The following is a 144,179-nucleotide window of genomic DNA, read 5'->3' as shown; positions in this document are numbered from 1 at the left end:
TCTCGTCCTCTGTCGCCCCCTTCTCCTTGGGCCCTCCATCTTTCCCAACATCAGGGTCTTTTCCAGGGAGTCTTCTCTTCTCATGAGGTGGCCAAAGTACTGGAACCTCAGCTTCACGATCTGTCCTTCCAGTGAGCACTCAGGGCTGATTTCCTTCAGAATGGAGAGGTTTGATCTTCTTGCAGTCCATGGGACTCTCAAGAGTCTCCTCCAGCACCATGATTCAAAATCATCAATTCTTCGGCGATCAGCCTTCTTTATGGTCCAGCTCTCACTTCCATACATCACTACTGGGAAAACCATAGATAGCTGTTTCCGCCATGAATGTGTTCAGTCCTCTTTTAGAGCCTTCTAAGCTGATGGCCATCACTGCCTCCAGTGGAAAGGAGTTCCATAGTTTAACTAATTAATTTACTTTTTATTGTTTCATATATTGTATTTTGTGGAGGTTGTAAACTACCTTGCCATGTTTTCTGACGAAAAACGGTCAGCGGGGTAGGGTGTTCACGAAAACTCACTATTAGCTGTTTGTGGATATCCTCTCTGCGCTGATCTCGACAAGAAACGAGATAGGCAGAAAATGGATATCCACAAACTGTTAATAATGAGTTCCTGTGAATACACTACACTGCTGGGTTGTTGTGAGGAGAGGCAAAGCAGAACCATTTTTTTTGCCGCACTGAGCTCCTTGGAAGGAAAGGTGAGGTATAAACATAAAAATAAATGAAGGAAAAATAAATAAAACTTGGCAGCATGAAGTGTGCGATTCTGCGTTACACAATTCGGAGCTTCCATCTGAGAATGCACACAATTCTTCCAGGCTCACAGACATTGAACAGGCATTGCTCAAAAGTGAAAAAGAAGTCCATTTATTGTGCTGAAACTCTGCCGGAGGGGAAGTCTGAAAGGAAGGGGAAAGAGGCTGACACCCTGTGGCTGGCTCAAAATAAAGACAACCAAATCCAAGGCTGGTAGTGGGATTCAGGCACTTGGGAGTTGCCACCTCCACAGGGGCAATTGGGGGCTTTGTCCAAAGGGGGCTCTAATCTAGAAAGCAAAGCAAACAAGCAAAAATCCTTCAGAGCAGGCTCACAACATCCAGCCATTGTGCCGCCTTAAGACCAGGGGCAGGGAACCCGTTGCCCTGAGATGTCGTTTCCTGGCCCTCATGGCAGGGTGAAGAATGTGAACTCTCAGCACCGTTTCTGCCATAAAGTGTTATAAGGCACAGGTCCAGGAGTTAGGTGGGGATGCTCTGAATACAGGTTGTCACTCAGAAGGGTCCAGAAAGGCTGTGGCTCAGGGGCAGAGCACTTCCTTTGCCTGCAGAAAGTCCTAGGTTCGAGCCATAGCATCACCAAGTAGGGCTGGGAATGTCCCTTGCCTGAAACTCTGGAGGGCCCCTGCCAGTCAGTGCAGACAATACTGAGTCAGATGGACCAGTTATCAAGCAGCTTCCTAGGCTCCACTGTTGATCAGAAGTCCTAAATTTCAACCATGCCTCTTCCTTCCGATCTGGTGAGCAGTACTATCCGCAATGGCTACATACTGCCTCCATTAGTAGAGGCAGCATGCCTCTGAATGTCACTTGCTGGGAATCTCAGGTCCTGCTTGTGGGGTTTTATTTTACAGTGGCACCTTGGATTAAGTACTTAATTCGTTCTGGAGGTCCGTTCTTAACCTGAAACTGTTCTTAACCTGAAGCACCACTTTAGCTAATGGGGCCTCCTGCTGCCGCGCCGCCGCTGCTGCACAATTTCTGTTCTTATCCTGAAGCAAAGTTCTTAACATGAGGTACTACTTCTGGGTTAGCGGAGTCTGTAACCTGAAGCGTATGTAACCCAAGGTACCACTGTATTTATTTTAAAGTTATGTTTTCTTATGGCTTTTTGCATTAGATCAGATTATTATATGGGGTGTGTTCCCTGTTGTATATTTTGTTGCTGTAAACCCCCTTGCGTATAGTAATATAGAAAGGCGGAATACAAATTAAAAGTGAAATGCAATGAAGATGCTGGACTAGAGAAGCTTCTGGCCCGGACCAGCAGCAGGGCTCACGGTTTGCTCAGATTTCTCCTGAAACGGGGGGGAACTCTTTACAGCAAAGCTGAAAAGGAACTCTCTGTGTGCCGTGGGATTTGCTGCTCAGCAGAGCATCGCTTGCAAAGCTTCTGCAAAGCTGATGCTTAACAGTTGTCACCAAAAGCAAACTGGAAAGCGGATAAAGGGACATAGCACAGTGGATACGGCACTGCTTTGCTTGCAGAAGGTCCCAAGTTTTGATCCTTGGCATCTCTGGGTTGGGTATTTAAAAACCTGGAGCACTGCTGCAAGTCAGTGTCAACAGCACTGAGGGGGATGATCAGTATAAGTCAGCTTCCTATTTTATTTCCCTGCAACACCCATTTTGAACACGCACATTTCCTAGGGCAAAAAAGAGCTTTGCTAGGAAAACACCACGTTTAAACTCACCCAGGCAAATAGGGCCACAAACGTCATTATTAGCCCACATTTTTCATAGTTCACACGCACCCTTGTTAACACATTGACAGCCTGGAAGGCAAATAAAAAAATACCCCCCCCTTCCTCCTGTTTACAAAGGTTTCACTGCTTGTTCGCCTACAGGCAATCCTTCCTCTCCATGGGTGACCAGGAAAGCAGCTGTTATAATAATATTAATTTTAACCAGGCTTGGAACCCAACAAAGATAATTTAAGTGGTTTTCCTGTTGCCAGTCAGAACCGACGCAGCCGGGATCTTATCATTCAATCCTATAAATAAGACACACTGTATGCTTTCACCTAAATCAAACCCTTTTGTTATAGTATGTCCCTGGCTTCGGGGCTTTTGAAAAGAAACTAATTTGGCAGTGGGGTAAGAAATGTCCCCGTAAGTTTTCAAAAGTGTGGCTGGTAAGAATCAGGTGCATTTTATCAGGACTGCAGTTATTAAAGAAAGCACCCGTTCCATCCACTAGTTTTTTTAAAAAGCACCTTATACAAGCATTAGACTTCCAAATGAAGGTTCGTTTACCTCCAAGGCACGAATAAACTGACTTGAAGAAGTGTGCGTGTGTGTGCGCTGCATTTGACATTTCTGACTTAGCAGTGAGTCACCTCCCAAGCACAAATAGTTACAGCAAGGGAAAAGTGCTAAATTTCTCCTGAGAGGAAGAGCAGGAAGGTGGCCAGATGCGTAGAGATAGGATCTGAGCTACTAGCCAGGGGTCTAGTATGCAGATTAGCATATTAGCAAATATATTTGTGCATGGGTTTCTACACCTGCCTCACACATGAAAGGAGCTTGCCTTCTTGCAGTTTGTCCCCATGCCCCCAACTGTCGTGCAAATTACCAGCTGATCAACAGAGACTGCATATGGGTTTCTGCTGTAAATCCAGGGGAATGCAGAGAATGGCATGAGGCACAGATTTCACCTTCCTGAGAAACTCTGAGCTCGTGGTTGTGGTGGTTGCGTTTTAAGCAAAGAAACAGCAAGCTTTATTCCTTTCTGGCCCTGAAGGTATATGCGTTGAAATTTCAGAAAGGTGGGCAACTAAGATTCCTAGGAATCACCTCTGCTGCAACAACACTCACTTATGCAAAGCAAAGGGAATAGTTCCATAATTTATACAAGTCACGGAATGCAGGATTCCATTTTTCTCTCCCCATCACAGAAAGTAGCCGATCGTTTGCTGCGAACACCTGTGCACCGTCTCCAGGGGAGAATTTTGTCATCTAGAAAGGGCTGATCTCTCCCCAGGCATTTCAGAAAGGAAGGTTCTTGCGATAACCTGAAGGAGAGGAAGTCGCTGGCAGTAATTAAGATAGCTAATTAGTGTCGGAAGCTACAAATTAGACTTTTGTTATTCTTGGCGGAGAAGGCTCTGCATTGTCGTTTTGTCCCCCCCCCCCCCCAATTCCATTCCTGTTTTCAAACTCACAGGGGAAGAGTTTGTTTTTCCAATTCTGCTCCAGCGCTTATCAGGACTACTAAACAATCTTAATACCACTGTAATGAACACTCTGGCAAGCAGTTCTAAGAAGGGCCACAGCTCAGTGGCGAAGCACCTGCTTGGCATGCAGAGCGTCACGGGCTCAATTCTCCAGCATCTCCAGGCAGGTCTGGGAATGACTCCTCATCTGAAACCCTGGAAAGATGCTGCCAATCAGTGTCAACAATACTAAGCTAGGTGGGCCATGAGTCCTGAGTCAGTGGCTTCACCTGCTGAGCAGCAGCCTGAAGGAGCAGAAGGTACAGTGACTTCACCCACTGCTGATCAGCCTTCTTGCTCCTGATGTGAACCAGCTGGCTCCAGCTTTCGTAAGCAGGGTTTCCAGCCTCATTAGGGCCAGGGCCTTTTCAGTACTGGCCCCGACTTGGTGGAACGCTCTGTCACAAGAGACTAGGGCCCTGCGGGACTTGACATCTTTCTGCAGGACGCGCAAGACAGAGCTGCTCTGCCTGGCCTTTGGTTTGGACTCAGTCTAAACCTTATGTTTCCCTCCCCGTATGGTTTTGATTTATGGGCTACTTCTAAAATGAGGCTGCATTTTAAATTGCATTTTAACCTGTATTTTAAATTGATTCCCCTCCCCCTATTATGTTTTTACTGTAATTTTACTGGTGTTAGTCACCCTGAGCCTGGGTCTGGGGAGGGCGGGGTATAAAAAAAATTATTATTATTATTATTATTATTATTATTATTATTATTATTATTATTAATTATTCAGTTGCTGGAAACAACATTTGTCATTCCTGGCCAGACCTTGCTGCTTCTCGTGACCTTAGACTCTCGGCTTTCTTGACCCCCGGACCGTCTGACTACATGAGCTGAGATACTCCTGACCTTAGGACTGGACTGAACCGTGCATACAGACTCCGTCTCAAGGCAAGTACCCCCCCCCCCCGAGACTTGGCTGGCCTTCCTGCCACTGAGTTTTGCCATGGCTAAGCAGCACAGGACTACGACAGCTTCCTATTTAAACCAGTCCTTTATTCAGAACCAAGGGGACTAGAACCTTACTTTAAACTGAAAGTTTAAACTGAAATAGAGAAAAGACTATAGACTGCACACTTCATATGTAAAAAGTCCAGGGTCAACCTTGGGCATCTCCAGGCAGAGCTGAGAAAGATCCCTTGCCTGAAATCCTGCTGCCAGTCAATGGAGACAATACTGAGCCAGATAGGTCAATGTTCTGACACTGTATAGTGAAGGACTGTGGCTCAGTGAGTAGAATATCTTCTTTGCAGTCAATAAAGGCTTGATGTCATGGACTCGTTGGATGCAGAGGAATGGTGGGAGACATCAGCTGGGGAACCCCCAAGGGAAGAAGACACAGAGCCTGGGGACTGGTGGTGGGATGATGATGAGTGGCAGAGAGAGAAGAATGGGAGGAAGAGGTGTCAGAAGCTGAAGAGGAAAGGGGGCTTAGTGCAGGCATAGGCAAACTCAGCCCTCCACAGGTTTTGAGACTACAATTCCCATTATCCGTGACCACTGGTCCTGTTAGCTAGGGATGATGGGAGTTGTAGTCCCAAAACATATGGAGGGCTGGGTTTGCCTACACCTGGCTTAGTGAGCTGGGAGAGTCTGTGGTAGAGAGAAGCCCAGAATCAGAGGCAGCAGCTGAAGCAGGAGAGGAAGGAGGCCAAGAGGCAGAGATGAATCATGCTGGTGAAGAAGCACAGGTGTCTCCCCCTTCTGCTGCAAAAAGCTCCCCTCCACCCTCATAGGGGCAAGAGCTACGGAGAAGAGGAGTTGTGCTCTTTAGCCTGGCACTCCTGAGTGGATCCTGTTGCTTCTAATAGAGTTAACTTTCACTTACTCCATGTGGTTTATTGCTGGCTCGCTTCTGACACCCAGGTTTAACCTCTGGCATCTCCAGGTAGGACTAGGAATTACCCCTTGCCTGAGACCCTGGAGTCAGTGTAGACAATACTGAGCTGGATCATTGGTCTGACTCAGTACAGCTTCCTATATTCCTAGCAGATGATAAACAAACTAGGCACTTAAGTCCTAAACTGAGGCTTGTTACTGTGCTGCGGGAAGACTGCTAGCAGGTCATGAGAAATTAAATTTAATCAAATGCTCCAGTGAGCCCCAAAGCTCCCCACTTGCAGTGCTTCTGCATGATTCACTGGCCTGCCTCACTTTGCCTCTGGGACACAAGAGCCTAGAGAAATTAGGATAGGGAGTCAGCTGGAGGAGACAGGCAGGGTGGAGAACTGACAGGCAGAGGTTGTATCTTTGCCACTCTGTCAAAAATTAGAAAGCACGAACACTCAGATACACATCCTTCAGAACCATGGACAGGTCTCAGGCAAGGGAAGACTCACTTTAACAAGCTCACCTTTGTCAACCTGGTGTCCTCAAGATGTTTTGGACTACAACTCCCATCAGTCCCAGCCAGCATGGCCAATGGTCTGGGGTGATGGAAGTTTCAGTTCAGCAACACCTGGGAGGGCACCAGGTTAGCCATTTCTGCTTTGCAGTCATGATGGCTAGAAGCATGCTCAGTATGTTAGAGGGAAAGTTAAGCCCCCAGTAACCAGATGTCGCCCTTTGCTTGCTATGCAAGTGCAACGGGAACGCGGGTGGCGCTGTGGGTTAAACCACAGAGCCTAGGGCTTGCTGATCAGAAGGTCGGCGGTTCGAATCCCCGCGATGGGGTGAGCTCCCGTTGTTCGGTCCCTGCTCCTGCCCACCAAGTGGTTCGAAAGCACATCAAAGTGCAAGTAGATAAATAGGTACCGATCTGGCAGGAAGGTAAAAGCATTTCCGTGCACTGCTCTGGTTCACCAGAAGTGGATTAGTCATGCTGGCCACATGACCCGGAAGCTGTACGCCGGCTGCCTTGGCCAATAAAGTGAGATGAGTGCCGCAACCCCAGAGTCGGTCACGACTGGACCTAATGGTCAGGGCTCCCTTTACCTTTAACCAGATGTCACCCTTTGCTTGCTATGCAAGTGCACTTGCACAGATTCTAAATCCTGCAAATTCTGAACCCATTACTTCAAACACATCTCTTCTCCTCGTTCCAGCAGTGAGACAAGAAAGAGTTAGCTACAGGCTTCAAATCTAATAATTCATTCTAGGGATGTTTCTTCGTTATCCAGACACTTGTCTGTGTCTTTGCAAATTAGTCATTCCAAGTGTGCATTTTGGTGTTTCGGTATCTCTCCTATTAAATCAGGCAAGAACACAATTTGATTCCTCCATGGCACTCTCCGCGCTGAATAATTCAGATTCGTGCGGGGAGGGTTACAGAATGCCTGGATGGCAATCTTATGCAATCCCACTTGCTGAATATTTGCTAATTTCATCCTTCTGATTCTCTCCCCTGACCCCACCCTCACCTTACCCCTTCATCATCAGACTGTTTGTAATGGCTGGACAGTTTTTGCATTGAGAAAACTTTCCACCAGAGAAATGTCTTATAGTTCCTGAGGCATTGGCAGAAGAAGAGGATGCCTTGCACCTCAGCCCAAGCAGGCCTAGATCTGGCCAAATGCCTGGAAAGGAAACTGCCTGGGATCCCACCCCACAAAAAGCAAAGCATTCTCCAGTCCATATTAGAAAGACAGGGTGAAAATAAAATAAATATATTCCCATCCCCATCCCTCATCATACTAGGCAAGAGATTGAAAAACACAAGAGAGCTCAGTCAAGCACCCCCCATATTTTGTCACAAATACTGACTTTGGAAAGGTGGAGGGGAAAATACTTCCTTTTTAAAAAATGTGATAACTTCTCTAGTTGAGATTTGTTAACGGACTCTACATCCTCCATGCATAACAATGCAAGAGCATAAAAAGCAACTGCTGGATCAGGCCTGTGGCCCATCTAGTTCAGCATCCTGTTCTCACAGTGTCCAGCCAGAAGCCCCAGTTGAAAGCCTGTGAGCAGGTCCGAGACCAGGGAGAAGAGTCGGTGGAAGAAGACTGGAAAAGGTTTAAAGACTATCTACAGAAATACTGTAAAATTAATGAACGTTAGAAAAATGTTGGAATGAAGTTACATGGCTTTAGTAGAAATGTTATAAGGAACTAAGTACAAATAGATACTAATGTATTAAAGGGAAAAAATAAGGTTAGAACATGTTAAGAAAAATTACAGGACAGAAAACAGAGGAAGATGGAAAGGAATTGCTGAAACAGTTAATTAAAGTGGAATACAAAAAGGGAGGTGTGAGGAGGTCGTTGAAACAAGTGAATGAAAGATAAGATATTGAAACTATTGGATGTATTTTAAATTGTTGTTGTTTTGTTATGTTAATTCAATGTTTTAGTGTTATTGTTATGTAGTGTCTTTGTTTTCGTATTGTATTGTATTGTTTTGTTTAATTCTTTTGCTTTTTTCTGTAATCTTTAAACTGTTAATAAATATTATTATTTTTAAAAAAACAAAAATAAAGCCTGTGAGCAGGACCCGGGCACCAGAGCAACTCTCCCCTCCTGTGGTTTCTAGCAAATGATATTCAGAAGCATTGCTGCCTCCAATTGCTGAGAAAGAGCATAGCCATTATGGCTAATAGTCATCGGTAAGCACAGCACAATATTGCCAACAATGTCCACCTCAGCCTTCACCAATCAGATGTTATGGACTACAATTCCCATCGCATCCCACACAGCATGGACCATGGTCAGGGATGATGGGAGCTTTGCACAACCCTGAAAGGTAAAAAAATGGTAAAGGACCCTGGAGAGTTAAGTCTAGTCAAAGGTGATTATGCGGTTGTGACGTTCGTCTCGCTTTCAGGCTGAGGGAGCCGGTGTTTGTCCACAGACAGCTTTCTGGGTCATGTGGCCAATAAGGACTAAACCACTTCTGGTGCAATGGGACACCATGACGGAAACCAGAGTGCACAGAAACGCCGTTTACCTTCCCACCACAGCGGTACCTATTTATCTACTTGCACTGGTGTGCTTTTGAACTGCTAGACTGGACAGAGCAATGGGAGCTCCCCCCATTGTGCGGATTTGAACCACCAACCTTTTGACTGGCAAGCCCAAAATAACATGGTGAGTGGTATAGAAAAGTTTTAGGTAACAGAAATCAACACAAGTCTAGGAAAATTAGCCCAAATAAGTTCCTACTAGCTCACTTACATCAGTGTAAGTCATTTGGAGCTCATCCCCAGATTAAAAGGGCACCCCCTCCAAAAAAAACCCCACCACCTTCCCCACTCCCCAAATGGTACTTTGTTAATCTGGAAGCTTGATTCTTATGGCAGTGGGAGCATCAATTCACAATCTCAGCTTGGTGCCTCTTCAAAGCCTTCAAAAAGTCAAAGATGAGGGTGGTGCTGATACTTTTGTCACTCTGCTATCTCCCATTTATGGAGAAAGTGTTAATTTATTTCACTTTCCATTATGCAAGGAATCAAACACAGTTCAAACCTTGTCAGTCAGCCTATTGATGCGTTAATTAAGGCCTAGGCAGAGCCAGAGAAGCTCAATCTTCCCTGATAGAGGCACCACTTTTGCGGTGGTGGGAAAACAAATTGAAGGCACAAAACACAGGCAAACGGAAGGTCCCGCTTGTGCCACTGGAGCAAGCCTCACCTGTTCTGCAACTCATATCGGGACGGGAACAATGGGCAATTGCAGCTGTCTGACATAAACAAGCGAAACTCTCTGGTTCATAAGCGAATGTGCAAATCTCAGAAATGAGCATCAGGCACTGGGCTTCTGCAGAAAGAACAAGCAGAATGGTGCCCTACAGAGGCATAGACTACCACTCCCATCAGCCCCAGCAAAGCCATGGCCTGAGACCAAGTCAGACAGCTGGCCCATATAGGTCAGTACTGTCAACACTGACTGGCAGCAGCTCTCCAGGGTTTTCGGTCTCGGGAAGAGCTTCTGGATACTGTTTAGTGCCTGCACCCAAATCACCACTCCACACATTGCAGGGTGCAAACACAGGGGCCCTTCCCCATCTCTCGCTGCCACCAGCCCCACACCCTCTGCTTCAGACAATCCTGGAAATGCTGGGGAAAGAATTGCAAGCTATCCTCTTGCCTGCCACCAGCAGAAGTAGGCCGCCAAACGGTATCCCAATCAATAATTCATAGAATATGAAGACAAATTTTTGTTTGGGATTGGCTTGCCGCAACAGCGAAAAAATCTGTCCCAGATAATTGCATGGTACACAACACTGGCAACTGCCTTTAATGAAACGAGGGCTTAAAAGCAACAATCCCAACGAGCTAAATATCTGCTACACAGGGGTGGGGAACATTTTGCAGGCTCCCTTCTGGGCAAGCTTGCAGGACCAGTGAAGGGTCTGGGCCTGGAGAGAGGGGTTCAGCTTGGGGAGAGTTATTGAGGGCCACATAGAAAGGTCCAGAGGGCCTGATGGTTTCCATCCCTGTCCCATCCCATTCTGTAACAAGGAAGTAAGATGACTCAAAGACAGAGATTGAGATCACAGAATCGTAGAGTTGGAAGAGACCCTAGGGATCATCTAGTCCTAGGGATCTGTCCCAATCACCTATAAATCCAGCCCGCGGACTGTCCGGGAACTAGTGTGTTTTTACATAAGTAGAATCTGTCCTTCTATTTAAAATGCATCTCTGGATTATTTGTGGGGCCTGCCTGTTGTTTTTACATGAGTAGAATGTGTGATTTTATTTCAAATGCATCTCTGGGTTATTTGTGGGGCAAAGGAATTCATTCCCCCCCCAAATATAGTCTGGCCCCCCACAAAGTCTGAGGGACAGTGGACCGGCCCCCTGCTGATACTAGTCCAACATCCTACAATGCAGGTATATGCAGCTGTACCAAACAGGGATTGAACCTGCAACCTTGGCATTATCAGCACCATGCTCTAACCAACTGAGCTATCCAGGTGTTGCTATACCATTGGCAATCGCCATGGGACTTTTGGGTTTTGGGTTGGGTTTTGGGAAGACACCTGTGCGTGAATTTGTTTTATGTGTGTAGATCAGTGCACGCTGACCAATGAACAGTCTTCGCAGTAGGGCTCTGTTCCGATGGCATGAAGTAGTCACAACAAACCAGTAGATTCCTATCTGCTGCTGCCTTCATCTGCCTTCACAGCCGTTGTAACATATCGCTTGTTATCATCTGCCTGTTCTGCCGTTGAGGACTTCTTGGATCATTCTTTGTCTGGCTCCTTCCCTTTGACCTTACCTCCTTGGGTGACCCTGCTGGGAGTACAAGATTCCCAATGGCTTCACTCACAAGGGTCATAGGAACATGCAAGCCCACTCATCACAACAAGGTGATGATCCAGCGAGTGGGACTTCATTGGACTGGTCATGTTGTGTGGATGACTGATGATCGTCTTCCAAAGCAACTACTCTATTCTGAACGTAAAAATGGAAAGCATAATGCTGGTGGTCAACAAAAGAGGTTTATAGACTGCTTCAAGGCAAATCTTAAAAAATGTACAGTAGTATAAACACTGACAACTGGGAAACACTGGCCTGCAAGCGCTCCAGTTGGAGAACAGCCTTTACCAAAGGGATCATGGACTTTGAAGACACTCGAACTCAGGACACAAGGGAGAAATGTGCTAAGAGGAAGGCATGCTTGGCAAATCCACACTGTGATCAGCTCCTGTCCGGAAACCAATGTCCCCACTGTGGAAGGACGTGTGAATCCAGAATTGGCCTCCACAGTCACTTACGGACTCATTGTTAAAACAGTGTTTATGGAAGACAATCTTGGCTATGAGTGATTGAAGAAGAAGAAGAAGAAGAAGAAGAAGAAGAAGAAGAAGAAGAAGAAGAAGAAGCAGCAGCAGCAGCAGCAGCTATACCATTGTTTGTTTTTTCCTTATTTCTAATTTACCATCATAGTCAGTTTACTTTTTCCAGCTTTTAGGAAACATGGTTGAAAGACATCCAGAGGGGAAACTGTGTTAAGTTTGTTGCAGGAAAAACAAGAAAGCCTCTTCTTTCCCCTTAAAGACTTACAAACCTGTTCTGTGAATGGCCACAGTTACTTACATAATTGCAAGCGTCTGCACTTTTCTGCATTTAATGTCCTTCTGATCTTAATGCTTTAAATCCCCACCTACTCCCCAAAAAACAGATTCCTGTAACTCAGAATGATACTTCACACATCTGATAAAATGGATTGTACTTCACAAAAGTTTGTTCTACAATGGATTTAAGGTGCCACAAGACTTGTTTATGGTTTGAGAACTTTGGCAAGTCATCCATCCAATTTTATTCGCCTGCCACAAGCCCGCAGAAAATAAAACACCAAAATCATACAACTACTGACATAAAATGAGTCGAAGGATGTGGCACAAATACACAGGGGAGAGAAAATCCACCTAAACTGCACTTGAAGTTGACAAAGTCTTTGACAAATCTCTATATGTGCACAACTAAATAAATAACTGGGGACAATGCTTGTGTTAACATACCCATAGAGTCTAGAAATACGAAAGGCATTTATCACAAGGATCACATACACTTCAGGTACTGGAAATTTATCACTGGAGGACCCCTAGGAACATAACTGTCCCACCCTCCACAAATCAGCCAAAATCTCCTGTGAGGAACAAGGAAACTGGCTGCAAGACCTCTCCAAATGAAAGGAAAACAGGGCTTTGGGGAGCTCAGCAAAATCAACTGAGTCCCACTCTGTCAAGGGATCAGCTACTATAAAAAACTGTCATTTCACTGGGAATTCTTTTTTAGAATAGCACAGCAGGAAGCCAGCACATATATCCTTGCTGGTACATATAATTGACATGTAAAAATATATATACATTGTTTTCCAGTTGTTTTAATATATTTAATAGTTCTGTATTTATTTATTTATTTATTTTATCTCATAAAATATATGCATCCTTTGATTGTAAAAACTCAAAGCAGTTTACGAAGAGAACAAAACAATAAAATTATCCCTGAAAAAAAACTATTTAAGGGCATTCAAAAGATAAAATCAGCAATAAACCAAAATCAGATTAAAACAAACACCAATATTCTGCGCTGCCTAAGTAGGCTTGAGAACAGTGAAGGTGCCTGTCTGATGTCAAGTGGCAGGGAGTCCCAGAGGGTGGATGCTGCCGTGCTAAAAGATTCCTTACAAATGCGAAGTGAGTGCTATATGGCAATTGAAACAGTGCCAGTTCTGCAGATCGAAGCAGTTGAGCAGGCATATATGCGGGAAGGTGGTCTCACACAGGTAAGCTGTTTTATGCTTTTATTAGATTGTAAATCACTTTGGGCTGCCCCACGGAGGGTGATTCATAAATGAAACCAATACGCTCCACACATATTTCCAGATCTAGCTGCATTTGCAGGTCCTAATCACCGCAGGGGAGATTTCATAGCAAAGCCTTCCACGGGCAACCAGCAGACAGGGTTGCAACCATTGCTGGGGGGCAGGGAGAGAGAGAAAATCTGGTCTGGCTGGCCAGCTTCCTTGCAACTTGAAAGAGACTCTCATCACACCAAAATCCTCTTAAAGAGGAATGAGAGATCTGAAGAGATACTGCAGGGGGAAACGGGAAAGAGAGCAAGAATAAAAAGCAGAAGCTACTAAAAGGGAAAAAGCTCGTGTTCTGTAGCTCCGCGACTCCAGAACGCTCCGTGATGCAGTTCGTAAGAAACTGACAAGGTCACACCATTGATGGTAGGTGGGGCCATGCACACTGTGTGTGTTCCAGCCACTTAGCTATTTATAAAATGTGCATGTTGCTTCTCTAGCTAAAACACAAACCATTTAAAAACACAAAAGGCAATAGGAAAGAGCGCAGTTTAAAAATTTAAAAAGTAAAGTCTAAAACGTGGTAAAAGCACTTGCTTTTCATGCAGAAGGAGCCAGGTTCAATTCCTGGCATCTTTAGGTCAGGTTGCAAATATCCAACCCCCACCCCCCAACTGAAAACCTGGAGAGCTGCTGCAAGTTAAGAGTCAAAAAAATCATTCGCATCTGTCTGTCCTGAGAGACAAATGAGTGCTGAAAACCACAGGAGGAGAGAGGGCTCTTGTGCTCTGGTCTGGCTTGTAGGCTTCCCTTTGGGGCATCTGTTTGGCCACTGTGAGGACAGGATGCTGGACTAGATGGGCCTGATCCAGCCAGCTCTTCTTATATTCCTATGTGGACGACTTAAAGGGAGGCCAGGCAAAGAATCACAACAGGCAGACTTAATCAGCCAGTTCCATTCCATTCCATACAGTATTTATATACAGGGATGTGGGGGGGGGGGGGACACACCATCACCAAGGCCTCATGGGTCTGAGATGGTTGAGAACAGTATGTAAAGCGGTACTGGTACACAAACTGTATTTGTATATTTTTTTGTTATTTATTTTATGATACTACACTACACCACCTCAGAACGCCCACATAATAGATAGTCTCATCACTATAGATAGAATAAGAGGGTTTTTTTTGTTTTTGTTTTAAAAAGTCAAATGTTCAGTTCAGAGTCATCCACCCAGATGGACCTGCTTGAAGCAAACCTATGTTTGAACAAACGGTTTTCTTCCAAGAGAGAAGGGTTTCAGCATCTTCCTGACCACATCACAACTTCAGTTATGACATTTGCAACTGAGAACATGCATTAACTAGCATTGCCGGCAGGTACTTTCAGTCCCAGGGCTTTTAAGGTATTACAAGCCACAAGTATTATTACTTCAGCTGTAAAGCCCACGATTCACTTTCCTCTTATCTTCACAACCGACACCACCATTCCGTGCTTTACAACAGCTTCCACACCCCTGACACTGCAGTAAAAAAGCCAATTCCGATAAGAAGGAAATACTCTGAACACGAGCAGTTTCAAAAATCCACTTAAGCCATAGCACCTTCAGGACTACAGGAATAAAACAGGTCTCGCTTCCCTGGCAATAAGTGATGGAGGAAAGAACGGTAAGGAGAACAACAAATAGCACTAAATAAAGACTTATTTATTGCTAGCTGCCCAGAGAATGCATTTACTAATAATGCATTTTTAAAGTAAAAATCAATAAATGAGCATTCATAACCATGTTTATGGCAGGCTTGCCCCAAACTAGAAAAGTAAGAAAGATTAAACAGAAGATTTTGCAGCAACCAGCATCAGTCCCAGCGGGCCTTGGCAGGCCATCAATGGCTCAAGGTGCTGATGCTGGATCTTGTTTGCTGCACCACGAGTGATCCTTTGAGTTCCCTCTTGGTTATGTGGCCCTGGACTTCTGCTCCAAGAGTCAGCCCTACCTGCAGTACCGACATTCACAAACTCATTGCAAAATGTATAATGAGAACGTTTGCTTCCCCTAATTGTAAAATCCAGGAAAATGGGAGGTCATTTACAGAGCAAAAGAACAACACATTCTCTGATCTGGCAACAACTGAGTGCCCTCAGAGGTACTCCAAACACACAACCCTTCAGGGCACCAGCTTTGAAAGGAAAGAGTTTCTTTTGCAAACTAGGCAGGTGTTGTTTGCCATCCTTACAGCATCATGGTGACTATCAACATGGCCAAACCACCAACAAAGTGGCAGGAGAGCTCCCTGACAGTGGTCCGTGACCATCTCATGCAATCACCGAGGGCTGGCGGCTCTTGGTAAAAGGCAAGGGATAGACAGATTGGGTTTACAGGGTGCCAGCCACCAAGACAGCCTCCTGCCCCCCAGTGGCGCTGAAATAAAATGAAATCCATTGCATGAGACACAGTTCCTATAAGGCTGGAGCAGAAAAATGAAGATCCAGGTGGCTTAGGCTCCCTGTTCATGACTCTCCGACCCCCAAAATGACAGGCCTGTGCAGCTGAAGCAAAGGAACAAAGTCACCCAAAGATCACCTTACCCTGAAATCAATGCCCACTGTAGAGATGAAGCTGCCAGCCAGGAAAGCACCATCCTTGAACCGCACCAGCAGGCAGGTCTTGCCAACCCCGGAGTCGCCAACCAGCATCACCTAAAGAGAAAAGAACAGGCATTGGGGGGTGGGGATTAGAGCTAGATAAGACCCTTTTACTACTAGTGACCTGGAGCCACAGAGCTCTGTCTTCTGGGCTCTCTGCTTCTAGCCAGGGCCATAGCTAGGGGGGTGGTGAGGTGGGCCCCCACCAGGGGCACAGGTGACTGGGGACGCAAAACCGGCTAAAAAAATGTCCATAAATATAAATATTGATTATTGCCTCATGAGAAATGGTTTTAAATAGAGGGTGAATTGAAGGGGAGTTAGAGGAGAGGCAGAAAGAAGAGCTAATTTGTCTGTGGCTAGGGGGTGCAATCTGGATGGTTCTACCAAGGGCGCAAGATCACCTAGCTACGGCTCTGCTTCTAGCACACCAGACTCAGACTGTGAATGGATAACACTGGGGCAAGGTTGGGGAACCTCAAATCCAGGGGTCCAATACAATCCTCAAACCACATTCTATACTACGACTATTACTGCATTGATATCTGCCCCCCCGACCCTCAGCCTCTGGCTTGCCTAGTTAGTGCTGGCCCTCTTAACACAATTCCAGCTCCTTATAGAGAGAACTCATCTATCAGTGCCTCATAATCAACTCTCTCTCCTGGCAGTTTAAACCTATCTACGTGCCAGACAGGCTGCGAGTTTTCTGCCGGGCACACAGCAGCTCTGGGCTGGAATCAGAATCGTGACCTGACGGACTTTGATAGAATTCATTGCTCTGGCCCCAGTTATTTCAGTGGCCGGTCAGACAACATTTATAGCAACCACCCCCAACTTGGCACCTCAGTTGTTTGGTGCTCTACCTCCCATCAGTCTCAGCCAGAAGGGACAGAGAGTTGTAGTACCACTGTTGGAGGGTGCCAGTTCTGGGAAGGCTAGTTTAGAGCAGCATTGCACAGCAGCCCACATCCTGAACTCAATATATTATTTCAAGTAGGGGCTTCTACATACATACATAATTTTATTGGTATGCCACCTTTACATATGTTAAAATCATGCCCAAGGCAGCTTACGACATGAAAAAAAATAGATAATTAGGAAAAAAATACATAATTAGAAACATAATTAGTTTACATAATAAAGTAAAGAATATAACATCAAAAAGCACACAAGCAAATAGAAGCAACGGCCACATAAATCATAATTAAGATTTAAAATTAAAGATACAAAAATTAATATCAATAATAACACAACACCAACACCAATAAGAGTCTGTTCAGCAGCTTTTGTAGCTGGAGTCAGTCCCTCACTCCCAGACCTGGTGAAGGAAATCCAGCAAGGTAGGAAGCAGATCTTCCAGGGTTCACAGCCAGGACCATCTCTGGCTACCTAGAACTTTGTAAGGATATAGGATGCTTATACTGAGTCAGGGAACTGGTCCATCTAGCTCGGTACTGTCTACTGACTGGCAGAGGCTCCCCAGGGTTTCAGGAATGGACATTCCCAGTCCTACTTGGAGATGCCAGGGATTGAACCCGGGACCTTCTGCATGCGAAGCAGATGCTCTACCACTGAGCCAAGGTGCTTTCCCCAAAAACAATGAGAACTCAATGAGCCCTACTCCCAGGTAAATCTGTATAGGATTAGCTTGTGGGTCACTCTCATGTTATTCAAGAAATGTAAAAACTGAGTCCTGCTGGGTCAGGCCAAAGGAGCCTATCTAGTCCAGCATCCTGTTCTCACAGTGGCCAGCCAGTGGGAAACCTGCAAGCAGTACCCAAGCACATCAGCATTCTCCTCAATCGTGTTTCCAGCAACTGGCTTTCAGAGGCATGTGGTCTCCAACACTGGAGGGAGAGCCTAGCCATTGTGGCTAGTAGCCATTGATACCCTTATCCTCCATTAATCTGTCTGATCCTAATTTTCTGAACTCTGTAGTTTCTGTTACATAAGAAGCAGTTTTATACCAAGTCCAACCTTTGGTCAATCTGGCTCAGTATTTTCTGCACAGACTGGCAACATCTCTCCAGGGCTTCAGAAAGCAGTGATTCCTCACACTACCTGGACATGCCGGGACTGAACCTGGGACCTACTCCATGTGGAGATGCTCTACCACTGAGCTACAGTGGTTGGACTAGATGACCCCCAGGGTCCCTTCCAACTCAACTCTGGTTCCAAGACCCTTCTCTAAGGCACAGAAAGTAAGTTATGAAATCCTTCTCACAGGCACAAGAAGATTCTCTAAACTGCAGTCCTAGGAAACCGATCACCAGCCTCACTTGCTCCATGATTTAACTTGGCAATGACTTTTGCTAGCAGGTGGGCTATTACACATTGCAGAAAAAGTATGGTGGTATTCATTTCAAAGGCTAATTCCATATTTTGTGCAACCTTACACAGACATTTACATATGTGCAAACGTGTAGTAAATGTGCAAACAGGCAAACCATGCAGATGCCGGCACATTTACTACATCTGCATGCCTGTTTTGCACATTTGCTACATGTTTGCACATTTACTACATTTGTGAAATGTATAGTAAACATGCAAATAGCTGTCAAGCATTTAGTAAATGTGCCAAAGAGGCATGTTTTTAAATATTAGTTTGCTTTCTAATATTTTAAATTGTTTTAACTCTACATTTAATTGTAAATGTATTTTATTGTGTTTTATGTGCTCTGTATTCTGGCATGCAAACGTGCAGTAAATGGGATACCTGAGTGCCCCACCAGTGCCCTTCAAATATTTCAGAAAACAGGGAGTCAAAGGTGTGCTGCAACCCAGAACTTTTCTGTCAATCATGCCTGACTGAGTATCTCAACTGCATCTCAGCAGTATAGGCAGGCCTGCTGTGAAAAGCGCTAAGAAGGAACGCTCAGCACACACCCCTTCACTTTCACTATTTTTTAACAACTTTCTAAACTGAAAAAGGAAAGGAAAGAGAAGGACTGATTGGCAGAGAACACCCCTCACAGCTGAGTACTGCCATGCCAACATTTCCCCCAATTCTCTCCAGGGAGCGGAAGCCCAGAAACTTCTGTAGGGCACAGCTCCCCTCCCCTGATCTAGGGCTCAGCCCCTGAAACTCTGACTCCAGGACTCACACCTGAGACATATTGAGTGACAACAGTCATTCTGAGCATGTGCAGAGCAATTTCCATTCCTGCACACCTGCAATAGGGGAAGAGTCTTTCTTTCTGGCACCTTTCCTAAATAACCTCTCTGTGCTCTGGAGATGAGCCCTCTCCTGTTAAGCAGCTAGACCTCAGGATCACAGGAAGACAGAGAAGCAAAAAAGGGTGATGGAGAGGCAGTGTGGTGTAGTGGTTAAGAGCGAAGGACTCGTAATCTGGTGAACCAGGTTCGTGTCTCCGCTCCTCCACATGCAGCTGCTGGGTGACCTTGGGCCAGTCACACTTCTCTTTAGTCTCTCAGCCCCACTCACCTCACAGAGTGTTTGTTGTGGGGGAGGAAGGGAAAGGAGATTGTTAGCCGCTTTGAGACTCCTTCGGGTAGTGATAAAGCGGGATATCAAATCCAAACTCTTCTTCTCTTCTTTGTCACAAGACATTATGACGACCATGCACAATCCAAACCATGTCTATCCTACTGAATTCATTGGGGTTTACTCGAGGCAAGTGGGACTAGGGTTGCAGCCTTAAGCAGCTTTGTGGGGGGGGGGGAGAAAAAGACAGGCAGACAGAGAATCAGATGAAATCCTGGGTAATGTCTAACAGCTGCCATCTTCCCTACCAGGAACCTCCAAATAGAGAGGCAGTCTACCAGCAAACACCCACATCCTGGAGGCAAAGCAACAGGTGTTCTCCATAGGAGTCCCATAAATATGCAGCTGATGGGTGACTAAACACCTCCCCCTCCAAGCAGCCGGACTTTTCTCCTGGGGCTTATCTCAGACTCCAAACAAGCTTGGTTTGAACCCCTCTTCTGCAGGAGGAGGCCAGCTTTGCAGCGCGACAAGGCACCCCACACCCCAAGGCAAAAGGTGCATAGGGAAAGGGGCTTAATTGCCAAACGAGTCATTGGCAACAGGTGTGTGTAAGTTTTTACTTTCTCAGAATCCCCCCCCCCCACCGCGCCAAAATAAATCTAATTTGAATGAGCTGGCGAGATACAGCCTGGCTTTCTGATGTCCTGACCCCCCCCCCCAAAAAAAAGACGCCGCCACCCTCCACGGCTCTGGGAGCCCTCTTGGCTCAAGTCTCCACGCGCCTTTACGCACCCGCGGGACGGCCTGGGGCGCCTCGCTCGCTCTCTCCAGCCGCCGCCCCGGGTCTGGTTCCCCCTCCCCGACGGCGCCGAGCTCCGGAGCTCACCTTGAAGGCGACGTCGTAGAACTCGCCGCTGGAGCTCAGCGAGGGTCGGCTGGGCAGCGCCGCCCCATTGGCAATGGAGGAGCCGGCGGTGGCGGCGGCTGGGGCGCTCCGGGCTCCGGCTCCAGCGACGCCCTTGGGGGCTGCCGTCGGCGCCGCGCCCCGGGAGCCCTGGCCGGGCAGGGCGGAGGAGGGCGCCGAGGCGGTGCCGGCGCCGCCGCCCTTGGTCTTGGGGCTCTTCTTTCGGGACATGCTGCTGGCTCAGGCAGGGCGCCCGCCTCACCGCCGGCTCCCGCCGGGCAGCTCCCGCGCGCTCAGCAACCTCTCCAGCGGCAGCAGCGGCAGCAACATCCCCGCCTGCCTCGCTCGCTCCCTCGCAGCCGCTGCCGCTCGGTCCGTCGATCCGCGCGTCCGGCCCCGCCTGCCGCTCCCGGCGCGTCTCCGCCGCTAGGGGCGCCCGAGTTCACTCACGCCGTGAAGTCGTGCGGGGGGGGGGGGGGAGCCAAGCCACTGCCAGGCTTTTCTGCTGCCCTAGGAGATATACCTGGGTGAAGGTGAGCTGAGACCCGAGGGGGTGGGGGAGTTCTTTATTTAATATATTTGTGTCTTGGTTTTAAGAACATAGGAAGAGCCTGCTGGATCAGGCCAATGGCCCCGCTAGTCCAGCATCCTGCTCTCACAGTGGCCAGCCAGAGGTCTGTGGTAGGGGTGCCACCTCGCCCTCAGGATTGTGGGTGCTCGCCACCACCATGCAGACATGCGACGTCACTCGCACACACCTGCACATGGACACCTGCGCACACATGCATGGGACGCGGGTGGTGCTGTGGTCTAAACCACTGAGCCTCTTTGGCTTGCCGATCAGAAGGTTGGTGATTCGAATCCCCGTGACGGGGTGAGCTCCTGTTGCTCCATCCCAGCTCTTGCCAACCTTAGCAGTTTGAAAGCACAGCAGTGCAAGTAGATAAATAAGTACCACTCCAGCGGGAAGATAAATGATGTTCCCGTGCGCTCTGGTTTCTGTCATGGTGTCCCGTTGCATCAGAAGTGGTTTAGTCATGCTGGCCACATGACTTGGAAAGCTGTCTGTGGACAAACGCTGGCTCCCTTGGCCTAAAGCGAGATGAGCGCTGCAACCCTATAGTTGCCTTTGACTGGACTTCACCGTTCAAGGGTCCTTTATCTTTTTACCTTTTTACTACATGCAGGTATGTGTGTGTGATATCACACACCCGCACTGTGGTGGCCGGCGGCAGCCGCTCCACAGCCAGCAAGGCACTCTTTTCTGTGGGGAAGGGAGAGACTGTCTCTATGTCCAAGCCTGCCCACCCCTCCTCAGTGGCAGAGCCACTGCCGCCTTCTCTCATTGACTTTGTGGGTGCCCAGCTACCACAATTATATTATTGTGGGTGCCCAGCACCAATGGCCCCCTGAAGTTGGCTCCTATGGCCTGTGGAAAGCCTGCGAGCAGGACAGGAACACAAGGCCAATTCTCCATCTGCTGTGGCTTCCAGCAACTTCTTGTGAGGATAAAATGGGGGAGGAGGAGAAATATGTACAACATCACCTTCAGCTCCTTGCAGGAAAGGTAGGGTGTAAATGTTAGAAGTAAGTAAGAATGAATAAATTTACAAGGTTGGTCAATCCTTTTGACAGCCAGTGTGATGTAGTGAATCCGGGAGATGAAGGTTCAAAGCCTCCTTCAGCCATTGAGCTCACTGGATGACCCTGGGCCAGTCACTGCCTCTCTCAGACTAATCTATCTACCGCACAGGTCTGTTGGGATGAAATGAGAGGAGGACCATGGACACCACCCTGAGCTCCTTGGAGAAGAAGGTAGGATATAAATGCAGCAAATAATTAAATACATTGAGGGAAGGAATCCAGGAACCTAGTACTACGCAGCAATCCAATTTTGCAATACTTACTCACGAGAATTATCAAGGCAAAATAAGAGAGAGGCAGTGGAGAAGGTGGAATAAACAAACGCTTTTGAGCTACACTTGAGCTGTACAGTCTAAGGTACCATTTTATTAATCACCTCGAGGAATGCAAAGATATGAAATTGGGACATGCCATTTTTAATCTTGTGGTTTCCAGGAAAGCTGTTGTGTCGTCCCCCCCCCAGTACAAAAGAACTATTTATATTCATGCCCCTCCACACTGTAGGCAGGAGATTGTGATTTTCACACCTTTCTAACTCCAGATATATTACTCAAGATGGTAATCAGGTGATGTCTGAGGGGAAAGGTTCTCAGCTGGGAATTCCCGGGAAGGTGAAAATTAGGAAAGAGGCAGCTCATCTTTCTTGTCAGACTGCTCCCATAGATGGAAAGCTGTATTCTCTTCTCCAGACTAAACATCCCCAACTCCCTCATAAGGCTTGGTTTCCAGACACTCTTATCATTTTGGTTACGCTCCTCTGCGCACATTTTAGCTTGTCAATATCCTCCTTTAGCTATGGTGCCCAGAACTGGACACACGACTCCAGGTGGTGTCTGAGCAAGGCAGAATAGAGCAGTACTATCACTTCCCTTTTTCTGGACACTGGACTTCTCTTGATGCAACCTAGAATAGCATCAGCTTTTTTTGCTGCTGCACTGGATCAGGACTGGAGCAAAAGAGTCTTCTCTCTTACCCACTGCGTTTTCCAGCTTCTGTTATTCAGAAGCATTTCCACCTCCAACCTTGGAGGCAGAGGCAAGTCACTACATCTGCTCTCATTCCTGGCACTTTGTTTACTAGCCTAGGTGAACTATTTTCCATACTAAGTCTGAAACTGCAACCTTATTTACATTTATACGTTTGCTTTTTATCATTTTGTCCCATCGAGGTAACTGTTTGGCTACTGTGACAGCAGAGTACCGAATTAGATGAGCCCCCTTAGGACGGATCCAGCAGGACCCTTATTAAAATTAATCCCATTTACATCACGTTTGCATCTTCCAACTAGACATATTTTTACTCCTCCCGATTCCCCCAGGCAGCAGGCCTTATGAATAGAATCATTAAAAAAACATGACTTGGCTCTGCCTCCACCGTCAGAGACATTGTGCCTCTGCCTGCCAGTTCCTGGGCATCACAGGTGGGCAGAAAGCTGTTGCACTCAGTTCCTGGTCCTGCTTGTGGGCTTCCCATTGGGGCATCTGGCTGGCCACTGAATACAGAACAGGATGCAGGGCAGGATGCTGGATTCAACAGCCAGGCTCCTATGTTTGTACACCATGCGGTAATAAAGAATGAAGCCAGGTAGCGAACAAATCATGTTGGACGCCACTAGGAAGGATAGGTCTCTCCTTATGCAAGCTGACACTCCCTGTGAGTATACTGGCATGCCCACATAAGTTTGTTTGTTTTTGTGTGTGTGTGTGTGTGTGTATAGTAAGATATGTTTTGTCCTTTGCACAGAAATTGCTTATGTGAAAACGTCTTTCTTAAAATGAGTGAGGAAACCATGGTCAAATGAACCCTGGCCTCTCTAACTGGCCTTTGGGAGTGTTCCCAGGCAGCCTCCCTCACTGGCCCTTCTCTGTGTAACAAGAAACTATGGTTAGTTTAAACCAGGAGGTGGGTGCCCCCAAGCTCATTCAGGTAACACTAAGCTGGCCGCAGTAGGGAGGCAGTGGAAGCTGCCTCCCTTGGCCACAACAGATGCCAATTAATCCCCAAGGTGCCCGCTTCATGATTTAGTATCTAATTTACAATGTCTGTAAAAAACCACAATCATCTGAGATGATCATGACTTCTATGCTAGGTTAAGAGCCTCTCTGTAAACATGTTCGGGCTCATTCATTAATGACTGCTGGCACATATGCAGATATAAAAAGGGCTGAGGTCAATTAGTAACAAACTTATTATTAGTCTAGTGTCACAGGGGACAATTAGAACTGGTTTTGGAAAACATTCAGAAAGGCTTAATGGTGGCATAGGGACTTGTTGGGTTGCAAAGCAGACACCTGCTGGGTTGCTTAAGCAAGTCTCCCATCGCTGATCGCTTTCCAATAACGTGGGCTGCCTCAGGTAGAGAGCGAGACAGGGGAATGTTATGTAGAGAGGAGTAGTTTTCAGTGGCAGCATAATTAGTAAAAATAGAGCACTTGCAAAGCCAACTTGCAATTGCTGGTGGTCACTCCAGAAGATTCCTTCCCCTCGCCCCACTGGCAAGGTGGACAGGGAAGTCATCAACAGAAGCAGTTCAATTAAGAGGGGGTTATTATTCTTGTCCTGAACAAAATAATGAACTTTGGGTCATCAAGCTTGCCCTCTACACGCATTTTAATTTTAATCATGTTTTAATGTCGTCGTAACTTTCCCTGAGACCTTATGTAGAAGGGTGGGTGGTAAATCTAATATTATAACAGTAATTGTTAAGGAAAACACAAGAAGAAACAGCTGGGCCAGGCCAAGCATCCTGTTCTCATAGTGGCCATGGCCAGCTAAATGCCCCAAAGGGAAACCCTGTAGGCAGGACAAGAGCCATCTCCCATCCTGTGTCCTCCAGAAACTGGTATTCAGAAGCATTCGTGGAGGCAGAGCATAGCTGTTGTAGCTAGTAGCCATTGATAGCCTTCTCCTGTTTATTTTTTCCAATCCTCTCTTAAAGCAATCCAAGTGAGTGGCCATCACTGCCTCCTGTGGAAGCGAGTTCCGTAGTTTAACTCTGTGCTGTGAGAAGAAGAAGTTGTTTCTTCTCTGTCATGATACTTCCAAAAGTATTGCTGGTGGCGGTGATGACAATGGGGCAGTAATAATGTAAAACATCTTTGAACCCAACTTCACCATTCCACTTGCTTGTAAATAAATGATTTCATAGAGGACTGGTTGACAAATATGAAATGGTTGTATGTAGACAATAAAAATAAAATGGGGGCAGTGATAGAGATGTATGAGATTGTGTGTGGTGTCGAGAAAGTGACCAGGCCTCTCTCACAATACTAGAGCCCAGTGGGGTCATTCCATGAAGCTAAATGATGGAAGATTCAGGACAGACGAAAGGAAGGACTCTTCCACAAGTTGTTTTTATATATATATATATATATATATATATATATATATATATATATATATATAATGGAATTTGTTCTCTCATAATAGAGGGCTTATTCACACTTACCTTTTGCCCCACTACCTCCATCCAGGCACAGATCTGAGCGTCGTTTTGTGTGTCTTTTTGGCCTGGAGCTTTCCCTGAGAAAACCCACTCAGTTAGAGGAAACATACATTCACATTTCCCACAGATTGGCGTTTGTTTAGATGAAGCAAGTTTTTGAGGGGAAAGCTCTCGAAACAAAAAAAGGGGTGAGGGAACTCAGATGCAGAGCTTTAAAGTGCAGGCCCTGCCTGGAAAGTGTGGAGAAAAGGGAAGTGTGGAGAAGCCCATTGTGATGGCCTTGAACTGCTTAAAACGGTGTTAGACAATTTAAAGGAGGACAAGGCTATCAATGGCTACTAGCTATGATGGTGATGCCCTACCTTCAGTATTGGCCCTGAATTTTAAAAGAATAATTTTATAAGTTGTGCGTCTTTGTTTCTTGGTTTGATCCTTTTACATGGCTTTGTTTGTATTGTGGTATCACACACATAGTGACTTGCAGTTGTTTTTATTGATCATAGTTAAGTATTTATTTATTGTAGTTCTTAAGAGTGAATTTATGTTTAATTATTATTTGCTGATGTTCTGACTGAATTTTATTGTGTGCTGTTATATTCTAATAGATTTTTAATATTACTTTATTTGATATAACTTGCTCGATTTTAAAGTTATGTTTCATTATGACTTTCTGTATTGGATCAGATTTTTATAAGGTGTGTGTTCTTTGTTGTATAGTTTGTTGCTGTAAACTGCCTTGTACATAGTAATAAAGAAAGGCGGTATACAAATTAGAAGTGAAATGAAAAAATGAAATGAAATTATTGCATTTCTAGGTGACTGGAGTCCCTAAAGTCAACTGGTTGGCTAATGTAAGAACAGGATGCTGCTTTAGAGAGGCCTATGATCTGATCCAGCAGGTAGGCTCTTCTTATTTTCTTGTTCTTTAAACAAGAAGTCTGTACATCAACATTATTACAGTATATGAAATCGTCTCGCCTCACTTTAAACCAGACGAGCAGCCATACCACTAGAGAAAAATGTTGTTGAATAATGTAAGTACCTGCTTCTGGAAATCATCCTGAATACTAAAAATAACCATGCAAATTTCTTGCCGTTGTGTGCAAACATAATGTATTATGCAAGATAATTATGAGTGTGCAGCTAATGTATAGATAATAAACTGAAAATCTAGCTGCCTGTCCTGTTTGTGCCACGTGTTCTCTTTGTAATGCATGAATGAGGAACTTGTGTCAGGCCAAGGGCCCAGATGGGCGGGGTATAAATAGTAAATTTATTATGATTATTATTCTCTTCTGAGCAAGCTACTTGGGGCCACTTGCCAATGGATGGAGCAATGAACACGAATTACAGTGGTACCTCGGGTTACGTACGCTTCAGGATACATACGCTTCCAGTTGCAGACTCCGCTAACCCAGATATAGTGCTTCAGGTTAAGAACTTTGCTTCAGGATGAGAACAGAAATCGGGCTCCGGCGGCGCGGTGGCAGAAGGAGGCCCCATTAGCTAAAGTGGTGCTTCAGGTTAAGAAAAGTTTCAGGTTAAGTAAGGACCTCCGGAACGAATTAAGTACTTAATCTGAGGTACCACTGTATGCCTTTGCACAGTGGGCTAATTTCTGCACTCACACCTTCTCTAGCTTCTATCAGACAAGCAAGAGGCATTGAGTTCAATGGCACATTTGCTGCCCTAACCATTATCTTTCGGTCCCTACCGAGTCTTGTCAATTTCTTCATATAGGTGGGGTGTGTGTCAATGAGCCTTTTGATATCTCTGCCATATGAGCAAAATGCACAGACCTCCACAGAGTGCCCCAATACCAAAGGTAAAGGACCCCTGGACAGTTAAGTCCAGTCAAAGGTGACTATGGGATTGTGGCGTTCACCTCGCTTTCAGGCCAAGGGAGCCGGCATTTATCCACAGACAGCTTTCCGGGTCATGTGGCCAACAGGACTAAACTGCTTCTGGCACAACAGAATATCGTGACAGAAACCAGAGCACACGGAAACACCGTTTACCTTCCTGCCACAGCTGTACCTATTTATCTACTTGCACTGGCATGCTTTCGAACTACTAGGTTGGCAGGAGCTGGGACAGAGCAACGGGAGCTCACGCCGTTGCCCAATACCAGCCTTTTGTGTGCACCCTCTTGTTTTGAAAACAACATATGAGATTTTCCAATAAACCTCAATAGGTTGCATCTAGTATAATCATTGCCCCTGCAGAATGAATTCTACAAGTGCCAATGGATCTCCCTTCTCATCCCCCAAATGTGCTCTGTGTTTCTCCCCAGTAATCTGAGCCTATTTGGGGGTGGTGTGGAAGGCACATGGTGAGGGGGGGTAGTTTGCTTGCACTTGTGGAAGTTGTTCCGTGCATGGAACAATTTAAGTTGGAGACAACTCGACTTCTGTGTGTTAACCATAAAAGCAATCACAATAGCAGCCGCCACCAATGGAGTACAGATCTGTTTTACACAACAGCTGGAGCAAAGACAGGGTTTGACAAAGCCATTGGGTGTAAACAATATTACAGAGTGGCTTCCATCCAGTGACCTTCATGAGCTGGAGACATCATTATGGGACCTCTCAAGCCAACTTTGGGACTCTTTCCCCCTCTTGGCCATTCGCAGAAAGAGAGACCCCTTGGAAGAAAATACTCTGAATAATCTCCCCCAATTTTTGTGTATAGTGGCTGTCTCCCTGCTTGCCCCTGCATAGCAATTCCCTGGAACAAACCTGGAACTGGGGTGCAAAATGGCAGCCAGCCAGGCTAGAAATTACCAATACCGTATGAACGAAAGAGTCAGCAGGGGATAGTTTTGCTGCTGCAATTCTTTCATGTTTTACTATTTGGAGACATCTGCCCCCATGTGGCAAAAGCAGACATATATTTTGTTTTTTTAAAAAACGTTAATTATAAGAAATGGATGTTCCAAAATAACATATACAGCATAAACACACCTGAACAGCATAGCCATATGTAGTAAGTCAAGGCAGCATCGAATCTCAGGTAAAGGTGAGGAGAAGGATTTCTATATGATATTTTTGTGTTCTCTTGTTTAAGACATCTTGGGGACTTACTGTAAATGGAGCATCCTTCACCTCTGGATGCTGCTATTACAATTTTGATGAACCTTTAATGAGTCCCATGAACGTGTATATCTGGCAAACACTTGTGTCCCACCACCTTCCTGATTAACAAAAGAAATAAAGGTGCCCATGTTGCTGAGAATGAGTCTGTTGTCTTGGGGGTTTTCCCAAGATGTCCCAAGGCGGCGTGGTACTTTCTCCATGAATCCACTGTTGGCTGACTCATGGCAGCCTTCGTCAACCTGGTGCCCTCCATATGTTTTGGACTTCCATCAGCTCTGGCCAACCACAGTGATGCTACCATCAACCCTTGGCTCCACGTGCCCCTGCTCCCTGGGGTTGATGGGAGTTGTAGTCCAAACTATCTGGATTGACAGTGGCCGATTTCCATCCCCTGCTATGCCCGAGGCAGCTTTCTCTCTAGGCAGACAGTTAATTTTACTTCATTCAGTGTTGATAGTCATCTGCCACCACGTGGTGAAACAAAAAAATTCATGTCCTTGGGTTTTACTAGTCTGGTCTCAGGTATATAAGGAAATACAGTTGCTGCCCATCAGTGTAGACAATATTGAGCTAAGTGGACCAATTATCTGAGTCAGTGTAAAAACGGTTTCCCATGTTCCAGCCTATGGTTCTGTTGCCTCAGTGATAGGGCATCGTTCAGCCCGGACACTGAGGTCCAGCTCCGAGGGCCTTCTGGTGGTGCCCTCACTGCAAGTAGTGAGGTTACAGGGAACCAGACAGAGGGCCATTTCAGTAGCGGTGCTTGCCCTGTGGAATGCCCTCCCACCAGATGTCAAGGAAATAAACAACTATCTGACTTTTAGAAGACATCTGAAGGCAGCCCTGTTTTGGGAAGTTTTTAATGTTTGATCATGTTATTAATATTCTGTTGGAAGCCACCCAGAGTGGCTGGGGAAACCCCGTCAGATGGGCGGGGTATAAATAATAAATTATTTATATTCATATTTATTTATATTATTATATTATTATCAGGGCCCTCAATCCAGAACATGCTCCCAGTCTGGTTTTGGGGACCCCCCCATGTGTTTCCTTCCAAAAGTCTCTCTCTCTCTGCCCCTGCCCCCACCCTGGCTATTATTGGCCTGCAAAGGTACCATTTAGACCAGCCAGGGAAGGTACAATTTTCCAGCAGGAAATTGGTGTGTGGCCCTGGTGTTGCATTCTCTCCAAAATAAATGCAAAGAGTTTAAGCTTGCTTTTTAAAAGAAAGGTGCATCTTGGATGTGAATTATGTTCTCTCTTATGTTTTTCCTGTATGGTCTGGAACTGCCTTCCTTTTGCTAATTTGTTTTTTGTGGCAAATCTGGACAAGAGTGGTTCCAGGGCAAGGCATGAGGGCACATTCAGAGCTTTTCAGTTTAGAGAAAAGGCAAGTAGGAGAAAGCATGATAGAAGCATATAAAATTAAGCTTGGCATGGAGAAAGTAGAGAAGCATTTTTCTCCTTCTCACATAACACTAGAACTTGGAGACATCCAGCAAAGCTGAATTTGGGAAGATTCAGGATGGAGAATCTGGTTCTGGTGGAATCAGAAAACTGTGGAATAGGAATGAAGTGGAGCGGCTGAAACCCAGAAGATAAAGCTGCCCACACTGCAACATTTTGCTGCAGGGTTTCACTTGCACATGCTAATATCCAATCTCCATGTGCCAGCCTTTATTTATTTTATTTATCTGCCCTTTACCGTAAGGACCCAGGACGGGTAACAACAATAACGATTTTAAAACCAATAAAACAGCTACATCCATTAAGACTAGGAAAGTGTAAAAACCATTTAGAACAGTTCCAGATATAAAACACTTTTTAAAAATATATTTTTTAAAAAATGCAAGCATTTAAAAACAATTCCATATAGGAAAAGTTAAAACTTGGTTCCAATGCAGACTGGGATAAATATATCCAGTTAAAAGGTTTGTTGGAAGATGAAGGTCTTCAGCTGGCAAAAGAGATGGCGCCTGTCTAATATTTAACGGCAGGGAATGCCAAAGGGTCAGCGCCAGGACACTAGAGGCCTAGTTACCATATTGTGCAGATCCGACCTCCTGGTGAGATGGCACCTGCAGGAGGCCCTCACCTGCCCAGCACAGTGATTGGTTGGGGATACAAGGGATGAGAGGATGCTTTAGGTATGCGGCCAGTAACAGCACCTTGAACTTAGCTGGGTAGCTAATTGCACAACCCAAATTCACCCATATGTGCATTTTGTAATTTAATAAGCTATGTGCCGTTGCTGCTCAGTTTGATCTTTTTACATTCTTTTATGTACTGTGGTATTTTATGATTTGTTGTTATTTTGCTGTGTTTTTTTTTAATTGATTATAGTCTAGTAATGATTTATTGTGACTGCCGAGAGTGAATTTTTGTTTAATTATTATTTCTTGATATTTTGAGGGTGAATTTTATGGTGCAAAGTTATATTCTGAATGGATTATTGAATATTACTTTATTTGGTATACTGTAGCTTTATTTTACTGGGACACAGGTGGCGCTGTGGGTTAAAGCCTCAGCGCCTAGGACTTGCTGATCAAAAGGTCGGCGGTTCGAATCCCTGCTGCGGGGTGCGCTCCCGCTGCTCGGTCCTAGCGCCTGCCAACCTAGCAGTTCGAAAGCACCTCCGGGTGCAAGTAGATAAATAGGGACCGCTTACCAGCGGGAAGGTAAACGGCGTTTCCGTGTGCAGCTCTGGCTCGCCAGAGCAGCGATGTCACACTGGCCATGTGACCCGGAAGTGTCTCCGGACAGTGCTGGCCCCTGGCCTCTTAAGTGAGATGGGCACACAACCCCAGAGTCTGGCAAGACTGGCCCGTACGGGCAGGGGTACCTTTACCTTTAGCTTTATTTTACAGTCATTTATTTTTATTATGACTTACTTGCATTGGATGGGATTGTTATAGGATACGTGATCTTTGTGGTATACGAACCGCCTACTATACAAAATATATGAAATGAAAAATACAATCCCACTCGAAAAAACCAACAGCTTGAAATCCCCCTGGGTGTGCTTGCTGGTCACAGGACGCTGAACCTCCACATTCTGCAGCAGTCTATTTCTGAGCACCTGATACTGAGTGCAGGAACAGGAGGGGAAGGCTGTTGTCTTTCTCTGAACATAAAGAACATAGGAAGCTTACACTGAGTCAGATCAATGGGCCACTCGCTATAGCTCATTATTGTCTGCACTGACTGGCAGCTGCTCTCCAGCGTTTACAGGCAGGGAGCATTCCTAGCCCTACCTGCAAATGAACCTGGGACATTTCTGCATGCAAAGCAGATGCTCTACCACTGAGGCAACAGAAACAGAGGCTGGAAAATGGGAAACCTTTTTACATTGACACAGATAATTGGTCTACTTAGCTCCATATTGTCTACACTGATGGGCAGCAACTGTCCAGGCAGGGAATGTTACCTGGAAATGTCATGCGAGATTGAACCTGGGATTTTCTGCACAGAAAGTAGATGCTCTCCCACAAATCACAGCGTTACACTGAGCCAGACATTTAGTCCATTTAGCTCAATATTTCCTACACTGGTTGGCAGTGCCTCTGCAGATAGAGGCTTTCCTGCCCTACCAGGAAGTGCTGAGGATTGAAAGAGGGGCTCTAATTGTGCTGCGCTCTTTGGGATGCCCAATCTTTTTTCAAAGAGGGCCAGATTTGATGAAGTGAACATGCGTGAGGGCCGACCAAAGTTGTTGACCTTTTTTTAGGATTTAAGCTGTTGGGCATGTCCCCCCCCCCCCATTTCCCCATTTTACCCCAGGAAATAAACTGCCACAGGGGCCGGATTAGACCCCGGAACGGACTTTGGAAATGCCTGCTTTAGAATCAGAGGAAGCTGATTTATCTGGAGACAGTTCTTTGGTCCATCTAGCTCAGTATTGCCTACACGGACTGGCAGTGGTTCTCCAAGGTTTCGGGCAGGGAGTCTTTTAAGCCCCTGGACATGCCATTGAACCCGAGACCTTCCGCGCGCACGGCAGATGGTCTCCCAGTAAGCTGCACCCATCTCTCCATCTAGCTCAGTATTGCCTACACTGACAGGCAGCGAGATTCCGGGGACTGATCCTGCAGGGCAGACGATGCTCTTCCACTGAGCCCGGGGCCCTTTTCTCGCGGGCGCCCCGGGAGAGGCGCCGCCGCATGGGCTTCTTCTGGCCGCTGCCGTCGGACTGGCCGGGGAGTCCGGAGCGCGGCGCAGCTTCTGCTGCCCCGAGAAGGGGCCTGGCAGGGTTGCCTCCCTCCTCCGCCGCCTGGCCCTGGAGCCGCCTTGGCCGGGGCAGGCCTGGATTTCCTTCCTGGAGCGGGGCTTGTGGAATGCTGGCGAGGCGCCCCGACGGGGCTGGGAAGGAGGCGGAGGCGGAGGGGAACCAGGAGGCGGAGGCTGCCGTTGCACGGCCACGGCGGGAGTGCTGGACGACGACGAGGCGAGGCCCGCTCTGCTGGCTGGCTGCGGCGCCGCGGGCGAGGAGGAGGCGGCGGCGGTTGGAGGAGAGCGGCGGAGGGGCGCGGAGCGGCGGAGCGCACCGGCGGCGGAAGAGGTAGCGGGGAGGCCCGGCCATGGGCCGCCGCCGCTGCTGCTGCTAGGCGAGGGGGCGGCCCGGCCGGAGCGGCCATGCCATGCCCGCGCTGAAGCGATGCCTCCTCGGCGCTGCCTCCGGCCACGGAGAGCGGGGAGCCGGCCGCGACGCAGCCATCGGAGCAGCCTCGACGCCGCCGCCGACGGAGCCGCGGCGGGCTGGCCCCGCTGGTGCCTCTTCTGCTGCCTGCTGGGCGGCGGGCTGGCGCCGGCCAGCGCCCGCGGCTGCCAGCCCTGCGGCCCCGACTGCGCCTGCAGGAGCTTCTCGGCCGCCGCCTGCGCCGTGGATTGCGCCGCCCGAGGGCTCCAGCGCCTGCCCGGCCCGGCCTTCCCGGCTGCCACCGTCGCGCTGTGAGTACTGGCGGGGCGGGAGGGGGCTGCTCTTGTCTGTTTCCCTGTCGGGGGAGAGGGTTCCCCCCCCTCCAAAAAAGCGAGACGGAACTCATTGTTCTGAGAGAGGCAGCCGTCGAGGTTGACGTCTCTCAGGACAGGCCGAAGGAAGAAAGGTTGGGCAGGAGCGTCTTTGGAACTCGCGGCCACCAGATGTTTCTCGGGGAGGAGTGGGTTGCTAAGCTTCCAGCCCCTGAGCCTGGGTGTGTCGTGCCTGGCAAGGCGTTGGACTAGACGACCCTTTGGACCCCTTCCAGCTCTATAGTTGTATGATTTTATGACTCAGAAGCGAACCCTATGGTGTTTGATGGGGCTCTTGTAAGCGCCTTGTGGGCCCAGACGACGTGTAGAAAAGGTTAGGAAGATGGTGGAAGAGAGGGGGGGGTGACCCCTTTTCAGCGGCTTTTGGCATAATGGAACCTCCATGTTCAGAGGGTGCCTATCTTGGATGCCAAAAACAATTAGAGACCCACGGTTAGAAGAACATGAACTCTTAGAGCAACCTATGTGTTGGTTCTGTCATTAATCTGATACACGAACAGGATGCGCAAGAATGTGTGGGGTTTGAATGGGGACTACCAAGAAGGGGGGATGTTGGGGAGATGCAGTGCCCCTGCCAAAGATGCAGCACACAATTCAAGAGACATCCATGATTCTCTTAGCCATGTTCTGTCGGGAGGACAATCTCCCTTGCACCCTTCCTTAAAGTGCCTCCTGAGCCCAGTCCCAACAGGATAGTTTCTGAAGTTGCAAAGCCATCTGGCAAACCTAGTGCCTCCTTCCGTAAAGAACATGAGCCCTAAGGATGGCATCCTGCATCCCAAGGTGATGGCAGTCTCACCCTACACCCACCCTGATCTCGGTCTCCAAGAGTTTCCATCTCATAAGAACAAGGAAGGGGAACCTGTAGCCCTCCAGATCTTGTTGGACTCCAACTCCCAGCCGTCCAACAACATCTGGAGGGCCGCAGGTTCCCGACCCCTGCTGAAGAACCTAAGAGGAGTCCCGTTGAATCTGTCTGAGGGTCTACCTGCCGGGTCCAGCAGCTGCCCTCCCACAACGGCTGACCAGACTTGCCCTGAGAGGAAGTCCTGAGTCCAGCCTGAAAGGAAAAGGGACTCTTCACTGCCTCATCCCAGCAGCACTCAGAGGTATACTTTCTCTGAGTGTTGGGTTTCCAACGTAATTGTTGTTACATTATTTACATTCATTTAAAGGTATTGCATGCTGCTTTCCATCACAGGTGGCCTCAAAGCAGCTTTCATAAGGCATTTACAACAAGACCTACTTTTTTTTTTAAGACAAAGAAAACCAACAATACATAAATCAAGCAAAATCAATATTGAAAGTGCAAAGAAAGATGTTTATTTAGTGTTCATTGATGGATCTCTACTCTGCCTTTAAGCTGACTTCCATCACATATTTTAGGTCTGTGACAATATTGGTGGGACAGAGATGTCCTTCCTTTCACCTGCTCTGATTCAGGTTTCATTGAATCAGCCTTTTCCAAACTGGTGCCCTCCAGAACTAAGACATCTGGAGGGCACGGGGTTGGGAAAGGCAACATTGGAGGGTCTAACATTCTAGTACTTGGAATACAAAAATTCTCTGTTCTTCTCTGTCCACAACGTGCATCATTTTATAAACTCTCTCTTGTGTCCTTGCTTTGTTTTGCTAAGCTAACCATCTCTTATCTCTGGTTGCTTTGTTGCTTGAGGAGGATAGGGTACCACTGATCTCTCCTGATTCAATGGAAGGAGGATGTCCAGAACAGATAACGGTGGCATCCTTGACACCAAGGAGTAAGAAATAACAAACAGCCAAAACATTGTCCTTTGTAGTGTTGGCGTCTGGGACTCAAAGGAGGTAGCCAGGCAGATTCCACCGGAAGGTAGACCTCTCCCTGGAACTGAAATGAAAACAGTATTATCGTCTTACGTGTTAGGTCTCTCAAACATTCTGAAAACCATTGTGCTAAATCTCAGGTGTGCATTGAAGTTGCAGCTTGCATCTCTAATAAGAGCTAACATTGCCTGTCTGCTTGCCTGATGAGAACTTCTCTGTAACGGAAAAGGTTCACTTATTATTTCAAGAAAAGAAAAGTTGCAATTTGCTAGGAGGAGGCCGATTTTTCTTTCACTTGGAAAACCCCAAGGGGGTCTGGCCTTTTCTCTGTTGGGAAAGCCGCAGTCCAGCAAAACTTATTAATTATTTGAGTTTGCTTTGTGCTTAAACCCCCTTCTTTGCATAACGATTTCGTTGCTCAGATATGATGTTGTTCTGTGCTGTCTTCTTGGTGAATGTGAAGAATCTCATTAGTTCGAAACAAACTCACCATTTTAAACAAAGTACTGATAACTTTGCATTCTGGATGTTTCGTTTTTAGATTAAATTCATTTAATTAACAAGTGGCTTCTACAGAATTAAATATGCATGGGAAGGGCTGAAGCTCAGTGGTTGAATACATGTCTGGCATGCAGAAGGTCCCCAGTTCCTGTGTACACACTGTCATTTCTCGGAACTGTGGTTTGTTAAAGGTTGCTGGGAATTGTGTCTTTGTGAGGGATAAACTACAGTTCCCAGAATTCTTCAAGGGAATTAATACACTTCAAATTTGCCTTCAAAAGGGCCTTCTTGGTAGTGGCGGCCGCCCTGTGGAACGCCACTATCAGATGTCAAGGAAATAAACAACTATCTGACTTTTAGAAGACATCTGAAGGCAACCCTGTTTAGGGAAGTTTTTAATGTTTGATGTTTTATCGTGTTTTTAATATTCTGTTGGAAGCCGCCCAGTGCGGCCAGGGAAACCCAGCCAGACGTGTGGGGCATAAATAAATAAATAAATAAACAAACAAACAAACAATACTTTAAAGATAAGGGAGCAGGACTTGCAAGGGCTGGTCCTGTTCTGCTGATCTTTATCTTGGTTGCTAATTTCACTGTTCAGCACCGAAAGGAATAATGAGACCCAAATCAAGTGCTGAAATCGAGCCCTTAAATTGTCAGTCCATTTACTGACAGAAAAACCCCAAAGTTAGATTTGCAGTAGATACCTTGGGTGGTGGAAGAGCATCAAAAGAAATAAAAACACCAAAAAATATTCCAATGTAATTTTTAAGTTGGTATTTATTGAAATTTCTGCTCATCTCACCCATAAATGTTTTTACAGGGTGCAGATGCTGAACTGAGTAGACGTTTTAGCTTAATTCCCAGTTGGCTTAATTGAGCCTAACAGTGTCAATCTCGAGTGAGAGTATGTGGCTGTGCTATATGGGAATCTAAATATACTCCATGGTGCTTCTGAATACCAGTTGCTGGAAACCACAGGAGGGGAAATTTGCTCTTGTGCTCAAATCCTGTTGGTTTCCTGCAGTGAGAACAGGATGCTGCTCTAGATGGGCCATTGGCCTGATCCAGCGGGGATCTTCTTATGTCTATATGTACTCAAGTAGAAAAGACAGAGGCAAGAGTGACCACCTTTTCATGGGATATCAAGCATTAATCGCAAGTTTCTGCTGTGCATAGATTCAGGAGCTGGACCACTGTTTGTGATGGAGGAAGTGCTGGGCTGCATAGATCTCTCAATCATGCATGCAGAAAGATTGCCAAAAAGTATGGGAATCTTAAGATATTCTAGATGGTCAAAGCTGGATTTAAAATATCTGTTTTGGCAGAAAGGGGAAATGTTGCTTTAATAACTTGAGTTAATTTCAACTCTTTTCTTGGAATTTCAACTCCTTTCTTGGAGTCGAAATGTTTTTTAGTTAGCAAATTCTCACCCGCCTCCCATTTTCTTCCACTTCCTTCAGTTTTCCTTAATTTTGAGACTTGTATTTATTTTGACTATTTAGGTAGGTAAAAGAACAATATTTCATTTCTAGGGAAAACTCTTTTTGATAGTTGGTCTTCATATTATCATCCATTTGAAAAGAAAACTGCTTTAAAATAACTTCTCAATGATTCCTTACTCCGTATAAATAAGAAATATCTATTTAGCAATAGTAAATCATGTTAGCAAAGTAAAATCAGCTTTGGCAGCTTTTTAGATTTCATTCAACTAATATTTTCTCCGAGTAGATCTCTTTAAAATAATAATCCTAAATTGTTCCTGTTCTATTCTGAGAAGGATACAACTGTATATATAGCTTTGGGTGCGCATTCATGTACATATAGCCCTTTTGGAAAAAAGTTTGAAATGTAATTCAAGAAATAGGATATAATATCCCTCTTCATCCAAAAGATATTATTTTGGGATATTTTAAATTGGTTAATAGTTCTAGAACTGATGAAAAAATACTTAGCTGTAGAAATTTGTATTGCCGGGTCCTGGAAAACTTCAAAAGTTCCAATAATTTCAGAAAAGTTAAAGAGATATTGTTCTGTTGGTAAAAACAAAACAAAACTTATTACACAAAACATTAATTTAGAAACCAAGACAATAGACGATTGAAAGATGATTTGTGAATTACCAGGACAACAACTTTACAGATAGTAAGATTGAACCTTTTATTTTTATTAATTGTAAAGCTGTTGGCTTTGTTGTTATTGTATAATTTTTTTCCTGATTGTGTGTAGGTAGTATATTAGCTATTGTTACTGATTCTGCTATTTATATGTTGCACATTTATGAATTTAATACACACATATATCACTATACATTTATAAAATAAAACAAATGTGAAGTTGATATAGGAGAAGTTAGGCACCTAGTGAAGAGAGGTGCGCGTTGAAGAGATCTATTGAAATATGTAGCTTGCAAATTGCCTTGCATGGCAACGTTGGAAGCCGCTTAATACTGAGTCAGGACAACAGTCCATCTGGCTCAGTATTGCCTACACTGACCGGCAGTGGCTCTGCACAGTTTCAGAGAAGGGGACATTCCCAGCCCTACCTGCAGATGCCGGGCATTGGAACTGGGACGTTCTGTATGCAAAGTAGATGCTTTGTCACTGAGCTACAGCCTTTCCCCAGGGTCAGTCCGATAAAATACCACCAAGCCCTGTGCTGTGACTGACAGCGATACACTTTGGAGGAATTTGGGTACCGAAGCTGAGCGACTCACCTTGCAACCAGTGGATGAAAGTACCCTTAGTTGTCGGAAGCTTCTGATGTCTTTTTCCCCATTCTGACTTGGGTGGCATCTGTAGTTGGGGACACATTCAGTGGGTTGTCTGAAAGGGCTCACATTGCTATGGCTGCAAAGCTTAGAGCAAGACAAATGAGGTCTGGTAGGGAAAAAGTGGTTTGGGACATGGGTTAATTGAGTCCTGGTGCAAATGACTATACATACAACTGCCTTTGTGGTGAGTTCAGTTGTCAGGCTTGCTCTGTCCATAAGAAAATCCCTGGTGGATCAGACCTCAAAGGCCCCATCGAGTCCACCATCCTGTTTCTCAGCATGGACAACCAGATGTCCATTGGGAGTCCTCAAGCAACAACAGCAACTCTCCATGTTTGTGTTCTTCAGAAACTGGCTTTCAGAGGAATGGTGCTTCTTGATCTGTCAGGGAGCATATACTGTAGAAGCCTTTGGAAATGACCCAAGGGTCATCTACTCCAGCTTTTTGCCATGCAGGAATTATAGCTAAAGAATATTGGACAGGTGGCCATAGTCTTCATTGAAGGAGACCTGCAACCTAGCAATCAGAACCAATAGATCGGTTGATATGCTACCACCACCATGAATCGCTGTGGAAATGATGTGGCCAAGTGTCCATGTGATTTGGTTTAGAAAACGGAGAGAGGATAACCTGAGATTGATCATTTGTGGCTCATGGAAGGGGAAGTTGAGATCCATCAAGGGGAAATGGATAATGAGGTCAAGCATAGAAGCAAAAGCTCAGGTGTTCTGATGAAGCTGTTTTGTGATCCTGAGAGGTGCAGTCCAACCAGAGCTCCTTGCAACCCCCATGACAGCTAAATATAAGCATGATAACTTAAGTGGTCCCTCCGTATTCATAAGGAGGGCAAACCTTGGAATACCAGTGGCTGGAATAAATTGCAGCTGAAGGCCACATCTGTGTTCATTTTTTGCTTGTGGGCTTCCCACGAGCATCAGTTTGGCGACCACATTGGATGCTAAACTAGATGTACCTTTGGTCTTGTCAGAAGGGAGCTCCTTGTGTTGACTCTTGGCTTGGTTTTTTTAAATTTAACCGTGGTCACTGTTGTGGGTCCTTTGCACTTTGATTTGGATGTCCAGATGTGGATGTGGAGTGTCCCCTCCCTAGTGTAACATGGGCTTTTTTTGAAATCCTCCCAAATCAAGACGTCTAGTTCATGAAAGTATTGGGGAACAATCTCTATCCATTTTATCAGTGTTTGTTTTGTAAATTTAGCGTTTGCTTTGCACAGATGCTCCAAGAAAATATAATGGGGCAAAAAAATTCAGAGTGAGAATAATAGAGGGATTGTTTCTCTCTCTCTTTTTTTAAGGGGTGTGTTGCTTGCTTTTCCGTTCATGTTGTATTTGGGTTTTGCGGGTGGGTGTGGGTGGGTGTGTTTGTCTGTTAATTTCCAGCATCACCAGTTCTTCTGTGATATGCATATTCTGTGGGTCTCATGACAGTTTCCTCAGATGTCCAAATGTGCCCCCCGGCCAAAATTGTTTGGGGACCCCTCTGCTCTGGGTACGAGTAAGATTGGATATCACCCACAGATATGCTTCTCTTTGTTCATGTACTTTATCTTTGAATTTGAGGAAGATACGATGTCATTGTACAGATGGAATGTTAACACCAGACAGATTCAATAGCATGTATGGAACTAATAAAATGATTTTTTTTTTGGAAGTGCTGGACCCGTAGAGTGGATGCTTATGTTACACATATGTGTTGGGGAATGTCCTTTTGCTAAAGTTTTTTTGGAAGGGCGGGGTTGTGATATTTATAAGATAACAGAGATGCATTGAGACTGCATGCCTTTGTGATCTTAACAAATTATTTGAAAAACTCTGGTATATGAAAGGATAAGAGCTTGGCCTCAACTTCACTACACATTTAAAGCTGTATCATAGCACTTTAAACAGTCATCACTTTCCCCCAAAGAATCCTGGGAACTGTAGTTTCTTAAGGGTGCTGAGGGGTTTACCTATCAATCCCAGGAAGCTCTGGGAATTGTAGCTCCTAACAATGGTGGTCTCCTAACAACTCTCAGCGCCCTGAATGAGCTCTCAGAAAACTATGACTGCTTAAAGTGGCATGATACTGCTTTAAATGTATAGACAGGGCTTTTGATAGGAAAATGTGTCAATAGCTGCAAATACTCTAATCCCAAAACTCTGGAAAGCTTGAGGGGTCTTTGCATTTTTCAGAATGTCTAGAGATATTTCTTGTAAACTGCTTAGAGGTATATAATTAATTACCTGCCCTTCACCCTGAGGTCCCAGGACATGTTACAGCATTAAAACACTCTATTAAAAAGTTTAAAACAATTTGCATTCACAAAACAAGGTGGGTACTAAAAACTTCCACCTCAAGTATCAAAGGGCCAGGGTAAAGCTGTATAATGAAGGTGCCAGACACAACTCAGGGGCCACCACGATGAAGACCCTTTCCCGGGCTACCACCACTCCAGGACATATCTGCTGGTGCAACTGATCAATAGTGCCTCAAACTGAATTATGAAGATTTTTTTTTTAAAAAAAGGGACAGGAAGCATCAGTATTGAAGGAAGACATTGTTAGGGTCAGTGTACCATGCCTTTCGTATGATAACATGTGTATAAATTGCATACAGGTATAATTTGTAGCATCTCAGGGAGATGAGCAGTTCATTTGATTGAAAATGAGCAGATTTAAGTTTGCTTGGTGCCCTGCTATAAAGGGATGACTTCTTTGATCCAAAGGGCATTTAGTAAATCAGAAGTAGGATTCTGAAGAAGGAAGTGCCTGGTGGATCAGGTATCAAAACTTCTGTTAAAGGCATGATATTTTGCCGAGAGAGACTTTTTGATCACCATTGCTTTCTTTGTGGCACACTTTTGTTTCAAGGCTTGCAAAGTGACTTTGCCGGATCGTTGATCATTCCTGCTTGAAGTTTTGCTCTGCTGAGCCTCCTTTGGAGTTTTTAAAGCAAGACTATCCCTGCTTACCCAAATCATGCATGGTGGCGAACTGGAGTTTACAGCCCCATAAATATTTAGAACGCCACTTTGGTGGTCTCGCATGACAAGTCTCTTATTTCTCAGTTCCCCATCTGTAAAATGGTGATGTTATTAAGCTCACCACAGGGCTGCTGGGAAGGACCCAAATGCAGATCTTAAAAGGACTCTGCAGATTTCAAGCGTTATGTATGCCCAGCAGATAGAGAGAAAATGTGTTTCAAGGAGTGGTAAAAAAAATATTCTGGTAATGAGCAGGTTTGGAATTTTTATTTTATTTTTAAAAATCTTAGTAGTTTACACAAACCTGCTGTATTCAGTTGTGCACCTTTTATAAACTGCTAGGCAGATGCCATCTGAAAAAGGAGTCTTGACTAATTTTAAGTATATGAGCTTTGATTAATCAGTTCAGTTTGCACTTATGTGGAACTAGATGTTCTGAAGCAAAAAAATAAATTTTCTTGGGTTTTAGATAATGTGTGCATGCATCTGGTTACTTGGGACAGCTTTGTAGTCAAGCAAATTAAACACTGCAGCCCTTGATTATGATGATAATGATGATGATGAATAATGAATAATGTTGTAGAGAACTATTCTTTTTCTAAGAACTTCCTGCCTGGTCGCCTGGAAATCACCTTTGTTAGCCAGTCAGCCGGGCATATTGCTATCTGCAAGCCAGGTTACTCAGCAGACTTTCTGCATGCTTTATCCAGAGGGCAGCAGTCCCTAATGCCCCTGACCAAAACCAGATCCATGATCCTACATTTCTCAAGGGGGTTTAAGAAGGTTTTGATGCTGATGCCAGCATTTCTCATTTGTGTTAGAAACCGATCCAGCAAAGTATTACGCTGCTTATTTCTTCTTTGGGTAAAATCTCAATGATGCCTCCAAGTCTTGAGCCTTTGAAATAATTTATAGCTTTAAATCCTTTCTCTGCGCACACCCTGGCTCCTTGGCATAGTTTTTTCAAGTACCAAAAATAACATCTGGAGAAAACAGAGTCTCACAGAAGGTTGCTGTCTGCAGAAGAAAGACAACAGGGTGGTGCCTGATTTGGGTTGTCAGGGGGAATTCCTGTAAGTCAAGGAAGTAATCTGTATCATCTTCCGAAGTAATCAGTCTATAAAAAGGGCACCTGTTGGATGTGAGCATATATTGTATCCACAAAGCAACTTCCTATAGTTTTCTGGGTAGAGCTGGAAGCATTTTGCACCTACCAACCCTTCAGTTCCTTAGCGACCTATTTATGTGCTTGAAGATACTTACCCATGAATAGTTATAGATATGCTGATTTTGGGACACCCACCATTCATAAGTGGTTTTGTGGAGCAGAATGTTTTTTTCAAAGCAGGATAGAGAGTGGTGTACCACTGCTGTGTGGCTCCCAGGGGGTTGCACATAAACTTATGTGGCCCTTGAACTGGAAAATGGTTCTCTGCCCCCATCTTATCCCATGGGAGTAATCTGAAATAGTTTTTAAGATTGTCATTCTGTTGTATCAGGGGATGAGGCAGAATTATTTGGGGAGACTGGCTGGAAGAAGGGATGTTCTGAGCAGTGACTCATTCAGAGGTGTGTTGGGCAGCCTCCTTTGTTGAGTGGCTAAGTCCTGGGAGCTGCTGGTTGTTCATTTAGTTTATATTCCTGTGGCAAGCTTTCAATTCTCTCATGACACATGAGTGTGTCCTGCGACATATTTTTTTTTGTGGACGTCAAGGTTTCTAAAGCGCCATATAAATGCTCAGATTCATCACCATCAATAGCAGATTTGTCACCCTGTCTACAGTTCTGGAGTTTTTCCTGGTTTCTTCATTGAGGGATCTTAAAAATATGTATTTGGGTGTGAGGAATTCAAATCTTCTATTATTTTTGTGATTCGACAGCATTTAGCTTGGTAAGTCTACGTTGGATGTAGAAGCACATAAACTGCTTTCAGAAAACCAAAGAGTTTTAATTTTACCTCCTGAAAATGTCAGGTAATGCTAAACAACAACAGCAACATATTACAAGTACCGTATTTTTCGCACCATAGGACGCACTTTTTCCCTCCTAAAAAGCAAGGGAAAATGTGTGTGCGTCCTATGGAGCGAATGCAGGCTTTCGCTGAAGCCTGGAGAGTGAGAGGGGTTGGTGCGCACCGACCCCTCTCGCTCTCCAGGCTTCAGGAAGCTATCCCCTAGCCGTGGGAGACCCAGCTCTCCCACGGCTAGCGGAGCGCTGCATTAATCCCGAAGCTTGGGGCGTGCGGAGCTCAGCGCGCCCTAAGCTTCTGGGTGCCAGCAAGGTCTCCGCTAGCCGTCTAGACCTTGCCGGCACCCAGAAGCTTGGGGCGCGCGGAGCTCCGCACGCCCCCAGCTTCGGGATTAGCGCTCCGCTAGCTGTCTCTAGGCTGCGGATAGCAGCCTGCTTCCCGGAGCGTCGGGCGCCCTGAAAGCAGAGCGCCCGGTGCTTCGGGAACACATCCGCAGCGTGGGGAGCCTTGCAGGAGTTCCCCGCAGGGCTCCCCACGCTGCGGATAGCAGCCTGCTGCCCGGCGGGTGGGGCGCCCTGAAGCAGAGCGCCCCTCGCGCCCGGCACACATCCGCAGCGTGCGGAGCCTTGCAGGAGTTCCCCACAGGGCTCCCCACGCTGCGGATAGCAGCCTGCTGCCCAGCGGGTGGGGCGCCCTGAAGCAGAGCGCCCCTCGCACCCGGCACACATCCGCAGCGTGCGGAGCCCTGCAGGAGTTCCCTGCAGGGCTCCCCACGCTGCGGATATCAGCCTGCTTCCCGGAGCGTCGGGCGCCCTGAAAGCAGAGCGCCCGGTGCTTCGGGAACACATCCGCAGCGTGCGGAGCCCTGCAGGAGTTCCCTGCAGGGCTCCCCACGCTGCGGATAGCAGCCTGCTGCCCTGCTGCCCGGCAGGTGAGGCGCCCTGAAGCAGAGCGCCCCTCGCACCGGGCACACATCCGCAGCGTGCGGAGCCTTGCAGGACTTCCCTGCAAGGCTCCCCACGCTGCGGATAGCAACCTGCCGCCCGGCGGGTGGGGCGCCCTGAAGCAGAGCGCCCCTCCCGCCCGGCACACATCCGCAGCGTGCGGAGCCCTGCAGGAGTTCCCTGCAGGGCTCCCCACGCTGCGGATAGCAGTCTGCTTCCCGGAGCGTCAGGCGCCCTGAAAGCAGAGCGCCCGGCGCTTCGGGAACACATCCACAGCGTGGGGAGTCTTGCAGGAGTTCCCCGCAGGGCTCCCCACGCTGCAGATAGCCGCCTGCCGCCCGGCGGGTGGGGCGCCCTGAAGCAGAGCGCCCCTCGTGCCAGGCAGACATCCGGAGAGTGGGGAGCCCTACAGGAGTTCCCGGAGCATCAGGCGCCCTGAAAGCAGAGCGCCCCGCGCTTCGGGAACACATCCGCAGAGTGGGGAGCCTTGCAGGAGTTCCCCGCAGGGATCCCCACACTGCGGATAGCAGCCTGCTGCCTGGCGGGTGGGGCCCGCTGAAGCAGAGCGCCCTGCGCGCCAGGCGGACATCAGCCAGCCCCACAAGCTCGGGGGACAGCAGGGAGGCGCAGCGCCACTATCCCTCTGTTCCTCGACCTGGTTTGGTTTCCCTGACCTGCTTTTGGGGGGGAAATAAAGGGAAAATTTTTTTCCTTTATTTCCCCCCCAAAAAACTACCTGCGTCCAATGGTCCGGTGCGTCTAATCGTGCGAAAAATACGGTACTTGGCAATAATTGTTAATGATTTCTGTGCAATTTTACATTCATTTTACTTTCTAACAAAACTAAATTATATCCGTTTAACGTAAATACATTTTGAATTCCCAAGTCATGTTGCAGCATTTTAGTACCCCTCATTTTGGGAATCTGAAAGCTGAAAAATTCAACACGCCCTACCCTGACAAGGAAGCAGGTGGGGCCCTGCTCTCTTGCCCTTGCGGCTGTTTTCTGACGGGAGAAAAAACTCTGGCACCGGCGCTCGGAAGAGGAACGGTCACGGGTTCTGCCTCATGTGCTGCTTCTGTGTAAAGGCTTAATGGCTTTCGCATGGGAATGTTTCTTCTTTCTGAGCAGAAGGTGCTGTCAGAGCCAAGAGCTGGGTCCACCAGCACCAAATGCTGGGGATTAATAAGAAAGGGGGTCCGATCCTGCGGATGCTGGGCACACTAGTCTCCTGTAGCACTTGAGCGTGAAAGATTTTTGGGAGAGAGGCTTTCCTGTGGGCATCTGGTGCCTGAAGGCTGATTCTCACCTATTTGAACTGAAGAAATTGGCGAAACTGCCGAATTCTGCTTTGCAGAGTTTGGGTAGAGGGTCCCATGGATGAAATTCCTTTCTTCCAGAACTCAGTCATGTCCTAGAGCAATGGTTCCCAATCTCTTTTTTCAGGCTACTGCCCCACCTGGGTTCCATAAATTCACCCCCAGTCCCCACTTTGCTGCCCTATAAAAAGAATTCTTCAGAATAGCAGTTTGCACAACTCACTTAGGAAGGGAACAACACAATAAAATTCAAAGCAGTTACAATTCATGGCACATTTATTCAAAACCCAACTACAGTGGTACCTCGGATTAAGTAGTTAATTCGTTCCGGAGATCCGTTCTTAACCTGAAACTGTTCTTAACCTGAAGCACCACTTTAGCTAATGGGGCCTCCTGCTGCTGCTGTGCCGCCAGAGCACGATTTCTGTTCTCATCCTGAAGCAAAGTTCTTAACCCGAGGTACTATTTCTGGGTTAGCGGAGTCTGTAACCTGAAGCATATGTAACCCGAGGTACCACTGTAAAACTATTTAGTTTCGTTAATTTTTAAAAAACAAACAAACAAACCAGGAACTTGATTCAGTGATAGTAGCTTTTCAAAGTCTGATAGCCATTTTCACCTCCAGTGACCCCCCTTCTGCCCTCTATCATGCTTCCAAGGAATCCTACTGCCTCCCCAAGGGGTGGTACAGTCCACTTAGGAAACCAATGCACTAGACCTTTCTTCTTCTTCTTCTTCTTCTTCTCCTCTTCTTTTGAATATATTGAGCCTTGGCCCATGAAAAGCTATGGTGTAGCTTGCCACCCTGCTGGACTGGGAAGGACCATAGCTCAGTGGCTGAGCATCAGCTGCGCATGCAGAAGGTCTTAGCATCTCCAGGTAGGGCTTGGAATATCCTCTGCCTGAAATGCTGGAGAGCAGCTGCCAGTCAGTGCGGACAAAGCTAGGTTAGATGGACCAGAAGGGCCTGATTCATTATAAAGCAGCTTCGTAAATGGCTATGACGTCTGATATTGTTCCTAGGATTCCCACTTCTCACCCACCAACCACAAAGCCCACACCCCATGGCAGAGAATCCTCGCTTATTTCCAGAACCTGCTGTAACCAGGAATTGTCCAGTTTGGTATTTCACCCCCAAAAGTCGTTTCTGCCCCAGGCGGTACCCAGTGGTCCATCCTGGAAGCTGGCTGGGGCAGAATTGTTGCATGTAACGTGCTGCAACAGTCCTCTGGGACAACTGGTTTCTGTTTGGAAAGATCTTAGCGCTTTTCTTGCCATGCATAATTTTTATTGGTTTACCTAAATTATAGTACAAATCAAAATACAAAACAAACTATATCAGTACTCTTATTATTCCACCAAAAATGTAAAAGAAAAAGACTTCCTTCGGTCTTTCCACGAATCGTCCATACTGTTATAAACAATAAGTCCGCATTTCTTTGTTTGTAATACCATAAGTCGTTCTCATTCATTCCTTTTCTTTTGGCATTACCCTTACTTCTTACAAAGCACCTTTGAAACCCGCTAGTGTTATCTGTTCTTCGGTTAAGCTTTCCAGATATTTCGTAAAACTTTCCCAATTTTCAACAAACCTCTGATCTTTTATATATCTAATCTTTCCTGTCAACCTATCCATCTCCACATAGTCAAGTAATTTGGATCTCCATTCCTCCATTGTCGGTAGAGTCTCTTGTTTCCAGTTTTTAGCTATTAGGACCCTTGCTGCCGTTGTTGCATATTGGAACAATTTGTGATCTTTTTTCTTTATCTCCATTCCTACCAAGCCTAGCAGGAACGCCTCGGGTCTTTTAACAAAGGTGTATCTTAACATTTTCTTCATTTCATTATATACACTCTCCCAGAACCCTTTGACTTTTTGGCATTCCCACCACACATGGTAGAAAGTCCCCTCTCTTTCCTTACACTTCCAACATTTGTTGCAGGATCCGTACATTCTGGCTAGTTTAACCGGGGTCAGGTACCAACGATAAAACATTTTCATTAAGTTCTCTTTGAGTGACACACAGGCCGTAAAATTAATGTGTTGTTTCCAGAGTTTTTCCCATTCTTCGAAATATATATTACGGCCTAGGTCTCTAGCCCAGTGTATCATTACCGCCTTAACCTCCTCGTCAACTAAGTGCCAATCTAGTAGATGCTTATACATTTTAGATAAGATTTTTGTGTTATTCTCCAGAATCTCAGTTTGAAATCTAGATTTTTTGTCAGCATATCCTTTGTCCTTAACATCTTTTCTGAACACATCGTTTAACTGGTGGTAGTGCAGCCAATCATATACTTGAGATTTAACCTGATCGTACGGCCTCAATTTCCACTTTCCCTCCTCCTTCATTAACAGTTGTTCGTAAGTTGCCCAATTAGCTCTCATATTGATTTTTTTGACGGATATAGCCTCTAATGGAGACAGCCATTGTGGTGTTCTGGGTTCTAACACATCCTTATACCTTTCCCATATCTCCATCAGAGGCCCCCTGAATATGTGATTCCCGAATCCTTTATGCCCTTTCTTCCGCCCATGCCATAAATAGGCATGCCACCCGAATCGAATATCGTGACCTTCCAAGTCTAGCACTTCCCTATCTTCCAGTTTTATCCATGTTTTAACCCAGCATAAACATGATGCCTCGTAATATAGCTTCAGATCTGGCAGGGCGAAGCCTCCCCTTTCTTTCGAGTCCGTCAATAATTTGAATTTAACTCTCGGTTTCCTTCCCTGCCAGATATACCTGGAGATCTCTCTGTGCCAGGATTTGAATATCTTTGTGCCTTTAATAATCAGAATGTTTTGAAAGAGAAATAGGATTCTTGGGAGTACCGACATTTTAATTGTGGCTATCCTACCCCAAAATGACAATCTAAGCCGGCCCCACGTTTCTAAATCCTTCTTGACTCCTTTCCATACTGTTTCATAGTTATTTTTAAATAGGTCTATATTTTTTGGCGTTACCCATACTCCTAGGTATTTCACCTTCTTTGTCACTTCTATTTCTATTTTTCTTTGTAATTCCTCAATTTCATCTGCCTGCATGTTCTTAGCTATTATTTTTGTTTTCCTTTTGTTTAGTTTGAAGCCCGCTACTTCCCCAAATTGGTCAAATTCTCCGAGTACCTCTTTTATTGAGTTCAGTGGGTCTTCCATTGTTACGACCAGATCGTCTGCAAAAGCCTTAGTTTTATGTTCGTGCTGGCCGACCCTGATTCCTTTGATTCCTTTGTTGGCTCTAATGGAGTTTAGTAGGACCTCTAACATCACTATGAATAGCAGTGGGGATAGTGGGCATCCCTGTCTTGTTCCCTTGGATACTAATATTTCTGCCGTCTCCACATTATTTATTATCAATCTCGCTCTTTGTTCCGTGTAAATTGCTTTTATCCCATTGTAGAATTCAGTACCTACTTCCATATGTTCCATTTGCTTCAGCAGGAATTCCCAGTTTACGTTATCGAACGCTTTCTCAGCGTCCACAAATAACAGTAAGCCTTGTTTGTCACACCTTTCTGTTAGGTATTCTATAATATTTATAATGTTTCTTATATTATCTTTTATTTGCCTACCCGGCAGAAAGCCGGCTTGGTCTCTATGAATACTTTTTGCCAGAATGGCTTTAAATCTTCTTGCCAGGACCCCCGCGAAAATCTTATAATCTGTATTTAGCAAGGAAATGGGTCTAAAATTTTTAATTTGCTCTAAGTCTGAATCTTGCTTTGGGATTAGTGTAATCAGTGCCTCCTTCCACGTCTCCGGGATTTCTCTTTCCTTAAGAATGTTGTTCATTACTTCTTGTAGTGGCTTCAGCAGAACCGGTTCCATCTCTTTATAGTATCTACTGGTAAACCCATCTGGGCCTGGGGCTTTCCCATTTTTTAAATCTGTTATTATTACTTTAATTTCCTCTGTCTCAATTGGGGCATTTAGCTTCTCTTTGTCTGTTGTGGAGATCTTATTGATGTTCTTAGATATTAAGTATCGCTCTATTTTCCTCATCTTATTCTTTTCTGTATTTTTAAAGAGTCCTCCATAGAAATCCAAGAAGGCTCTCCTTATTTCTTTAGGTTTATTTATCTCTTCTCCTTCCACCACTATCCTATTTATCATATTCTGTTCCTTTCTTTTTTTCAATTGCCAAGCGAGTAGCTTCCCGGTTTTATTGGCATGTTCGAAATTCCTCTGTCTCAGTCTTTTAATTTTCCATTCTATCTCTCTATTTATCAGCATTGTGTATTGGGATTGTAAAACTAAGTTCTCTTTTATTTTTTTATTTTTTGGGTTTTTAATTAGTTTCTGTTCATTCTCTACTATTTGCTGCATAATTTCTCTTTTCCCTTTTTCCCTTTTTTTATTCTTAATTGCGCTCTGTTGGATAAAAAAACCCCTCATCACCGCCTTGCCTGCATCCCACACCACCTTTAACTTTGTGTTATTGCCTAAGTTATCTTCAAAATATTCTTTTAGTCTGTTTTTAGCCTTTTCTACTACCTCTTGGTCATCCAGCAGATAATCCTTAAGTTTCCATCTGTTGGATCTGCTTTCCTGCCCTTTCAATTCCATTTTTATTGGGTTATGATCCGAGATTGTTCTAGCCTGGATCTCCACCCGTACAGATCTTAGGACTAATTCTTTCGAAATCCACATCTGATCTAATCTTGACGATGAATCATTAGGTTCTGAATGGAAGGTGTACTGTTTTTCTAGGGGGTGTTTGAATCTCCAGATATCCACTAAACTACAGTTTTGCACCAGGGAGAAGAAAGTTCTGGGTAACTTCCCTTCTTTGCCCTTTGTATCCCTCAATCTGTCCAATTCCAACGACGCCACGCCGTTCATATCTCCCAATAATATAATTTTCTGATCGGCGTAGTCAAGTAGCTTTTCTTCCAACCTCCCATAAAACTCTGACTTATTGTCGTTGGGTGCATATATCCCCACTATTATTATCTTTTCTCCCTGCCAGTTTACTTGTACTGCTGATATCCTTCCTTCTTCATCTTTGAATAGATGTTTCGCTTCAATTTGTTTGTTAATATAGATAACCACCCCTCTCTTTTTGCTCCGGTCAGAGGATATAAATTCGTTCCCCAGTCTCTGATTGATCAAAATTCTTTTGTGTTTTCTCGCTATATGCGTCTCCTGGAGACAAATAACGTCCAAGCCTTCCTTCTTCAAAATATGCTCAATTCGGTTCCTCTTACCCTTATCGTTCATCCCATTAACATTCCAACTATAGACCTTTAACACCATTGTGATTTAATTAGGGGAAAAGAAAAATAAACAGCTATTGTTTCCTTTCGTTGTTTCCTTCTTAAACTTCCTCCTCCGTCCCTCCCTCCTCTCCCCCCCCCGAACCCCCCACCCCTCCCTCCAGGTCCTCCTCTAATCCCTCTTCCTCGCCTTTGCCCTTTTCTTTTTGTGGTTTTAGTTCTTTGTATTTCCTTAAAAACTTATCTGTTTCTCCTGAGTTTGTCAGCTTTTGTCTCTTGCTCCTATATGTAAAGGAGATACCTTCAGGGAACTCCCATTTGAACACGATGTTATTCCTTTTAAGTATCTGTACCAATTCTTTATAGGAGTCCCTACGTTTTAGAAGCCTAACTGGGATGTCTTTAAAAATTATTATGTTGTTGCCACCAATATTGAACCTTTTCTCTCTATTTTTGTGGAGAATCCTGTTTCTTATTTCCCTATCTTTGAATATAATTAGGCAATCTCCTACAAATTTTTTATTCCTTGGGGGTTTAGTTTTCAATCTGAAAGCCGATTGCACTGCCTTTTCTACCTCTTCTGATGGAGTCTCTAGCCAGAGGGCTAGTTCTGTTGTTATTTTCTCCTTTATATTTTCTCGATCTTAGCGCTTTTCTGTTCCTCTGCTGAGAGGTTCTTTAAGAAGATGGCTCATTGCTACTCCGTCTCTCTGTGTGTGTTTGTGTTTAAAGTGGTAAGGTTACATAAGCAGGAAAAAAAGTTGGAATAAGCATTTCCTGCAATTTGCTTCGGAGCTCTGAGGACAAAATAAAGCTGCATGGAGCTCCAGTGACAGATGGAAAGAGAATTGCTTTCTTTTTCATTCATATATTTGCAGTGTTTTCTCTCCTGCATCGTTGGGGTCCATCAAATCGGGACTGGTATCCAGATTCTGGAGCAGTCAAGGGTCTAAGGGTCAGAGAGTTGTTGTTTGGGTTCCGGAGCGTGGATGGGGAACAAAATTGATCCGGTTCACATTTAAAGCCGAATTTCTGTCACCGTAGTCTCAGGTAGCCTCAGTGGCTAGAGGTGCCTTTCATCAACTACAACAAATTGACAACAGCAGCCATTTCTGGACCAGGAAACCCTTGCCACAGTAGTTCATGTGTTGGCTACTGCAAGACTGAATTACTGCAATGCGTTTTATGTCGGGCTTCCCTCTAGTGCCGAATGCTGCAGCATAATTGCTGACAAGAATGAGGCCTTGTCAGCATACCACACCTGTGCTCCGAAATCTGCACTAGTTGCTGACTTGCTACTGGTCCAGGATCAAAGTGTTACTATTGATATCTAAAGCCTTTAACAAGTTGGGACAAATTTATCTACCAAATTGTCCCCCCCCCCATGTGCCCAGTGTCCGCTTTGATTAGCAGAATTGGCACTACTTCAGGTGCCACACATAATACATGTTTCACATTTGTAAGAACTCCATATTTAGTATGGCAGCAGTTACACTTTGGAACTCCCTGCCTATTGACATAAAGCAGGTGCCTTCACTGTACTGTTTTCACTGCCTGCTAAAAGCATCCTTGCTTAGACAAGCCTTCCCAGATACTTAAAAAGTTGAGGTACTTTTAATCTGTTTAAGTAGTTTAACTTTTATATGTTTTAAATTAGGGTTGTATTTTTTTTTTACTAATTTCATTGTTATATCCTTTTGTAAACCGCTTTGAGGTTTTGTTTTGTTTTTCAGTCAAGCAGTATATAATTTTTTTGAAATAAATAATATGAGAACTGAAATGCAACTCAGCCTTCAAAATTTTCTCTTATCTGAATATTGCAGCGCAGTTCACCAAGTGACCAGTGTTTGCAAAAATGTATATATTAGGAGAAAATGTGCCTAAAGATGGAGAGGAAAATAGCATGCTGGGAGTGGGGGAGAGGCTGGAGGTGAAATCAGACACTGAAAAGCTGATATCATTGGATCGAGTTCATCAGTTTTCTTGACTTGGATAAACTAAAATGTTTTAATTGGATTTGGAATAACTGTGCAATTAAATGTTACCGTTTTGAATTTGGTTGCGTTATTGTCTTCCTTAGTGGCTCGTGCAAACCGCTCTTCTGAATAATGCTTTTTAAAGGGTAGGGGGGCATCGGGGATGAGTTCATGGAACCAAACGGGAGGGTACCCCCCTCCCAAGTTTGGGAACTGCTAGGCTACATTGTCCAGGCCATGTGGATCACAGAGAGCATAGGAGAATGTGGAAAGGAAAAGGTTTCCTGAAAGGAGGAAGGTGAGTTGAGACACGCTGGCCTGGAGTTTGCAGGTTAATCATTAGCCCTCGTGGAGCGGCAGGGCGGCTGCCTTCGATCTGGGATGGGTCACCCCGCCTTGCTGCGTTCGGGCTTCTTGCATCGAGGAAGCAATATCAGATTTTGGCATGGTGGGTCTGTTTCCCAGATCACCCGGTGAGCTGGCGGGGAGTGGAGAGCATTGGTTAATATCTAAATGAGCGGCGGCCATTTGTTAAGCTCCATAGCGACAGGGCCCAACACAGCCTTGTAATACGTGGGCAGGCATGCGCTGCCAACCGCCCCTCACTTTCCACTCTTCCCTTCACCAGTCGCTTGTTTCAAAACACACACCATGAGGGTGTGGTGGTTCGTACATTGAGCTGCGGAGACCTGGGTTCAGATCCCCACTCAGACATTTGAATTCAATCTAGCCCTGCTTCACAGGGCTGTTGGAGTATAAAACGGGGCTATCTTTAAATATCTCAAGGGCTGTCACATAGAAGAGGGAGCAAGCTTGCTTTTCTGCTGCTCTGGAGGGTAGGATTCGAACTCACAGTTTCAAGTTACAATAAAGGAGGTTCTGACTAAACATCAGGAAGAACTTCGTGACAGTAAGAGCTGTTCCATAGTGGAACGGTCTCTCTCAGGAGGTTGTGGGCTCTCCTTCATTGAAGGTTTTAAAGCAAAGGTTGGATGCCCATCTGCCTTGGTTGCTTTAGTTAAGAGTCCTGCATTGCCTGAGGTTGGTCTAGATTACCCTTGAGGGTTCTTTCCAACTCTATGAATCTATGGGATTCTTGGAAGAAAGGCAGGTAATAAATACAATTAATAACAACAGTTCTTTTTTTTAAGTTTGAAGAAAAGGGTGGGAAGTTTCTAAAAGACGTTTGTAATTCCACGCAAACACAGAAAAAGGAATTGGTGGGTGGAGGGTCCAGGTTTTATTTACTTATTTCAAAACTACCCCCAAGTTTCTAGACCTTAGGGCGGCAAAGGGATGCTTGAACATACGGTGGTACCTCGGGTTACATACGCTTCAGGTAACATGCTTCAGGTTACAGACTCCGCTAACCCAGAAATAGTGCTTCAGGTTAAGAACTTTGCTTCAGGATGAGAACAGAAATCGTGCTGCAGCGGCGCGGCAGCAGCAGGAGGCCCCAATTAGCTAAAGTGGTGCTTCAGGTTAAGAACGGACCTCTGGAATGAATTAAGTACTTAACTTGAGGTTCCACTGTATGTAGGCCTGATGTCTGTAGCCCAGGCAAAGGTGTTCACACCTTGGCGAGAGATGGATTAGGAATGGCTTACAGACTCTTAATAGGTGTGAAGCTGGTTTGAAAAACACCACATCCAACAGAATAAAAGGCGAGTAAGAGGCAGCATGATAGAAGTTCATAATATTATGCACTGTGTAGAGAAAGTGGAGAGAGAGAGAAAAAATTCTGCCTCTGTTATTACACTAAAACTCATGGACATCCAGTGAAGCTGAACGTTGGAAGAAGGACAGATAGGAGAAAGTCGTAATTCACACAGTGCATAGTTAAACTGTGGAACTCACTTCCACAGGAGGCACAGGATGGTTATCAACTTACATGGCTTTAAAAGAGGACTGGACAAAATCATGGAGGGGGAGAGAACTGTTGATGGCTATTAGTCAAGATGGCTCTGCCCTGCCTCTGCAATTGGAGGCAGCAGTGCTTTTGAATACAGTGGTACCTTGGGTTACATACACTTCAGGTTACATACGCTTCAGGTTACAGACTCCGCTAACCCAGAAATAGTACCTCGGGTTAAGAACTTTGCTTCAGGATGAGAACAGAAATCGTGCTCCGGCAGCGTGGTGGCAGCAGGAGGCCCCATTAGCTAAAGTGGTGCTTCAGGTTAAGAACATCTTCAGGTTAAGAACGGACCTCCGGAACGAATTAAGTTCTTAATCCGAGGTACCACTGTACCAGTTTCTGGAAACCACAGGAGGGGAGAGGGGGCTCTTGTGCTCAAATCTTGCTTGCGAGTTTCAGCCATCTCATTGGCGGCTGTGAGAACAGGATGCTGGACTAGATGGGCCGTGGACTGGCCTGATTCAGCAGGCTCTTCTTATGACGTTATCCAAAATGCATGTTCTCTAAACTAATCGTGTGAGCGCTGATGTAAAAACCCAGCACTGGGAACACAGTGAGTGTGCAGCCGCTGGGAGTGTCGACACAGATCCTTGGTTACCCCTGCTCTGGAAGCAAACTGGGAAAGACGGGCCCCCCAGACTCTTGCGTCTTGGGCTCGCTGCTTTGGCAAAGTCGCGGCAATTCTGCGGCTTGCTGGCCGTGCTCTTAAAACCCCAGGTAGGGATGAATAGCCTCCCTGTTCCCAGCAGCGGCTGAGCTTAGGAGGGGCTCTTGGCAAGTTCCCCTGTGGTTATGCAGCCTGGGGAAAAAAGAAATCTCCCATCCCTTTCCTTGCCGAGGAAGCTGTGCCCAGCTGGGTTTGTCTCCAGCAGTAACCGGAAACCGCATCCACCAGTAACCGCTGGTGTTCAGGAGAATCGAGAGAACATTGAAAATCAGTTGGAAAGTATCGGAGGCGGTGAAGTCGTCTGCCCGGTGCCCTGATGAGACGGGCCTCCTGCATGATACTTTTTTTGGGGGGGGGGTTGCTTGTTAGAGGCCACCCCACCAAGAGCTGCTCCTTTGCATCAGCAGGCAGTTGCTTGGGCCATTTGGCTTTCTGCGTAAGATCCTTTAAGGCAGTGGCACTATTCTGGCTGGACCTTGGGTTGTCAGTCTTGAATCCTGCGGGCTGCCCCCCCCCCAAGCAATGCTCTGACTCTCTTCCTTTGAGCCCCTGAATACCAGTTGATGGGAATCGCTATTGGAGAGAATTGTTGCGGTTGTGTTAAGGGCCTGCTTGAGGGCATCTGGCTGGCCACTGTGAGGATGGGGCTGGACTAGTTGAGCCCCCTTTGGCCTTATCTAGCTGCAGGGCTCTTCTTGGATTCTCTCGCTCTGATCTCTAGGGCTGGGCAATACAGTCAAATCTTGGTTCCTGAATTTTGGAACATTTCGGCTCCAGAACGCCGAAAACCTAAGTAAGTGTTCCGGTTTCCAAATAATTTTTGGAATCCAAACATGCTACGCGGCTTCCGTTTTGAGTTTCCCTATTGTATTGAGGCTTCCCCTTTCAGTTTTCAGTTGTCAAACGTTTCAGAAGTCGAACAGTCTTCTGGAATGGATTATGTTTGACAACCGAGGTTTGACTGTATCTGGTTTTCAGCATCTCAATATATCACCAGTTAAACACCGCAACATACCGATATATCATGATGTCTGAAATAAAGATGGAGCTTTGTCAAGGCATTGGCTGGCTTCACGTATGATTCTCTGCCCCTTGCATGTGACAGGGGGGAGCTGGGCCAGCAGAGTTAACAGGGGCTGCAGGAATTGAGAGAAGCATTGGCTGGGAGGGATGTGCAAAACAATAAGATAGAAAAATATAATATACAATAGAAGAGCCATTAAAAATGATACCAAAATGCTAAAAGTGGGGTGATCGGTGTTGGTTGTGGATTATAGTTCTAGGAACTGACACTAGTTGCAAATTATCCTTGCAGGAATCAGTACTAGTCGTGAATTTACTTGCAGGAATCAATGTTGGTTACGAACTTTCTGATTGCAAATTTATCCATGCAGGAATTGATGCAGGTTGTGAATTATCCTTGCAGAAAGTTGTGGTTAGGATTACCCAATTTAGCATGGCTACCGATGCAGAGATCTCTGGCAGTAGTGGAAGGAAGGCTGTTGCGGAGTCTTTTAAAAGAAGTTTGGGGCAGGGGAAAGAGATGGAAAAAGTCTGTAGAACCCAACTGGTTCTTTTTTAAGAGACATGCAGCAGTAAATCTGTGTCAGCAGCAAAGGCGGGTGCTTTCTCTTACCAGAACCTTGACATCTCCCTGCCGTTTATGAAGGTGTTAAAGCACTGGGAAGATTTGCAGTGCTGTTAAGATCCATTCCCCTGTGTCGTTTAGTCTGAGATGCTTTTTCCCCGTACCAGAAGGGCTGGAAGTTGTAGTCCTTGAATCTCAAGACTTCTTCTGATTTATTTATAGATTTGCAAATAAAACGTGATACCTAGGACGAGGCAAAAATTTCTCAGGTGATGATTTTTCACCATCGGGTTATCCCTGAAATGTTGGGAAATTTCATCCCCTACCCTTGAGAAAGTTTGGCCAAATGGTCCTCTCTGCTCCTCTGCCGCTCACGAACAACCTGTCATCGTGTCCTGTTTGGGCCTTGTGCATAGCTGTCAAGTTTCAGATTTGAAAATAAGGGCTCAGCAGCCTTGAAAATAAGGGATCAGCAGCATAGCTGTCAACTTTTGGATTTGAAAATAAGAGATCAGCAGCCTCACCTGTCCCGGAGACAGTCTACGAGATATCTAACAATCTGGGATAGCAGCGGGAAGCAGCAGGAAACGGCACTGGAATAAGGGCCTTGTGTTGGAGTCCGCAGGCCGAAGCAAGACCACAGAATGAGTCGCTTGCTTTTGACAAAGGCTGGAGGTGTCTGCCTCTCCTAGATTCAGGAAACAGGCCTTCAGTGTGGTGGTATCTATTAAGTTGTGGGTGGACATAGCAGTCGACACAGAGATTTCTCCAAGTGGTTCTTTATAGTAAGCTGGAACTAAACTGAACTGCAAACAGGGTTTCCCGCCTAAATTAACTTACGTGGACCTGGGGGAAAACTATATACACACAATACTCCTGGTGGCCAGGGTGAGAACTTCAGTACATAACAGCACCTACTCTTGCATGATACATTTCAGGTCCAGCCTGTGTCGTTCTTTGGTGCCTGATGAGGAATATATGTGTATGTGTGTGTGTGTAGCTATAGATACAGATGCAGCATGCATATGCATATTGCCTTGCATGTGGAAGGCCCCAGGTTCATTCCCTGGTGGCATTTCTAAGTAGGGTTGTGAATGTTCCCTGTCTGAAACTCTAGAGAGCAGCTGTCATGGACTGGCTGGATGCAGAGGAGTAGAGGCAGGCATCAGCTGGAGGACCCCCAAGAGAACCCTCAGCAGAAGAAGGGTCAGAGCCAGGGGATTAGTGGTGGGATGACGACAAGTGGCCAAAGGGGAGAAGAAGGAGCAGACTGGGAGGAGGTGGTGTCGGAAGCTGAAGAGGTAACAGGGTTTAGGGAGCAGGAAGAGGCTGTGACAGAGGGCAGTTCAGACTCAGAGGCAGGAGAGGAGGCTGGAGAGGAGGGGATCCAGAAGACAGTGATGAGGCAAGCTGCTGATGAAGCCAGGGAGACTCTCCCTCGTGCTGTGATCAGCTCCCTTCCCCTTTGGTATCCCAGAACACGGAGAGGAATAAAGATGTTGTTTTTGACTGCTTGGGAAAGACCCTGGAGAGAAGGAGCCTTAGGAAGTGGGGGGAAGACGGGCGACCTCCAGTCCTTGCAGCAAAACCTATTGGGAAAAGTTGCTGGGGTCCCTAGTCCTGCGCTCTTTGGGTTCCTTGAATAAAAAGTCAACTTCACTGACACCATGCTTTTCTTTGATTGCTAACCTACGCTTGACTCCAGCTCCTGACGGCAGCTTTCAGTCGGTGTAGATCAGTGGTCCCCAATTTTTTGGGGTCCCTGCTCCCTTGCTTCCCTAAGCTCACCCCCCACACCCTATAAAAACCATTATTCAGAAGAGTGTGGTTTGCACAACCCACTAAGGAAGAGAACAACACAATAAAATTCCAAACAGTAACAGTTAGTTGCACATTTATTCCAAATCCAGTTCATTTTATTAATTCAACAATACGGGTGAATTTGAGCCGCTCATCCCAGCTTCTCAAAGTCTGATAGTCATTGACACTTCCTGCCCCCTTGCCTCTTAGCGAACAGCAAGTAATCCCACCCACTGCAAGGGGCAGTACTGCCTACTTTGGGAACTACTGGTGTAGATGATGCTGAGCTAGATGGACCAATAGTCTGACGATTGTATTCTGATCCCTTGGTGCCTGCCTAGTATACTCCAACTCTGTTCCTGACCTCTTGTGGAGTGGTCTGTAGCTCTGGATCAGAGCCCCTGCTTTGCACTCAGAAAGCCCCAGGTTCAATCCTTGAAGACATCTCTATGTAGGGATGGGGAAGGATCCCTGCCTGAAACACCAGAGAGAGGCTGCCAGCCAGTGTTGACAACACTGAGCAAGGGCATTCCAACCTGGTGTCCTGCAACTTCCTGTGTTCTTAAACTTCAGGAAGAGAAGAGAAGAGAAGAGAAGTGTTCAGTGCTTCTTGGCGCTTCCGCGATGCTTCCCTCCACAGGTGGCTGCTCTTGGCTTGCATCCCAGCCCTGTCCACCTCTGGGAGCTCAGCATAAGCCCTTTTATTCAGCGCTAAGTAGGAAGAGACAGCCCCGCAACCTTCCCTGAAAGCAGCACAGAAGCCAAGCAGTAGCCTGCCCAGACGAGTCTCCTGCTGTCCGTTTTGTTTTGTTTTCGCTGGAGAGGACGGACTTAGGTCTCCATTGAGGCAGGTGGCGGGCCAAAGGCAGGGGAAGCGGGAGAGCACCTGGCAGGTGAAGTGGAAGCTGGTGTTGCTGTGGCTCTTTTCTGTATGTCTCTGCACACGCAGATCAACAGACAGACATGTTTTCATAGGGCCTGTCAAAGATTTTTGGAAACACCTGCGTTCCGCAGCCCGCCCAGTCCCTGGGTAGTTGTGTGAACATTCGTCAGCGTGTGCTTATCAGCAGCTCAGAGTCGGCGGGGTTTGTGGACGGGGAGTTTTCCCAGGCAGATCAAGTTCAGAAATCTTGGCTCTTTTCTGCCTAGATCTGAAGATGTCCAGAGCAACGGCCTGAGAGCCGAAAGAGAGAAGCAGCAATTGCTCAACTCCTACTTAAACTCTGTAGTCAAAGTATTATTATTATTATTATTATTATTATTATTATTATTATTATTATTGCCTTTGGTCTTCATTGTCTTGGTTACACATGAGCAACCTTCCTCAACCTGGTGCCCTCCAAAGGTTTTGAACTACAACTCCCATCAGCCCAGCCAGCATGGCAGGGCTGTCTGGGGCTGATGGGAGTTATGTTCTAATCTAAAACATGATTGTGCTAACTGGGGCTGATGGGAGTTGTAGTCCAATGAATATGGAAGGCACCACAGACGGAGAAGGTTGCTCATGAGTGTACAGCCCTCTTCCGCCTTTAAAAAAGCGATGTGATGAAGGGAAGCCACACTGGGGTGAAGGCATCCTCTTTTGTTTGTCCCCACATTAATTTCAGTTTGTTGGTTAGCTTTTCTAGTAGGGCTGTTTTCCATACGGTTTGATACCAGTGGTCCATGTTCACTCCTGAGAGGTCCAGCAATTCCATCGATCAATGCATTTCACGACATTTGAAGCATCCCTATAGCAGGAGGAAATCCTCTAAAGGATTAATAATTGACCATATTAATGCAGAAACAGAGGAGAAATAGGTGGGCTTGATCAGGGGAGCCTGGACTACTTCATTTACTTTTCCCAGTCCCTTTTTTTGAATTTTTAACATCACCTAACATGGGTGGCGCTGTGGGTTAAACCACAGAGCCTAGGGCTTGCCGATCAGAAAGTTGGCGGTTCGAATCCCTGTGACGAGGTGAGCTCCTGCTGCTCGGTCCCTGCTCCTGCCAACCTAGCAGTTCGAAAGCATGCAGTGCAAGTAGATAAATAGGCAGGAAGGTAAACGGCATTTCCGTGCACTGCTCTGGTTCTCCAGAAGCGGCTTAGTCATGCTGGCCACATGACCCGGAAGCTCTACACCGGCTCCCTTGGCCAGTAAAGCGAGATGAGTGCCGCAACCCCAGAGTCGGCCATGACTGGACCTAATGGTCAGGGGTCCCTTTACCTTTAACAGAATGCAACTTTTTGCACGGCTTGGATTTTTAAACTTCCCAAATGTCCTTGTTGAATTGCCCGTTTGCACACCTTCCTCCCCTTCTAGGGTTAGGAGTTGTGCTGGGACGGGGGGGCTTTTCTTCTGGAACAGGCACTGGAAATGTGCCCCCTAAGATGTGTGCTAGCCCTGGTTTTCAACATACAGAGAGAATCTTTATTTTCTTCAGAAAATAAAGAGCAGCAGAAGATCAGTGGTTCCCCTGCATTTTCCACCTGAAAGGGAAGGACTTTTTACTACTGTATGTGATCTTGCTGAAAATGTCAGTCACCCCAAAGCCCTTGCCTTCCTCCGCCCCACCCCATCCGCCATATGCATCGTTCAGGGTCCCCAGTGCATATTGTCCTATTCTTGAGGCTGAAATGTTCTGCCTGCTTTTTTCTCGAGGACATTCTGTTGCTCAGAAGGAGCCACCTAACCGCACAGATTATTAATACCAGAAGCAGGCGGCTCTCGGCTCTGCCTCGCAGACTAGGGAGGCTCACACTGGAGTCTGATTGAGCTCACGAAAAAAAGGAAACTTGAAGGGATCTGCAGCAGATGTTTATTTCGGCAGAATACGCCACTCTCTCCAGATCGACCCCATTGAGGTTTTTTTTTTTAAATAAAAAAAAGTTATAAACAGAGTTTATCTTTTTAACGTAACGTGAAACAAGAATTTACAGCATTCCAAAAATTCTTTAAAATCAACAATAAGCTATAAACCAGATTAAAAGGGGGGAAAACAGATTCCTGAATTGAAGAGAGTTGGACTAGATGGCCATTGGAGGTCCCTCCCAGCTCTACAATTCTATGAAAACCCATATCAATGTTCTGCATATCTGGGTAGGCTTGCCTAAACAAAACTGATTTTAGCAGGCTCTGAAAAGGGTACAGTGAAGTTGCCTGCCTGATATCAATAGGCAGGGAGTTCCAAAGGGCAGAAGTTGCCACACAGAAAGATCAAGTTCTTACAAATGCAGAGCTAGTATTATCTGGCACCTGTAACAGTTCAGCAGGTTGAAGCGACTGAGAGGGTATATTTGGAGTAAGGTGATGCCGCAACTGGTCCCAAATTGTTAAGGGCTCAAACTTGGACTTGGCCCAGTATCAAATTGGCAACCAGTGCAGACCTTTCTTTTTGTTTTTTAAGTTTTTATTTATACTTTTCAAGTGTATACATTTCATTAATCTTACAATCAATTTAACATTTCAAAATTTGACTTCCTTCCCCCTTTTTCTGCGGTTCCTTAAATATTTAATTGTCTACTGTAAATATATAGTCTTATAAAACTACAGGCTATTACAACAATCCTGCTAATGTTTTTATCTGTTTACAATTTATATGTAAATATTCAACTTACCGGAAGAATAAGAAATCAAGATAACAAACTGTTTATAAGGGAATGGAAATGGTTTAACCAGTGCCAATCTTTGAGCAGGAGTGTTGCATGTTGACAGGATCCCCACTCCTATTTATTCATTTATGATATTTATATACCACTTAATTATTCACATTTCTGAGAGGGTGTGGAGCAACAACAGAACAATAATCCTGACTCTCGTTGGAAAGGCAAAGCCAGGTTCTAGCACTCACGGCTACAGGGATCCTTTTGTGGGCAAAGACACAGTGAGCCAGGGTGAGAGCCCTTGGAGGAAGGGGTTCAATACCTTGACTTGGCCCCTTGTAATAAGGAGAAGCAGGATAAATTATGCCAAATGGCTTCGGAACGACACCTTCAAATATGCAGAGCTTCTGAAGATCATAGCCACCAGCTTTTCTTCACAAAGTAAATGAACTGGCTGAGTGTAGAATTTTTCTTTTTCTGGAAGGTCGGGGTAGAGAGGAAATCACATTAGGCGGTTGGGGGGGGGAGTAATTCCAGTGAGTTTACAAATCTACGTAATTTGCAATGGGGGGGGGGCAGAAATACATCAACTGAAATGCAGCCATCCTTTGTGCCCCCTATCTTATGAAAAGCATTATTCAGAACAACGGTTTGTACCGCTCACTAAGGAAGGTAATACACAATAAAATTCAAATCTGCAACAATGAATCCCAATTTTTTTGGGGGGGGGGGAACCACTGGTTTAAATACATCAGTGTGTCGCAGTATATAATTATTTAATATTTAAGAATTATTCATATGGTTTCCTTCACGGAGCTCAAGGCAGCATACTCTGCCCTCCCCATTTAATCCTCATAACAACCCTGTGGGGTAGGTTAGGCTGTCAGATGGTGACTGGTGCAAGGTCACCCACTGAGCTTTGTGGCTGAGTGGGGACCCTGTTCTCCCCAGCCTTTGCCCAGCCTATCTCAAGATGCTGGGGTATAAATATATGATGATGATAATAATTATTATTATTACCGCTCCCATCATCCCTAGCTGTCAGAACTGCTAACCATTCAGAATGGCAGCGCCACATCAGAGGCAGTACAGTGGTACCTCGGGTTAAGTACTTAATTCGTTCCGGAGGTCCGTTCTTAACCTGAAACTGTTCTTAACCTGAAACACCACTTTAGCTAATGGGGCCTCCTGCTGCCGCCGTGCCGCCGGAGCACGATTTCTGTTCTCATCCTGAAGCAAAGTTCTTAACCCGAGGTACTATTGCTGGGTTAGCGGAGTCTGTAACCTGAAGCGTATGTAACCCAAGGTACCACTGTATTCCCAGTTCCTTGGAAGCACAGCTGTGGTGTGAGTGCCATAGCATAACTATGGTGTCATGGTTCCATCTCATTCGGCCCTCAGAAGCCCACTTCTCTGAAGCGTGAAATGATGTCCTGGTTAACCGCAGAGGGCCGGCCTACCGGCCTCCTCTTTCTTTCCCTTTCTGCTGTGCCCACTGTCTTGCAGGAGAGGCTCTCAGCCCTGTCAACAAGGCCTCCTTTCGCATTTCTGCACTTGGAGGCGGTGGGTGGGTCGGCAAGGAAGCGAAAGGAGGCCATTCTGTAATCTGGAGGGGGACAGAAACGTTACATAACGCCTCTTCTTCTTCCCACCCCCTCCTCTCCCCCCCCCACTCCAAAGACATATTCTAATGATTAATTTGAGGCCCTGGCAGCCGCCTCCCTTGGAATAATATTTTAAACATGACTTTTCCGTTCCCTCCTGCCAGCCCTCGTTACTGTGCGCTATGGCGGCTGTAAAATTTCACTTCAAGGATGGGTTTCACTCCCGTTACAAAATGTGTCTGGAATGTGCAGATGTTTCCTTTGGAGAGCGGTGGAGCCAATCCGCTCGAGCACAGCAGCCCTGCTGGGACGGCGTGGGGAACGACGCAACAACGTGCACTGGACGGCCTTGGGTTTACAGGATCACAAACAAACCAGGGGGGGAAAGGGGAAAATAGGGGAGGGGACGCCCACCTCATGTGCCCAGCGCCTGCTCTGCAAATGGCCTGCAAAAGCGCTTTCGATATCTGCAACCCTCTCCCTTGTCTCTTATCTCCCTGCACCCTCGGAGTAACACAGGCAGGCGCATTGGGGCGGCCTCAGGGAGGGACACCCCCCCCACTTCCCAGTCGCTCGCCGGCTGTTAACGATTGGTAATGCGGTTAGACTTTTACGCAGTGAGGTACATAATTCCTTTATGGGGGAAAGATTAAAAGGACAGATTTGCCTCTCTTGAAGGTGCTGGAGAACAGCTGGCCAGGATCAGGAGGAGGTAGACATTGCAAAAATGAGTTAAGACAACGAGAGGAAGGTTTTGTCTAGAGCTTGCGTACACTACATAACATGTACTTAAAGCGCCTGCCCACCTGGAATCCTGGGAACTGTAGTTTACTGATAATTGGAGCTCCCAGGGTTCCGGGTGGGTAGGCTCTTTAAATGTATGTTGTGTACACAGCTTTAGGCCATATTCAAGCTTGTTTTCAGCTGTTCCAGAGGATACGACCCAAATCAATGGATTCAACTGACAAGAAAGGATATTTTGACAAAACATTAGGATTAGGAATCGCTTTCTGAGGGTAAGAGCTGTTCAACTTTGGAATTGATTACCTTGGAAGATGCTGGACTCTGCTTCTTTGGAGGCATTCCAAGAGAGGTTGTGTGGTCATCTGATGGGATTCTTCAGCTGTGATTCTTGCATTACAGTGGTCCAGACTCTGCCACGTATTAAGTCGAGTGGCTTAGGAACCAGGGCAGGTGGTTTTCTTTTGCACAGAAGAGATGTCCAATTTCTATTCTGTCACTTACTAATTCCTTTTCCCTGGTCAGATTCCCAGTTCTTTGGACCAAAGGGCAGATGGATTGTTCTGGCCTTTAGAACATCGCCACATGTGGGATTTGTGAAGATGCACCATTTATTCCCTTCTGACTAACTGACAAAATGAATGATGCTCCCTTCTCCATCATCCTTTGTTATTTGCTGCAGCTGGGCAGTGCAGGTTGGTGGCGGAGGAGGCAGTCAGACACCCCAAAGGAAGAGAGTAATCATCATCATCATTTTTCATTTGTATACCGTCTTTCTACCTTACAATACTCAAGGCGGTTTACAAGCTGAAGAACCAAAAAATGTACATCTTATAACAATCTAATGCAATACAAAAATGTGATAATAAAACATAACTTTAGGCAACCTACATCAAAAAAGTAACATTCAACAATCATTAGAATAGTATAAAATAATAATATCAACATATAAAAGTTAAACAGAAATCCACTCAACAGTTACAATAAATAATATCTAAACTATAATCAATAAAACAACGGCAAGCCACAGTGCATAAAACAATACAATACACATTGAGAGGCAGAGACTAGAGGGTGGGGCAAGGCAGGTGGAAAGAGGCCTTGCCTGATGGAGTCTCTCCCCTCACCTTCCCCTTCCACCTCAGCTTCCGCTTCCGCTTCCCAGGTGGCTCATCCTGAGCAAAGTATTTATTGTCTCACACAGGTCTCTTAACTTTAGGTGAGTGACCTGCCGTTGCATTCTGAGCCACCAAGTAGAGCCTTATGCACTTCGTTCCCGCATTGGTCTGCTCTGGTGTCCTGATAAAGCCACACTGTTTTGCTTCTGAAGAGCGTTCTTTGAAATTGATCTGTTGAAAAGCGGTCCTGGTGGGGTCAGCATCTGGATAGCTCAGTTGATTAGAGTGTGGTGCTGATAGCACCATGGCTAGAGGTTTGATCCCCACATGGGACAGCTGCATAGGAGGTTGAACTAAATGATCCTCAGAGTCCCTTCCAGCTCTATGATTTCAGCAGTTCTATGACTGCTAAAGAGGGAGACCAATACATTTTTTTAAAAGCAGTTCTTGTTTTGTAAGGCTTAGCTTCCGGGTCCCAGCCCCGCACTGCTCCAAGGCTTTTAATTAAAAAGCTGCGAGAGGAAGTTACCTTAAAACACACTTCCTTCTGGTCTCTGCGGTAGGAGATTTCCTCAAGGTAGGGGAAGGACCATAGCTCATTGGTAAAGCTTTGTGTGCAGAAGGTCTGAGGCTCAGTCCTCAATGGCATCTCCAGGAAAGGCTAGGAGGGACCCCTGTCTGAAAGAGAGCAGCTACCAGTCAGTGTAGACACTACTGAGCTAGGTGGACCAATGGACTGGCAATATTAAGACAGCTTCTTACGTTCCAATGTCTGGGGAACCTTTGACCTGCCAGATGTTGCTGAACTACAACTCCCATTAGATTTTGAGGAGGCTGATCTGCAGTTTATCCTGTTGGTTCTTCTCCTTCTGTTTTGGCCAAGGAAGGGCCTTTTCTAGCATGTACTTAGATGCTGACCTGAAACTTTTCTGAGGCCTGAAAGTTGCTGATGGGAGCATTTGTCCGCTACGTTGAGCTGATACTGAGAAAGCAAACAGCGAGCTTTCACTGTATAGTTTTCTCTTGGGGATCCCTTCCAGCTTCCAAAATCCATCAACCTTCTAAAATTAACCTCCTTTGCATCATGACTAAATATAATAAACCTGGCTGAGAGGCGGAAGAGTTAGGCAGAATCTGGACCACAGGATGGAGACGGGGGGAGTCTCCCTGTAGTGATTTTGTTCCCTCCTTTATTCCAAATGGTCAAAGATTTCCTTTCCAATAGTGGGCTTTGGAAGATGACTTCCACAGTGTTTTCAGACAGCTGCAGAAGGAGCACATGCAAATTGGCACCCTGGGTTTAGACTTGTGGCTCGAGAGGCAGGAAGCTGCAGGGTTTAATTTTCACCAAGACACTTGATAGCCTCAAGCAAACCATTATTATAGGTGATCGGTAGTAGAGCATCTGCTTTGCATGCCAAATGTCTCAGGTTCAGTCCCTGGTATCTCCAGGTAGCGCTAGGAAAAGGTTTCACAGGAGACCCACTGCCAGCCAGTGTCAACATCACAAAGCAAGATGGACCAAGGACCTGACTCAGTGTAAGTGAGCTTCCTATATCCTTCCTGTCACCAGTACCTTTTCAGGTAGCTTGGTTTGCCACAACTGAAAATGCAACAACCACACAGCACATCATAGGTTTGCTGCAAATTTGGAGTCTTCTAGTCTCTGGAGAGAAAATCCAGAGGTTTCTGACGGTCCTAAAATAACATTAGACATTTGTTTGCTTGCAAAACTGTTTACAAAGAGAATACAACAATAAATCTATCAGTAAAAGCAGTTAAAACAACTATTGAGAACATTTTTTTAAAAATCAGCAATAAATTAGAAACATATTAAAACATTCTACATGTGTCTAAACTAAAATGTTTTTAGCAGGCACTGAAAAGAGTACAGTGAAGGCACCTTGCCTGATGTCCATAGGCAGGGAGTTCCAAAGCTGCTGCCACACTAAAAGATAGATGACCCCTAGATCAGTATTTTCCACTGTAGCGTCCTGGCAAGTTCAAAAGTGCAGGGTCCCTTCATGATTGTCCCAGCCATGCTTCCTCACAGCCTTTGGAGATTATTCAAAGATTATTAGTATTGTATAATTATAATATTAGTGTATAATCAGGGATACATTGCAATGATCAATTCAGATCTCCCATGTGTTGACTTTGCATGTGTTGACTTCTCATGTACATGGGCAAATTATTTGGAGTGCTCTGATATCTTATTTCAGAGTGACTTGAAATAAGAGTGGCTTAATTTATTATTTGTACCCCTCCCATCTGGCTGGGTTTCCCCAGCCACTCTGGGCGGCTTCCAACAAAGATTAAAAATACATTAAAATGTCACACATTAAAAACTTCCCTAAACAGGGCTGCCTTCAGATGTCTTCTAAATGTCAGGCAGTTGTTTATCTCTTTGACATCTGATGGGAGGGTGTTCCAAGGGCGGGTGCCAATACCGAGAAGGCCCTTTGCCTGGTCCCTGTAGCTTTGCTTCTCACAGTGAGGGAACCACCAGAAGGTCCTTGGCACTGGACTTCAGTGTCCGGGCAGAACGATGGGGTGGAGACACTCCATCAGGTATACTGGGCCGAGGCTGTTTAGGGCTTTAAAGGTCAGTACCAACACTTTGAATTGTGTGTGCCTGGAGTTGTTCGGCAACCACCCGCTCAATCACCTTGTCCAAGAAAGGAAGATTTGAGACTGGACGATAGTTGGCCATACTGGCCAGGTCTGAAGATGTTTTTTTAAGAAGCGGTTTAATGACTGAGTCTTTCAGTGGGTCTGAGAATGCTCCCTCACAGAGGGAAGCATTCAGCACCCTGCAGAGCCTATTGCCCAGCCCTTCCCGGCTTGCTTTTATTAGCCAGGATGGGCAAGGATCAAGGAGACAGGTGGTTGGTTTCACTCGTCCAAGCAGCCTGTCCACATCCTCAGGGGTAATGGGTTGAAAAAGTTCCCTTTCATGTTAACAGGGAGGCTCTAGGACGCCTGAGACAGGGACTCTGCAGGGCCCTGCTGCAGAAATAGTAATAGGTCTTTGTCCCCCCATGACCCCAGACTACTGCGCTACTGGTACCCCGTTTGCAGTTTCTGTACTCCTGTCCCGTTGGTTTGCAATTGTGCTTCTTCTAAACTTGCACCATCTGCTGCAGCGAATCGCTGCCTATTTCCTCCCGCCTGAATCTGGGCAGATGCCTTTCCTTGATGCTTTTCCCATTACGGCTCTGGCTGGATGCCGTTTGCCAGAAGGTCCAGGAGAGGAGGAATCTGAAGCCAGTCTCTTTTTCTTCTTCTTTCCCCCTTCCCCCTCATTTTTTATTTCTTTTCCCGGAGAAACAAAGGCAGAGCGGGCCTACGGATGACATAATGGGAACATGACATCACACTTGGCAAAGGAACAGTTGCCTGTTTCACATGATGTGTTCTTTGGACGGGTCTCAACAGCAGCCCCTTGTGCCACCCCAGAGGAGGTGCATGCATGATGCAGATTACATCAAAGGCAAAGCCATGCGTTGCGCCTTCAGTGCGCAGCAGGCGCAGGGGCTTGCTACTTTGCTTTTGTCAAGCCTGGAGTTTACATCTGCACCAGAATCCCTCTGCTCCGTCCAGAGGGAAGTGATACAGTGACAAACCCTATCCTCTCCAAGTTCCATACAAGGCATTATCAGTCGGAGAATGGTATAAAATCACAGAATTGTAGATAAGATAGATAAGATAAGATAAGATAAGATAAGATAAGATAAAACTTTATTTGCATTAGCCAATGGCCATAGCTACAATAAGGGACGCGGGTGGCGCTGTGGGTTACACCACAGAGCCTAGGACTTGCCAGTCAGAAGGTTGGCGGTTCGAATCCCCGCAACGGGGTGAGCTCCCGTTGCTCGGTCCCTGCTCCTGCCAACCTAGCAGTTCAAAAGCAGGTCAAAGTGCAAGTAGATAAATAGGTACCGCTCCGGCGGGAAGGTAAACGGCATTTCCGTGCGCTACTCTGGTTCGCCAGAAGCGGCTTAGTCATGCTAGCCACATGACCCGGAAGCTGTACGCTGGCTCCCTCGGCCAGTAAAGTGAGATGAGCGCCACCACCCCAGAGTCGGTCACAACTGGACCTAATGGTCAGGGGTCCCTTTACCTTTACCTATAGCTACAGTAAAACATTACAGTATACACAGAAAAGGAAATCTGATATAAGAGCACAATTTAAAGTTCTGAATCCGCCGTCAGTTAGTGGCCCTTATTCTGATTGCCCCTGCTATGAACCTAGCAACCTTTGCTGTTATCTTCTCATTTTTATCTGATAGAAGAAAGGACATTGTGGCAGTGGTTGAGCGCCCTGGGATGGTTAGTACGAGTGGGGTGATGCTCTCGTTCCTCAAGTCTTTGTAGAGAGTACAAGACAGGAGGACGTGTGCCGCTGTTTCGGTGCTACCATCTCCACAGGGGCAAAGACATTTCTCAGGCGGGATCTTTTGGAATCGACCCTCAAGTACCGCAGATGGCAAAACATCCAGTCTTGCAAGTGTAAAAGCACGTCTGTATTTTGGGATAATAAGTTTGTGCAGAGAGTCAAAATGGAGAAGTGGAAAATGAACATACCAAGGGCAGAATTTCCTAATAGTGGCCAGGTTGCTCTGATGCTCGATATCTTTTAGACGTTGACCAGTTAGACTGTTTGCTTTTGTAGGACCCATAGTGAGTAGGTGTTGTGGGGGTAGGCCACAAGAGTTGAAGTGTTGGAAGGGATCAAACTCCCAATTTCCATTAATTTCCAAATCATGCTGTGATGCCACAGAAGTGTTTGTGGGCCTTGAGAAATAAATAAATGCAAGAGCTGCCATGTTCCTCCTTGGCAACTGGGTGATGTGGGCTCTCGGGAGCCTATTGTCATTTCATTCATTTATATTAAAGGGGTTGACACTCCTCTGGGGTGTTAGGGGAGGGTTGTTACCTCTGGTGGAGGACACGTGCTCCTTCTGGGGTAGTTTGTCCGCCTTTGGTCCCCACCCTGCACTCGGCTCTGAGCTGTGGCTCCTAGAAGCTGTCAGCATGCGATAGCGGCCACACCCCAGGAAACGGCTTTGACTGGCAGGCTAAACCAGGTGAGGGTAGCTTATGAGTCTCATACCCTCAGTGTGGTGGGGACTTTCTCTGCATGCGAAGATAGGCTGCAGCAGATGGAGCAGACGAGACCAATAGTGGGTTCAGCAGTCAAGAAGGCAGTTTTTGTACATGCTGTAGAGGGAAGTGAGGGGCAGATGGGGCTCATCAGCCTGGAAAAGAAGCCCATCTGGGAGAAGGAAAACACTGGTCCTAAACCCCAGCTGCGTTGCAGGGTATCTTCTGGAGAATAAAGTGCTAAGGAGCAAACCCTACACAAATCTGGAGTAGAGTCCCTAAGCTGGTGCCAAATGTATTGCTCTGCTGTTCTTCGGACCACATCAGCTAGACGGGGGGGGGGGGTGTCCTTGCCATATGGGCAGCCCAAAATCTCCATACACACTGCCCTAGCTTGGGCCTCAGGGAGGTCACTTCAATGTTGCTAAAGCAGAAAAAAACAATGCAGGAGGCAGCAGTAATGACTAACCAATCTCTGCAGCCACAGCAGGCGGTGTGATTCTCCAGCGATTTGAACACCTCCGGAGGCACACTCCATTGTCTCATTGCAACATATGTGTGTATATTTTGCATACAACAATGCACACGTTGGAGAGAAATGCTCTCAAAAAGCCTTATGGATTTTTGTGTGTTCTTCTTCTTTTTTTTTAAATAGCAATCTTGTGCAGAAATGTAAGGGAAGCAAATTTAATACTGGAAAAATGAGAAACTGAAATGGGCAGATTTTGCCCATCACTCAGGGGGCTCGTGGTGATGGTGGTGGTATTTGAAACCGGAGAACAATTTTGCTGTTTAGTTAAGAGTAGCAACTGAAATGGCAAACCTCCAGTATTGCACTCACATGACTCTAGGGTGCTGCTGAGCGGCTGGGGGCGGGGGCGGCATTTGGCCTCCAGTATATTCTAATGTGACAGCTTCATGATAACAGCTCTTTGAGGCTGGGAGGTAGCAGAGCAGCAGCGCAGAAAGGAATGAGAAGGCAGCCGTCACAAGGAAAACAACTCTGCCGCAGCTTAAACGAGGGCCCCGTTAGAAAAAGCACTTTTGAAATGCAGGTTGGGGGGGGGGGAGAATGGCAGGGCCAGTTGCTCCCCCCACACACACACATTAAAAAGAAAACCCCCCTTCCCCATTGAAAGCTAGCATCTCAGGGAGACTAGTTTTCCCCCTGAGCTGCTATTCCATATGCAGGGAGGTTTTGTTTTGCTTTTAAAACCAAATATGAGAGACCTTTTGAGCAGACATGCTGCTGCCCCAGGTGAGAGACCCCACAGGATCCTTACCAGTGTGAAGGTCTGCTCTGCAAACCAGGTCACAAGTAGCCCACACAAATGCTTATCAGCCTGCTTGCCCCCACAAACCTAAGTTAGTAATTTGTGGCTTAAGAGGAAAAGGAGTAAGGGAAAACAGCCAATTTTCTAAATATCCCAACCTAAACATCTTACTGGCCTAATGCAGCCAGGTGTGTGGTCATTGACAAGCATGGTTCACGTGGATTCAGGCTGGATCTAGACACATCAAAGAAGTGTTTCAGTTAAAGACATTGCAAAATTTGTATGAGAAATTGGGTTAGCAAAAACGGAACTCCACAGTACCATCTGGTGTCACAGTGTTAGAATGCATAAACAATGCATATAAAGCGATTTTTCTTTGCCAAGGTAGCTGAGTCCTTAGCCTTCCCTATCTTGGTGTCCTCCAGATGTCTTGGACTACAGCTGCCATCAGCCCCAGCCATAAAAACCGTGCAGTACTGGGGCTGGTGGTGGGAGCTGGATAGCTCAGTTGGTTAGACCATGGTGCTGATAACACCAAGGTTGCAGGTTCGATCCCTGTATGGACCAGCTGCATATTCCTGCATTGCAGGGGGTTGGACTAGATGATCCTTAGGGTCCCTTACAACTCTACAGTTCTGTGATTCTGTGAGCTACTATAGTCCCAAAATGCTGTGCTGGTTGAGACTGATGGGAGCTGCAGTTCAAAGACATATGGAGGGTGCCAGATTCAGGAAGTCCGGTTTGTCTCAATAGTTGCTTTCAACAACCCTGTAACATGCCAGAGTTCCAGCATTTCTCAAATAGAAGTAGGTTGCTTAATTTCAATTTCCCCTCCTCCTTTTTAATTTAACTTGATATTTAACTTGAAGAATAGGTAAGCAATTGTGTTCCTTATCCAGAGAGGCAACACCTGCAGTTTAAGCGAGGATTTATGGGGTCTTTGCTCCAGAGCTTTTCTGGAGTTTGGCTGGAGCCTGTGTCAAATAATAACAGAGAAGAGAGTGCCTTTGAACATGTGCAGAATCCATTTGTTCCTGCATGGCTCTTCGACTGTTTTCTGACTGTTCCTTTTAGTTGTATGCTGCCTTTGATTAGTAAAAAGTTAAGTCAGTACCTCACCTTTATATTTAAATGAATGCTTTAAAAATCTGTGCTAAGACACAAGGGCTGTCAGTTGGTTCTGAGCTTCAGCGCCTCTTATTTTTAAAACCCGAGCACTCTTTGACAAACAAATGGCCTTGCAGAATGACGTTTTGCAATATAAGCCTTTGCAGAATCTGAATTTTCACTGCACATCATTTGGGTATTTGGGACAGAAGGTGGAAAACCCTCCTAAGCAGTTTGGGACTAGATGTACGCAGCGAAGAGCCAAGGAAAATGGTGTTTGAGCTATAAAAACAACTGCGTCCGTACCAAGTGGAGAGGGGCCAGCCAGTCTTGAGCGGAGCTGCTGTGGTATTGATCCTTCAGAGCAAATCTGGTGTTCTTGGTCTCCAGCCTTGTGAGTGGGAGTAGGCAGAAATGATCTTCAGTGTCAAATGAGAAGAGCTCCTTTGCGGGCGCCAAGGATTTTGCACAGTTGCTCCTGAGCACTCTTGCCTTTAGGAAATGAGGGCGGGGGGGGGGTTGGGGGGCTGCAAGCATCTTTGTGAGCTTTAATTTGCATGCATTAAATTAAAGAGTTTTGTAAAATGTATGTGTTGGCAGTTCTCTTTTTAATGTGCTATTAAGCTGAAGGCAAAAAAGGGAAAGAAAAAGAAGAGGGAACAAAGGAAAGGAAATACACCCCTTTCCCAAACCTTTCAAAGAAGACATCAAATCCATTGAATATTTCATACCTATCCTGCCTGCATCTTAGCTAAAAAGTCTCTTTTGAAAGACTTCATTTATCCCGAAGTTATAACTTGACTTCAGAGGAGGAGAAGAATAACAATAATACTTTCGGTTTTATTTTTTTTTATCGTCGTCTTCTAGCTTGGGGAGGAGGGGGAATTGCGTTTGGGAACTGTGGTTTGGCCAGCTGAAAAAATCCCTTTTCAAACAAATCCTGTTTTGTTTTAGCCACTTGATTGGGTTTAAATTAAGTCTGAAATGAAAGCTGGGATTTTTGAAAAGGCCCTCCGAACCCTTCCTAGCCTGTTGCTAGCGAATTCTCCCACAGCCACTGGCAGAGTCGGTCTGATGTCACAGAATGTTCCCGAGATTCTGTCTGGTGCGGGTGGGTGGGTGAGGAATGTGTCACACAAGCAGAATATTGACAGATACTGGTGGTGTGAGAAAAGTTAAGAGGTCAGTGGAGTTGGGAAGAGCTCATACCTGTTCTAAGCACCCATAAGAGCCAGTGTGCTTCATTGGAGGAAATGGAATGAAGAGGAAATGGTGTGATCCAAACAGACAGTTTCTATCCTACCGCATAGTTTTAAAGCTGAGCACCAGCACCTTAAATTGAGTTCCAAAGCAAACGAGTACCTAATACTTCTGTTTTAGAATTGATGCAATGTAATTACACCTGGGTCTCAGTTGCAGCCACACAATCAATATATTGCAGTAAACCAGCTGAGAAATTGCCAGAACATGCCTCAGTTCTCCCCTTAAAAGCTAAGGCAAGAGAACCTCAAGGGGAACTGCTCAAGAAAATAAAAAGCTATATATATATATATATACACACATACACACATGTTTTTTCTCTCGTTTTGGAACAAGGCACATATCTCAGATTTTACAGTGGAGGGAAGAGAGGAACAGGAAGCGCAAAGTGTAATTTTTGCATCCAGAATGGGGCTTTGCATCACCTCCAGGTATGAAAATTCCCATTTGGATGCGACAGAGAAGGTTAGAAAAAGAGTGTGACCAGAGGTTCCCCTTCATGTCAACTGTAACATCTGTGTTAAATCTTAAAAGTGCCTGCTCCAGATTCATTACAGTGGTACCTCGGTTAAGTACTTAATTCGTTCCATAGGTCCGTTCTTAACCTGAAACTGTTCTTAACCTGAAGCACCACTTTAGCTAATGGGCTAAAGCAAAGTTCTTAACCTAAGGTACTATTTCTGGGTTAACTGAGTCTGTAACCTGAAGCTTATGTAACCTGAAGCGTATGTAACCCGAGGTACCACTGTATTCACCTGGGTATAATGTTACATGGATTTCAAAATGGATTTTGATTTGCAAAATGGTCTCTTAAATGGTTTGAACAACCCAAGAATACATATACAATATCTGAGCTTGATTTTTATTTTTATCTCAACCTTCGCAATGATTATGCATGCCAAAACACGGGAAGGAAAACAGTAAGCCAGGTGAAAATGAGCGAATGGTGAAAATCTGGGAACAAATGTCAATTCTTAAATTAAAAATTGCACTAAAGAATCAGGGGTTATAGGGGAGAATTGGAAGGGTGGAGATTAGTAGGGCAATATATATTTAAGAAAGGAGTTGGAATAACCAAAGATGGAGGAGATTCATGTTATCACATTTAATATTTAATTTAATAATGAAAAAATTATAAGCAGACTTATGAAGTATAAAATATTTAATATTTATTGATGTTTTATAAGTGGCTATTTATATGAATAACATTGGTGAGTTCGTTTGATTTTATGCGCATGCATGCTTCTATCTAATATATTTCTTTTAGTGAGAAATGTTTTTAGCACATGAAGATTAATAAAAATAAACTTACTAAGGTTTACAATTTTTTAAGTAAAATGTACTACATTCTTAATGCAATACATTTTTTAAAACAGCAACAATTGGTCCTTTGCCAATTCCACCTGAATGCAGTTTACCGTTGAAATATTTTGGGCTATTTTTGTTCATATATGGCCTCATTTTCCTACAATGGATAATCCAGCTTTAGGAATTGTGAGTGGCTTATAGCTGAAAGGTGTTGTCTTTGGCTAAGCGGATCCCTCTGTTTTCACATGCCAAAAAACAGCTTTTTGTCTCAGTCTGGAATGAAGTGGGGAGACAGACAAGCACTTTTGAAGCCAGGATGATGGAACAAAGACAAAATAAAATGTGAACGATAACAAGCTCTATTCTCATTCTCTCTCTCTCTCTCTCATTCTCTCTCTCTCTCTCTCTAGGAATCTTTCCAGTAACAAGATCAGTGTTTTAAACGTCGAGGCATTTGCACAGCTGACTTCCCTGACAAAATTGTGAGTGTCTCCTTACATCCTTTAAAATCTTGCAGCATTTAAATTTGCCTTTCCTTTTTTGGTATTTGGCAAGCCTCCTGTCACCCAGGCCTGTGTGTATTCTGTGATCCCACCGTTGACACCCTGCACGTAGGAAAGGTGGGACTGAGCAGGGATTAAGTTCACATTTAAAGGCGAACATGTTTAATTGGCACATTCCAACACAATAAGTGAACCGAAACACAGCCGCCCTTCAAAATTTGACTTCTCCGAACGTTGCAATGTCAGCCAAGTGATGTGCACAAAAATGTAAGGTGCACAAAAAAAGCCACACATTATTGAAAATAAGTTACGAAAAGGAATTATAGTAAGGGAAATCATTTTGCAAAAATGTGATATCAGCCAAAACTGCATGCAAAAATACGTGCATTAGGAAGAAATTCACAGAAAGACGTTAGTTTTCACGAGGGTTGAAAAAAAAAATCACCAACTGATCTGGAAATGTGAAGACATGAATTTAAGACTGGAGAAATGAGAAACTGACGGAACAAGAACTGACAGATTTGCCCATCCCTAGGAGTGAGTGAGTGCTCCATTCATCGTGTGCGGAATCCCTGCTTTAAATTTTAAAAGAAAACTCTAAATGCTGTGACATTGAGGTCAAAAGTATAGGGACACACCAGGGGAGGGGAACGAGGTTCATGTTGTTCAGTGGCTATTCTGCAGGAGAAGGAGCTGGGCACCTTTGCATGATCTGTACAAAGCACAGATTTCATTCTTTTCTTAGTGAATAATTTGCATTTCATTAATGCAGAATATTGACTTCTGTTAGCATGGAGCAGAGCCTGAGGGCCACATTTCCTCGTGGGCAGCTGTCTTAGGGGCCGGGTGCCAGTGATGAGCAGGACCAGATGCAAAAGGGGAAAAAATACATTGTTAAAAACTCAGTTTTCGGTTAGATAACCACATCACAAAATTCAGAGAAGAGCAAACTTTGAAGGATATCTGTGTTCTGTTCCACATGTTGATTTGGGAAGCGCAAATGAATTTCTCTCTCACACAGCCCTGCATCTCTACCACAGGATGAGGTTTTAAAAAGCAAAATGGGCTGTGATTTGAGCCGCTCTGGTTCCCTGGTTTCCTCAGAACGTTGTTACCCTAGCGAGCCAAAGCCTTTGCCCTCTATTCATTGAACAATATTATCCTTCTTGAAAAGGGAAAAAGGAGAAGAGTGTCGGATGAGCTGTCAGCCCTAAGTGGTCGGTTGGGTGGACAGACATTTTTGACGCATCTTGGGGCCTGTTGGCTCCTAGTGCAGGAAAGGAGAGGTGGTTTAAGGAGAAGGCCAACATAGCCAAAGACAGTTAGCTGCAGTTTCATACTCAGGGTACCTTGGTCTGAAAAGACACCAAGGCTGGCATCCCACTCTGGGCTTTTTGTTCTCAAGATAATACTCAAGATAATATTGTTCTTTGTCTCTCCCTGACTGCAGAGATATAAGCAACAACAAGATTTCTTCATTACAAGATGGAATATTTGATAATTTATTTAATTTAAGTGAAATGTAAGTCTGAGCATGCTAAACTTCCATATCTTTTCAAGAGAGTATTGTTTCTTTTCCTCCTTTTTCTAATGTAATAGTGCAATGGGTTTATTGCATTTATAGTCCATATTTCATGCCCGCCCCTCAAGGAAGTCAAGGTGAAACTCATAGTTCTCTCCCTCACAATTTAATCCTCACAACAACCCTGTGAGGTAAATAAGGCTGAGAGGCAGTGATTGGCCCAAGGTCACCTAGTGAGCTTCATGACTGAAAAGGGATTTGAACCCTGATCTCCCGGGTCTGACACCACTACAGCACTTCTAGTGTAGGGCTGCCATACGTCAACAACTTTTGGTGGTTTCCTGGTGTTTTTTTTTAAATATGGCAATGCTGTTCTAGTGCCACCTTTGTTGGCAACAGCTGCAGGGACCCTAGAAAGTTAATCTCTAAATTACACTCCCACATTTCCATCCCACTAATCTTTGGTGTGTAGCGTTGCAGAAAGTAGGTTCACAGCAGCAAAGAAATTTCCCATTGTTTCTTTAGCTCTGACATTTCTGAGGGCTTGCCATTAACGTGCCATAGCTTTTGACAGACTTTGTCATAATCCTTTGAAAACCTAGTAGAGACATTGTGTTCTCTTCCTAGGCCAGAGAAATCCTGCAGCAACCCATCCAATGTGAAATTGCAAGGCACTTATAATTTTTTTTGGGGGGGGGCAGGGGCGGGAATCCTGCATTCTGCTTTATAAGTAACAGCGGTTATTGGTAGGAAAATAATTTTTTTATAAGGCTGGCTTTTGCTTGTCAGGAGAATGTGCCTTTCATCTCACTCCTCTGCCTGCTTTCAGAAACTTAAGCCTGAACCCGTTCCTTTGCGACTGCCGCCTCGCCTGGCTCCCCCGCTGGGTGGAAGAGAGAAGAGTGAAGATTGTGCGTCGGTCAGAAACGAGATGCGCTCAGCCTCCTGAGGTGGCAAACGTCCCGCTCTTCAACGTGTCGTTCAGCGACGTTACTTGCGGTGAGGCTAGGACAGGAGATGCCAACATTTATTTGGGCCGATGGGCACATTCAGATTGTTGAGTGAGCGCCACCAGTCACAAAATGGCTGCTGCAGGGTGTGGCAGAAGACAAAATGGCGGCCACATCGGGGGTTGGGAAAAGGAAAGAAAGAGACACGGCCCACAATGTTGTGCAAGCGTGACTTATATCAGCCACCCCATCAATGGGGGGAAAGGCGCCTCTCCTCTGTTTGCTATAGATGGGAGAATGGGCACTATAGTTGAAAGTTGTTTTTAATACTGTAACCCACACTGGGAATTTAGGATGAAAGCTGGGAAATAAATAAATAATGGTGGATTGATAAAGTCAGACCAATTTTCTTTTTATAACGGGAGACATAAGCATGTTGGTCCAAGAAAGGGAATGTACCAGTCTGGTATGCAAGTCTGGCCTGTCTCCGAAGTATGTTACAAAAATAGATGCCTTTTAGTCCCATTTTATGAAGTTCCATTGTGCTGCATTGAGATAAGAAAATCAGCTTATCAGGCCTCTTCTAATGTTTTTTTTTTTTTAACCAGCAAAAGTGGGAATATTTCCCATATAGGGAAGTGAGGATTATGTATTTGTTTTACTTAGAAAATCCATGGGGTTGTATTCAACTAACTTTTTATTCGGAGTCAACCCACTGAAATTAGTAGACCTAATTTACACCCATTATTTTCAATGGGTCTACCTAGATTAGGACTGACATTAGCTACAACCCCATAAACTGCTTGCTCAGAAAGCAAATTTTAAGAAATAAAGCCAAGCCATTTGCAGGATAGCTCGTGCCACACAGACAAAGCAGCTCATCATTGACAGTTGAGAGAATGTTCCAGCCAGGCAAAAGCAGCTGAGGAGGCTACAGATCGGGGCTGGTGAGGGGTGCATCTTAAGGCGTGTCACCTGCAAGAATTCTGAGGGCCTGATAGAGAATCCTGAAGGGCCGCATTGAGCCACCAGGCTGGAGGTTCCCTGCCTCTGATCTAATGACTTGAGAACTATAATTTGGAATTCTGTATTTATGTGAGACCTCATTTGTTTTGTCCTCTCTCTCCACCCTTCCGCCATTTTTGCAGGAGCTGACTACATTGCCTGCCTGACAGACAACAACACAGGTGTGGCCGATTCCATTGTCCGATTCACCTCCACCCTCCCTCAGAACCTGACGGAAGAGACATGCGGCGCTTTTTGCTTTGCTGGAGGACAGGACTACGCGGGCTTCAGCCATGAGGCGCACTGCCTGTGTGGCATCGCTCTCGAACCAAACTCTTCCTCGGACTGCTTGCCATTTTGTGACGTGCCTCCCGCCGGGCCTGTGTGTGGTGGCCCTGCCCTCGTTCCAAGTGTCTTCCCAGCACAGCTGCCCATTTCCTTGTTGGGGCCTGATGCTCCTTTTGCCCCTTACCAAGGGGTAGCTTTCAGTGTCTGGGCCCCAATTCCCATTGACACCTTTCGGTGGGATTTTGGGGACCACACAGGCCTTTTGAACACCACCAAGACAACTGCCCTCCACCAGTACACGTCACCTGGGCAGTACAGCATCACGGTTGCCATCTTTGTTGGTGGCCGGTTGACGTCCGCACAGACCAACGTCACGGTGGTGGCAGCCCCAGAGGAGATAGAGCTTCAGTGTCCTCATGTGGTGAAGACAAATGAAAGTTTGAGGTTGCAGATAAGGAATCGAGGGGGAACTGACCTGTCAGCTGTGTATAGCATCACAGCGCAGGAGAAAGAGTCCAGACAAAGTGAGTTCAATATTGTCTGATGAGGAGAGACAGAGCTGGCAACTTCATGTTGTTGTTGTTGTTCTCAATTACCCACCCTTCATCACAAGATCCCAGGACAGGTTACAACAATGCAGATATACAGGGTATATATATCTGCGTAAGCCATACGTATAGTAGGCCACTGAAATTAATGGACATAACTAATTGAGGTGCATGAATTTCAGTAGTAGAACTTAGGCAGCATTCACTTTTAAAGTGCTATGATGGCATTTTAAACCGTCATGGCTTCTTCCCCCAAAGAATTCTGGGAGCTGTCGTTCATTAAGGGTGCTGAGGGTTTTAAGGAAGTCCAGATTCCCCTCACAGAGCTACAATTTTCAGAGTTCCCTGAAAGAGGGATTGATTGTTAAACCACTCTTGGAATTGTAGCTCTGAGCAGGGAACAGAGAAACAGTGTTGTGCAGTGGTTAGAATGCTGGACTGGGACCTGGGAGACCAGAGTTCAAATCCCTCCTCAGCCGTGAAGTTCACTGGACGACCTTGGACCAGTCACTGTCTCTCAGCCTCATCTACCTCACAGGGTTGTTGTGGGGATAAAATGGGCTGAGGGGGAACTGCTTGGAAGGAAAGGTGGGATATAAATGTAATTAATAAATAGGGCCTCTTAACAACTCTTGGCACCCTTAACAAACTACAGCTCCAAAGAGTCTTTGGGGGAAGCCATGACGGTTTAAAGTGGTATACCACTTTAAATGTAGGCTGTGAATGTGGCCTTAGAGTTAAATACAAGCTACAATACTTACTTACTTACCTACTTACTTACTTAACTTATTTATTAAATTTGTATACCGCCCTGTACGTGCAGTTCTCAGGATAAAATCAGAATATACAACCACAAAATATATCATAATAATAAAATAACCCCAACAACAACCCAATAACATCTGTTTCCTGTAGAATATGGACTATACCATGAAATCACACCCTTTCCAATCATATTCAAGCTACGAGATCACCTGGGGTGCTAAAGAGGCTTATTATATAGAAGTGAATTGGATACATTCCAAGTCAATTTATATTTGGGGTGATAGGATATTATGGAGACATTTGTTGTATATTACAGAGCAGCCCAGCAAACCGTTATATTTAAGCTGGAAGTTTTTGCCAATTTTAGTTTCCCATAAGACTTCAGTGAAATGTGGTAGACACAAGAGATGCACAGAATTTGTGATTTGAGAGTGATCATGTCAGGAATTTCAATCTTGACATAAAGTTTCTTGAGATAATGCAATAACGACCAATGGTTTTATTGAACAGAAATAGGAAAATGTGTGTTTGATTCATGTGAATATTTATCTGCATATGTACACACCGTTTTATAGTATATTTAAATGAATTTATTAGAAAAGATTAAGGACTGCAACTTACAGATATTTTTATGTACATTTAATTTAGAACAACATTTTATTGAATCAGTTAATTAACTCCTAGTTAATTATTTCTGTTAGTGTTAAATTCAAATAGCAGGGTGGGGTGGAGGTGTTGCCTAGCAACCAGGCCTAGAAACCAGGCAGAGTGGCCTGTTGTTTCCTGAGATATCACATGCCCTAATTGACTGTCCACTTGTGAGGGGGTTTCTCTTCTGTGTGTTTCGTTGAATGTCTCCCTGCTCTCTACAAGACCTGGAGCAACAAAGGCAAAACCTCTCTATTACTTTCTCCTCAAATTATACATTGTTTTTGTCCAGTTTTGCTCAGTAGAGAGTTACTATGATTTCTTTTCTCCCTATACTCATCCATGTTATTTAGGTGACTTTTGCTAAAATAAGCTTTGCAAGGTAATGCTCTTCATTTTGGCCTTGGCTGCCCTGGGGTTCTTCCATGACTTTGTTGCCATAGCTTGGTCAGGAAAGACAAGAGTCTGACCCTTGAGCTTCCAGGAAGCAGCCTGAACATTGACATGTTGATTCTTCCTCCACAGCGGTCCAGCCAGTGTGCCCCTTGGATAGCGTGGTCTTCCCTGGCAACAGCCACTGCTATTGGCTAGTGGCGGAGAAAGCAGAATGGCCGGAGGCTCAGCAGCATTGCTGGGAATATGGCAACGGTACTCTGGCCTTTGTCAGCAGCCCCCAGATCCAGAGTTTCTTAGTGTCCCGCGTCACAAGGTAAGTGATTAAAAGATAGATGGTTCTTTAATTACCTGCAATAAGGTGATACTTGTTGAGGTTAATAATAATAATAATAATAAATTATTTAATATTTATACCCCGCCCACTCTGGGCGGCTTCCAACAGAACACTAAAATGCAATAACCTATTAAACATTAAAAGATTCCCTAAACAGGGCTGCCTTCAGGTGTCTTCTAAAAGTCTGGTAGTTGTTTTTCTCTTTGACATCTGGTGAGAGGGCGTTCCACAGGGCGGGTGCCACTACCGAGAAGGCCCTCTGCCTGGTTCCCTGTAACTTGGCTTCTCACAGTGAGGGAAGCGCCAGAAGGCGCTCGGCTCTGGACCTCAGTGTCCAGGCAGAATGATGGAGATGGAGACGCTCCTTCAGGTATGCTGGACCGAGGCCGTTTAGGGCTTTAAAGGTCAGCACCAACACTTTGAATTGTGCTTGGAAACATACTGGGAGCCAGTGTAGGTCTTTCAAAACCGGTGTTGTATGGTCTCGACGGCCGCTTTATTAACTCTGGGAACTGTAGCTCTGGGAGGGTGGTAGAGGGCTCCTAACAACTTCCAACACCCTTAACGGATTACATAGACACAGACATAGCTTCATGAGGAGTATCCACCCATGATAAACACCTACCCGGAAGCGCAGGATTGTGAACATGAGATTCTGCTCTTAGCAAGGGACCAAATTAGACCTGCGGCAGGAGTGTTCTTCAGCCAGTCATCCAAATCCCATTAAATTTTGTTTCCACTGATAAAGAGCATCTCCTCCTGTTCCCAGCCTCTTAAATGATTAATTTATTGCACTATTTCATCTTCTCCTTTTCAGACTGATTGCCAGACTCCCAAAGTATTACGGACGCATTGCAGGCTTGAGTCCTGACACTGCTGAATCTGTCTGGCAGATCTGTGTGCAGGGGGGCTGGTGACAGGGGAAAGAACACATTAAGATTCAAGATGCCATGTCAGATTTAATAATCAATGGAATTACACCGTGCTCTCTCTCCACCGCAAATCCCTTCACCTTGTATTAATCATGGCTGTGCGTGTGGCATTATGTGCTGCATTGGTGGCTAACACATTATCTTGTCATTGCCAGAAGTATGTTCTATCTCTAGTGTCAAGAGGCAATAAATGCCACTGAATACCAACTGCCAGGAATCAAAAGTGCGGAGAGTCATGTTGCACTCAGGTCCTGCTTAGGGGCTTTCCGTTGGGGCATCTGACTGGCCGCTCTGAGAATGGGATGCTGGACTAGATGGGCCTTTGGTCTTAAGTAGCAAATCCACTTCGAATCCCGAGTTCACACTCTGTTAATAGGAGCCATCTGTGCTAGGGTTAACCACAGTTAGGGCTGATGCAGGCGTACCACCCTACTAAGGTTAAAGCAAACTATGGGAGGAATGTAGAGGTGGACGCATCAACTTACACCCATCTCATTTCATTGTTGCTGGCGCTCAATCATAGATCAATCCAGTTTTGTCTGGATGTTTGGAAAGAATGCATGTAAAGTTCACATTTGAATTGTACACATAGATACATGTGATACCGCGTGTATTATTGAACCGTTTCCTTAAAAAGATGTGTTTTCCAATGTTTTTCTCTGTTCTTTACTTTGAAATATGTGTTTTATATGCATTTAACTGTAAAAATGTGTGTGTGGAGGGGAGTTCCATACTTTTGTGCTCTGAAACCGCACTGCAAAATCTGAAGGAGTGCAAAATCTGATCGTGTGTTGGGAGTTTCAATCAGCGAGCAAGCCCCAGATCCATCAAGTTGGGCCAGTCTGTTGAAAAAAGCAGACCGAACGAATTCCTCCTAGAGGAGGGGAAGAGAGTACACGATCCCATGACACAATCTTAGGTCAGAAACATCGCCTCTGCATCAGGCCTGCCTTTCCGTGATTTCATCAACCTCCAGCCCTCTGTCACTTTAAAGGCTACATTGCTATACCATAAGTTTCCTCAAGACTGTGCAATTTGCTTTGGCTCTGCTCAATCAAATCCTTTGCAATTTGGCACCTATCCTGCCTCCACCTCATAGTGGGTGGAATCGGCAGCTCCTGTTGAGCCTTCCTAGACACTGCCAAGATACAGGACGTTCTACTTTATTCCTCTTTATTTCTTTCCTTCTTTGGGCGTCTCAAGACTGTCAAAGTGTTTTGCAGGAAGGATTCAAGCGCATACCAGGAAAGTTAGATTTATGTAATTCAAGTGAATTTAGCGCCACAGAGCCACTTAAAAAAAAAGAGAAGGGGGACAGGCCAGTGCATTGAAAAGTGTGGGGTGAACAAATAATTTGTGAACATATAACATATTGTAAGGCATTGAAACACCCTGCAAATAAATCATAGAGTTGGAAGGGACCTAAATCTCCATATACAATGGTACTTCAGGTTACATACGCTTCAGGTTACATACGCTTCAGGTTACAGACTCCGCTAACCCAGAAATAGTGCTTCAGGTTAAGAACTTTGCTTCAGGGTGAGAACAGAAATTGAGATCTGGCGGCGCGGCAGCAGCAGGAGGCCCCATTAGCTAAAGTGGTGCTTCAGGTTAAGAACAGTTTCAGGTTAAGTACAGACCTCCAGAACGAATTAAGTACTTAACCCAAGATACCACTGTAGTTTAACCCCCTGAAATCAGGGCTCAGTAAAGGCCTTTGTTCAAGCTTTGTGCAAGCAAATCAGCACTAATGCTCAGTAAACAGGACACCTGGAGGAGTTGTCCTTTCTTTTGTTGACTGCTTCTCATTACGTAGTTCACGATTCATCCGTCTGGAGGAAAAACAGCCAGTTTCCTCCGGCACTGGGCTCTAGCCGGCATCTGCTCAAATACCTCACAGACAAGACTGAGAACATCTGTGTTTTATTCCCTTCAAAGTCCTTAACACAGCCTTCCCCAGCCTGGTGCCCTCCAGCTGCTTTGGACTACAACTCTCTTCATCCCCCAGCCAACACCCCATCTGGTTTGTTTCAAGAGCCATGCTGGCTAGGGCTGATGGGAGTTGAAGTCCAAAACAGCTGGAGGGCACCAGGTTGGGGGAAGGCCGCTACCCTGATGAATGTTTTTTCTCCAGTTCAAGGAGGCCCTGGCCCTGAGTCCATTTTCCCGACTGGCCCTTCTTCTAGATCCCAGATTTGGGCTCTTTTCTGGGTTGGAGTCTGAGATTATTGATACGTCCAACCTTTGGTTGTAGAGTCACTAAGAGTCACTGGCCAGTTGCCCTCTTGGCCTTTGGGTTATGTCCAGTGCTAGTCCTGCTCTGAGGAGATCCGTTGAAATTGGTGGGATTGAACGCTGATTTGTGTGGGACTTCTCTGAGTAGAACGTAGCTGGATACTGCCTCTTTGATTCATGTTCAGGCTGTGGTGTTGCTCTGTATTTTTTTATTTTATTTTTTGCTGGATGGGCTGAAGGCGGAATGAAACCCCCCAAGGGAGGGGATGGGGCGCGGTAGGGTGAGCTCCTTCCCAGCTGCCGTGCGCCTTGCTTTCCCTCTCACCCCTGCCCTGCGTCCCAGTGTCATCTACGTCCTGGTATTGCTGTATTTATTTGATCTGTTCTATTAGATAAACAGGGCGCAAAGGATTCCAAGCTGATGAAGTTTCCTCCTCCCGTCCGTCCAACCGCCCCCTCCGCCCCCCGCTCCTAGTTCAGTGATAGAAGATGAATTGGTGGAGCTACTGAGCATTTTCTTGGAAGGTCCTTCACATACTCAGTTTCTTGTGGGAAAGCAACTGCCGAAGGAATCTGTTTCCCATTAGCCTGTGTGGCAGCCAGAGAACCCTCTCTCCATCTCTCTCTCTCCCTCCCTTCGTTGATGCTTAAAAAAAAAATGTTTATAAAAAATATTTCTTTGCCACCCACTCATATCAGAATCCAAGGTGGAGCACAACGACAAGTACTGACCCAGAAGACATAAGAACAAGGCAACGCCTGAAGTCTTTCTCCTCTTTTTCTTGCTTTTCCTCTTCTTCAGCCCACCTCCACTTCTCCTCAAGGTGTTGAGGTGCTTAAGGAAGGAAGTGCTTGATGGGGAAGGTGCCCACTTGGGGTGAGGGAGAAATTCGCTTTGCATTTAAAGGCGAATCTACTTAATGCACACTTTACGAAAGAGTAGGTGAACGAAATCTACACTTCTCCACATTTTGCAATGCTGTTTTCCAGCCAAGTGACGTGTATAAAAATGTATGTACGGGGGTGGGGAGGCAAAGTGTGCATGGAAATGCAGAAATTAATAAAACTTTTCTGCAAAAATGCATTCTGCTAAGCGGAAAGGCTTTGGGAAAACATGCATAGTAGGGGAAAGTTGCATACAAAAGGTTTTGTGTTAGGAAAAATCCACATCCAAATGCTGAGGACTTTTCAAAAATAATAATCAGCTAACTGACGTGAAAATGTGGAGAACCAAATTTAAGACTGGAGAAATGAGAAATGGAGAGCAGCCAAAGCGAATAGATTTGCCCATCCCTTCTGCCCACTGGCACATTTGCCCAAAGAGCCCCCACTTGAGTCAGTGGTCAGCAGGCGGGAGGCGCAGTCCATCTCGTCGTTTTTCTGAGGGGGGCGGGAATGAGTTAAGAGTTAGATCATAGCTGGAATTAGGACAGGAAAATCTCCCTGGGCCTTCAGCGATGGCAGCGGCTTGGATGTTTCCTAGTCTCTAAGTGAAGCCAATTGCTCAGGAGCAAAACACAGTCGGTTTCTTGTTCTTTAGACATATTTTTGTAGCTTAAAAAGAAGAAAAAGCACGCCCTACTGGCTTGGAAGGCCAAGTTATTTTTGTCACCGTTTTTTCGCTGCAAAAGCTCTTTTTTGAGATGACCTCATTTATTACTATGACCAGCAAAGAGCCTCAGTGGTAGGAGAACCACTTATTATCTTCTTGCAAGCTAAGCCACGCCGTCTTGTCTTATGGAAGACACCCACTACTTCAGCAGGGGTGGAGATGGGAAGAGGCTTGGTCATAGTTGAATTAATGTACTGGTTTATTGAAAATGTACTGCTGCCAACAACAACAAAAAGCACCCAAAGTGATTCATAACAAGAATAAAGTACAGTAACACAAATACATAAACAAGCTAAAAGCATACTTTTACTCTGATTATCTAATAACTGGTGCTGTCCAGAGTGGCTCAGCAGCATAAGTGATAGGGCAATGCCTTCTCTTGGGGTTACAATTTAAAAGGCACAACACAAAAGAAAAGGGAGCTGGAAGGGAGGAGGAAAGAAGGAAGCTCAGTTACTTAGTTCTTAGTTACAAAGTTATTGCAATGTCCAGCTGGAACAGAGTGATTTAGAGAGGCCAAGCCAAAAGTTGGTGGCTCCAGGGTCCTGGTTCGCTCCATTTCCCACAGTCCGATGGAAACTGAGCCATGTAGCAGTGGATCATCAGAGGCACCCAAAGAGGAGTGCTGCTCCTACAAGCCCCAAGCTTTCCCAAGGAGCAGCAGGCTGCTGTACTCAGAGGCTGATTTCGGTACATCTGGACATTGCACATTTCTCAGCAGCCTCCCTGAATTACAAAAGAGACTGCAATTTCAGAGCAGATTCAAGTGGGAGAGAAATGTCCCCAATGGTGAGAAGGGTTGTTATTCTAACCAGATGTGTCCAGAGTGCTCGTGAAATGTCAGGCTTCGAAAATGTGACATCTTCTTCCAGCCACACTCTTTGCATCTGCGGCTGCTAAATCATGCAGACATCCACTTCAGTGCCTCCACCCCTTCTAGCCAAGGTTGTTCTTGTGTTTTTGGACCCTGCTGTCTTTTAACCTCCGTTAACTGGAAGAGAGAGCACTGTCACAGTTGAAGCTGCCTAGGGCAAAATGGCCATGCAGGCTCAGGCTGTGTGGGAGTTGTGCCAAACATCTGGAGGGCACCAGGTTGGGGAAGGCTGCCGTATGAGGTGTCACAACTGAGAAAGCCTTCTCTCCAGTTACCACCCTCTCCCTACTTCAGAGGGACATGGAGGAGGGCCCTAGGTGATGATCAGTTAGGTTGAAAGTGGTCCTTTAGGTCCCCAGCTCAGAACCATATGAACATGAGAATAACCTGCTGAATCAGACCAATGGTCCATCTAGTCCAGCATTCTGTTCTCATGGTGGTCAGTCAGATGCACCTGTAAGAAGGACCCGTGCACAAGAGCAGTTGCCTCTCCTGCCATTTCCAGCAACTGATATAGCAGTGTAAGGCCTTAAACATGACCACCTGCACTATGAATTGTGCCTGAAAACAGACGGGCAGCCACTGCAACTGTTTGAAAACTGGAAAAAGTGATCCTCCTAGCCAGTTCCAGTTCCAGTAGCCCCACAGTTCCATTTTGAACTAATGGGAATTACTGAGAGTCTGTTGTTGACAGTCCTGCGTACAATTTGTTGTGCTAGGCCAATGCAAGAGTTACCAGTGCTCAGAACAGCAGCCCATTTCAGCACCAAGAAATTAGACATTGGTTAGATTTATTAGGAAGGGTGGTAAATCACAGTTTCCATGGAGCTTTTGGCACGACCCTTCCAGCTTAATCTACTGACTGACTGAGCTTGCTCAGAAGCCTAAGCATTTCCTCTCGTTCTTCTTTAGGGAAGCCCCATACCTTAGTGATAGGTATATCTGTTTTGCATGTAGAAGGTCCCAGGTTCAATCCCCAGCATCACCAGGTAGGGCTGGGAAAAGACCCCTGCCTGAAACCCTGGAGAGCCTCTGCCAATCAGTGTAGATAATAATGAGCTAGATGGATCAAGGGTCTGACTCGCTGTAAGGCAGCTTCCTCTGTTCCTCTTTAAATCAGCCCTTGATTCAGAATGATGAAGACTAGAAGCTTGCTTTATTTTTAGGTGGTAGAGCATCTGATTTGCATGCAGGGCGTCTGAGGTTCAGTACCCAATAGCATCTCCAGGTAGGGCTGGAAATTAACCCCACCTGAAACCCTGGAGAGCTGCTGCCAGTCAGTGTACACATTAATGAGCTAGATGGACTCTGTATAAGGCGGATTTTCTTTCTTACCTTTGGCACCGCTGCTCTTGCCTCCTCCAGTGTTGGAATTCGGATTGCAAACTCCTCCATGCATGCACTGGTGGTGTGCTTAATGCCTTGCAATTCCCTGATACTATTCTGGACTTTCTCTTCCCCAAAAAGGAGCTTGGATGTCTGGATCGGGTTCAATGCAAGCCCCAGCCCTCTGCAGCGAGAGGAAGGCTTCAATCTGCAGAGCTGTCAGAACTGGCTCCCTGGAGAGCCTCACCCGTCCAATGCTGACCACTGTGTCCGGATGGGCCCGGCCGGCCAGTGCAACACAGACCTCTGCACAGCCAAGCACAGCTATGTCTGCGAGCACAAGCCGCAAGGTGGGTAGCTTCCTGAGGAGTCCCTCTTGGAGGCAGCTTGTGTACTGAACATTAAAATTCTGCACCAAGAATTCTGCAACCCGGACAACACATTGTGCATCATTTCTCTCATCCTTTGTGGTCTTTCTGCTCTGTGTGACTTACTCTAGTTTTTTTTCTGGCTGGGAGGGAAGGACAAGGAGCCAGAGGTTCTTCCCCCAGTCCATGAAAATGATATCCAGGCACTGAGTAGGCTCTGCCCATCGGCTGCCTGGGGCAGGCTTGCTTTTTACAGAATCAGAAGGCTGCTTGTCCATCAAAGGCTTGTGGGGAGGAAATTAATAATAACTTTGGAAGACGCATCCAGGTACATTTTCCCATTGAAAGTATCCAAATAAGTAGATGGTGTCCAAAGTAGGCACATCTTCTGTCCAATTGATTCTTCTGTTTCCCAATAGCTGTGATAGTTTAAAAATAAATAAATGGGATTTTTTAAAATATAGCAACAAATATATAATATAGCTTGATATATGTTATGTGCTTAGGCTTGGGTCCTGCTTGCAGATTTCCTACAGGCAACTGTTGGCCACTGTGAGAACACGATGCTGAACTAGATGGGTTGATCTGACAGGCTCCTCTTAATGTCACTCCATAAGAAAAAGGGATAGAGGCTAACTTTCTTCCCTACCTGTTTCTTTTAAACAGAGATCCTTTTAAATGCTGAGCACTTTTACCTGGGCACTCCCACCTTTGATACTTCTGTGGCCACGAGCAACGCTACGGAAACTGAGGAGCTGTCAGCCCCGTCAGGAACGGTGGAGGTGAGGAATGCTAGTAGTTCCCTTCCAGATCTCCCCTGCTAAGGCACCCTACAGTTCTGTGAACCTTTTGAGTGTTGTGTTTTCCAGACGGTGGTGTTTCCCAGCTTGGAGTTCCAGCAGGAGGGTTATTTGGTAGCCTTGGAGCTTGTGACTCAGGAGCTGAAGAGGGATGTCCAAGTCCGGTTTCGAGTACACTGCCCAGCACTCACAGAAGGTGAGGTGCCATTATGTGGCTTGCTGGGATTTCTTGCTAATGTGAATCTGAAATATTTGTACAAAAAGAAGGAATCATAATACTGTAGATTTGGAAGGTACCCCAAGTCTCCTGCAATGCAAGAATCTCAGCTAAAAACTCTTTGACCAATGGCAATCATACCTCTCTTAAAAAACCTTCAATGAAGGAGTGTCCATCACCTTTCCAAGGAGTCTGTTCCACTGTCAAACAGCTCTTTCTAATGTTTAGTCCGAATCTCATTCCTTGTAATTTGAATCGACTGGTTCAGGTCCTACCCTCCAGAGTAGCAGAAAACTAGGGCATACTTGGGGCTGGCAAACACCCTTTTTATTGTGCATTATTCAATATGATTTGTGCTCACGTGTCAGGATAGTTATATACAATCCAGCTTTCGATTGTCTTTGCATCTGCAAAGGTTTGGGGGCAGAGATGCTGCTTCTTTCCCAGTCATTGCATGCCCGTAGCTTCCTGCTGAAATCCTGTAACTTTTTGTACCACAAATGTTCCAGCATTGTTGTTTTGTCCAGCTTTTGTTACACCACTGTTTGGAACTCTTAGTAACCCTTCAGCCTCACACAAGAATGTCATAAGACAACCCACCCACCCCAGACAACATATTTACAAGCAGAACATAACATAAAAGGACTTGTTTTGCTCCCCCAATATTATTCTTCCCAGATATTATGAATGCAACAACTCAAATTTGTACCTTGATTTTTGGTTTCATGTGTTTCCTTTTAACTTCCATTCAACTATATTTTACATCTGTTTCTTATATCTTACATGTTATGGAGTATTATGTTCTTGATTAAATAAATAAAATATTAATATATCTCTGGAGCCCAGACAAGGCTCAGGCAATGTTTATCTGTTTTCTCCTTCCTGCCCACAGTCTGCAAGGAAGTCCTGAACACCATGGAGCTGTTACCCAGTTTGGAAGAGAATGGGACGTGGGCAGAAATGGAGTGTGCGCTTGGGCTCCTGTGGTGCCCTTTGACCAATACATGCCTTCCGCTACAAAACTGCTGTGATCCGGAGACTTGTGCCAACAATTCTGCCACCAGCTCGCCCAGCCCCTCTCCTCGCACTTGTGAAAACCTGTCAGGGAGGAGCGAACTCAAAGAGTCGCTTTTTACCTTGCCACCTGGCCCTTCCACACGGTACCTTGTGAGTGTTTTGAACCCAAAGTGCATCCGGGATATTTCTACCATTGTGCCATATTAAGTCACTCAGTAATATTTTCTGGAATCGATATACAGTACTGAGTTTCAATTGCTTCTGGCTAGACTCTGTTTATAATCCTGGCCGCTTCCCCCCTCCTTTCCTCTGAGGGTCTGTTTGGGCTCAGTAGTTAGCGCTACCTTGACTAGTTTTGCTTTGTCCTGTTGTCTGCTTCTGATGTGTTGCAGCCTAGGCTGCGTTCTTGGTTAGCAGAAAGCTTGTATGGGCAGATAGCTGCATTATTGACCAATTTGGTTGAGAAGATGTAACAGATGGAATGAAATAATATGCTGTGCATTAACCAAGAAGGGCTGCTAAAGTGGTTTACAAATCACAAAAAAGGGGGGGGGGAACGATAGTCCCAGACCCACTGGTGGAGGAGGAGGGGGTGCGGTCCACCCTGGGTGTCATCCCTGAGGGGGGTGACATCACCGTGCCCCCACGGGAGGCTAGCCCCGCCCCTGGGTGCACAGCATGTACACTACTCCAAGTGCCAGAGCGTCTAGCTCCGCCTCTGCCCAGACCTCAGACTTAGGATCACAAAAGGAAAATGGATTGGGAGCAAGAAAGAAATAAGCAAACTTGGGCACAATGTCTTAGGTAAATGAGTTCTTTTGAGCCTGCTGTACCCAGTTGGGTGTGACCAGCATAACCAACCCCTGCACCCAACATTCAACTCACAGTTGCAGTACAAGGGTGGTGGTGGGGCCTGCAGCGGCCCATACAGAATGGGCTGGGTTTGGAGTATCGAAGTGACCATGACTTCTCTTTCACAGTTGCACTTCAAGAGCAAAGACACTTTCATCAGGCCAAATGACACCGTGAGCATCCAGCATGACGCAGGGCCTGGGGCCTTCATCCTATGCCACCCAAGCCAGGTGCCATCTTACCAGATGAGTTACTTCACCCTGAACACTTCAGACTGGGAGCCAGCCTCTCTCATGCACCCTGAGGCCGGTGGCTGGCATAACGACTCCACCTGCTACTTTAGGGTCCTTTCTGTTGCTGAAAAGACAGTAGCCATTATCGGGGAAGGGAATTTGGGTGTGGACCACCCTGGCCTGTATGCCGTGAGGGCCACTGTAGAGAACGGAGTCTTCAGCGCCAACCTATCCTGTGATTTCGTGGCTGTCTCTCCGGTGTCGGGCCTCCGCGTCATTTACCCTCCAGAGCAAGGTGGCCGAATCTACGTGGAAACCAACCACACTTGGCTGGTGGTGAAAATCTCTTCTGGGGTGAATGCAACTGCTGGATGGTTCGCGGGGAGCCAGAGCTTTCCCTTTGGAAGGAGCTGCCCGCCTTCTGTCATCCCACTTGTGCCTGAGTGCACCAGGGACACCAATGATACCTGGTTCTCAGTCGTCGTGCTGGAGAACATCGGGGGAAATGCCAGCACCCGAGTGCTGTGGGCAGAGAATGCTGTCAGCTCCCAGAACATCACCATCACGGTGAAAGCAGAGGATGCCATCCGAGGCCTTCGCGCAACCCCAGACCCAGAGACCAGAGTCTTGCTGAATAACCGTGTGGTAAGTAGGGTAAGGAGATAAATTTGCTTTGGTTCTCCTTTAAGCACCACCCTGCCTCATCTGCAACCTTCTGGAACTATGCACAAACCGAAATGCACTGATCCTTTGAAATTTGCACTTTTCTGAATTTTGCAATGCAGTGCTTCAGCCAAGATATGTGTACAAAAGTGGGTGTGTGGGTGTAAAAAAATGCATATATTAGTGAAAATAACTTAAAATGCATTCTATGAAGGGAAGTGGTTTGCAAAAATGTGTATGTTCAGGAAAATATGCACTAAAATGCTTATGTGTTCTAACTCAGCCTTTCTGAGTGTTTTGTGCTACAACTCGTATTAACCCTGGCCAACACTGCTATTTTGTACTACAACTCCCATCAGCCCCTGCCAGCGCATCTGTGGCCATTACAGTCCAAAACATCTGGAGCCCACCAGGCTGGGGAAGGCTGTTGCACCATTTCCCAGCTAATCATTGTCAGATCCGTCCCTTTCTGAGTTCGTCATATTGTTTACTTCTCCTCTGCTTTTTGACAAAAGCGGTTTGAGAATGGTCACGATTTGAAGTCACATGTAAACTTTTCTCTGAAATAATAATAATAATAATAATAATAATAATAATAATAATAATAATAATAATATATAATATATATACCCTGCCCATCTGGCTGGGTTTCTCCAGCCAGTCTGGGTGGCTTCCAACGGAACATTAAAATACAATAACCTATTAAACATTAAACGTGCCTGCCTGTTCCCATCCATTGCAGAGTTACGTCCCCATGATGGATGCCGGATCGGACGTTACCTTCCGGTGGACCGTGGACGATAAGCGCTCTTTCACTTTCTACAACGATGTCTTCCATGTTATTTACCAGACACCGGCTGTGTACAAGCTGTCGGTAAGTCACAGGCAGCTGCTGTCAATGGCTACGAGCCATGATGGCTTTGCTCTCCCTTCACTGTTGAAGGCAACAGTGCTTTTGAATGCCATTTACTGGAAACCAAAGGAGGGGAGAGTGGTCTTCTGCTCAGGTCCTGCTTATGGGCTTCCCATTGGGGCATCTGGTTGGCCACTGTGAGAACAGGAAGGCTGGGCTAGATGGGCCCCTTTGGACCTGGTCTAGCAGGTTCTTCTTACGATTTTATGTTCTTTTGCATTTATGTTCTTACGTGTTGGGTAACAAGGAGAGGAATGAAGGGGTAAAAGCATGTGAGGATTTCCAGCACGTTTCTCTCTCCCAGAGCGGATGATGGAGAGTAGGGGGAAATAGATATTGAAGGATGTCATGGTGCAAATGCCCCTTGGTTATATATCTGTTCCATACTGTGCCAGAGCTTTTTCTTTCTTTCCCCTTCCCTTATAGCTCACTGCCTCCAACCACGTCAGCAACGTCACTGTGGACTACAACATCACCGTGGAGAAGATGAACAGGATGAAGGATCTGGTGGTCTCTGAGATCCCACCCCTCGTCCCTCAGAACAGCACTGTGGAACTGGCAGCCACGGTTACAGTGGACTCTGCTGTGGATGCCACATTCCTGTGAGTTCTCCCGATGTATGATTGGAACAAAACAGAATGAAAAAGAAGGGCTGCGCAGGGGAGTGTTCCTACTCCATGCATCAGGGGTGGGAAGCAGGTTTTCCATGGACTGGGCAGCTGTGTTGGCCTTCCAGCTTTTCTGTTACCTGCCTGCAACTGCATTGAACTGAATGAATAAAACAACAATGCAATATACAAAAAATAGAAATAAAAAGTCAATTATATAAAATATATTTTGGGGTTGTGAATCAATAGTCAAATGGTGGATCTTATTCTGATTGCCCCAGCTAAAAACCTTGCAACCTTTGCTGTCACCTGCTCATCTTGATCTGCCAAGAAAAAGGACGCTGTGGCAGTGGTTGGGTAACCCAGAATGGACAATAAAAGAGGGGTGATAATCTCATTCCTCAAGTCTTTATAAAGAGTGCAAGTCAGAAGGGCATGTGCCACTGATTCAGGAGTGCCATCTCCACAGGGAGATCTGTTACCTGTCAGCAACTGCATGTTTTACTACTTTTTCTGCTGTGCAGGTGGGACTTCGGAGACGGCGACCGTGTTGCTTTCCAGTTCAGGCCTCCCTATAACGAGTCTTTCCTCGTGCCAGACCCCAACATCCATCAGGTTGTAATTGGGCATAATGTATCGCATACCTACCAAGAATCAGGTGAGAAAAGTGTTCTGTTTTGTTTTTCGTTTGCGACCCCATGGCAATGCAGGAGTAAATGGGATGTGTGCTTCGGACAGTTTCTACTTTCTGCGTAGATGCAAATCATAGCCATAGAACTGTAGACTTTGAAGGGACCCAAAGGTCCCTTCAATGGACCTCCTACAATGCAGGAATCACAGCTAGGTATCTGACTACTATTAGCACACAAATGGGCCCAACAAGCAGCTGGGAATTCAGAGAATCATAGAGTTGGAAGGGACCGTGAGGGTCATCTGGACCAACTCCGTGCAATGCAGGAATCTTTTTGCCCAGCGTGGGGCTCAAGCCCATGACCCAGAGATTAAAAGTCTCATGCTTTACCGACTGAGCTATCCCAACTCCCAGAGTTCATTTGTGGCCCCTTCTGCTTTTCCAGTTGCTGCCTCCTGTGTGTGCAGACAGCACTCAGTGGCTCTACAAAGCAAGTTCCTTTGAGATTGCCTCTCACCAAATGTCCCCCCTTGGCATTTTTGAACTACTTCTGGTGCTCTACTCTGTGTTCCATCCCTGTGGGAGGTCAGGTTGACCTCAGCAAGAAGTAGTTAGCCAACTGGTTGCTATTAAGTGTGGTGAATAATGGCCTTGTATGAAATTCCCATTGATGGATGGTCTTTGGAATACAGCACCAATTGCAACGTTTTATATTTCAGGAATTATATATCATGAACGTGGTGTCTGATCCCATGTTATCGTGACATGCAATTAATTAGCAGGCAAATGCACAGTGGGGGTTTTATAAGAAAGGTTCCTGCACGAGGAAGATCCCACCAAATCAACAGGGATTGTCACCCAAAACCAGTGCGTTTGTCATTTGACTGACCAGCTCAGGAGCTTTTTCGTAATAATTGCCTTTTCAGGGCTGTTAGAGCACATCTCAGGCCTCTAGAAGGGAGTTGCAAGACCTGCTTCTTCTGGGGACCGCTTGGGAACTTGCTTAAGTTCAGAGGAATTCTCCTGCTGCTAATCTGGCTGTATTTTAAGTTTTTATTTGTTCTTCTTATGAGGTTTTCTATGCATGATGTTTTGAACATCAAGCACAAATGATATAAATGAATGAATACGCAGAATGAAATTATCTGATAACATTCAAATCTGCATACGCTCTGTGTGGCAAGTGAAACCAATGTGCTCCAGATTCTGTGTTTCTAAGAGCAAATGGTTCAGATTTGCTTGATTTGTTCTCTCATTCCACCCTGGAAGACAGTCTCTGTAGTGCTGGGTGTTCCTCATTCGGTCCTGTCCCCTCTCTGACATGAAAGATGGGGATGGGGAAGAAAATCAATTCAGTTCTCCCTTCATGGCAACCAACCTTACCTAATTTATCCTTTCTGAAATAATATTAGAACTGAAACTCGGCCATCCTCAGAAATTCACACCTCTGAATTTTGAAGTACAGTTACTGAAAACAGCATACAAAAGTTGGTTGTATTAGGGGAAATTGTTATATTAAAATGTGCATATTAGGCAAGATTTTATAGAAAGATTTGTATAGTGGGAGAAATTAGCACTGAGATGCTGATGGATTTTCATGATGTGGAAATATTTCCAAACGGATCTGGATAACAACGTAAGATTGGAAAAATGGGAAACCGAAATTGACAGATTTCCCCTTCTCCATGAAATGCAATGCAATGCAATGAAATATTGTTGCTGTTGCCCTGCCTTTCCAACTAAAGGTGCCCAGAGCAGCATGCAACAGAGCAGTAAAAACAGTACAGATTTTTTAAATTAAAAAAAATGATTCAGATGCAAACCAAAACATCCTGAAAAGTAAGCAATTCACAGTTGCTTATCTTTCATCTACCAAATATGCACATATTGTTCAAAGAGAGAAACCACAGGAGTGGGAAGTTCTTATTCATTTCTCTCCCTCTCCCTCTTCCTGTCTCCCTCTCTCCCCCTGCCCCCTTCTCCCCGGCCTGGTCACAAATGCAGGTGAATATATCCTGAGTGTTTTAGTATCCAATGAATTTGAGAACCTGACCTACACGATTCCTGTCCATATCTATACTTACCTGATGGAAGTGACCCTGGAAGTTGATGCAGATGTCTTGGTTGCTGGTCGCCCTGTCACTTTCAAAGCTGTCCCCCTGCCCTCTAGCTATGGGGTCTCTTACACCTGGGATTTTGGGGATGGCTCTGTGGCGTCTGTGCAAAGCCTGCCGGCGATAGTCCACACCTACAGCAACAAGGGGATGTACAACGTCAGCCTGAGAGCCAACAACACCATTAGTGCTGTAGAAACATTCCAGAGTTACCGTGTCTTTGAAGAGATTAGCGGGTTACAGGTGGTTCTGGAGGAAGCAATGGAGCTCCGCACGCCAGTAGAGATCACCGCTTCCGTGGAAACAGGGGACAGCATCCTGTGGATATTCGATATGGGTGACGGGACCGTGGTGAACAGTTCCGTGGCATCCGTGATGCACATCTATTTAAAGGAGATGAATTGCACAGTAAACGTCACAGCAACGAATCCAGTCAACTCCGTTTCCCAAGCTGTTCCTGTCCGGATATTTGTGCTGATGGTTCTCAAGATTGAGCCTTCCACTTGTATCCCAGAGCACCCCGATGTACAACTTACTGCCCATGTTTCTGGTAACCCAGAGGACTACCTTTTTGACTGGACGTTTGGAGATGGGTCATCCAACGTCACCGTGAATGGGGACCCAACGGTGAGGCACAACTTCACCCGCAGTGGCACCTTTCACCTTTCTTTGGTCCTCTCGAGCAAGGTCAACAAAGCTCATTATTACACCGAGGTCTGTGTGGAGCCAGAGGTCACCAACGTCTCGCTGTTCATAAGGCCACAGTTCGTGAGACTGGGCAACGAAAGCAAGTTCCAAGTCACAGCTTTACCCCCTTACCCCTATCGTTACCTCTGGGACTTTGGGACAAACGAATCCACTCGGTTTGGTGGGACGGAAGTTAGTTACACCTACAAAGCCCCCGGTGTCTACTTGGTCACAGTGACAGTCTGCAACAACGTATCTTTCAATAACGACTCAGTCTTTGTGGAAGTCCAAGAGCCGGTTGGGGTCGTCAGGATTGAGTCCAACGGCTCGAAGGTTTTGGAACTGAACCAAGTCTACCTGTTCTCTGCCAACGCTAGCGGGACCAACGTGAGCTATCTGTGGTACTTTGGGGATGGCATGAGCCAGCTGGGGAAATTCATCACCCACTCCTACAACAAGAGTGGCACCTATGCCATCACCCTAACGGGCTGGAACAATGTGAGCTTCCGTGAAGCAAGGCTTAATGTGACAGTGAAGAGGCGCCTTCAAGGCCTGACCATCAATGCCAGCAGGACAGTGGTGCCTCTAAATGGTTCTGTGAGCTTCACGGCTACCCTCCTCGCTGGCACTGCTATCCGGTACTCCTGGATCTTGTGCGATAGGTGCACCCCCATCCCAGGCTACTCCACCATCTCCTACACTTTCCGTTCAATCGGGACGTTCAATGTGATCGTGACTGCAGAGAACGAGATTGGGTGCCTGCAGGACAGCATCTTCATCTACGTCTTGGAGCAGATCGAAGGGCTTCACATTGCCGGTGGCGACCTCATGGATGACACCTACTTCCCCACCAACAAGACGCTCCAGATGCAGGCGGCAGTGAGGGAGGGCACCAACATCTCCTACAACTGGACTCTCCTGAAGGAAAACCACCCTGTGCAGACTTCTGCAGGGAAGACCTTCTCCCTGGTTGTCCTGGAAGCAGGGGTCTACGTCATCCACCTGAAAGCCACAAATATGCTGGGGAGCTCAACAGTGAACAAGACAGTGGAGTTCATTGAGCAAGTTGGTGTCTTGAAGCCCATCGCTTCCCCCAACCCTGCTGCGGTCAACATTTCTGTAAACATAAGTACGAGTGTCACTGCTGGGACTGGATTGATGTATATTTGGTACCTGGAGGATGGTCTCTTTCTCCAAACTGCCTCCTCTGCCATCACACATTCCTTCCCAAGTCCTGGTGCCAAAGCAGTTACCGTTGTGGCAGAGAACAAATTTGGCTCTGCCAATGCAACGCTTGTGGTGTACATTCAGGAGCCCATAATAGGAGTGAGGATCAGGACCGTGAGGCTGAATTATACTGGTTATGTTGAGTCAGGCTCAGAGGTAAACTTCTCTGGGGAGCTGGAAAGGGGTTCTGATGTAGCATGGACCTGGAAGCTGCTGAACACCACCATATGTGGGCAAAGAGTGGCCTTGACATTCCCCTCACCTGGAGTCTTCTCCGTCTGCTTAAATGCTTCCAACGATGTCAGCTGGGATGTGGCCTGCCACAGCGTGACCGTGGAAGACCCAATCCAGGGCCTAAAACTCACTGTGGGCAAGGAGGTGCTAGAGCCTGGGGAAGAGGTCAGCTTTGTCATTGGGATGGCTTCTGGTTCCTCTGTGAGCTATAAGATGAGTGTCGGCGGGAACCACTCCATGGCACTCAACTCTTCCAGCTTCACCTATACATTCACCCAGGTTGGAGATTACTTAGTAAGGGTGACTGCAGAGAACCACATCAGTGTGGACTACACGGAAGTCCTCATTGTGGTGCTGGAGGCCATCCATGGCTTGAAAGTCACAGACTGCTGTGAGCAAGGCATGCCTGTTGGAATAGAGAGGCGCTTCACAGCTGAGGTTGACAGTGGCTCGCGGGTGTCATATTTGTGGCAGCTCTCCTTGGAGGGAGACCACGGGCGTTCCCAGGTCCGCGTGGAAGGCCGAAGCATCTCTTATACCCCGGAAGCTGCAGGTCGTCTGGAGATCCATCTCACCGCTTGGAACCGTCTGGGCAGCCTAAACATAACCATCGTGATAGAAGTCCAAGACATCATAATGCAACTTTCCCTCCTGCCTGTCAGCTCCTTTGCTAACCGGACAACGACGTTTGAGGTGTCTGTGCTGCCCAGCGCAAGGCAAGTTGCCTTTTGGTGGCACTTTGGAGATGGTTCTCCAGCTCAAAGGACAAGTGTGCCATCCGCCAGCCATACCTACCTAAGGCATGGGGATTACATGGTGGAAGTGAATGCCTCCAACCTCATCAGCTTCTCCATTGCCCAGCTCACCATCACGGTCCAGGTGCTGGAATGCGAAGAACCAGAAGCTGAGTTGGCGTTACCTGGGCAAGTGGTCATGAAGCGGTCGCAGAAGAATTACTTGGAAGCCCAGCTTGACTTGCGGGGCTGCACTAGGTACCAGACCAAGTACGTGTGGGAGATTTACAAAGCCCCCAGCTGCCTGCAACTGGGCGCCTCTGACAAAGTCCTCCTGTCCAACGTGGACGTCAGCCGGCCGCAGTTGGTCATCCCCAAGCTGGCACTCGACCTGGGCACCTACTGCTTCAAGTTCCTGGTCTCTTTCGGAGACACACCACTGTCCAAGAGCATTTTCGCAAATGTGACTGTCACTCCTAACAAGCTGGTGCCCATCATTGATGGAGGATCGTACCGTGTGTGGTCCAGCACCCGGGACCTGATCTTGGATGGGGAGAAATCATACGACCCTAACCTAGAAGACTGGGAACAGACGCCGTTGCATTATCAGTGGTCTTGTATGTCTTCCTCCAAGGTAAGCAAACCCTGGGCTTTGAGTGAAGGAGCAGCTGGGTGGGGGTGCACTTGTGGGTAATTTCCATCATTTTAAATACTTAGACGTGGGTAGCGCTGTGGTCTAAACTACAGAGCCTAGGGCTTGCCGATCAGAAGGTCGGCGGTTCGAATCCCCGCGACGGGGTGAGCTCCCATTGCTCGGTCCCTGCTCCTGCCAACCTAGCAGTTCGAAAGCACGTCAAAGTGCAAGTAGATAAATAGGTACCACTCTGGCAGGAAGGTAAACAGCATTTCCATGCGCTGCTCTGGTTCTCCAGAAGTGGCTTAGTCATGCCGGCCGCATGACCCAGAAGCTGTCTGCGGACAAACACCGGCTCCTCGGCCTATAGAGCAAGATGAGTGCTGCAACCCCAGAACCCTAACGGTCTGGGGTACCTTTACCTTTTAAAGACTTAGAAGCCTGGTCTGGAACTAGTGCTGCAGGAGATCTGTACTTTGAGAAGGGGGAGGGGCATTGTGAGCCGAGACCCCATGTCCCCATTCTCCCCCTGCTTTCTGCCTTGATGTGTTTTGCTTTTTGGATTGGCGACTGGGGCGGGGGGCACAGTAGCTGAATTTGGCTTAAGGCTTGCTGAGCTCAAGACTGTGGCTGCATTGACGCAATATATTTAAGGCATATTCCCTCCCCCCCAAAGAATATTAGGAGTTGTAGTTTGTTCAGGTTGCTGAGGGTGTAGCTCTTTGAGGGATAAACTACAGTTCCCAGGATTCTTTGGGGGGGAGGTGCAGACAAGGTTTAGTTTAAATGTATGGCATGTATGTGGCCTAAAATAGAATTCTAGAGATACAAGTGGGTGGGGGTTTATTAGGTCATCTAAACCCCACTGCTCAATGCAGAAAATCCAGTTAGATCAAGGAGAGCCCCCACCTCATCCCTAGGTGATTGATTCCTATGCACTGGAAACCATAATTTGATTAACCAACTCCCAAATCAGATTAGCCTTTTTGGCAGTCACATCACACTGCCGTCTCAGGTTCAGCTTGGGATCAGCTACAATCCAGATATCCACCTGTTCTGCTGACAAGCCAGGTATTATCCTATCCTATACCTGTGCATTGGATTCCCACCCCACAAAGAAGAAGTTTTTTTCATTAGACTGCAGTGGTGTTTTCCCATTAAACACCCTGGGTTCAAATGTTTGACTTCCTTTGCCCAATTTTAGGAACAGAGCCCCAGGACTGTGCAGAGACACTCACCTGCCCTGGTTCACACCACCTTTATTTTGCTATCTTTCATGACGGTTCCAAAATTGTGTTTTGGCGGCATACATATTTTGCCCTGAAGTATGCCCTACAAGAAAAGCAACCCAAAAGTTTGGCCGTTGGAGGCCGTTTGTAGGCATGGAAGCTGCATTTACTCTTACTCACTTCCCCTCTTTGCTTTGGCATGCCAACCTGGTGCCCTTAAGATTTTGGAGTACAGCTCCCATCAGCTCCAGTCAGCCCCATCATGGTTGGCGCAGCCTGTTTTAACAAGATGAGGGTACTAGAACAGGAAGAAGTTTGACATATACCCAGGTTCTGGTCTCAGACCCTCAGGACAGGACTGACCTTCTGTTTTAAGGCAGGTTTTGAATGTCTCCTCTGCCCTCCTCCTCCCTGTTTCCTTATGTACAACAGAGCTCATCTGCGGGGTGTGCGCTCAACTTCACTGCCACAGGGGGTGTCGTTACTGTTTCCCGATCCATACTGGAAGCAGATGTGGAGTACACATTCGACCTCGCCGTCTGGAAAACGGGGATGAGTCCTGAAGCTACGAATCAAACGGTTAGTGCTCAAACAGTACCTTCCTATACTGCCGTTGCGGGTTGCTTCAGGGCAGTAGGGAAAGGCAGGCTCATACTCTCCTTGAGAATGCCCCTCCACTGGTATTTAATTGTGTTAACAGCCACACACACACACACACATGTTTGGTGCCTCTAGCTCAGTACTGACTACACTGGCAGGCAGTGACTCTCCAAGGTTTCAGGCAGAGAGTCTCTCCTAGCCTTTCCTGAAGGAACTGAACTTGGAACTTTTTGTATGCAAAGCAAGTGCTGTATCTATATTCCTTTTATATTCCATCTATATTCCTTCAACTAAAATGTAAGATTCCAGTTCTCATGGTTCTGAATAAAGGGCTGACTTAAACAGGAACATAGAAAGCCGCCTTATACTGAGTCAGTATTGTTTTACACTAACTGGCAGCAGCTCTCCAGGTTTTCAGGCAGGGGGTGTTTCTTAGCCCTAACGGGGATTGACATTAGGATCTTCCTCTTCCTACAGAGACCTGCCATATGTGAAATCATTGGCCCATCTGGCCCATCACTGTTGTCTCTGCAAATGTCTCTCCAGGCCTCATGGGGAAAGGGAGCTCATCCCCAACCCTGACACCTCAGTCTTTTTTTACCTGGAGATGTCATTGCGGATCGAACCTGGCACCTTCTGCATGCAAAGCAGATGCTCTCCCACTGAGCTACATGGCTCCCATTTCTGCAGGGAGACAGCTGCCAGATAGATTAGGATAGCCCAGTGTGTTGGGTGAGGTTGCAGAGGCAGGCGTGAAATGCCCAGAGTAGCCCATCTACAAATACAGTGGTACCTCAGGTTACATACGCTTCAGGTTACATACGCTTCAGGTTACACACTCCGCTAACCCAGAAATAGTGCTTCAGGTTAAGAACTTTGCTTCAGGATAAGAACAGGCGGCGCGGCGGCAGCAGGAGGCCCCCATTAGCTAAAGTGGTGCTTCAGGTTAAGAACAGTTTCAGGTTAAGAACGGACCTCCGGAACGAATTAAGTACTTAACCCGAGGTACCACTGTATGAACATTAGGAGAGAAAAAGAACCCTTTTGCTGATAGCCGAGGCTTTTCTTTTTTGCTTTTCTTCCCATGGTGCCTTGGAAAAAGCAGAGGGAGAGAGGGAGGGTGACACACACACACACATTCCCCCTTCTTTTTAAAATAACTGCACCTATTGGTAGGCCGCAAAACAAAACTGAGCAGCAAAAGGAATCTGCAGGCCAAAAAACCTTATGGTTTCTATCACCAGCTCCAGGAGAGGCTTGGCAACCCGAGATGTCGTTTGTCTGCAAGTGGAAATTCTTACTGCCTTGATCTCCCTCTTGCTCTTCTCCCTCTTTCCTTTTGTGTGTGTATGTGTGTTGTTCTTTTGGAAACTCAAGACTGGAAGGAAAGAAGAAGGGGGGGGGAGGCAGAAAGAACCAAAGTCAAATTGATAGTCTTTCAAGGACATTCCGTACAATCTCGCTTGCATACATGAATGCAAAACAATGATTTGACTGTCGCAGGGATGGGAGGAACAGATGGGGCCCTTCAATCTTGCTCTGCGGAGAGAGGGCTTTGGTGCTCTTTTAACAGCCTGCCACATTAAACAGCAGCTCTATCGCTACTGTCAAAAATGCCTATTATTGCCTGAAGCCTCAAGAGACAGCCTTGGCTTCTGTAGTTATTTAGAGTTGCATGGAGATAATGGCGCAATAGCTGGAGTATCTCACACTTGCCATAGCTCAGTGGTAGAGCATCTGCTTTGTATTGCAGAAGGCAATACAAGTACTCTATTTGTATTGCAGAAGCACAATCCCCAGCATCTCCAGGTAGGGTTGGGAAAGAATTTGTAATAATCCAAGAAGAGCTTGCTGGATTGGGTCAGAGGCCCATCATAGTCCAGCATCCTGCTCTCACAGAGACCACCCAGATGTCCCAAAGGGAAACCTGCAGGCAGGACCTGAGCACAATAACAACCCTCCCCTCCTGTGGGGGAATACCAACTGGTATTCAGGAGCATTGCTGCCTCCAAACATGAAGGCAGAGCTTTCTTCTTTGGCGATCACTCGTAGCTGAGTAAGGTTGTTTTCCACGATCACAGCAGAGCATAGCAATCATGGCTACTTGGCACCCTCTCCTCCATGAATCTACCCAGTCTTCTTTTGAAGCCATTCAAGTTGGTGGCCACCACTGCCTCCTGTGGGAGTGAGTTCCATAGTTTAACTACATGTTATATTATTCCCTGGAGAGATGCTGCCTGTTAGTGCAGGCAGCATTGAGGTAGCTGGACCAATGATCTGGCTCATTATGAGACCGTTTCCTACGCTGTTGGAGAGACCAGTGTCCCGTGGAAGTGGAGGCCATCCTGGGGTGCCAGGGTTTAGCAAAGCATTTCCCTATGGAACCCAGCTGGGAATTCCAAGCATTTGCCATTCAATTCTCATTTCCAAGCCTTTTTCATACTTGCCCCTTTGAGTCATTGTGTGTTGTTTGCTTAATCAGTCAGCAGTCCTGTTTTCAATTGCGTAATTGAGGAAAACCTTGGTGAACAGTATTCCCCTTTCTCCAACCATCCACAGTTGGGCAATAGCTTCAGTGGGACCAACCAAAGTGTTACACAAGTGTGGAAAGCTTTTGAGTTCTCCAGAACTCTTCATCATCAAGATGTTACACAAAGCAGGAGCTAGGGGTGGGTGGAATGAAGAAAAACCATAAAAACCAACAGGACACCCTAAGTAGTCTGAAGAGGCAGCCATGAGGTCAGCTTGCAGAGTTGATTCTAAGATGGAGATATGGGCTGAACAAGTCCCTCCCAAGTGCTCTAGGTAGCAGGTTATAAACTTAGGATTCTGAGACTAAGGCATCTAATAGAAACGTAAAACACAACGTATCTGATGTAGGCAGGAAGCAGAAGCAAAGACAAACTTGGCCACCTTTAATTTAGTGAAGCCTGGGATAAATTTGATGAAAAAGTCCCCTGGAGCCAAGTAGTATTAACTAATGGAGGGGATGTTAACCTCAAAATGCAAGGATCCTCTTGTGGGGCTGGGAAATCATCACTCTTTGTCTGTAGATTCCAGCTGTGTGAAAAAGGACCTGTTTATGCCAGCCTTCCCTAAACTGGTACCCAACAGATGTTTTGGAATACAACTCCCATTAGCCCCAGCCAGCATAGCCGTTTTATGATGCTGGGGCTGATGAGAACTGTAGTCAGAAATACTGTAGGGTATCTGGCTAGGGAAGGTTGTTTTCAATGAATGTGGAATCTTCCTAGTTCTGTAAGAGAAAATTCTGTCTAGGTCTGTATATCACATGGACTGCCCCTCCTTCCCGCTGTCCCTGGTCATCCTATAGATTACAGCCTACATCGTGCAGAATGGTTATTTTAAGTAACAGAATGAATCACACAAAATGATGGGGAAATTATGTAAATCCATTAGTTTTGCAGAATTTATGTTTTATTTAATAGAAATTATATACTGCTCAATGATCAAAACCTCTAAGCAGCTTACATAAAATATATCCTAAAATTACCAATAAAATCAGATGTTACAAACAAGTTAAAAAAAGAAATATATTGGGCCTCGTGGTGCAGAATTCAGATTCTCATAGTTCAGAATTCTGCTCTTTCTTTTCAACACAGACTCTGCTTGCTCCAGTTATCCTCTGGGGAGGGATTCTGCTGACACCTCTGCTTCTGTGGGCTCACTGTGCTTTCTCTCCCAGGTGCTCCTGAAGAAGGGGACGGTCCCCATCGTCTCCCTGGAGTGTGTCTCCTGCAAGGCCCAGTCTGTCTACGAAGTGAGCCGCAGCTCCTATGTGTACCTGGAGGGGACCTGCTTGAACTGCCAGAATAATTCCAAACAGGGGGTAAGGTGGCCGTTGGATGTTTCTGGGGTCAGCCTTGCACAGTCAATTGCCAGTTAATTGGGTGCCTGATAGGTGCCCTATGAGACAGAGGGCCTTCTCGGTAGTGGCGCCCGCCCTGCGGAACACCCTCCCATCAGATGTGAAGGAAATAAGCAGCTATCTTATCTTTAAAAGACATATGAAGGCAGCCCTGTTTAGGGAAGTTTTTAGTATTTAATGCTGTATTGTTTTTAATACTCGATTAGGAGCTGCCCAGAGTGGCTGGGCAAGCTCAGCCAGATGGGCGGCGTATAAATAAATTATTATGATTATTGTGATTATTATGATAAATAGGAACATAAGAAGAGCCCTGCTAGATCATACCCTTGGCCCATCTAGTCCAGCATCCTGACCAGATGGGAAACCCGCAAAGCAGGCCTTGAGCACAGGAGCACTCTCCCGTTATGTGTGTTCTAGCAACTGGTGTTCAAAAGCATTGCCACCTCTGACCATGGAGACAGAGCATAGTCATCCTGGCCATCAATAGCCCTCTCTACGATGAATTTTCCTAGTCCTCTTTTAAAGCCATCCTAGTTGGTGGGGGAGGGACGCGGGTGGCGCTGTGGGTAAAACCTCAGCGCCTAGGACTTGCCGATCGCATGGTCGGCGGTTCGAATCCCCGCGGCGGGGTGAGCTCCCGTCCTTCGGTCCCAGCTCCTGCCCACCTAGCAGTTCAAAAGCACACTTAACTGCAAGTAGATAAATAGGTACCACTTTATAGCGGGAAGGTAAACGGCATTTCCGTGTGCTGCGCTGGTGCTGGCTCGCCAGAGCAGCTTCGTCACGCTGGTCATGTGACCCGGAAGTGTCTACGGACAGCGCTGGCCCCGGCCTCTTGAGCGAGATGGGTGCACAACCCTAGAGTCGGACTCGACTGGCCCATATGGGCAGGGGTACCTTTACTTAGTTGGTGGGGGAGATAGTTCCATAGTTTAACTAGGCACTGCATGAAGGATTCCTTTCTTTTATCCATCCTGTGTCTTCTAGTGTTATGAGAGAGGGAGAAAAAGTTTTTCTCCACCCACTTCTAGTGTTATGAGAGAGGGAGAAAAAGTTTTTCTCCACCCACTTTCCCCAATTTCACACCATACAGCTCCCAAAATCTTTGGAGGCTGTTTAAAGTGGTATCACAGTGCTTTAAATGTTCTGTTGTGAATGTGGGCTGTATTGTTAAGCTCAACCCAGTCTCTAGGCGTTGAGAGGTTTTCCAGGGTCTGAACACTTTTCATGGCTTTGGATTCCTTGGATTGATGGCCCCCGGAGACATAATGGAGTTTCTGTGATAATCAGATTTTATGTACACTTATATACAGTCTGAGCATGAGATGGAAGTTCTCACTGAATTCCTTATGCCACACCTGATGGAGCACTCTGGGAAATCACTGAGATTTAGACAGCCTTCACTAGGGATCGAGCCTTTAGTGCGGTGGGCCCTGCCCTGTGGAACTCACTACTGATTGATATTTATCAGTAATCATCCCTGCCTTCTTTCAGACACTTCCTATAAACTGTATTATTCACACAGGCCTTTGCCATGTGAATTTCTTTTTACCAACCAGTATTTACTGATGTTTTAATTTATCTTACTTCAATTTTGTATTCTGTATACCACTTTGATGTGTTTTTATGGAAGTGTGGTCTATAAACATTTAAAGCGACAACAAACAAAAGCTCCCAAGAGATCCTCGTCAAGTAGAGAACATGATTCTCACAGAGAACAGGCCTCTTGAGTCTCTGTCAGATCCAGTTTCAAGTTGCTGTTGAACTGCAACTCCCATTATCCTTGACCATTGGCTTTGCTGACTGGGGCTGATGGGAATTGTAGTCCACAGCATCTGGAGGGTACCAGGTTAGGGAAGCCTGCTTTAAACCAAGTGATGGGGCCCTGCAGAGGTCCTAGGACTCTTCAGTCTCGCCCCCACCCGTGTTCTCCTGTTCCCTCTAAAAAAATAGTTGGAAGGTGATGTAATGCAGGAGACTCCAGCTGGATCCCACGGTGGAAGTATTCCCAGCAGACAGTTTGGGCTCCTGCCTGTTCCCCTTGGCCCAAATGTCTGGGAATGGAGCTGAGTGATCATCCAAAACTTTGGCCGGACGTTGAAAGTAACTTTTCTCTCTCTACACACACACACACAGTCTGAAAATGTTAGAAATTCCTTTTTAAATTTCTACATGACAAAAGTTGAAGCTTTTCTTGGTCTTTTTCTGCGCCTCTTTTGTCTGTGTAGAGATGGTCGGCACACAGCTTCAAAAATAAGACTCTGGCCTTGGACAGAACGACCACCTCCACCGGCAGCAGAGGAATGAACCTGGTTCTGAGGCCGGGGGCTCTGAAGGACGGCGAGGGCTATACCTTCACTCTGCACATTACAGATCTGGCCACAGGGGAGGAAGGCTTTGCCTCCATCGACCTGTTTCCAAACCAGCCACCATTCGGGGGGTCCTGCTGGTTGTCTCCAATGGGACCTATCCAAGCATTGACTGCCAAGATTCATTTTGAATGTACAGGTGAGACCAGAGTCCAAGATGATGTCCAACACGGGCTTCAAAATACGTACCTGAGAGCAAATTATGCTTGGTTTGATAGATTCCTAAAAGAAATAGGAGGAACAGTGTAGTGTATTAGATAGACTAGGTGTAGGAAACTTTTGGCCCTCCAGATGTTGCTAAACTACAGTTCCCATCAGCCAATGGCTGGGGGAGATGAGAATTGTACCTCAGCAGCATCTGCAGGGCTAAAGGTTGCCCACACCTTAAATAGATGATTGAACTTGTTGGAGACTTGTCTTAAAGCTAGTCTTTGGCTATGGGGCCTATGGAACAGGTGCCTCTGAGTGTGTCCTGAGCCATTTTTATTATTCTTTTGTTTGTTTATTAAATTTATCCAAGGATTATTTATTACTTTTATATCCCAGTTTTCCTCCAGGGAGCTCAAGGTGGCCTACATACTCCTCCTCCCCATTTTCCTATCCCAACAACCCTGTAAGGGTTCTTCATTTCAGCAGCTTAATTCAGGTGGGAAAAGTCATTTTGTTGAACAACTGGAAGCCATGCTGGTTACCAACAGTAGTGCCATTAGTTCATGTTTCAGAAGCCCAAAAGGTGTCAGCTAGGAGTTGGGCATTCCCGGTGTCACCTATATCACAGAAATTTGGCAGGCATCCTTGATGCTCACTTTCAAGTGTCTCTTGAAAACATTTTATGCCAACATTCTTATTCAGTTGTTCATATTTTCTTAAGATGAGCCTGCCATTTTTTATAACTGTTCTGTATTATGTCTTTATGGTATCTTAAACTTTTATATTGTACCTGCTGTACACCATGTTGGTGTTACATATGAGTGGACAGTTTATGAATATTTATTATAAATAAATAAATCTGTTGGGTTGTATCAGCTAAGTTCTCCTCTGAGCAGAGCCATTGAAATTAGTGGCCTTACGTTTTTTCAATGGGTCTACTCTAATATTGGAAGCAACCCATTGCAAATTACCCAGTAAATCCTAATCTACCTTCTGTAGTCATCCCTCATCTACTTTGTACATTTGGCTGGCAGGCTGGAGAGATACGGAGGACGAAGACACCCCCTTGGTATACACACTGCTTGCTGCCCGCTGCCGAACCGGCCACTGTGAGGAATTCTGGGTATATAAAGGCAGCCATTCCGAACATTCTGCCTTCCTGCCCCCTGGATTCCAGGAGGGAGGCTCACTGGTGTCTGTCTCGGTTCTGGTGCAGGACCAGCTGGGAGCAACCGTTGTGGCTTTCAACAGGTGATGATTGTTGCTTTCGTTTAATTTGTGGCTCACTTCCACTGGAGCATCTTGAAGCAATTCCACAATGCAGTGGAAACACATTTAAAACTGTTGAACACATTAAAAACAGTTAAAGCAATGTCAAATCCAATACAGGTGATGGCTAGGACAAAAATCTCCACATGGAAGGGCCTTTCCTTTCCAAAACTGTATTCTTTTTACAGAAGATGAACAAATACTGCTCTTTTGACTTCAAAACCCATATGAGCACTCATAAATACCCACAAACCCTACCATTTCCTCAGTCCCCTCCAAAAGCTTGTCATTTCTTTGTCTGCAGCCAGACGGGCAGGCTGGATGACTGGTCCATCAACAGGTGAGCCTGCCGCCCCTAATCCCCCCCCCCCACACACCCAGGGATGCCCCCACTCAGTCCTGTTTGCTCGGAAATAGTCTTAACCTATTTCAAGGATCAGTCCAAACTTGCATGGGTTAGTACAAAATGTTCAGCAGTTTTTATTTGAGTACTCACCACATCCCTGGGAAAGAATTTCCCGTAGGTTTGTAGAGGGGTTTCCAAGAGCCTGGAGACTTCCAAGTTTAGGGTGAGTTGGCATCAGCCTTACCCAATTTAGCATCTGTTCATAGCACCTCAGCTAAAGAGTCAGACATAATCTGCTTTCCCTTTCTCTAGTTAAAAACCCTCAAGCTAAAGCCAGTTATCTATTATTAAAGCAAGAGGTGTATTTCCTTTGTATCCTGAGATCACGCTTTGATCTGGTCATCTTTCCTCCTGGTTCTCTAATCTACCAACCCATAAAACCTCAGGGAAGTACTAGGGTCTTAATTCCCAGCTAAAGGTAAAGGGACCCCTGACCATTAGGCCCAGTTGGGACCAACTCTGGGGCTGCGGCACTCATCTCACTTTATTGGCCTAGGGAGCTGGCGTACAGCTCATGGTCATGTGGCCAGCATGACTAAGCCGCTTCTGACTAAGGGCACGGAAATGCCGTTTACCTTCCCGCCGGATCGGTACCTATTTATCTACTTGCACTTTGACGTGCTTTTGAACTGCTAGGTTGGCAGGAAACTGCCAGGTTTCCCAGCTACAGACACTTAATTCCCAGCCAGGGTGCCACCTTCCAGACTGACCTCTGGCCAGGCTTAACAAGTTAACCTCATGGTGCCCTAGCAAACTTAGGAGCAAGAGTTACATTTCTATGCAACAGAACATTTCCTTTGCAGTGCTCTTCAGGTGCTTTGGAGTTGACAATAACTCCTGGCATCTGTTGGGGAAAGGCTGATGACAAGGGTTTGTCGAAGTTTACAGCTCTTTTGAGATAATATGGGTGGCAGGTGGGAGATCGATACTCTCTGAAATGCAAGTTTGTTGGTTTATAAATCAAGGAGAGAGGCTGTGTCTGTAAGCGTTGTCCAATTTGTTTGTCTCAAGAAAGGATTCAGCACCCTTTTCTCATCAGTAACAAACAGCTTCGTGGTGATGAATGTGCTTCTGCTGGGGACAAATTGGAAACAGAGCAATGCAACATTCATCTTAAACGAGATGCCTGTTTCCCATGCTGGCATCACACGCCCCTGCTCCATTCTTAGAAAAATCTTGGGGAAGCTGAGCTGATCCATCACAACAAGGCTTTAATGTGGAGAGGGAAACATGTGAGGAGCCTGAGTGGGAGTGTGTGTGCTGCCATTTAGCTTTTGTGCACCTCAATAAAACAACTAGGGATTGAAGAATGCTAAGAGGGACGCAGGTGGCGCAGAGGGACGCAGGTGGCGCTGAGGGTTAAACCACAGAGCCTAGGACTTGCCGATCAGAAGGTCGGCGGTTCGAATCCCTGCTCCTGCCAACCTACCAGTTGGAAAGCACGTCAGAATGCCTAAGTAGATAAATAGGTACCGCTCCGGCGGGAAGGTAAATGGTGTTTCCGTGCACTGCTCTGGTTCGCTAGAAGCGGCTTAGTCATGCTGGCCACATGACCCGGAAGCTGTACGCCGGCTCCCTCAGCCAATAAAGCGAGATGAGTGCCGCAACCCCAGAGTCAGTCACGACTGGACCTAATGGTCAGGGGTCCCTTTACCTTAAGCACTATATGAAGTACCGTATTTTTCGCCCCATAGGACGCACCTAGTTTTTATGGGGGGGAAATAAAGAAGAAAAAAAATTTTTCCCCCAGGCGTAGGGCTGGCGCGGGGGAAGCCTGAGATCGCCCCGACCCCAGCTCCGAGAACAGCCTGCTATCCGCAAGCCTAGGGAGCCGCACCGTCTCCCCAGGCTTGCGGAGAGCTGCGTGAAGCCCGGACGCGCTCTTCAGCCGCCCCAGGCTTCGGAATGCAGGCAGTTCCAGCGCGGCTTCGTGCCGGGCTCCGTAGGGTCGTGCAGGCAACTCTGCGCGATGCCCGGGAGCGCAGGCAGCTCTGCGTGACCCTTCGGAGACCGGTGCAGCTTCGTGCCAGCCTCCGTAGGGTCGCGCAGAGCTGGGCAACCCCCGGGAGCGCAGGCAGCTGTGCGCAACCCTTCGGAGACCAGCATGGCTTCGAGCCGTTCTCCCAAGGGTTGCGCAGAGCTTCCTGGAGCCTGGAGAGCAAGAGGGGTCAGTGCGCACCGACCCCTCTTGCTCTCCAGGCTTCAGCGAAAGCCTGCATTCGCCCCATAGGACGCACACACATTTCCCCTTCATTTTTGGAGGGGAAAAAGTGCGTCCTATAGGGCAAAAAATATGGTACTCCATCTCTGTAAACCACAAGAAATCTTCACACAGTTTCCAGTGTTCCCCTTTGGGGGGGGGGGAACCCCCACTGTCCCATATTTAAAATATAATACTGCAGATAGAAAGCTAGCATATAAGACACAAAGCCCATCTATGAGCTCTTGCCCATCTATTTTTCTATGTGTGAGAAATTTTTGCATGACACTGAGAGGTTGTTTTCCTTCCCAGCTCCATGGCCATCACGCTGCCTAGCCCTCCAGAAGGATTTCACAGCCTTCCCCACTGGCTTTCCAACCAGACTGAGGTGGTGCTGCAGGGCCTGGTGAAACAGAGCGATCCCCAACAGGTCATTGAATATTCCTTGGCTCTCATCACCATCTTAAATGAGGTATGAAGCAACACCTTTTTTGGTGGCTGGGTGGAATGATAGTGCAGGACATTTGTTAGGTAGGTAGGTAGGTAGCCATTATTAGTAAATTCAACATGATTCTGACAGCAGTGAGACCCCGTCAGCATATGACACCTGTGCTCAGAGACGCACGCTGGGTGACAGTTTGATACTGGGTCAAGTTCTATTAGTACAGGAAGCTCTTCGCAGCTTGGGACCAGATTATCTGTGAGATTGCCTTGTCAGCATCTCTGCTCGGTCAAGCTGATAAAGCCTCATTTTCCTCCGGCCGAGCCTTCGGAATCGCCTCCGACGCATAATTAACAACCTGAGCCTTTGATGAGGCTCCAAGGCACGTTACCATTAAGCAGAGTTTCCAGCAGCATGCGGAAGGGATGGGATTTATGGCTACATTGCAAAGAGTTTTATTTCTAAGCTACGCAGACAGAAAAGACTTCCTCTCTCTATGAAAGCAGAGAGCAACTGAGCAACTGAACAAAGGAACAAAGGAAACAGGAAACCAGTAACGTCACATCCGTCTCTAGTCTCCTGTGAGACTTCCAATAGCCTGGACTGTCTCTGGAATGTAAACAGAGCCTTGTGACTCTAAGCAGCTGCTCAGTGGCAAACAGAAACTAACATGCCTTACTCCACATGTTTCCCCCTCCCAATGGCTACTTACCCCATGGAAATTGAAAGGTTTCCCTCCTTGCTTATCAATGAAAGAGAGAGCTCATGGCTTGTTTAATCATTCATTCATCAAGGAGCTCAGGGTAGCATCCATGATTCTCCCTCTCCTCATTTAATCCCCATAACAACCATGTGAGGTAGGTTAGTCTGAGAGGCAGTGACTGGCCCAAGGTCACTCAGTGAGCTTTCCCAGGTCCTAGTCTTACCCTAACCAGTACACTACATAGGCTCTCATAAGAACTGTCTTAAGAATCTAATTCACATACTTTTCTTTTCACCCCCGATGTAAGTATGAGTGCTCCATGCATTTGAAATCGGAAACCAAACATGAAGACCGTCTCCGGGCCTGGACACGAAGGAACATTACAGAAACTCTGATTTCTCTTAATGTGACCACTGTGGATGATATCCAGCAAATCGCGGCTGCCCTGGCTCAGTGTACGGTAGGTGTTATTGCATTGCTCTGCCTCCTTTTAAAAAAAAAAAAAATTATTAAACATTTCAACACAGTAATTTAACAAAAATACATCATCCACCTTGTTCCCCCTCCATTTCCCCCTCCCCCCCCCAGATAGAACACCCTCCCTCCCACCCCACCCCAGACTTCCCTCAGCTCCTTTCTCTGGTTTCTCAACACATATTTCTGTCTGCATGTTATAAAATTGTAAAATCCTCAAATTATCTGTCTATATATTACAATAAAGAGTTTGTGAATGTTTATTCAAAACCTGCCAAAGAGTCCAATTCATTTTGTTTCTTCTTCAAATATTTCATAAAAGGTTCCCATTCATCTTTAAAATTAGAGTTATCCTTGTCATGTAGTTTATGTGTCTGTTTTGCCAGCATAGTCCATCAGTTTTTCTTGCCACAGTTCTTTCGTCGGGTTTTCTTCATTCTTCCATCCTTGTGCTATTAAGACTCTTGCAGCATTGCTCTGCCTCTTGAGCATGGGGAGCAAGTTGGAGCACAACTCCCATCAGCCCCAGCTAGCATGGCCATAGGATACTGGGACTGATGGGAGTTGCGGTCCAAAACATCTGAAGGACACCAAGTTTATTTGTTTTTTAGATTTATATCCCACCTCTCCTCCAAGGCGCTCAATGGTATCCATGGTTCTCCCATGGGCTGGGATTTCTCAGCCCATGTGAGTACATTTGCTACTGTTTGGTGTCAAAGATAGCAGTGCATGCCTGGAAGCTGCTGTGTGGGAAGTAGCAGTTTGCCATTTGCAGAAGCCAGATCTTACACTCACATGAGGACTGGCAACTTGGTGGCTCAACATACAAGGTCAATTAACTTGCATCTTGGATTCACAGGTAGCCAACAAGGAGTTTGTTTGCCAAGCTTGCCTGACAAAGACCTTGAAGAAACTGAGAGACATGATGGCCATTCTGCAGGGAGAGACCATGCAAGGGACCATGACCCCAACAACCATCGCAGACAACATCCTCAACATCATGGGTGAGTGCGCAGGAAAGTTCATTTTTGAAGCAGCCTTCCCCAATCCCGCGTCCTCCATATGTTTTGAACTACAACTCCCACCAACCTCAACCAGCACAGCTGTAAAAGATGGGACTTTTAGTACCTGGGAAGGGCTAGCTCAGTGGCAAAGCATCTGCTTTACATACAGAAGGTCCCAGATTCAATCTCCAACAGCATCTCCAGGTAGAACTGGAGGGGAAACTCCCTTTCTGAAACCCTGCACAGCTGCTGCCAGTCAGTGTAGACAATATGGAGTTTGACGGAGGAATGTCTGGGTTTAAGCCCACCTTGTGTGTTCCTATGTTAATAAATCCCCAAATCAATTTTTGTGTGTGTGTGCGCACATAGCAAATCTTCAATTTTGAAAGCCATTATTGAGAACCCGAGGGAACAGCACATAGTTTCCCTTTAAGTGAGAGGTAAGGGCATAATAAACACTTTAGACTTCGCTTCAGCAAATGAAAACCCTCACATTCATTTGTTAGGAATACAGCCGCCTTTATTCATAATTACTTTCTTTGTGAATTTGAGAGTATGGAATGCGATATTCCGTGTCATTATGCAATTCATGAGATCCTAAGGGAAACCCAGTGGGATCAGTATTCAAGGTTCAGGTGTTAAAAAAAGGGTCCATCTAGATTTCTGCTGAGCAGTCTTGGCTTCTCTGCATTTCTTTCCCCTCCATCAGGGTTGAGTTCCAGCATCTTTGCTTATGGTCATCCTCAGCATCAAACATAACTGGAGGGCAGGAGGTTTAATTTGTGGTTGGATGATCAGCACAGTGTTTAATTCAAGGGTGAGGGATCTTTTTCAGCTTGGAGGCCACCTTCCCTCATGGGCATTCTTCTGGGGGCCACATGCCAGTAGAGAGAAAAGTGAGTGGAGCTGTGGATCAGACTCTTATTTTTCTACGCTGGACTTAAATTCTAGGAAGAATCAGAGGCTTATTTTTTAAATTGATTTTTTAATTTCAAGTAACAAGACATACAAGGAAAACAGAGCTTAGTAGTTGTACAGAAAAAAGGAAAAACGGCAGTTGGTGGTTGTGGTTTTAGATGTTCCAAGAAGGGCAATCAAAGAAACATGTCTCTCCATAATGTTCCATTGATCGAAGGAGGGTGAAAACCGTGTTTGGCTTTCTTAACAAAGTCCATGAAAGGGTACCATTTCATGTAAGGGGTGTGAGTCTTCCCTCATCCCCGTCAAGGGTTTCTGCACAGGCAAAACAGAGAGAGAGAGAGAGAGAGAGAGAGAGAGAGAGAGAGAGAGAGAGAGAGAGCGCTACCTTTCCATCTTCCATCCAGGCAAGCAAGAGGCATTATCAGTGTTCAGCAACACATTCCAGATAGTCAAAAGCACCTGCAGAAAGGGGCCAATGACAGGTGTAGCCTGGAGAAAATTCCAGGGAACAGGCAGAGAGGCCTGGAGGGCCACATTTGGTGGCCCATGTCTGAGGTTCCCCACCTCTGATTTAATTAATTGAACTTCCATCCTCAGTAAGGACTACACTAACCTTTCCTGGCTCCTTTGCAGGGGACTTGATCCACCTTGTCAACACCGTCTCCCAGGAGACTGAGCCTCGGGAAACGTGCAATGACCAGAGCCCCGTCCAGGTGGCCTCCCAGGCGTACGCCCTCTCCACCGACCTGATGCGCATCCTGATGAAGTCCCGAGTCCTCAACGAAGAGCCCCTGGAACTGGCGGGAAGCAACATCACGGCCAAGGGCAAGCGGGCCGGCCCACTGGGCCTCCTCTGCTACAAGGAGCACCCCAGCTGCCAGTTCTCCATCCCCTTAGCTTTCAACGCCACGTTCTCCGACCTGACAGACATCGTCCAAGTCATGATCCGGGTGGACTACAACCCCTTCCCCTTTGGCTTCGTCACCAACTACACCGTCTCCTCCGAGGTGGCGTCCATGGAGTTCCAGGACAACAACGGGACAGAGATACCGGTGGGGAGCCTGGATCCCGAGAAGGCTATTGCCGTGACGGTCTTGGACCCCGGAGAGAAGAACATCACCATGACGACGGTCATGATTGAGGAAAGGAGTTCGGGGACTGCAGTGGTCATGGTGGAGGATGACAATGCAGAAGCAGGGTTGTATTTCCAGGTCACCTTCAGTGTTGTAAATGGTAAGTATGGGTTTTTGTGGCTTCCGCAAAGTTGCTGTATGGACCCAGAGTTTTAACAACGTCTGTTGTGTATGCATTTCTCCTGTCCTTCCTCCAGTGAGGTTAGGCCAGTGCATTTTAGAACTGTTTATTGGACTTTGTTCCATGTTTGATGTACCTTGCCCTGGGCTCTGAGGGCAAGTGGAAATAAGTAAATAAATAAGCAAGCAAGCAAGCGAAGTGGATCGTGCTAAAAACTTGCATGGCTGGGGAGCACCCATCCCTTAATACCTGTCTGGAAGTGTGTGTGTGTGTATATACTGTAGATATATATGGATATGGTTATGTAAGTTGAGTGGTTAATGTGCAGCATAGCAGGCAGCTATTTTACATATTCCTCAGGCCTTCTGCTTCTGGGAGGCTATGGATACTGACCAGAGAAAGTTCATATTGCCCAGAGTGCTGTCTAGATATGCACATTCCTTATATCCTGTTGGGAGGTTATGCATATTGGCTGGAGAATTTACAAAATTTAGTCAGCCTATGCATGTTCCCGAAGGAGATTGTGTATACTGACCAGGAAATGTCCACAATTCCCTCTCCATGGACAGATAATGTGCACATTCCTCAGGAGGCCTTATGAATGTGCACAATGGCTGCTTGTTACACACATTAACTGCTCAACTTAAATTACATCTATCTATCTATCATCTATCTATCTATCTATCATCTATCTATCATCATCTCAATCCTATATGAAAAAGAGCTCTGTTGCACAATCTCTGCTGCTTGTGGCTCCGCAAACTAGTTGTTTTCTGACCCTGTCTTTCCTCTCCTCCTCCCAACAAGACCGTTATGTGTCCAGTGAGCAGGAGCCATTCATTGCTGTCTGTCTCTTCCACTCACCTGAGACCCACCAGCACAACTGCACAGCCTCCAAGAAGATCCACCTGGAGGATATGACCAGGATGCCTCAGGGCGACCACCGGCGCTACACCTTCTTTGTCTCCCCTGAGTAAGTGACACCTCTGCAGCTATGCAGGAGAGCCCACAATGAGTTCCCATGCAGGGAAAGAGCTTGCTGTGGGTGGGGTCTGGAAGAAGCTAGCCTAGTGGCTGACACTAGTGGATATAGCAGGAGGTGGATGGATGTCTCTCCTCACTTAAATCCATGCCTTGAATGCAGAGATGCAACTATTCTGATTCATCTGCCTGGATTGAAGATGTGTGGTTGAACCATGAACCAAAGTCTCCCCACAACCCCAGGTCAAGTGTGCCTCTACAACCAGTCCTTCCTTACTGTTTCTTTCTTTCTTTCTCTCCCTTAGCACCAGCAACCCTGCAAGAGAATATTACTTGAACATCACCAACCACTTTGCCTGGACTGCTGTGGAAGTGACCCTGGGCCTGTACAGTTCCTTGTGCCAATATTTCAATGAGCAGGAGGGGCACTGGAAGACTGAAGGCATGGCTCCCTTGGAGGGGGCCACCCCTGACAAGGCTGTGTGCTTAACCCAGCATCTGACAGCTTTTGGTGCAAGCCTTTTCGTCCCCCTTCATTCTGTGCAGTTCATTCGGCCTGTGAGTCAAGTCTAAGGGTTATTAACTCTTTCAAACAGCTGCTTTTAACTTTTTCTATATTGATCCTTAGGGACGCGGGTGGTGCTGTGGGTTAAACCACAGAGCCTAGGACTTGCCGATCAGAAGGTTGGCGGTTCGAATCCCTGCGACGGGGTGAGCTCCCATTGCTCGGTCCTTGCTCCTGCCCACCTAGCAATTCGAAAGCATGTCAAAGTGCAAGTAGATAAATAGGTACTGCTCTGGCGGGAAGGTAAACAGTTTTTCCTTGTGCTGCTCTGGTTTGCCAGAAGTAGCTTGGTCATGCTGGCCACATGACTCAGAAGCTGTACGCTTGCTCCCTCGGCCAATAAAACGAGATGAGCGCCGCAACCCCAGAGTCAGCCACTGCTGGACCTAATGGTCAGCGGTCCCTTTACCTTTTTATATTGATCCTTATATTGATACTTCTGTTGTTTTGATTCCCCCCCTTACAATCAAGCAGTATATACATTACATGGAATAAATATAGTGATTGTATTTTTAATCTGTCATTGTGTGGGTGAGCTGCCTTGCTCCTCAAAGTAGCCTATAAATTTCTACAGGGAAGGAAAGTACATAGACACACACACACACACACATATATATATATATGCTTTATATTTTGCTCAGCCTCCAGGCCCAGGTTTGAACTACATTGTGCTGCTGACTTGCGCCATCTGTTTTGTGACATACTCGGTGGCGGCTGTGATTGTGCACAAACTGGACTTGATCGACATCAACCGCGCAGGGGTGATCCCTTTTTGTGGGAAGAATGGGCTGTACAAGTATGAGGTCCTGGTGAAAACGGGCTGGGGCAAGGGGTCAGGTGAGTAGCTGTGATGCTCTGGGCACTCTCAAAGAAATGTTTGTGTCTTCTCCCACAGCCATGTTAGCACTTAATTATTTAAAGATACAGCCCTACCTACTATGGAGGAATGGTTCATAAAATTAATGGACTTAGCTGAGGTGGCAAAGCTAGTGTGTTTAATTAGAGAAAAAACAGTATTGACATTTATTAAGGATTGGAAACTTATTATGGACTTTTTGCATGAAAAGGGAAATGAACTTGTAATAGCTGGATTTGAAGATTGAAAACAATATTGACTTACAGAAAACAAAATAGTTGGATGTTCATGACAGACAGAGAACCAAAAGACTTTTTATCTTTCCCCATCTTCTTTTCTTTCTTTTTTCCTTTTTCCTTCTCTTTTCTCCTGTTCCTTTTTAGATTAGATTTTGAAACCATTTCTTTTATTCTGGTGTATTATAAAAAGATACTTTGTATTGGGTATGAGTTTTTAAAATAGACCTTTACAAAATAATGGCTTTTTCTCCTGGTCTTCAAACCAAAAAAGGCTTCAGGAGTGGCTTGTGAACCACTGGGGGGGGAGACCATCCCTACCTGCAAGTTTACAATCCAAGCAGACATGGCATAAAAGGGGAATGGTTTGGGAGGGAGGAGGAAGTAAGCACGCTTAGGTTTAGGTTTAGCTTTTTAGGACTGCAGCCAGCTGAATTCTACTCAGCAGAGACCCATTGGAATCCATGGGCTTAATTTCAGTAGCTCTGTTCTGACTGGAGCTTAGTTATTCTCCTCTTCAAAATAAAAAAGTTTTTGGAAAAGGCGTCAGGTTGGTGAAGGCCACCCTGCTTAAACCGCACACCACAGATCAAGAGGGTCACTGGGGTGGGCTAGGTGGAACTGTTGCGCCCTTGGCAGCCGCTGACAGAGCAAAGAGGAGCCTGGATTAAGCCTTTTTAGCCGCTCTGTGGAGAGAATATCCAGGACAAACATCCCCTCCCAGTAAAATCCTGGCAAGTGAATGAGTATTAGAGCCACTCCTGTTTGGAGAGGAAATGGAGGACGGATCCGTCCAGCCCCTCAGTTGCTGCTCTCAAGGATGCTGTAATGTGATCCCTGGGTGTGGTGGAATAGCACACCAGAGAAGCATGTTCCTGTTCTGACCAGAATGCAGAATAACCCTTCCCAAACTTGCTGGTTGGGGATGGGGAGGAGGCCTTTGTGAATCCTGGTGCACTTCCCCTTGCTGCGAAGAGAGGGGGTGGAGAATAATCTGAACCCTCCTGGACAGCAATTTCCCTTTAGGGGCATGTGATTTTTTATTACCTGCATGTGTTTTTGTATGAATGTCTTTAAATTATTACTTATGCTTATTTACGCTAACGTTTTAAATACATTGCAAGTCATAATAGAATTGTGTAAGGTTGGAAGGGATCCCCAAGGGTCATCTAGTCCAGCCCCTTGCAGTGCAGGAATTGCAGCTCAATAATCCCTGACAGGTAGCCGCCCCAACCTCTGCTGAAAAACCTCCAATGAGGGAGAGTCCACCAGCTTTCAAAGGAGCCTGCTCCACCGTCGAATGAATCTTGCCACCATAAAGTTCTTCCTATTGTTGCTTTTTTGAGGCCTTTATGTGTAACAAGTTGCTAGCAAATTTAATGAATAATAGTGAATAATTTAAAACCAACCAAAGTGCCACAAAGTCACGAGTGACCTTTTGAGATCACCGGGACACTTCATCAGGCTGTATGTTAAACAACTGTGTGGATGTGTGTTAGAGAATTGGGGTTTCTTTTGTTTGCCCTTTCCCCCCCCCCCCAAACAATGCATTTTTAATGTAATTCGCAATGTAAGGTGGGTCACAGTTAAATTTTCCTGACGTATATATTTTTTTTTTAAATCCTGACATAAAACCGCACCACGAAATTCAGAGTAGCGCAAATCTTCACTTCAGTTATTGGATCAGGAACTGCGAATTAAATGAACTGGACGCCTTTCCTCCCTGGGGTCCCCTTTCTCCAGATGCAAAGCTGAGGTGCAAAGAGGGCGGGGGACCATTTGCCCCAGGCTGGAGGCTGGGGGTTGAAGGATGCTTGAAGAGTCCCATTTCACCTTCCCCTCCCCTGCCCCACATGAGACAAAAACCAGGCTACTTTCCTTCTTTAAGAATTTGCACTCCCTCCTTCCTTCCTTCCAGGGACAACGGCTCATGTGGGAATCACTCTGTATGGGATGGAGAGCAAATCTGGGCACCGGCACCTGGATGGGGAAAACGCCTTTCACCGCAACAGCCTCAATATCTTCCAGATCGCCACAGAACGGAGCCTTGGGAGCGTGTGGAAGATTCGCATCTGGCACGACAATAAAGGTGCGTATGTGAAAGCAGACTGCAGCTGAGGCGCACCAGGCCTTGGGACCCAAAGCCTGTTTGTTTGTTTGTTTGTTTGTTTGTTTGTTTGTTTGTTTGTTTGTTTGTGCTTGTTGTTGCCTGGCTCTCCCCCTCCTCATGTAATCCACACAACAGCCCTGTGAGGTAGGCTAGGCTGAGAGACTACAGTGAGCTCGGCCCTCTAACCACTACACCACACTGGCTCTCCCAGGGTTATTAGCGGTTATTAGGTGGCGTCGATGGGTAGAGATAACACTCAATCCCACCCCATACCAGCTCAGTTGCGTGTTCAATGTGTGCGCCTAGAAAACAAATTGGGATCCATCCAGCCTCTGCAACCCAAATGAATAGAGCTGCAATTCTTGATGAATTGAAACTGCCGGAGGCCCCCCCCCCCTTTGAAGCTGCGCCTCTCCCATCTGCCAAGACAAAGAACAAAACTCATTGCTAGCATTTTGCAGAGAATATCATAATTACAGTTTAGCACAGCCTGAATTGTTAAAGCTGAATGAGAAACATAATGAATGTAAAACGGTCACTTAAAAAACTACACAGACCATTTTCAGGCAGGGCTGGTTTGATCATTAGTCAAGAATGAGGCAACTGCCTCAGGCAGCATATGGCTTAAGAAGGAGAAGTGAGCAGCCTTAAGGAGAAGTGGCTAGTCTTTGTGAATCTCCCAATTATCATCCTTCTCTGTTGGAGGACAGATGTATGTGGGCCAAACAGCCTGTTCCGCATTTCCTAAACTAGGTATGAATCCCATTGCCAGTGTTGAAGTCAAATTTAGCTACCTTTTCATTTGACTTTTGTATGTACAACAAGGGGGTGCCATCTTGTATTTCACCTCAGGCAGCAAAATGTCTTGCACCACCCCTGTACTCAGGATTCCCCCCCCCCCGCCTGCCCCCCCAAAAACAGTTTAAATTCATGGAGAATGTTAGTGGATGCATCTTGGAATCAAATTAGATAAAAAGAAGATGTCTTAAAGCTGTGTTTCCTTTTTCCCATGCTGCTTAGGGCTAAATCCATCATGGTACCTGCAGCACGTCATTGTCAGAGACTTGCAGACCTGCAAGAGCTACCACTTCCTGGTGAACGACTGGCTGTCTGTCGAAAGCGAGGAGAATGACGGCCTGGTGGAGAAGGAAGTCTTTGCTGCCAGTGAGTGGGAAGGGAGCACACTGAAGACGCAAAATCTGCCTACAGCAGCCTTCCCAAAGCTGTTGCCCTCCAGATTTTTTGGACTGCAACTCCCATCAGCCCCAGCTAGCATGGCCATTTTCAATTATAGCTCCCATTAGGGTTTTCGTTGTTGATGATTTAGCAATTTATACCTTTTGTTAAATAAATGTGGCAATAATCACAAACTTGCTGACAGCGGCGAGAGTGATCGTAGCTCGGAAATGGAAAAAGCAAGGTGGATTTCAAATAGAAGAATGGTATAAAGAAGTGAGGGAGATAGTGATTAATGATAAATTTATGTGTGCTAGCTAAGTAAGAAAGGGAATATGGAAGATAAATGACTTTGAGGAAATGTGGAAAATATTTGTGGAATTTGTATTGTTAAAACAAAAAGGGGTCAAGCCATCTCAAGAAGTGTTAAATTTTTGGAAAGTTGGATGATTATGGTAAATAATGGTCTCAGGGGGGTTTGCACATTTTTATTTGTATTATTATTACTTTGTGTTTTAAAAAAATAATAAATAAATGTGGCAAGCTGAAATGGGGTTCCGCTTGAACCCCAGTCAAACTTTGAAGACTGAAATGAGTCACTTGGGGGGGGGTGTTGAGGTGAGATTCCTTCTCTGCAGGGACAATAATGTTAAGATGGGCATTTTGACTGACCCTTCCCCCGCTTCTGGCTCCGCAGGCGAGGCTGACCTGAGGAGCTTCTTGCGGATCTTCATTGAGGAGCTGCAGAGGGGTTTCTTTGAGAAGCATGTCTGGCTGTCCCTGTGGGACCGTCCCCCTCGCAGCCGCTTCACCCGCGTCCAGAGGGCATCCTGCTGCTGCCTCCTTGTCTTCCTCTTCCTGTGTGCCAATGCCGTGTGGTACGGCATTGTGGGAGATGTCAACTTCAGGTGCGTTGGGAATTTCTGATCCTCTCTAGCCCAGGAGGGCCACTTACTTCCAAAGACAGAAGATCAGTGGGGAGGCTGTGGGATAGCATGGCCACTGTTTCCCACATGTCCTGTGGCCTTAAAAAAGGCAGCTGCCTTTTGTGGTATGTTCTTATTTGTTTGTTTATTTCCTGCCCATCACCCTAAGGTACCAGGGCTGGTTACAGCATTAGAAACAATATTAAAAACAATTTAAAACACCTTGCACTCATAAATATTGGGGGGGGGGTTCATCTCAGCATTGTCTTGCACTAGAAATTGTGCTAGCGCCCTCCCTGCTTACTCTCTCCTGTCTTTTCCTAGCAACGTGGCCATCTCCACCTTGATCCCGGTCAATGGTGAGACAGCTGTGGTTGGTCTGGTGTCCAGTTTGGTTGTCTACCCCCTGTACCTGGCCCTCCTCTTCCTCTTCCGTATGGCACGGAGCAAGGTAACAGTGCATTGGGGAAGGGGGCAGTAGCCTGTTTCTGGGCAATGCCTTCAATTGGCCGCAGGCCATCGCAGTAAATATGATTTTAGATGTTGGGAAATGTTAGAGCATCTGCTCTGCATGCAGAAGCTCCCAGGATCAATCTCCAGGTGAGGGCCAGGAAAAGCTCCCTGCCTGAACCACTGCAGAACAGCTGCTGGTTAGTGCAGGCAGCATGGAACTAGTTGAGCCAAGGGTCACCTGACTTGGTATAAGGCAGCTTCCTATGTTCTATGGTTACCAGTTTTAGCCAGAATGTTTCATTTAATACATTTCACTGGATATTTCCTTAATGGGTTGGAATGCAAACATGGCAGTTCCTATTTTTAGAAAAGACAGTCATGTTTATTTATCCATGCATTATAATATTTTGCTTGTGTACACCTGTATTTTGCACCGTTCACTGAATGCAGTTCTTTATCAGAATTTTTGATGTTCCTCTTCAAGATTGGCTGGAAAACAGCTCATGGGTGGCACATAAGAAGCTATCTTATACCACCAAGTTAAGTAGCCATTGACCCAACTGGCTGCGTTCTTTTGCTCAGACTGGCAACAGTCCTCTGGCGTTTCACGCAGAGATCGATTTCTGGAAGCTTAAATGTGCCTGAACAGGCCCCTCTGAGTAACAAAGATGTTTATCAAGTCAGTGGTTCTCCTGAATTTCTGACTTAGAGAAGTGGCACCCTCATCCCCCATCCCTAACAGCTATATTTTAAATAGGGGAAGGGAAAGAAAGTAAGAGCTGTTGGCAGCTGGCTGGCTTTTTCCATTGAATATAAGATCAAAGTGACTCCTCAAAAGTTGGGGTTACCTGGGAAAGTCTGATAAATTTGCCCTTCCAGCTGAAAGGAAAATATCCTTCCTTGCCTCAAGCGCCCTCTCCTCTCCTAGGTGTCTGTCAGCCAGTCCCTGGCCCATTCAGACCAGCAGTCCTTAGAGATCGACAACTACCTGGACTCGTCTCTTATGGAGAGCGCCTTCCTCACCTTCCCTGGGCTTCGGACAGAGGTGAGAGTGGCAAGTGGCAGGACAGAAGTGTGGGGTGGTTTCTAAAGGGGTCCTAGGCCCTGCCCCACTTCAAGCCCTGCCTTTCTCTCCCTCAGATCTGTGTCCTTTTACTTCATTCAGCAGTGGAGAGCCCCTGGCCCTCGTGATGTTGCTGGTCTCTCAACTCCCATCCTTATTATTAATATTACTACATTAATATTCCACATTTGCTCCAAGGAGCATTAAAGTGGTGTACTTGGTTCTCCCCCCTCTCCATTTTATCTTCACAACAACCTCGTGAGGTGGGTTAGGCTGAGAGTTAATGTCCTTGAGGTCCTGAACTTCCATCATCCCTGACCCATTAACCTTGCTGACTGATGGATGGGGTTGGAGTCCAGCAACACCTGAGTGAGGGGCTCATGTCAGCTGCCTGTGGCCTAGTGTCCAATGAATAGTCTTCACAGTGGTCCTCCCTAAGGGGCTGCATTGATCCCAAAGAACCAAGGCTGGCTGAGCAGTGAACCCTCTTTCCTTCCCTTACAGGCCTTTTCAGAGCAGACCAAAACAGATTTGTTCCTGGACGATTCGAAAAGGTAAATGGGATTTATTTCTTGCATTTATATCCCGCCTTTCCTTCAAGGTGCTGTACATGGTTCTCTTCCCATTTTATCCTCACAACAACTCTGTGAGGGGAGGTTAGGCTGAGAGACTGTGACAGGCCCAAGGTCTCCCAGTGAGTTTCATGGCAGAACAGGGATTTGAAACCGGGTCTCGCAGGTCCTAGGTCCAGCACTCTGACCACACTGTCTCTCTGAGATGTATATATTTGGCTTCAGTTTGGGCTGTGAGGTCAGCTTGAAGAGGAGGATTGTATTTATTAAAGAGCTCTGCCTAAGGGTGTTCCTTGTTCCCGTCCTCATCCTTCCTCTCTGCTCTTGTTTCTGCCTCAGCCTAATACGGTGGCACTCCAACGAGGCCCTGCTCAACTGGCCCGACCTGCTCAGCGACCCTTCCATCATGGGCAACACAATCCAAAAGCTGAAGAGGGGCAGGACCAGTCGCCATCTTGGCCTGGAGGCTCCCTTGGCAGCTGAGGAGGACAGTTTGTCGCTTGGCTTCCCGCAAGCTCAGGCCAGATACTTCTCAGTTTCAGGTATGAGGCGGGTGGACAGGAAAACAGTCCAGACCTGAATGGATTCATAAAGGATTCTTTGCCACAAACATTTACTTCTCTTTAACACAGAGGTGGGGAACCTGTGGCCTTCCAGGTGTTGCTGGACTACAACTCTCATCTTCCCTGACTGCGGGCTGCTGGGAGCTGGAGTCAAACATCTGGAGGGCTGCAGCTTCCCTTCTGAGGTTTGCCAGGTGGCCTTAATAGTCCGGAACAAGTGATTTGCTGCCTGAGATGAAGGACTAGCAGAGAATCTAGAGGGGCCGTTGCATCGGATTTCAACCCTGGCATTGGGATATTGATCTACGTGGTTCCCGAGGGTAGCCTGCTACCTGAGGAAGTGCAGAGCAGGATAGATTAAGGGATTCAAGCAGAATTGGGGGTTGGGAGGTGCTGCCACCCTCTGGCAGCTGTTGTCTGAGGGAGGTGACACTCCGCCCAATATAGTAGGTCCGGCCCTGTTAACCTGAGTGCTGTTTATACAGAGGAGTGGAAGGAAATACTTATGCAGTTGAAGAAAGGCAGAGTAAGAATGCGTGAGAGGCAGAGGGTTCACTTTCCCCCTTTCTAGGGCATTCATGTCCACCGCACGCAGCATAGGGCCAAGGAGGACTCTCAGAGATTGCTGCATGGGAGAACCAGCCTTTTGCAAACCTGTTCTGCATATATTTGCAGAGTAACGCATATGCCCCACACAAGCACACTTCATACTGCTAACATATCTTGATGTGAACCCAGCTTGACACACGTTTCTTGGTCGCAGATGAAGATCTGATCCGGCAGATTCTCACTGATGGAGCTGGCAGCCTCTCCCACCCTCAGGAAATGGGACCATACCCCAGGGTTGAAACTGACCTCATCTCAGGGCTGTAAGTCTCCCACGACAGAGGAGGTAGTGGTGCTGGTGCCTGTGCACGAGGCCAGCTGCTTACTGACCCCCATCCCAAAGGAGTGCTTAACGCCCTTGTGTTTTTTTCTGGCAGATCCAGCATGCTTGGGGAGAAGACAGAGACTATCATGATGCAGCGGCTGACCGAGAAAGGGCAGAATGTAGCAGCAGCAGCAGCCCCTGGCAGAGAACTGAACCGCTCGGCCAAATCAACGCGAACAGGTAGGGTGGGATATGGCAATTGGTGACCAGCTTGGAAGTGGGATTGTGGGAGTGGTGGGGAATGCACAGAGCTCTAGACCCATCATGTCACCTTCACTTTCCAGTCATGCCTAGGCCAGCATCTTCCTCCCAGAGACTGAGCCACTTCCCATCCCCTTGTGATAGGATTTCTTCTAAACCAGCGGTTTACAAGCTTTTTCTGGCCACTGCCCCCTTTGTTCCATAAATTCATCCCTGCGTCCCCTACCCTATGAAAAGCATTATTCATTAAAGCAATTTTCACAGCCCTCTAAGGAATAACAAAATAAAATTCAAAACAGTAACAATTAATTGCACAGTTATTCAAAATCCGGTTAAAACTATTTAGTTTAATTAATTCCACAAAGTTAATGAACTTGATCCAGTGATGCCAAAAGTATGATAGCCATTTACACCTCCAATGCCCCTGTGCTGCCCCCTAGATAATCCCAACACCCCCCAGGGGGTAGTACCACCCACTATGGGAACCACTGATATGAATTCCGTCACCTTCAGCTTATCACACTCCCACTCTGCCTCAGCTGAAGACCTCCTCTATTGCGTTGGAAGAGTCAGAACAGTGCATAGTTAAACTATGGAACTCGCACCCGCAGGAGGCAGTGATGGCCACACACTTGGATGGCTCTGAAAGAGGAGGAGACAAATTCATGGAGGATGATTAGACTATCCGTGGCTACTAGCCATGATGGGTATGTTCTGCCCCTACGGTCAGAGGCAGGAATGCTTCTGAATACCAGAATACTACAGCAGGAGAGAGTGCTCTTGTGCTGCTTGTGGGTGTCCCATAATGGGCTTATGGTAGGCCACTGTGAGAACAGGAAGCTAGACTCTTGGCTTGCTCCAGCAGGCTCTTCTTACGTTCTTACATCCTCCCCTCATGCACACTCCATTCTGTGGAACGAAGCCAGATTACTGACTCCTGTAACTCTATGGATGTGCACATACGTGCAGGTCTGCAACCTTTCATGAGGGCATCTGCCCAGCCCCTGTGGTGCTTCTTACCAGCACCAGGTAAGTACTTCTGTTGCAGCACCAGGACAGGGTGTGCAGATCTTGAGAAAAATAACAAGTAATTGAGTACACTATTCCAAATGCCATCTTTCTCCCTCTATTTATATAAAAGGGTTTTAAACTTTTAAGAATTGTGCAGGCCCTGCCTTGCGTGTGTAACATGTAGCTGCTCTCCCTGCCCCACAGAAGCAGACTGAATAAAGCAAACCAGCCCCTGCTAACCACTTCTGTCTTGTGTGTGTGTCTCCCGCAGTCACAGATCACGCTCTCCGGAAGCGCCTGCTTCCCTTCTGGTGCTCCTACCTGGCCCATGCCATCAGCCTGGCCTGCCTGGTCATCTGCTTTGGAGTCTCCGTGTGGATTGGAGTGGGTTTCACCTCCAGCGTGGCCCTCATGTGGCTCATCTCAGGGATTTTTAGCTTCCTCTCCTCCTTCTTGCTGTGGGAACCATCCAAGGTAGGCTCTGATGGAAGCTCAGCGGGAGGGGAGAGGTTGCTTCCAGACAATTCCAGGTTGCCATTCCAACCCATGCCCCATTTCTGATTGAGCAGCATATAAATAGAAATAAAATCAACTGCCAAAGTTTCTCGGCAGTGGACATGAGAATTACAATTCACGGATGTGTCTCGGACCGATTACTTGTGCACTGGTCAAGCGGTCCAAGAAGCCACCTCCCTAAATGTTCTCCCTCTGCCCTGCCCAGGTTCTGCTGGAGGCCCTCTACTTCTCACTGGTGGCCAAGCGCCTGCACCCCGAGGAGGACGACACTCTGGTGGAGTACCCGTTCGTGGAGCACGTGTCAGAGAAGATTGGCCGGGTCCGGCCCCCTCAGGGATTTGCTCTCTTTCAAGCCAAGGAAGAGGCCAAGAAAGTGAAGCTTCTGCACGGCCTGCTCAAGGTGAAGAGGGGGAGCTGCTGCCAGTTTGTGGCGTCTGATGCATTTTAGGAGGGAGACTTGCAAGGGAGGGGAGGAGGAGGGCAGGCCCTGTGTGCCTTCCAGACAAAACTGGGCACTTTGAAAGCTCAGTGGCAGAGCAACTGCTTTAGAATGTCACGGATTCAATCCCCAATGGCTTTTCCAGGGAGGACTGGGCAAGGCTCCTTGCCTAAAATCCTTAAAAGCTTAAATGGACCCGTGGTCTGACTTGAGATAAGGCAGCTTTCCATAGGGAGAGGAGCACAGAAGACAGGCTGGAGCTCAGCGGTAGAGCAGTTGCTCTGCAGGCAGATGGTTCCAAGTTGAATCCCCTATGCCATCTCTTGGTAGGACTGGAGAGTCTCCCTGGATGCAGTCCTGGAGAGCCTCTGCTGCCACTCAGTGTGTCAACAGTGCTTAAGCTACATGGACCAATGGTCCAACTCAGCATAAGGCAGCTTTCTATGTTCCAAGGAGGGCTCATCCAACAGCTCCCAATCTAAGGAGCATCTCTGTGCATGGTGGTCCCACTCCAAGGGCAGGCAGGGAGTGAGATTCTGCTGGTTTGTGCAAGCTGTGGGTGGCTGTTCTGCTGAGGCAGCCACAGGCAGTTCCCAGCAAGAGAGCGAATAGGACCCTCTGTCTGTCATCCCTGCTAGAACTTCTTCATCTACATGCTGTTCCTCCTGGCGACCCTCCTGACCAACTATGGTGATGCTTCGCACAACAGCCGGGCGTTCCTCTTGCAGAGCTCCATCAAGCAGCAGCTGGGCAGTGAGCAGTTCCTGCGCATCAAGAGGTATTTCAGCATAGCTCAGCTGCTGCTCAGGTCTCCAGCCTAATGTTTGGAAACATTCCTCTTCAGCACTCTGCTCAGCTTTGCTGGTGGGAATTGCAGTCCCAAACAGCCGTACTGCCCGGGGCTGATGGGGAAAAAATGTCTGGTGTTCACAAGGTTGGGGAAGACAATACATAATTTGATGGACCAGGGATCTGACTCAGTGTAAGTCAGCTTCCCTGCAGAAGTGATGTCATTATTGTAGGGACAGAAACTCCTTGCCGGGCCCAAGAAATTCCTCTTTCCTCTTTGCCACGGAAACTGGTGACTACTGAAGTCTGAACCATTCAGCTTTGGTTGGTTAAAGTCAAAATGACCACAGAATTGCAAAGTCTCCACTCAACCGCCTCCTTCCTTTTTCTCTCCTGACCGTGCATGCACAGATCTGACGAGTTCTGGGTCTGGATGTCCCAAGGGCTGTTGCCCTATCTCTACAACAACCAGTCAGGCCGGGGAAGTTACAGTGTCACCCTGGGGTCCCCACGGCTGCGGCAGATCCGCCTCCAAGAAGGTAGGTGGGAGATCCTCATTAAGATGGTCCTGGATGGGGTCACGCTCCCCTGGAGGTGCATGTGTGCCACTTGGGAGCACTCCTGGGTCCATTACTGGATCACCAGAGGCACAAGTGGCCTCCGTAGCTTCTTCTACCAGCTTTGGCTGGTGGCCTAGCTGCGACCTGATTTGGATGGGAAGGTCATGGCTTCATTGAACTCTGTTCCAGTAGCCTCTAGGTTAGGCAACTGTAATGTACTGCACATGAGGCTGCCTTTGAAGATTGTTCAGAATCTGCAGCTACTGTAGAGTTTGGCAGCTAGATTATTTCTGTAAGTGAAGCAGTTTCCTGTCTCTGCAGGACACACAACAATGGTGGTGGTGTGTGAGCCTCTGTTGTCATGCGCAGGCTTGAAGCATCTAGAACAGCCTTCAGTAACCTGACACCCACCAGATATTGCTAGACCCCAGCTCCCATAAGTTCCAGCATCTTACAGCCATGCTGGCTGGGGTTGATGGGAGTTATAGTCCAAAATACTGTAGGACACCAGGCTGGCAAAGGCAGATCCAAAATGATTTAATCTCCCAGCACCTCTTGCTAACCCCCTGGGGTCTGATTGTGGCAATTTGTAGTCTGTGCAGACAACCAACAGTGTCAGGCCCAGGTGGTGGAGGGCCTTGCCTTCCATAGAACAAGCCTTGGCTAGCAGGGCTTGGCTAACCCTTTTGATTGCTTGCCTCTCTCGATTCTGCACCTGGAAATTGTAACACAGGATGCTGCCATTTTAGATGCTCTTCTCAAAAGCCAGAGGCTGCAATTTTGGGAACGTTTGTGAGATGGAAGTAGAAATATGTAATAAATTCACACACATACACATTTCTTTTATATATAGATTCAGGCACATACAACAAGCCTTTTAAGCAGATATCTTTCCTAGTCTGTTTCTGCATGAGAATTGTTTGTAGATGTATTAATTGCTTTTATATTCCACCTTTCCTTTCAAACACTAAACAAACAAATCAAACGGTCCCAGGGCATGTTACATATACACTGGAACCCTAAGTTAAAACCTCAGAACTAAGCAAGGTCATCAAAATAATAACGCAGCAATGTCATCACAGCCGTGTGACCAATGAAGAACCCTCTTCTGACTGCTTTTTTCCAGCAGAGTGTCCCAGTTCCGTCCGCCATATCCTTAGTGGGACCGATCCATCTGCAACTGGGGCGAAATGCATCCTTGGTTCAGACAGCTTTGATACGGCCAGTTATGCAGTAGGCTGGAAGAGTGTTGCCAGCAACCTCACACAATCATGGACTTACTCGCCACCTGATCTGCCAGGGTAAGAAGCACTAGATTCCTCCTGCACATCCCTTGCAGAAATCAGAGGAAGGGGATTTCCTGCCAGCTCCCTGTATCTTCTTCATTTTTTTTTTAAAGAATCCCTTTATTACCATTACTAGCAACCCAAAAGTACAATAGCAGGGTATACCATCATGCCATATACAACGCAAACAAGCAATTAATAATAAGAGAAATAAATGGTGCCACACCAATATAACTCAAGAAATCCAGATTTCCCAAGCTGGCAGGGATGGTGAATGTTGAGCATCTAAGTCCAAAGCATTGGAAATAAAACCGCACCAGATGTCCTATAAATGTTCTGGATCCTCCATCCCCCTTGAAACACACAGCCTGTGCGTAATTTCCCCCACAATAACTGAAGTCCATAAGTTCCTATACTACAAAGGCAAATGTAGATTTCTCAAGGTTTTCCATTGTTGAGCTATTGAAATCCTGGCTGCAGCTAACATTCATGTCAAAAGCTCTTTAGGGCAACAAGCTTTTGAGTTGCTTGTCCACATGTTCAATAATGATAGTTGTGGAGAAGCCCGAATAGGTGATTTAATTACATTAGATACTTCTTGATATACTTGAGACCAGAATAGTGAAACCTGAGGGCATCATCCCCTCTTTTTCAGTTCTCATCCCTTCCCCACACTCCCAATGCATTTGGGCATATGAACACCAGTTCAAAACAAAGGACAGAAGTGTGTGAGGCACTGTGGCAAGAGGAGACAGGGCCCATTCTTGTCCTCCAGTTAAATTTCAGACATTTTCAGTGAGCAGAGCAGAGCCGAGCACCAGGCCCTGCCAATGCACGGAAGACAAGGGACCAGACGAATTCCATCCAGGCCTCCGTTTGACCTATAGGCCTGGCCCTGCTTCTCTTTCAGGGCCTGGTACTGGGGCTACCTCTCCTTCTATGACAGTGGTGGTTATGTCCAGGATCTGGGGACGACTCTGGAAGAAAGCAGGGCTCGCTTGGAGATCCTCCAGCGGAACAACTGGATCAGCAACGTGTAAGCATGTTGGGGGAATCCGTGCCTCAGATTAGTAAGGCCGATCTGAGGGGCTAGGCAGACTCGCTCATCCAACAAGTAGACTTGAACCATCCTGTTCAGTCCTTCTCTTAACACAGGATGCTGCTATATCTTCCTTGCTGGACTGCAGAAGCTCCAAGGTTTGGCGCCTAACATCTGTAGATAAGGATGGGAGAGACTCCCAGGCTGGAACCTTGGAGTACTGCTGCCTGTTAGTGTCGACAGTACTGAGTTAGATGGACCAACTCTGTATAAGGCAGCTTCCTATGTTATTCTGCTGCTGCTGACCCACTTTTCTACCTCCTGCAGGAGCCGAGCAGTCTTTGTGGAGCTGGCCCAGTACAACCCTGGCTTGGGCCTCCATGCGGTCATCACACTCAGGCTGGAGTTCCCCGTAGTGAAGCACGCACTGCCGGCCGTGGCTGTGGCTGCTCTCCCGCCCCTTCCGCTTAGCCAGGGAGTCACGCTGCAGCTCCTCATGATGGTCAGTCCCAAAGAAAGGTTTCTCTCACCTCTTCCCAGAAGAATCTTTCTTCCAACTGGGGAGCACATAGATGCTGTTGCTTCTCCTGTTTACACTGTTTTATCTAGTGCCAACCACATGAAGAATTTGAGTATGGGAAGGGATGAGGACAGGTGTCACCTGTTGAGGCATTGTCCTCAATTCCCAACATGGTACCCTCTGGATGTTTTGGACTATGGTTCCCATAAGCCCCAAACATGATGCTGGGGCTGATGGGAGCTGTAGTCCAAAACATGGCTGTGCTAGCTAAGGATTGGGGTGGGAGCTGCAGTCCTAAAATATATGGAGAGCACCAAGTTGCAGAAGGCTGGTTCAGGGCACACAGAGTTGTTAAGAATGGAGATTGTACTCTTTTTATAGACTCCAATAAGGGAATCAAAGCAGGGAAGGAGCGTACATAGTTCTACTTCCTGTCCAATAAAGTTTTAAATTTCTGTTAAATTCCACACTGGAGAGCTCACATCCTGTAACAAGCAGAAACGCATACAAGCCTGGGGTTGTTTCCAATGGAAGTCCTACACAGCGTGGAACCATTGACAATATTAAGCATGGCACACTTGGTCCCGTTCAGTTCAATGAGTCTCCTCTTGAGTAGGCCATTCTTGGCTGCTAACCTGGAAGCTGCCATCTCTGTGGCACTAACAGGCTCTTTCCCCCCGATCCAGGTCTTCTTCATGATTGTGGTCGTCTACTTTGTGGTCTCAGAGTCTCTCTCCATCCAGAAGGCAGGCCGGGCCTATTTTGCCAGCGTGGGCAGCTACTGGCAGTGGCTGCTCATCCTCCTGACCACTGGCACCGTGGTTGTCCACTTGAGCCAGGTCACCCTGGCCAACCGGCAGTGGGCCAAGTACCTGAAAGACAAGCAGGGCTTCACCAGCTTCTACCAGGTGGCTTCTCTTCACACCGCCTTCCGCTGCCTGGCGGCCTGCCTCCTCTTCGTGCTGACAGTCAAGGTACAGTTTGATCGCTGGCATGCATGATGCAGACCTCCCTTTTGATGCATTTCAGGAAAAGAAGCCAGGGACAATGCCTGTTTGGTCACTGCTTCAGGGAACAGAAGAGCGAGGCGAGGCAGCCTTCTCAAACAGATGTTTCTGGACTACAGCTCCCACCAGCACTCACCATTGGCCCTGTTGGCTGGCTGGTGGGAGCATTGGGAACCCCCCCAACAACATCTGATAGGCAGCAGGTTGGGGAAGGCTGCATAAAAGTGAGGAGGGATGCAGCCAAATTATACAGACATACTGGTGAATCAAAGCCATCTCAGCAAATTGCAGAGGTGGGGAACCTGTGGCCCTCCAGCATATTGTTGAACCAACTCGCAGCAGCCAGCATGGCCAGTGATGGGAGTTGTAGTTCAGCAGTCTCGCCTCTTCTTTCATACTTCAGGAGGGCTGGCTGACTTTTCCTTTTTCCTAAAGATTTGCCATGTAGAACTGCTTTGGGGCTTGTGAGGGGATGAGAAAAAGCCTTCATGGGATTGAGCGACCCAGCAGAAGACAGAGCCAACTTCTGCTTAAACACTGTGGCCAGCAGAGGGCAAAGAGCCTCAGCCCTTAAGTGCAGCAAGATTGGCCCCACCGCTTTGGACATGTTAAGCCCATTTCTTCTCTAGCAAGAATTGGAAGAAACGAATCGTCTATAAATAGAGTTTTGCTGTCCTGTCAGGAGAGGGAGTTGTGGTCCCTTTCGGAGAGGAGCATGGATTTATTTATTTCTAGCCTTAAAGGCAAAACATTTCCAGAGCAGCTTACAGTGTGATTTTAAAAAGAAACTTTTAAAAACAACAGAAAAGAATTCCTTTGGAGATTTAACAGTCTGGGAGAATAAAAATGTCTTCATCTGGTGCCCAGAGAGACAGAGCAGGTGTCAGCAGACACCCCCGCCACCCCCCAAAATGGCCCTTCAGACTGACTGCAAAGGGGCCAGTTCATGGGGTGCCAAGTGCTTTAAACAGGCTTCTGTTCTCATCTTCCTTCCCTACAGGCTTCCCAACAGCTGCGCTTCATCCGCCAATGGTCCACTTTTGGCAAGACTTTGCAGAGGTCTACGAAGGAGCTTTTTGCTGCAGGGCTGGCCTTCACAATCCTGACTCTGGCTTATGCACAGCTCGGCTTCCTGGTAAGCCTGGACTCCCAGATGCAGGCAAAGAGAAGGGCGGGTTGACTAGTTTGGGCAGGTTCTCTCCAAAAGCCAGCTTAGAAGCTTCTGCCGCCATGCCCCCAGATGCCTTTGGACTACAACTCCCATCGTCCCCAAGCCTTGTCCATACCACCTGCTGGGGTTGATGGAAGTTGAAATCCAAGAGCACATCTGGAGGCCACAAGGTGCTCCAGGGAGAGGCCCTACTAAGCCTCCCCACACACACAAGCAACGGCAGCATGTGAAATGGGACATGGTTGCCCACAATGGCAACCCACATAGAGCTAATATTCAGACTTCTGCTGTGTCTCCTTTTTGCCCAGCTCTTCTCCCACTCTGAGGCCTTCCCCAGCTTCCCCAGCACTCTCCAGCTCCTTTTCACCGCCTTCCGCAGCAGCAGTAGCAGCAGCAGCCTGCCCCTCTTCCTCCCCGAATCCGTGGGTCTCTCCCACCTCTTCTACGCCAGCTACGTCATCCTGGAGCTGTGGGTGGTCCTGCGGCTCTTTGCCGCGGTGCTCATGCACCACTACCGCGAGACCCGCTTCGAGATGTACCGGCCAGCCTTCGAGTCCCAGGACTACGAGATGGTGGAGCTCTTTGTCCGGAGGCTCAAAATGTGGATGGGGTTCACCAAAGCCAAGGAGGTAAACCCCACTTCCCCGAAAAAGTTGTGCTTGGGGGTGGGGGTATGTGCGCTATGCAGTTGCTCTCCAAACTCTTGGGAAAAACTCTTCCAGACTAGCCCATTCCCTTATGCAAGGTCTGTTGTGATGATACTACTACTTTAAAAAGTCTGGCCAAAGGCAGAAAAGACACATTCTGCAACCTGCATAAATTATGCACAGTTTCCTATTCTGCATAATTTATTCTGTTTTGCTAGTCATGGGGAGGACTGCCGTCCCATCCCCAAACACAGGGAACTTATTTTGCTCACCCATCTTGCACGTATCCTGTCAAGTCTTCCAGGGCAGCCAAGGTGCTGTTTGTGAAAAGGAAGCTGTGGTGATGGTGGAGCTGAAGTTCTACACCCAGAACTGCAGGAGACGTGCAGCTTCCTGCACCCTCTGGTGCTTGGTGTGCCACACCAGAATTGCAGGAAACCAATTTAAACTTGGTTGTGCATCAAAGCCAGGGACTTTTGGGGGTGCTGTTGCTCCCCTGTGTCCCGAAAGGGATGGTGTCAGGCAAGGGAGGATTTCTGAGACACCAGCAATGAGACAGCCAGGAGCAAAACTCATGGCTTTGGCTTCTCTGCCAGCCTTTTGCTCTGTAAAACAGTCCCAGCCATTGAAACGACCCCTTTCTGTCCTCTGCAGTTCCGCCACAAGGTGCGCTTCGAAGGCATGGAGCCGCTGCCCTCCCGCTCCTCCAGCCAGGACTCCCACTCCTTGCAAGGCCCCACGCCCACCGCCACCTCCGACAGCTCCCGCGCCTCCACCTCCTCCAGCCAACTGGATGGACTCAGCCTGGCCCCCAGCGCCCGGGACAGCTCCGAAGTGGATGCCGACATCCAGCGCCTCCTCTCCCTTTTCGAAACACTGCTCATCCGGTTTGACCAGGTGAATGAGGTGACCGCTGATGTGTACCACATTGAGTGCCAGCTAGAGGGCACACGGAGCGGACAGGCCAGGAAGAGGGGTGGGCAGCAAGCAAGCCGGCACCACCCAATCCGTGCAGATCCTGGGGTGCTTTCCTCTAACTTGGCCCCTAATAACAGCAGCCGCTTCCTGCCCTCTCGGCCACGCAGCAGCTCCACGTCACCCCTCAAGGTTATCCAAGCCCCCCCGCATGGCATCAGCCAGGGCGCCCTGCTGTCTCCGCAGAAGACACACGCATCGGCCATGCCAGTAGTAAAAAAAAAGAAGCCGCTGCGGGCAAACAACAGGGTCCATCCCAGTGGCAAATAGCAGCCAGGTTCCACAGGGTTGCAGCAGTCAGGTGGCCCCCCTACGTAAGCAGAAGGGAAGAGGCTTTTGCAGTCTCAAACTTGGTTGCCAAAAACTTTGCCTCTCATTTACGGGGACAGTACGCAAGAGCAACAGCCTTTTTGTGAGTTTGTTGCCAACAGACGAGAAGGTGGCCGTTGCCTGGAGCCACCAGAGTTCCCACCCACTGCTTTCCACAGTCATGGCCTGTGGCCTTAGCAGTGCAGCAGTATTAAGGCTTCTTCAGAGGCCAGACAAGATCATGCCGTCTTTCAAAGGGCAAGCAGGAGCTAGAAAAGGTGAGCCCAGCTGTGCAATATTTGCATTAGCATCCTTGGAGTGAAAGGCAGAAAAGAAACCAGAATCCAGGCAAGGAAAAAGGAAGAAGAAAAACTTGTAAGGAAGCAAAGCCAGAACTTTTAATATCAAAAACAGAAATGCAACCTGGTCTACTTTTAAATGATTCTTCATCAAGATTTGCTGAAGGCAAAAGCTGCACCATCCAGGCAAAGAAGCCCAGAGATCTCCTGGGTTCAGCAGGCTGAGCCTGGGCTGGGAAGTGGAGACAGCAGTGCCTGAAAGGGGTCAGGTTCCCCTTCCAGGCATTTCACAAAGAAGGTGCACTTTGGAGGAAGAAACTATGCAGGAGCAAGTCAGTCAATTCTCCCTCAGGAAGTTCTCTCCTGAGACAGCCATGCCCTCCTCCAGAATATTTAAAAGGAACCCAAAAGTTTCCTTCAGCCTGAGAGTCTTTAAGAGAAAGGACCCCTGTTCTTCAGCCAAAATGCTGTCAACAGAAACAGACATTTGGATGGGCCAACAGTGTTTATTGAAAAAGGGGGCTGGGGGTGATACTGTTTGCAGAGACCTGTCCCTGTGAGCTGGTTTCACTGGGTACTTATTCCAACAGTGTCTCCCTTCTCCCCCCCCCCTCCAAAAAAACCCCCAATTGAATAGCTTGGTGTATGGCATCCATCATTGTATATGTTGAGGTGCCTGAGTGTGTTTATATTTGGTGTTTGTGTGTCTATTATATATATATATATTATATATATATATGGTTTACTATTTCTATTTACTGCCCAGCACTTTAATCAATGCTTTCCTTAGCTAACGGTGACACATGCAACTTTTAAAATAAGAGCAGGATAATATATCATGGAAGCAGTATTTTTGTTTGTTTGTAGATCATAATTTGAAACAGGCCACTGGAATATGAGCACAGGGGAGTGCCCCCGGCTACCCTCATTGTGGGTGGCTCCCCCAAGGCTCCAAGGGCCAGCGGACAGCCCACATTTTTGGCAGTGCCACATATCATGAAGAGTACAAATGGCTAAGGTTTGTACGCTTGTCCTCTTCCCTTTTTCAGAAGAGGGAAGATCTGCTTCTCCAAGCTTAGAGAAGCGATGCTCCCAAGCAGCTCAGAAGCAAAGATTCAATTTAAAAATTGATTTGAGGCTAGGATAACATGTCGACATCACAGCCAAAGCTATATGTAGTTTTCCGTTTAGGAAGACGGTTTTTATTTACGCAAAATTTGATTGTTATCCTGGACTTCCCAATGCAGTGGAGCATGTTGCTTTTCTACCATGCAAAAATCAAGGAAGAAAAAAAAGCAATGGAAAGTCGCAGTGGGAAATGTGGGAGAACAAGTGCCAGCTGGCAGTGTTGCATAAGCTGTGTGTTAAAAGTATCAGGATGAATGCCCAATAAGCAGGTGACATCGCATCACCTCTGTGCAAATTTTGTGCAAAAGTATTTTAGCATGGCTGCTCAACTGCCAGCTGGTCTGTAAGCTCCCACAGGTGTCTCCCTGGCCAAACCTCAGCAGTCTGCATCACAGCAGGGGCCAATAGATGCTGCAGCTGTTACTACCCGCCTCCCCCATCCCAGCTTTAAAGCAATGTGCTGTTAACCCGTAGAACTGGCTGCCACTGTACATGTGCTGGTATTATCCTAGCCTCCATCAGTTTCCTTGTTTTACACAAGGAAATGAGCTTTGATTCAGAGTGGCTTTTGGAGCGTCCCAGAAAACAAGTGTGTTTTAAAAATCAAGTCCACTCCCCTACCACCACCACCACTCATTTGACGTGAATGAGTTACATCCTTCCATTGGAAGCTACAGCTGGCTTGTAGTTTCTCTAGAACCTTAACTCTGCTTTTGGGAGTCAATCCTGGCTTTCTTTTTTCAAAACATTTTGCTGCCCCCCCCCACAAAAAATAGCACTGCTCCTGTCATCATATTCCATAGGCCAGTTTAATGTTATGTATATTGCAAGTAATTTATACGGGATTTTTACAAGGAGAAAAATAATGTATATTTTTGTATGTTTGCTATATTTTTATAGCATTTGGTACTGTGCTCAACACATGTAGATAGGAGTTATTTAAAAAAAAAGGTGTGTTAAAAGCCTTCTTGCTAAAATGTTTGTGGTGTGCAAGCAAAGCGCCCGTGTGTTTGGGATTTTGTGCCAAAGGAAGTCTGAGAGGTCTTTCTGTTCCCCACATCCAGGGCAGGGGGGCAGGAACTCTCTGCAATGCACTAGCCATAATTTCTCCTAGACATTGCTAAGTCTAAAAAGAACTCTGATATCAAGGCCTACACCTAGTCTTTGACTGGGTTTCCACAAGTGCCGTTTCTAAATGCTGACTTGCTTATTCCATTGCCAACATCATTGGTAGGAGTTGTAAATAGAGATTTTTTTTCTGGAATGGTTTGTTTTTTTTTTAATTGCTAATTCTTTTGGCTGTAACCATCATCCTAAAAATGAGGAAAATATGGTTATAGGCACATCTTTTTATAATATTTCATTATTTATAAAGGGTGCTATTTTTTAACAAACTCTTTTCTAAAATATTCCAAGCTGCTTTACTCATCAGGTACAAAGTGGAAAATGCACTTGCTTCATTCTGTGAAGGAACAAAGAAAGATCGCTAGGAGGTAGGAGATGGTCAGTGGGTGGGAAAAGGGCATTGCATTGCATTGGCCAGGAGATAAATTGCTGCAGGGCTAAAGACTTTCTGTAATGGGTCCTTGATAAGGAGATTCAGCAGGGAGGTTTTCCAGTCATCATCCACTAGACTTGAGCGCACATTGGAAGCTTTTATCGTGAGGGAGCCATTGGGCTCCCTGCATTCCCTATGAATGCAATGCAAAAAGCTGCAAATTTTGACCAGAGCAGGCCTCTGTTGCCACAAGTGGAAAAAAGAAGATATTGATCTGTTGGCTTATTTAAAGAATGCAGCCTGTGTGTGTGGGAAGTGACTGAAGTGAGCTAGAGATGGGTATGGCTTGAACCAAGTGAAGGGATTTTGCACTTCTTTCTCTGCTAAATTAAAAAGTTCTCATAGTTTTCTAGGGTTGTTGTTTTTAATGTAGGTCCTTACGAGGGTAAATCCTAGTCAAGTCAGGGAAGCAAGCGCCTTAGCACATGAGCTGTGCTCTTACGCTAAGGAGGGAGTGGGGGGTGTTTTCCTCCCAGGGAGGAGGATCATTCTGGAGCACAGAAGACGTGAAGGTAGCAAGGAAGGAGCTGGTATGGGAGGAAGGAGAATGTCCCTGGTGCTTTGCTGTAGATCGATCTACTTCAGCGCAGACCATGCCCACTGCCCACCGCCCCCCTCTCTCATCAGCAGCGGACCCAACTCACGTCCCTACCTGCCAGATAAACTCTTGAATGTATATTTTGGTATTTACTCACAGGCAGATGGTTTCTTATTTATTGTTGTCCGAAACCCCACACTGATGCCTACAGTAACTTGCTGCTTAGCACAGAACTCTTGCCAGCTAAACAAAAACCACAACCCCGCTCTCTCTTTAGAGGCAGGTGGCTTTTATCAAGGCTTCTGGTAGCAACAGCAGAAGCAGCAATTGTGATTAATGTTAAGTTTTGCAAACATATGTTGTTTTTTTGTAACGGTGAAAAAGAAATGACAAAGTCTACTTTAAAAAGTTAATGGACGGCTCAATAAAAATTTCTGTGCCTTATTAAGCAAATGGAAGTGTCTTGCTAAAGTGAATTTAATTGAAACTCAATAAATAGCAACCCACACCCAAGTCCGCAAACTCAAACAACAACAAGAGGTATACAATTAGCAAGCCGGGTGGGGTGCTGAGTGCACTGCACAGAATGTTACTTGTACAACTGTCTGCCCTACTGGACAGAGGTCATGGGTAGGCACTGGGTGCAGTGAGTGCCTGGCCATCATAGGACACGTCTGCCCCCTTGTGTCCCCTGGCAGCAAGTCCCACTGGCATATACAGTACTGTATGTCAATTCAACCATTGGGAAACACAGTCCGAGGGTCAATTCACATAAACAAAGTCCCAACAGTCAGGAATCATAGTCTAAGTAAGCCAAGTCCAAAGTCCAGCAATTGGGAAACACAGTCCAGAGTCAAACCCAAGGCACAGTCCAGTAGAAGTCCTACAACGTCAAAGCTGAGGTCCGTCAACATAGGCAGTTAAGCAGACAAAGCAGCTCAGCTCTGGCTCCCCCTTTATACCTTGCATGTGGATTGCAGCATCTGGGCTGGACGAGGCAGGTGAGCCTC

General features: G+C 46.5%; 2 protein-coding genes across 2 annotated transcripts in view; one reads left to right on the top strand and one right to left on the bottom strand.

Moving 5' to 3' along the window:
• Nucleotides 1-20,586, bottom strand: part of RAB26 (RAB26, member RAS oncogene family) — a 123,429-nt gene extending 102,843 nt beyond the window's left edge. The window contains exons 1-2 of the mRNA XM_081889005.1: nt 20,171-20,586; nt 15,780-15,890 (exon numbers count right to left, since the gene is read on the bottom strand). Coding sequence (XP_081745131.1) covers nt 15,780-15,890; nt 20,171-20,419 — 360 coding nt within the window. The 5' untranslated portion in view covers nt 20,420-20,586. The remainder of the gene's footprint in view (nt 1-15,779; nt 15,891-20,170) is intronic.
• Nucleotides 20,587-32,486: 11,900 nt separating this feature from the next.
• Nucleotides 32,487-143,622, top strand: PKD1 (polycystin 1, transient receptor potential channel interacting). The gene is given in 47 exon segments (XM_081888954.1): nt 32,487-32,872; nt 32,875-33,319; nt 76,375-76,446; nt 77,918-77,989; nt 78,819-78,988; nt 80,088-80,756; nt 82,719-82,902; nt 90,044-90,252; nt 90,937-91,052; nt 91,140-91,266; nt 92,180-92,454; nt 93,285-94,043; nt 94,795-94,926; nt 95,392-95,567; nt 96,098-96,231; nt 98,209-101,834; nt 103,496-103,642; nt 107,370-107,513; nt 109,781-110,060; nt 111,106-111,322; nt 114,259-114,418; nt 115,399-115,555; nt 116,429-116,569; nt 118,124-118,723; nt 119,552-119,717; nt 120,031-120,283; nt 120,932-121,127; nt 123,301-123,471; nt 124,513-124,656; nt 125,366-125,576; nt 125,919-126,045; nt 126,976-127,092; nt 127,615-127,664; nt 128,022-128,224; nt 129,009-129,114; nt 129,229-129,356; nt 130,660-130,862; nt 131,110-131,304; nt 131,982-132,121; nt 132,544-132,671; nt 133,819-133,993; nt 134,889-135,014; nt 135,345-135,519; nt 136,224-136,511; nt 137,545-137,679; nt 138,024-138,344; nt 139,017-143,622. Coding segments are annotated over 47 exon segments (13,701 nt in total). The 5' UTR covers nt 32,487-32,532; the 3' UTR covers nt 139,608-143,622.
• Nucleotides 143,623-144,179: the final 557 nt, after the last annotated feature.

Source organism: Podarcis melisellensis, assembly GCF_964234715.1.
Source record: "Podarcis melisellensis genome assembly, chromosome: 14".
NCBI lineage: Eukaryota > Metazoa > Chordata > Lepidosauria > Squamata > Lacertidae > Podarcis > Podarcis melisellensis.
The sequence above is the reverse complement of the archived record's forward strand: the minus strand, read 5'-3'. Positions and strand labels throughout refer to the sequence as shown.